Source organism: Dipodomys merriami, unplaced genomic scaffold (assembly GCF_024711535.1).
Source record: "Dipodomys merriami isolate MVZ:Mamm:240054 unplaced genomic scaffold, mDipMer1.0.p SCAF_13, whole genome shotgun sequence".
Taxonomy (NCBI): Eukaryota; Metazoa; Chordata; class Mammalia; order Rodentia; family Heteromyidae; genus Dipodomys; species Dipodomys merriami.
In genome coordinates, this window is record NW_027202604.1 from 13,367,534 (window position 1) to 13,500,419 (window position 132,886).

Sequence of the window (132,886 nt, forward strand, 5' to 3'; positions counted from 1 at the left end):
CAATTCAGTGGCAGAGCATTTATTTAGGATGCATGAGGCCCTGGGTTTGAGCCCAAGCACTGCCAATAGATAAATAAATAAAATTTATATTATGTACTTATTTATGAGGCTTGAATCAAAAATCTCAGACATGCCAAGCACATGCTACACCACTGAAATATAACTCCAGAACCCAAATACATGTACTTTAATCTAAATATTATATAAAGCTTATTATGTAAAGCTTATAGACGCTTAAGAGAAATATCAAAAATTAAAAATCTCAAAAATTAGAAATCAAATAATTGAAAGATTAAAAATTAGAATACATTTTACAATTGCTAACTGCTGATTTCGCTTTTGTAAACTTGCTTGCGCTAGCACTAATCCCCCCCTACCCCCTTTCTGGAAATAAGGAATTGAGTAAAAAATGTCTCGGAGTCCAGATGCCGGCCCTGGGACAAGGTCTGTGGTCGTAGATAAAGAACAAACAAGTAAATTCCCCAAGTGGCCAAATGGGACCCAAGAATGGGACCCAAGATAAGGACCACCTGGCAAGTCCAGCAAACTAGGCCAAATGTTAATCAATCACAAGCCTGTAACTATGTGAACTCCCCTAACCCTTACCTCCCAGAGTGACTACCTTCTTTAAATCACCTGCGCCAATGGTTTTTACAAAGAGTGTTATAAACTTCCCCTCTTAGTAAAGATTGCTGGAGTACATAGTGACGTTTAAACGGGCCAATCCGGGGGACACCTGGTATTATATGCTAATCTTGTGGGTTTTGCCTTTAAAGAATGCCTTGTAACCGCTGCTCAGGGCTTTCTCCCTTGCTTAGGGCTCTCTCCCTTGCGGAGGCAGAGAGACCATTTGCGCAAACGCTGAATAAACTCCTCTTGCTTGTTGCATCTACTGGTTTGGAGTCTTGGTTTCTGGGGCGCCCTCCTGTTGACAAAAGTATCACAGGAGTCTGGGGTCTTTCATAATGATATCAGCTGAGCACCTGTGGCTCATGTCTGTAATCCTAGGTACTCAGAAGGCTAAGATCTGAAGATCTTGGTTTAAAGCTAGCCCAAGCAAGAAAGTCTGACACTTATCTCTAATTAACTAGCAAGAAGCTGGAAATAGAGTTGTGGAGCACACTAGCCTTGAGTGAAAAAGCTAAGGGACAACAGTATTCGGGCCCTGAGTTCAAGCCCCATTACCTGTACAAAAATAATGACACAAAGAAATGTCTAAAATGTCTAAAAGAAATGGGGGTAGGTTTATCACTTGCCCATTCTTTCATCCCTTATATGTAGAAACTTCGGTTCTTTTTCCTTGCAAAGAAAACCTGGACATCTTACCTTTCTTCATCCTCAAAGAAATCATGGCAATAAACCAAAGCCAAACAATTCACTGAATTGTATCAGTATGTATTGTCATGGGTTTACGAGGCTTATATTTCAGGCAAGTTGGGACAGGTTGTCCTGATGTATGTGCCTTGTATCTTTGAATGATTAAAGTGATTTTTCAGTTCTTTTGAATAATATCTATTGCAGTTCCCTTGGCAGATTTTGCTTTCATACTGCAAATGTGTCAAAAATGGAAGTCCCAGCTTGAACTTGTATTTATGCTGAGCTCAGCCCTTTGGATTGTCTCATTATACAGTGCCTGCAGGGGTGGCACTTCTGGGCATGCAGCCAGCACTCCTAGGTCAGCAGGAACTATTTCAGCTCAATTTATAAAGCAAAAGAAAGGAATCAGGTTGACCTACACAGACGGATTCTGCCAGAATTAACGGAAACTACAACGGTGATTGTTCACAGCTGGGCCTGTTGTCCATCTTTAGAAAAAGCGCCCCCTCCTCTAATCAAAAGCATCTATTCTTTTAGCTTTCTTGTACAAAAAAAAAATACTTTTTAGATAAAAATCACAGACTTATTATTATCTAGTAGATTGTTTTCCCTCAAAATGTGTAGAAAGGATCAATGCAGTAAAATATTTTTAAATTCTAACAGAATGACAAGGTAAAGCTGTGGGTATGGCTTAACAGGATCTCCCTCCCCTCCCCCTGTCCCCCCACATTCTAGTTCACCTCCTCCTCCTTTTCCTTGGTACCTTGATGGTGACCTTAAAGATTTCTTAGTTCTCTAGGTTTTTGTTTTTGTTTTTGTTGTTTTTTTCAGTCCTGGAACTTCAACTAAGACCCTTGGTCCTGTCCTTCAGCAATTTTTGCTCAAGGTTAGGGATCTATCATTTTGAACCTCAGCTCTACTTCCTGTTTTCTGGAGGTTAATTGGAGTCCAACAGACTTTCCTGTCTGGGGTGATTGAACCCTTATCCTCAGATCTCAGCCTTCTGAAGCTAGGATTTTAGGGGTGAGCCTTGGGTTTGTTTTTAATGTAGTAAACAAACAACAATGGCCTATGTGAAGTCAGTACTCAGGTTGGAATTCTCTTCTGCTTAATGTTTTCTATAAACTGAGCTGTGAGCTTTGCTTCTTCTCTAGTTTATTTGTGTGACTTTGTTGTGTCTCTATACATTCTCTATTGCTGCTACATTAGCTAAATGTAGGTGGTCAGAAGTCTGAATGGAATCTTACTGAGTTAAAATCATGGCATGGACATAGTTGTGTGCCTTCTTGAGATTTTAGTTTTTTTCTTATTTATTTATTTATTTATTCATTTACTTTTTACTTATTTGTGTGTGTGTGTGCTGGTGCTGGACTTGAACTCAGGGCATAGGTGATGTCCCTGGGCTTTTGTGCTCAAGGCTAGAGCTCTACCATTTGAGCCCTACTTCCAACATTTTGTTAGTTTATTGGGGATAAGTGTCTCACGGACTTCCCTGCCTGGGCTGGCTTTAAACTGTGATCCTCAGTTCTCAGCCTTCTAAATAGCTAGGATTGCAGGTGTTAGCCACTGGTACCCAGCTAACTTTTACAGTGTCTTACAGGAGCTGGAACTCCTAGGCTCCTGGTCTCCTTCTGTTTCAAGGCCTGCAACAGCTGACTCTGCCTTTCTCAGGCTGGTTTATGCTGACACTGACCTTTTCCTCCCTCTTCCAAATTTGGAGGAGTTGTGAGATTACATGGACCTCTTTAACATCACTTGATTAACATCCTCAATTCCACCTGCAACCTTAATTCTTGCCTGGCTTTTTCTGTTCTAGGCTAGTTCCCTACCACTTGAGCCATACCTGCATTTCTGTCTTTTTTTTTTTTTTTTTTTTTGGTGATTGACTGAAGGGTCTATCAGATCTGTCTGGTGAGACTGGCTTGGAACCACGATCTTTAAACCTCAGCTAGCTAAGTACTCTACCACTAAGCCACATTCCTAGCCCTGTTATATTTTTTACTCTATTTAATGGAACATCTAGTGCTATGGTTTTGACTGTGTCTTGGTTTTTTATGCACTAATTACATGTGGACATAACCCCTTTTCCTTTTCAAGTCATCTCTGAATGAGCAATCCTATTCCAAAGCATAAGATATTACTGAGAGGGCTAGGAAGGTGGCTCAGTGGTAGAGTGCTTGCCTTGCATGCATAAGGCCCTTGGTTTGATTACTCAGCACCACATAAGCAGAAAAAGCTGGAAGTGGTGCTGTGGCTCAAGTGGTAAATCACTAGCCTTGAGCTGAAGAGCTGAGGGACAGTGAGTGCCCAGGCCCAGAGTTCAAACCCCACGACTGACCAAAAAAAAAGGGAGAGATATTACTGAGAATGGACAGTGAAAGACTTAGAATAGAAAAAAAAGATTGAGTTTGTATCTGAGATGCCATTTTACTGACTTTCAGCTGTACAAATAAATAAATAAACTACAAAACAGAATAAAAGCCTGGTATGGTGGTTCATGTCTACAATCACAGCACTCAGGAGGCCAAAGCAGAACGATCTTGAATTCCTGGCCAGTATGAACTGCATAGGAAGAACCCATCTCAAAACAAAAAACAAAAACAAAACAAAACAAAAAAAAACAAGGGCTGGGGAGGTACCTCACTGGTACATTGACTGTTAGCATGCTGAAGGTCTCAGTTCAATCCCCAGCATGAAAGAAAGAAAGAAAGAAAGAAAGAAAGAAAGAAAGAAAGAAAGAAAGAAAGAAAGAAAGAAAGAAAGAAAGAAAGAAAGAAAGAAAGGAGAGAGAGAGAAAGAAAGAAAAGAAAAAAGAAAAGAAAAGAAAAGAAAAGAAAGGAAAGAAAGAAAGAAAAGAAAGAAAGAGAGAGGGAGGGAGGGAGGGAGGGAGAGAGGGAGGGAGAGACTGGGGGTATAGATCAGATGAATGGCTGAGTGCTTTACTGGTTTGATGTCTAACACTGGAAACAAGCAAAAAAGAGCAGAATCACTGTATAAAGTACGAAGTAGAGGCTTTTTTGAGCACTCATTTCTTACCTGGCTCTCCTTCCTTTCTTTTTCCTTATAGTAATGGTTAGGCAAGGCTGCCAGGTGAAGGAAGTGAAAATGTTCACTTTGAGAAGTACATCCTCTAAAGCTTTAACACCACAATGTGGTCCTCAAATTAGGGTGGACTGCAGATGTGCATGAGTCTTTAACACTGTCCCCAAACAACTATAGCATCAGCAATATATTCTGTCTCACATGGTATTTAAAATACAGCCTTGACCTTCCTTTTCATGAAAAAGGAGATCTATATTCTTTACTCTTAAATCTGGTTGTGGCTGTGTGTGGCTTCCTTATAGCCAATAATGCAACAACTTGATGGTGTATCACTTCTGAGGCTTGATCATTCTGTAATAATATTTTTAATTGTTTATTATAAGGTATAATTATATTATGCATTTCTTTCCCAAATAACTCTTGGGACCTACTCCTAGCCTTGACAATGAGTTGACTGCACAAATATACATAAGAAGCTACCATTCTTGTTTGAGTGTGAGGCAAGTGAAGCCATTCCAGGACTCCATCTTGCCACAAACATCCAGTAGGAATATAAGATGACTTTAATATTACAAAATCCCATTCTTTATTATAGTCCAATTGGACCATTTTTGCTTGTGGTAACTTTTCTTCCACCAATGAAATTTTTTTCTAACATTATTGGAGTCAATTGTCTCTTAGATTTAGGATTAGAATCCCCTTTTAGGGCTCCAAACAACGGGTGTAATTCTCCTGTGGTAATTTTTTTTTTAAATTTTTTATTGTAAAGATACTATACAGAGGGTTACAGTTACATGAGTGAGGTAATGAGTACACTTCCTCTTGAACATTGTTACCCCCTCCATTGTTTTCCCCCTACCATCCCCTCCCTCCCTCCCTTCCCCGAAGTTCTTTTTTTTTTTTTTTTTTGATTGTGATTAAGTAATTACATAATTTCCGGATCCTGTGGTAATTTTTAAGTAGGGTCTAACCCAATTTATATTTCCTAGTAATTTTTGAAAATCATTTAATGTTTTTATTTTATCTAGCCTAATACTTATTTTTTGTGACATGATGTAATCATCATGTATTATTTTTCCTAAATAATTTAAAGGTTTATTATGCTGAATTTTATCTGGAGCAATAAGTGAAAAAAGTTGGTTAATTGTTCAATCATATGTTTTAAAATTTGTTCTGTTAAATGTTTACTTTCAGCAGCTATTAAAATATCGTCCATATAATGAATATAAGCATTAGAAAATTCTTCCACAAAATTTTTACACAATGTAGGGCTGGGAAGGTGGCTCAATGGTAGAGCACTTGCCTTGCATGCCTGAGGCCCTGGGTTCGATTCCTCAGCACCACATAAGCAAAAAGAAAAAAGCCAGAAGTGGCACTGTGGCTCAAGTGGTAGAGTGCTAGCCTTGAGCTAAAGAGCTGAGGGACAGCACCCAGGCCCAGAGTTCAGGCCCCACGACTGGACCCAAAAAAAAAAAAATTTTTTTTACACAATGTAGGAGAATTTTTCATGCCTTGTGGCAAGACCTTCCACTGATATCTCTGCCAGGGCCTTTTCAAATTACATGAGGGCACACTAAATGCAGATCTTTGAGAATCATTAGGATCCAATTTTATTGTAAAAAAGCAATCCTGCAAATCAATGACTATTATATAATATCCTTTAGGAATAGCCACAGGAGATGGAAGTCCTGGCTGAAGAGCCCCCATGTCATACATGGTGTTATTAATGGCTCTGAGGTCTTATAACAACCTCCATTTCCCAGATTTCTTTTTAATTACAAAAACTGGAATATTCCAAGGGCCATTGGATTCCTCTAAATGTCCTTTCTGTAATTGCTCATTTATCAATTGTTTTACAGCCTGTATCTGCTCTTGAGTTAGGGGCCACTGATCAACCCACACAGGCTGATCATTTTTCCATGATACTGCATCAGCAAACTTCTCATCAGCGGCCCCTATGAAAAATTTTGTACACTAAAGGAAGCTGAAGTAACTAATTTTAGTTCCATGTTTTGCATAATGTCTCTGCCCCATAATGTAAAGGGCAAAGAAGATATAATAAAGTCACAAATGTTATGATAGCAGCTGCTATTTCATGTGTCAGAACAATCTGTCAAAACCATTGACCTTTAATGACATCACTCTTGTTAAAACATGTTTGTGCATGTGTCTTCAACATTCCTGTTTTTGTTTCTAATAGGTAGGAAATGATAGAGCCTACAGAAGCAGCACTTTATGGTCTTCAATAATTTTTTTGGATCCGGTCGTGGGGCTTGAACTCTGGGCTTGGGTGCTGTCCCTCAGCTTTTCAGCTAACCCTAACCCTAACCCTAACCCTAACCCTAACCCTAACCCTAACCTACGTCCTCTGAGAGTCAATGTAGCCTCATGAAATGGAGGCAGTGTTCCTTCCTTCCTTTTGTCAGTCCTGGGGCTTGAATTCAGGGTCTGGGTGCTGTTCCTGAGCTTTATTTTCCCTCAAGATTAGTGCTCTACAACTTGAGCCACAGCTCCACTTCTGGCTTTTTGGTGATTAATTGGAGATAAGAGTCTTACAGAGTTTTCTACCTGGGCTGGCTTAGAACCTGGATTCTCAGATCTCCACTTCTTGAGTAGCTAGGATTACAGGTATGAGGCATTGGTGCCCAGATGGAAGTAGTCTTTAAAACCTTCCAGGCTCAGCTGGGTGCATATGTCTCAATGCCTATATTTCTAGCCACTTGGGCTGAGACCAGGAGGATTGAGGTTTGAAGTCATCCATGGAAAGAAAAGTCAATGAAGTACCATCTAAAGCAAGCAAGCAAACAAACCCTGAAGCTCACAGACATAGATTTTATTTTATTTTTAGCTTTTTGCGCTACTAGAGTTTAAACTCATCTACTTTGCTAGGTAGATACTCTACCACTTGAGCCACACTAGAAGCCTGATATAAATCTCTCTCTCTCTCTCCCTTTCTCTACAAACATCCTTCCAAACTATTTTTATTAGCATATATTAGCTACTTGGGGGGGGGGGATTTCACTGTAAACTTTCTACCCAGTCTGCCTTCCAGCCTTCATATTAACTTCATTTTATCTGTGTAGGAGATAGTGGGGTTGATACAGAAAATAGAAAACCAAACTACAATATATTCCAATTAATCTCTCCCATGATTCTCCTCTAGTCTTCCCTTTTCTTTTCTTTATTTTTGGGGGGGGTCCGGTCGTGAGGCCTGTACTCTGGGTCTGGGCGCTGTCCCTCAGCTCTTCAGCTCAAGGCTAGCGCTCTACCACTTGAGCCACAGCGCCACTTCCGGCTTTTTTCTTTTTGCTTATGTGGTGCTGAGGAATCGAACCCAGGGCCCCAGGCATGCAAGGCAAGTGCTCTACCACTGAGCCACCTTCCCAGCCCTTCCCTTTTCTTAATACGATGTCAACAGGTTCCATTTGTTCTATTTTCATACATGTCAACAATCTATTGTTGAAAGACAGCCACATTCATTCTTTTACCCTTTTTACCACCCCCAACGTAGATTTTATATACTTTATCATTGATGAGAAGGTATCATAGTGTGATTTTTAGATTCTTTTCAAATGTAGGTGGTGGACACATATTTTAAAATAGATTTTACTTTTTAGAAATTTTCAGTTCACAGAACTGAATGGTGAGTATTTAAGAGTTCCTCCCTACCCCCTGTCACCACAAATGCACAACTTTCTTCACTTTCAAAATCCTGCTGCACAGTGGTACATTTTGTTATCATCTATGAATCTGCACTGACACGTCCTTATCACTCAAAGCCCATAGTTAACACTAACATTTGCTGCCCCTGGGACTGGATATTCTGTGGGTTTTGGTCAAGATATACACCCATGTATTCAGCATTACTTATGGTATAATTTCTATGCTCATCCCCCAAAATCCTCTGTGCTGTGTAGTCTCTTCTAACACCTAGCAACCACTGATCTTTTTTCTGTCACCAGTTTTGTCTTTACAGAGAGGTCATATAGTTAGTATCAGAGTGCTTTCCATTTTTATGATTTGCTAAACTTCTTCCTTCCAGACTGTTCACGTTAACTTCATTTTATCTGTGTAGAAAGAGACAGTGGGGTTGATACAGAAAATGAAAAACCAAACTACAAAGATGGCCTGGGAAACTCTTGAATTAGTGTCACGTGTTTATGGATAAAGCCCTGAAATAGGGAAGGAAAGAGAACTTTTTTGGATCTAAAAATCGACATACAAGTCAAAATATACAAATCTTCAGTACATGTTTTGTGGGTTCTGACATATGCACATACATCTGGTCCTTAAACTGAGATGCAAGGGGGCATAATCACATTGGCTGCAGGATGTGGGAACTGAGTTTAGAGATGTTTAGAGATTGTGCCTTGAGTCCAGGCAGATTAGAGGAAGGGACTGGACATTTTCTTTTTTTTTTTTTTTTTTTTTTTTTTTTTTTTTTTGTCGGTCGTGGGGCTTGAACTCCGGGCCTGGGCGCTGTCCTTCAGCTCTTCAGCTCAAGGCGAGCGCTCTACCACTTGAGCTACAGCGCCACTTCCGGTTTTCTGGTGGTTTATTTGAGATAGGAGTCTCACTGTCTCTCCTGCCCGGGCTGGCTTTGAACCGTGATCCTCAGATCTCAGCCTCCTGAGTAGCTAGGATTACAGGCGTGAGCCACCAGACATTTTCAAAGCGTCCTAGGAAGCCAACTGGAAGGTTTTAAACAGAATAATCAGAACTCATTTACATTTTAAAGGTAGCATCACACTGGGGAGAAGAGACCCAAGGAACAGGTTTTCAATTAGCCAACCAGTTCCTTTGCAAGAGGCAATGCTAATTGGCTGTCAGAGGGTAAAGGCAAAACTCTGAAGACCCGCCCCAGCTGGAAACATTTTGAAGGTAGAATAGCTCAGATTTGTTAATGGATTGGAGCATACATAAAAGGCAACGAGAGAGAAGTTAGAAACCTAACATTTGCTGGTTTCCAGAACAGATGGATTCACTAAAATAGTAAGGACTGATAATGGTGAAGGAACTTGTGTATCCATACGCAGATGTGGGTGGCTTGGGGAAGGAAAGTACTGCACGTGTAAGTAACACGTCTTTTATGTGACACATTCCCCATTCTATACCGAAACATTTCAGAGCAAACTGGAATAATTTTACAGTGAACGTCCACCATCTAACGTTTGCCTCTTATTATGCATCCGTTCGTGCCCACTTTATGTTTTGGAGTGCATTTGAGTTGTCGAACTCAAAACACTTGCCCCTGAATTCACCACAGCACATTTTTCTTTTGATCTAAAGTTTACGTACAAGGTGAGATGCACAAACCTGCAGTGCCTGATCGGTGCAAGCGCACACTATTACATTGAGAGGCAGGGCTGTATTATCAGGCTGGATGCGGGAATCTACAGAGTTCAGAGAGGTCTCCCTTTGAAATAGAAATTTGGAAATCATCAAAACACAAGTATTGAAAGGTATGAGAGGAGATGGAAAACCACCACCACCACCAAAGAGATGGAGAGAAAAAGTGGGTGTTCCCGGAGACCAGAGTTTGGAGCGGTCAGTCGGGAGGAGCCTCGAGGTGGACCTGTCAATCACTGAGGTGACCCGGGGGCGTCACTGGGTGGCGGCCGGGACAGGGCCGGGCGGGGCGGGGCAGGACCAGGGCCTTAGGCGGGAAGGTCAGCTAGGAGGCGGCGGAGGCGGGGCAGGACACTGGGAGGCGGCGGAGGGCGGGGCCAGCGCGGGCGAGGGGGCGGGGCCCCGGAGGGGCGGGGCGGCGGGCCAGCGCGGCGGGGAGGGCGGAGTCGCCGCAGCGGCCGGCCGCGGGGGGGGGTGGTGTGTGTGTGTGTGGGGGGGGGGGGAAGGCGGGCGGAGGGAGGGGGTGTGCGCGGGTCACGTGGCCGTCGCTGCCCTCCCCGTCAGCCGCCTTCGCCGCCGCGGTGCGCTGGCTGCAGGAAGCCGCCGCGCCGCCGCTTTTGTTGTCAGGGACCCCGCGAAGAACGCCGCTGTCCGCCCGCTCGCCGGGGGCACCCGCCCTCCGCTTCGGGGCCTGGGTCCCGGGCGCCCGCCCGCCCCACTCATGACGGGGGCCCGCGACCCCCGCTGCCTGCGGCCCGGGGCGGCGCGGCGCTGAGGGGGCGGCGGCGCTGCCCGTCTGCGGGGCGCGGGCGGCCTCGGCCCCCGTCTGGAGGGCGCCATGGAGGTGAATGCGGGTAAGCGCCGGGCGGCGGCGGGGGGGGGGGGCGGCGGGTGGTGGGGAGGAGGGCGTCCGGAGCCGGCGGGGGGCGGCGCGGGGGGCGGCCGTGGGGCCGGCGGTGGGCGGCTGCGCGCCGCGAGCCCGACGCCGGCGGGTGGTCCGTCGCCCCCCCCCCCGGGCTGCCCCGCGCCCGCCCTCCGGACGGCCCGCGACGCCGCAGCGCGGCCCGGCGGCGGCCGGCCCGGCCCCCCCCTCACATGGCCCGGCCGCGCGAGCCACGTGCGCGCTGTGTTTACGTTCCGCGGCGCGCGGGCGCCGGTTGGCTGGGCGGGCGCGTGACGCGGCATTACATAATGGAGGCTGAGGCGGCGGCGGCGGGCGGGGACACGTGAGGCCGCTCGGCTCGGTGACCCACATTCCCCGGGGCCGCAGGGACACGTGGGGGCGGCTGCGCGCGCCGCCGGGGAGCGCCGCAGCCCGGGGAAGCCCCGCCCCCTCGGGGGGCCCTCCGGGCCGTGACGTCGCCGCGATTCCCTCCTCCCCCGCGGGCTTGCACACTGCGGAGGCCGGCGCGCGTGCGCGCCAGGATCCCGCGGCGGATCCCTGAGGCTCCGCGGCGGATTACCGCGCCGCACTGCGCGGACCGCCGTGACCCGGGCGCCCGGGCTACCGCAGCCGCGCACGTAGCCGATCCTGCGGAGGGGCCGGGGGGCCCGGGAGCTTCGCAGCGGTGCGGGTGTTTGGGGGGAAGGTTGAGATTCCTCGAGGAAGACCCCGTGGGGGGATCCCCGCAGGAGCCCCGAGGCGACCGGGACTAGGGCGAGACTGGACAGCACCCACCGGTGGGATGCCGCCTCGGCTCTCCCGGGCTGGGATTTTTCTGTAAGCCTGTAAACTGGTTAAGTGGTCACAGGTGACTCCCAGACTTTTATACAGCCAGTCATTCTTTATTTACATTAAAGAACTTAAAATCGGTGGCTCTCTGACCCTGTTCTTTCGATGTTTATATCTCTTACTACATTGCCAGCGACACTGTCACAGTATCACACTGTTCTTGGCCCCTAAAACGATCGCCCTTACCTGAAGCGAATGAGGTTTTTTTTTTTTTTTTTTTTTTTAAATTTTGCACACCTCTACAAATCATACTCCCATAACAAGTGTGTTGTGAATCTTCCATTAATGGTGATAAAAATCAAGTTTTCTATGGGCCCAAGTAGGAGCCTTTGAAGGTCTTTAAAAATAATGCAATAACTTTAGTGATTAGCAAGCTTTTGCTTCAGACTCTTTTAATCCAGCCTTTGGCATGGTTTTGGAACTTCAGATGTGCTTTGGTTCTGGTGGGTTTTCTTCTGGTTTGAGCCTGTTAATCTTGACTTTGGAGGCTAGCAATGGACGACTTGCCAACTCCTTCCCTCATCCTTTCAGTTCAGTTTGCTGTTCCAACTATTGGTCCCAGCTTGCATTCCCCATCCGTTGTTTTTCCCTTTGGGATGCAAATAACAGAAGTGAATAGTCTAGTGACAACTACCAACTTCCAAGTTGTCCTCTTTTGTTTTGGACCCTGCTGCAAATGAATTCTCTGGCAGACTTATTATTTATTTAGTTAAATTCTGGCATGTACCTTTGCTGACTCATAGTAAACTTGCTGTCACCTAGGACCTTTTCATGTAAAGTATTCTGAGTACGTTATATCTATTGTGCAAGTAATTGCTTGACTTGAGTAGAAATTTGCTATTGTAATTTTTGAATGTTTTTCTTTTATTTCTGTGCAAATACTGGGGCTTGAATACAGGACTGTGCTCCCATTTTTTTTTTTTAATCATGGCTCCCTGGCCCTTTACCACTTGAGCCAACACATTCAAAAAAAATTTTTTTTTCTGGCTAATTGAAGATAAGAGTCTTTTGTATTTGTCTGCCTGGGATGGCTCTGATCCTCAAATCTCAGGCTCCAGAGTAGCTAGGGTTATAGGTCTGAGCTACTGGCACCTGGCTTCCTGAATTTTCTCATGTTTGTTTTGATCCCAAGTTTGTGCTGTCACCTATTAAACTATTTTCACCATCTATCAACCGATCAATCAGAGGATACTTTGATAAGAATTTTCATTTCCTTTAACTTCAGTGTTGTAAGCATTGACTAGGACATTTTCCTCGAGCTTTAATATCACTTGACACACATTAGTCAGTGATAACTTCATTTTACTGCCCTATGATTCATGACACAGTGTCTGCACTTCACCCTGACTAACACAGATGAGAAACTGACTACATTTGTTTATTTATGGTTGTGTATAACAAAGTCCCTCAAGTGTAAGTTCATTAATTGTACATTCTATGAACAATGAATGGCTATAATTCACATTATAAAATTAAAGGAAAATATTCCTACACAGTCTGTTCTTATGTTTATAGACTTGTATATTGTGTCTTGCCAAACATGGAGGAGAGAACTGGAAGGACATAAGGGCAGAGAAATCTTCAGTTGTGGGGCTGGGAAGGTGGCTCAAGTGGTAGAGCGCTAGCCTTGAGCTGAAGAGCTGAGGGAGAGTGCCCAGGCCCAGAGTTCAGGTCCTACGACCGGACCCCCCCCCCAAAAAAAAAGAAATCTTCAGTTGTAGAAATAGCAAAATAATGTGAAGAATCAAAAGGGAAGTAGGAAGATGCATGATTAATTAGAGGCTTAGGGTATTCTGAAGGCAATGCAGAGGTAAGCTACAGCCACTAGGCCTACATGACACATTAAAAATAAAGAAGACAGAATAGGGGTGTTGTATTTGAGCCATTCTGATTGAACTCTTTCAGAATAAAGATGGCAGAATAACAATCACAATATCACTTGAGTGTATTCCCTTAAATGTAGCTGGCACATTAATTCTGTGAATGTGCTACTGTTAACATCTTAAAGATGAAGAGCTAATTGAAGTCAAGAAAACCCAGTAAGTGTAGGAGTAAGAATTTGAATCCACGAAGTTCTCTTGGAGAATATAAACTGAACTATTGTGTAAAAGATGTTAGCCTACAAAACATTTAAAAGTGAATGCACAAAAATGTGTGTGAAAATGGAACAACAGGAGTCCTTTACTCCCATTTTCTTGGCGGGCAGCCAGAAATGCTGTCCCTTTCTCCCCATTTCTCCCTGCTTTATTCTGGTATGCTGAAATCCTTGCTAAAACTTGAAAAAGAAGGAAAAATACCGAATAGTGAATTTTGTTGAAGTTGATTTAGAAAGGGGGCAGAGGAAATGAAGGAGTGTAATGGGTGAATTTGATCTGGGTACATCGGATGCATAGGCCAAAGTGGAACTCCCTTACCCAGTAATTGATGCATGGGAGGGGAAATGTGTATGCACAATTAGACTTGCTTCCCAACCCTCCTGATAACCTACATCTTAAAAAAAAAATGCACAGTTGGTCTGTTGTTGAGGTTGAAGGAGATCTGTTCAGGATTGTAGCTGGTGGAAAAGGGCGGGTGAAGAGCCTCTTAATCCCAGCACTTACCCCCTTCTCATTTTTTCTCTTTCATTTTCTCTCATTCTCTCATCTTGATGTTAGTTGAGCTGCTTTATTTCTAGATGTAAGCTTATGCCTTGGCTTTCTAGCAATTTACATGGAAAAAACATTTGTTTTACAAATTAAGACCCCCCTCCTCTTTTTTTGGTGTGGGGGGGTGCTGGAACTCAGGGCATTGGTGCTGTTCCTGAGCTTTTTTTGCTCAAGGCTAGAGCTTTACCACTTTGAGCTACAGATCAACTTCTGATTTTCTGGTGATTATTGGAAAAAAGAGTTTCAAGGACTTTCCTGCTTGAAGAGATATCTGGGAAAGAGAGGTGGGAAAGAAAGAGCTAGAAAAGAGAAGAGAGAGCTGGAAAAGAGAGAGAAAAGAGCTAGAAAAGAGCGCGTCTGGGCCTGGGCTAGGCCTTATCTAGTGTATGGGTGGAGAAAGGTGTGGCCACATCAAATTCAGATGTGACCTCAGCTGATGCGGATGACCTCTTCCAGGTGTGCCAGTTGCCTAGGTAACGCTGGTACTCGGTGGAGACTTTGCTGCGAGGAGGGTGGAGTCTTCTCGCCATCTCGCCATCCAGGAGCGGACCTTATAGCCTTTTAATAATCATGAAATAGGGCGAGGATTCTCTGGCTACTTCCTGCTGACAAGGGGCTTCGACATTAGGGGTAAAAGGCTGGAATTTGGTCCCCTCCCAGAGAAGGCAACGAGCAGCAGCTGTCCTTTGGTGGCGTGAGTCCTTAGATGAAGTCTGGAGAAATCTCAGGCATTGAGAGGCTGGAAAAAAATAGTAGAGAGCAAATAAATGGCAAGAGGAAGGACTTGGGGCTGAAAATGTTGGTAGAAATGTCCTTAGCTACTTCTGACATTTGGCAACTAGGTAGAGAAGTCAGGTGACAAAGGCAAGAATATAAATTTCTGTTCAGTTAATAGATGGACAGGTATAGACATTGGATGGGCAGGCTTCTTAATTTTACTGACCTCCCAGCTCTGGTTAGTTTTGAAAGGGCAGGCACAAAGTTGCTGATGTGACATCATCTCCTCTTACTCCTCTCCATGTTCCCTTGTTCCTCAGACTGGCTGAGTCTAGGTGCTCGTTGCTGGGATAGCTTTTCCCAGTTAGTATTCAAGGAGGATTGAACTCAAGGCCTGGGCACTATCCCTGAGCACTTCTTTTTTTTGGGGGGGGGGTTTGGTCGTGAGGCCTGAACTCTGGGCTTGGGCGCTGTCCCTCAGCTCTTCAGCTCAAGGCTAGTGCTCTACCACTTGAGGCACAGCACCACTTCCGGGTTTTTTCTTTTTGCTTATGTGGTGCTGAGGAATCAAACCCAGGGCCTCATGCATGCAAGGCAAGCGTTCTACCACTGAGCCACCTTCCCAGCCCTCCCTGAGCACTTCTGCTCAAGGCTAGCACTCTACCACTTTGAGTTATAGTACCGCTTGCAGTGTTTGCTGGTTAGAGATAAGAGTCTTGAGCCATGGTTCCAGCCTGGCTCTTTGCAGTTAGTTGGAAGATGTAGTCTTAGGGATTTTTCAGCCCGGGCTGGCTTTGAACTGAAATCTTTGCCACAAAAGCCCTTTATTTCCAATTAAAGCAACAAGGAGATCAAGTAGAATAAGTAGAGTTTACCTGGTTCTTATCAAGAATTGACCAACAAATATTCTGCAATGACAAAACTCATTAGATGTGATGAGAATTTTAGCACAGATATGCCCAGTATTTTAGAACCACATAGTCAGTAGAATACACAACACAAAACAAAAAAGGCAAAACTCAAAACCTAAAATTTTGACAACAATGTTTAGACATCTTTGTTAACAAAGCACATCAGATGGTTGGGCCTCAGTTACCAGGGCCTGTGAAAAGAGCAACTTGTTAGCAAGGCACCTTAGAATAGATGGATGGAGTTGTAAGCTTGGTGGAAGGTTAAGGGTCACATGGGGCCAAACCCTTAACCCACCATGTGGCCAAGATGGCGAATTCAAGATGGCGAATTTCTGAAAAAATGCAAAGAAATCCTGAACAAATAGATCAAGCCTACATTGGCTAGCCTTTGAGAGGGAACCTAAAGGGGGGTCCCCAGGACCCAGCCTGTGTCACACTCTTCAGGGCACAAGTCAAAATGTAGAAAAGAGAAAGGGAGAGATAGGGAAAGTTGGACATGAATGGCAGAGAGAGAGAGAGCAAAGAGAACCTGAAAGTAAACAGACTTCTGACCATTTACCATTGCAGTGGCAAAAACTGTCTACATCTGAGAATGGCATAAAATTAGGCTCTCTGGCTTTCCAGGGAGTGCAGGAGGCATTTCAAAAGGGATTCACCACTCGGGCGTGATTTGCAGCACCCCATTAAATGTGTAGGAGAGTCAGTCTTGTGAGTGAAGGAGAGCTGACCAGGCAGAAGCAGCGTCTCGACTTCCCCCAGAGCCCTCTAGAGAGAAATGCCCAAGTCCCTAAAACCAAGTGTCCTAGGCTTCAGAGGTGACCGGCCTTTCAGCTAAAGGCCGTAGAGCTCTCTGGCATGGCTCCACGTCTGGACAGAGACTGAGCAACAGAGAACTGGAGAGAGTAGTTTCACTCACCAGAGTAGAGAAGTGGTGTGGACGTGGATGTGAAGGCAGCAATGGTATCGATGCGCTGTGTCCACCGCAGACAGACCGGTTTGCAAAAGGCTGTCAGAACTGTGGATATTCCTCAGAGCAAAAAGGAAAAACAAACAAGAAAAAAGAGGAAAAAAAACCGGAGAGGAATCCCAGCTATCCTGACTTTAAGCCTTTATCCGAGTCATGGCACCATTTATGTTAGGGTTTTAAAAAGAGGTAGCCGAGTAAGAACAGCACCACACACGTGGTATTCAGTTAAGGGGTAGGTTTATTCATCGTTCTGGCTGGCAGTAGGCCATGTTGGCCCTCCACGCGGCTGGGAAAGACCTGGGAAAGAGGTGGGAAAGAACTGAGAAAAAGCTAGAAAAGAGAAGAGAGAGCTGGGAAAGAGAGGTGGGAAAGAAAGAGCTAGAAAAGAGAAGAGAGAGCTGGGAAAGAGAGAGAGAGAAAAGAGCTAGAAAAGATGGTCACCTCATTTTAAAATACAGTTTCCTAAATAGTACAACGTTTAATTATTTATGCATTCTTTAAAATTGCTTTGGTCTTGTCACCTTCTCTGTGTTTGCCCATCTTGATCTCTGCCCTCTATGTGATCCTCAGCATTTCAGTCTTTTGTGTAAAATACCACTTATATATTAACGTAGACTTCTTTTTTTTTTTTTTTTTTTTGGGTCCAGTCGTGGGGCCTGAACTCTGGGCCTGGGCGCTGTCCCTCAGCTCTTCAGCTCAAGGCTAGCGCTCTACCACTTGAGCCACAGCACCACTTCTGGCTTTTTTCCTTTTGCTTATGTGGTGCTGAGGAATCGAACCCAGGGCCTCAGGCTTGCAAGGCAAGCGCTTCTACCACTGAGCTAACTTCCCAGCCCCCTAACGTAGACTTTTTAGAGAAGGGATCAAGCTGGTCTGTGAGCCCCGTCCCCGGAGACAGTTGGAAAGTTAGTGCTTTTAGGTCTACCCTATCAGAGTTAAAGAGGAATTAAATCCTCTCAGATGAGAAAATGAAACCTGTGATAAATTGTTTTGTCTGAATCACAAGGCAAGAAAGTATGGTCATGAGTTGACATCAGATGTCCTTTCCAGCAATTTGGGCAAACCTGGGGCAGAGTTCCCTCCTCCCCCTCCAGCAGTGCTCTCCAGCAGTATGAAGTGCATATTGACTTCTGGTTTGTCTGAAGTTGACTACTGGGTAAGCCCTATCCTGGGAACTGGCCCTGCTCCACAGTCCCTTTGAACTAAAAATAGAGACTCTGCCTTAGCTAATTTTAGCTCCAGGCCTCTGAAGTTCATTCTGTGTTTCTGGAGGTGTTGGGACTTGCTGGTTTGGGGATTTTACCTTTCTTGCTTTATCATTAAAAAAACTACAGGAAACTCTTTAATTAGGAACAACATTTCATTTCAGTCATGCTAACTACAAGACTTTCCCATTTTATAGAAGGATTAGGGACAAAAGGTGACAAGTGACTTGCTTGCTTAGGTTTTTAGTAAGAATGACAGTCTAGCTGGGCATTGGTGGTTCACGCCTATAATGCTAGCTACTCAAGAGGCTGAGCTCTAAGGACCACAGTTCAAAACTAGCCTGGGAAAGACAAATATGAGATTCTCTTACCTTCAGTTAACCAGCAAAAAGCCAGAACTGGACGTGTGGCTTAAGTGGTAGGGCACCAGGTTGAGAGGCTTGAGTGAGAGCCCGAGGCCCTGAGTTCAAGCTTCAGCACTGGTGTGTGGTGTGTGTGTGTGTGTGTGTGTGTGTGTGTGTGTGTGTGTGTGTGTGTGTGTGTGTGTGTGTGTGTGTGTGTGTGTGTGTGTGTGTGTGTGTGTGTGTGTGTGTGTGTGTGTGTGTGTGTGTGTGTGTGTCACTTTGTATTCTGGCTTAGACAGCCATAACTCTCAGCTCTGGCCCTGCTCCTTAACCTCTATCCTCTTAAGCTCTCAGCCTATCTACAAAATGGGTCAGTAGAAACTAGTTCATAGGATTCTTTTTACAAGGATGAAGTGTGACATGAAGTTGTATCATTTCATGGTTGGCATCTGGTAGGTGAGTAGTGACCTGTAATTTTACATCTTTGTCTTTAACTGGGTGGAGCGGCCACTGTAGGAATTTGTTACGTTCTAGGAAGTTAAAATTTAACCCTCTTAGGTTGCTAGCCATCCTGCTAGCACTTTGTTTGGTACTAAAAGTAGATGTTAAAGACAGTTAACCTAGTGTTGAAGGTTTGCTAGGAGAAGGTATCTGCTTCTAGGGGAGTCATTTTTTATTCTGTGGTATGTTTACTTCTTTAAGATGAATTGGCTCTGATTTGAATTGGTAGTATAGTAATTTTTCTTAGGTGTGATTTTGGAGCTGTTGCAATTTTTACTTTTTTTGGTAATTAATTACATTGCTTCTCATTATATAGCCAGTGTTTTATTTATTTATTTATTTTTTATTGTAAAGATACTATACAGAGGGTTACAGTTACATGAGCAAGGTAATGAGTATACTTCCTATTGAGCATTGTTACCCCCTTCATTGTTTTCCCCCTACCATCCCTTCCCTTCCTACCTTCCCCTAGGTTCTTTTTTTTTTTTTAATTGTGATTAAGTGATTACATAATTTCCCAAATTTCACAGTATTGTGGAATAATGATGCTCATTTAAAGTCACAAGTTCATTCTAACTTTCCTGGAGCAAATTGTCTATCACAGTCTATAACATATAACGGTGTACACATATACACCATACATGTGATCAGCAGCATGGGGTATTTAGTAGTGGTTCGACCAGATGAGTGGGAGTTCTTTGTTTCTTAAGTCCTGTTAATTTTGTTGTATCTCCTAACATTTTGGATTTAGCATCCACTTACCAGGGAGACCATGTACTGTTGGTCTCTTTGCTCTTGGCTTACCTCACTCAACATGATTCCTTCTAGCTCCATCCATTTCCCTGCAAATGCCATTATTTTGTCATTTCTAATGTAGCCAGTGCTTTAAATCAGTTCTTAAGCAATCTTAATAGTGCTTGTTTTTTTTATTTTGTGGCCCTTGGGATTCTAACTCAGTGTCTTAGTTTTGCTAGATTGGCACAATTCTGGGGAGCCACAACTCTAGCTCTGTTTTCACTGGCTATTTATTTGAAGATAGGGTTTTGCTTCCCACCAGGCTGGTTCCTCAGTTTTGCTTCTCCTGTCATAGGTTTCCTGTTGCTGGAATCACAGTTACATGCTCCTGCTTCCAGCTTCCCTTCCTTGGAGACATATCTTTTGTACTTTTCTACCCAGGCTGATCCTTCCATGATCCTTCAAATTTGAGCTTCCATATAGTTTGAGATGATAGATGTACAGCATGGTGCTCAGCTATGGATTGAGAAGGGGATTTTGTGTCTTTTCTGCCTAAGCTAGCCTCAAACCATGATCATCCCGTTCTTACCCTTCCAAGTGGCTAGGAGTTCAAGCATGAACGACTGCTGCCTATCCGATCTTTATTTCTCTCCTCTTCTTCCCCTCATCCTCCTCTTTTTTTTTTGAGCCCCCTTCCTGCCTTAGTCTTCTCAAGTTTTGGGATTACAGGTTTGTATCACCACACATGATGCTAAAAGTTTAGCTAAGCAGAGGTAGTCAGAAGACCTTGTGAATATAATGGACTCAGAATATTGGCCTTAGGAAAAGTGTACCCACTTTCATTATCTCTTATCCTCCTGAGATGTTAGTTGTGAATTTAGTACATGAGGCACTAATTTAGAAAAGACAAATAGCTATGAGATACTACTTTAGGACTTTATTGAGGTTTAAGAATAATGTTTTTTCTGGAGCTGGGAATGTGGCCTAGTGGTAGAGTGCTTGTCCATCATGCAGGAAGCCCGGGTTCAATTCCTCAGTACCACATACACAGAAAAGTCAGAAGTGGCACTGTGGCTCAAGTGGTAGAGTGCTAACCTTGAGTTGAAGAGCTCAGGGACAGTGCCCAGGCCCAGAGTTCAAGTCCCATGACCGACTGACCCCCCTACTCCCCCCAAAAATATTTTTCTTTGTATCCTATACTCAGTGGAGACATATATAAGAATGTAGCAGCACCAGGTGTTGGTGGCTCACGCCTGTAATCTTTGCTACTCAGGAGGCTGAGATATGAGGATCGCACTTCAAAGCCAGGAAAATCCTTGAGAATCTTATCTCCAATAAACCACTCAGAAAACTGGAAGTGATGCTTGGCTTAAGTGGTAGAGCTCTAGCCTTGAGCTGAAGAGCTGAGGGATAGTGCCCAGGCCCAGAGTTCAAGCCCCATGACCAAAAAAAAAAAGGAAAAAAAATGTAGCAGCTTGCTAATAGCTGTGATTTCTAGTGCAAACTTTATATCTCATGAAACATTGTAAAGATAAATGACACACTATTTTTTTTTTTTTTGGCCACTATTGGGGCTTGAACTCAAGGCCTGGGCGCAGTCCTTGAGTCCCTTTATGCTCAGGGCTAGTGCTCTATTACTTGAGCCACAGCTGTTACTTCTAGGGTTTTCTTAGTTTTATTGAAGATAAGTCTCATAGACTTTTGTGCCCAAGGTGGCTTTGATCTGCAGTCCTTGGATCTCAGCCTCCTAAGTAGCTAGGGTTATAGACAAGAGTGCCTAATCTTCACACTACTTTAACTCACTAAAATGATAGGCCTTTCTTAAAAAAAATTTGTAACAGTCTTGGTAGGTAACACTGACTAGCCTTAAAATTTCTATTCTACTTCCTCAGTTTTCTGAGTACCAGACTTATAAGTATACCATCATCCCATATACCAAATTGTGTTTAAATTCACTTTCAACTATTCAATTTCAGCTATTTTTCAACTAGTATACAAAAGAGTATTAAAAGGCTTATCTTCTTTTTTTTTTTTTTTGTTGGTCATGGGGCTTGAACTCTGGGCCTGGGCGCTGTCCCTCAGCTCTTCAGCTCAAGGCGAGCGCTCTACCACTTGAGCTACAGCGCCACTTCCAAAAGGCTTATCTTCTGATGCTATCTTCTCCATACTAAGTAGAGCCTTGGAAAAATGTTTTGATAAAATACCAGGTAATTGTGGTGACAGGTATTTTACATAATTTCTCTTGGTGTTAAAAACAAAAATCAGGAGCTCTTTCTCTAGTGTTTAGATTCCTGGGGACTTGTTGATTTTAAAGTTGGGGTAGGGCTGGGAAGGTGGCTCAGTGGTTGAGTGCTTGCCTTGCATGCATGAGGCCCTGGGTTCGATTCCTCAGCACCACATAAGCAAAAAGAAAAAAGCCGGAAGTGGCGCTGTGGCTCAAGGGGTAGAGCACTAGCCTTGAGCTGAAGAGCTGAGGGACAGCGCCCAGGCCCAGAGTTCAGGCCTCACGATCGGACCCCCAAAAATAAAAATAAATAAAGTAAAGTGGGGGTAGATGAGCACTGCCCCTGAGTACTTCCTACAGCTATAGTAATTGATTTATGGCAATGTTCCTCAATCTAGTGTGTGTCAGAATTTCCAGAAAGGCTCAGGAAAATTATAATGCAGAAGATCTGGAGGAACTCTGAGAATTGCCATTTCTTACAGATTTCTAGGAGATATGATGCTCCTAATCTATGGTCTACTTGGTTGGTTGGACCACATTGTAGTAGATTTAAGATTTCAGGACAGTAATAGGAGATATATAATCAATTCCTATATATGCTCAAAAAGCCACTAAGTATCTGTTCATGATGAAGGAAAGTTGTAGACCTTGGCAGAGGATAGAATTATGTATTTGGTGTGGGATTTGAGAAAATTATATATTTGGTCTTGAGGCTAATCTTGTAATATCACTTTGAGGGAAGAAGTTTAAAATTATACCCGAGGATAATTTTAGCTGCTTTTTCTTTTTTTTTGGTCGGTCATGGGGCTTGAACTCTGGGCTTGGGCACTGTCCCTACGCTCTTCAGCTCAAGGTGAGTGCTCTACTGCTTTGAGCTACAGTGCCACTTCCGGTTTTCTAGTGGCTTAGTGGAAATAAGTCTTACAGACTTTCCTGCCCAGGCTGGCTTGATTCTCAGATTTCAGCTTCCTGAGTAGCTAGGATTACAGGCATGAGCCACCAGTGCCCTAGATGATTTTTCTTTTTTCTTTCTTTTTTTTTTTTTTTTTGGGTCCGGTTGTGGGGCCTGAACTCTGGGCCTGGGCACTGTCCCTCAGCTCTTCAGCTCAAGGCTAGCGCTCTACCACTTGAGCCACAGCGCCACTTCTGGCTTTTTTCATTTTACTTATGTGGTGCTGAGGAATCGGATCCAGGGCCTCAGGCATGCAAGGCAAGCACTCTACCACTGAGCCATCTTCCTAGCCCCTAGATGCTTTTTCTTAACCTGGGAGGTTTATAGCCTTTAAGAGGTGTAGGCCAGTTTCTAGAGGATTATTGGTGAATTTGGGAGTTAAGTTTTGAGAATAGTTTTAGGAAGGGGATTAGCTTCAGCCTAACTGTTGCTCTCTCTCTCTATCTCTCTCTTGTCTGTTCTCCTCCCTCCCCCCCCATGCTGGTCTTGGGGCTTGAACTCAGAGCCTAAGCACTGTCCCTGAGCTTTTGTGCTCAAGGCTATTGCTCTACCACTTGGGCCAAGCTCCATTTCCGGCTTTTTGCTAGTTAATTGGAGATAAGAGTCTCATGGACTTTACTGCTCAGGAAAGTTTTAAACCCCAGTCATATCTCAGCCTCCTGAGTAGGTAGGATTACAGATGTGAGCCACTGATGCCCAGCTCCAATCTTTTTTAACATGCTCTGTAACTACTAATTTGGAAAAAGAAATGGGGTGTGGATCCCTTAAGATGTGTTTAGAGCCATGTGTGTCTGCAGGTACAGTGGCAGTGTAGGGTAGAGGAGGGAGTGGGAGAACCTGGTCTTAGTGGACAATTGCAGTTATCTTTAGGCTACAACAGAATGGAAAGGTTTGATAGCCACAGATTTCTGAAGTGCCCTGTTTTAAGAACATTATTTTTTCTGGGGCTCCAAATGTTCCACCTGCTCTCAATTAACCTGTGTTTCAGCCAAGTGCTGAGGAGGCAATGATGAGCTCATTGTTCTGATTGTGTCAGATGAAGAAAAAAATGTAGGAGGCAAGGATTGGACCAGAACTGTTTGCTTGCTGAGGTTACTTGGATGTTTCTCATTCATTTTAGGAAATGAAAAGCTTTAGGTTTTGGTCTGCATGTGTTCAGAATAATCAACCATGTTAATGAATACATGTTAACTCCCACTATGTTAATGATGCATATTAACTCTCACCAATTTCAAGTCACTTTTAAATGGTGAGAGTTAATATGGATTCAAGGTACTTTTTACTTTTGCTGTGAGCAAATGTTTAATATCAGTACCTGTCTCTAAAGTTAGTGACTTTACTAACAGTTTAGTAAATTAGTGTGTTCAGATGTGTAGAAATAAAAATATATATTTTCTTATTTCTAATAGTCTCATTTCTCTTTGTAGGAGGTGTGATTGCATATATCAGCTCCTCCAGCTCAGCCTCCAGCCCTGCCTCGTGCCATAGTGAAGGTTCTGAGAATAGTTTCCAGTCCTCCTCTTCTGTTCCATCTTCTCCAAATAGCTCTAATTCTGATGCCAATGGTAATCCCAAGAATGGTGATCTCTCCAACATTGAAGGCATTCTGAAGAATGATCGAATAGATTGTTCTATGAAAACAAGCAAATCGAGTGCTCCTGGGATGACTAAGAATCACAGTGGTGTGACAAGTAAGTTAATTTAGTGTGTTAAAGGTCACTGACATTAATAGTAGATGGGGCTTATTAATTCTTAGCTTTCCATTTGGGGTCTGTTATATTTCTGGGTATAATTTTCCCTCCTGGTAGTCATGTTGTATAGTTGGGGAAGAAATCAGTTGATGGCTTTAGAAGTTTCAGCATAGGGGCTGTCATGTGGTTATATGCTCTGCCTGACAGTGCTTCTTCTTTCACGTAGTTACCTTTCTTCTGGTCTTTGATGTACTGAGTCTTGTTTCTGGAACAGAGTACTAGCTCATTATGGGAAGGGGTTTATATTAATGAAATTGGTTGGGAACATTTGGGATGAGGAAATGAAGCAGGATTGTATAACCATTTAGTGGTGGGATTTGGACTTGGAGTAAATATGGAAGTAACAAGGACTAGAAGAGGAATGGTCAAGGAAGAGACCTGCGTAGTCCTGTTGGGAAATTGAGAAAGTACAATTGCCTGAGGAGACATCTTTGAATCTTTTTTTTTTTTTTTTTTTTGGTGTTAGAGATTGAACCCAATACCTCATGCATGTACATTAAGCAAGTGCTCTAAACTCCTAACCCTTATTACATTTTTTTTTTGTTGATGAATTCTCTTATCTGCTTGATTTTTTTCTTAGTTTGTTTGAACATCTGATGTAAAGCAATGAAAAGTTTTCAGAGTTTCAGTGTATTTTTAAAGTTCTCAAAAAAAGAGGGGCAAAAAGCCCCCATAAACCAAACTCTCCCAGGTTGTATAGCGCTGCATTTAACACAAAACAATTTGTTTATTTGGTATAGGCTTCTTAAACATGTAATTTTATTGTTACTCTTAAGGTGTTTTACCAAGGGGCTATTGTTTCATAAGTCAGATGAGTACATTTCTTTTGGGACAATGTTACTCTTCTTTGCTTACCTCCCCAATTTCTCCCTCCTGTCCCTGCTCACAATTTGCATAGCTTATTTTATATATAGTGTCCATTGAGTACGATGTCTGCATTTGTTCATCCTTCCCTCTTCCATTTCTGTCTGCATCCTCTTTTGCCCCCCCAAAAGACAGAAAAAAGAACAAATGAAACAAAACAAACAAGAAAATCCCTCAAAAGCAAAAAAAGAAAACAAAAGAAAAAATAAGCCACAAATAGAAAAACCCATGTTTCTTTTTCCTGTAACTCATTTGATAAATACTATTTAGATGTTCAGTATTCTTCTCCTAAGAGTGTCCTCCTTTAGTCTCATGGTTTGTGTGTCAATGTCTAGAGTCCTATATATTTCAGATCTAGTTCCTACATATGAGAGAAAACATGCACTGTTTGTTTCTCTAAGCTTGGCTTACCTACTTAACATGATTTGTTCTAGGATTTTTTTTTAACAGCACAAAAGTAATTTATTGATGAAAAGCACTTACAAGTTGAATGAAATAAACAATTTAAAAAAATATTGAATTGTTTCCTCCAGCTTTTCACTTCATGTCTGTTTGTGCCCTAGAGTTTAGTGGCATGGTTCTACTGTGTAAAGTCTGTGGGGATGTGGCGTCAGGATTCCATTATGGAGTTCATGCTTGTGAAGGCTGTAAGGTAACGCAAGATTTTGTTCCTTAAACTACTGGTTGTGGGGTTAAAGAAATTGGGGTTAGGTTTGTGAATTTCCACAGTTGATTATCTAGAAGGAGGTGTGAAATAAGCTGTTTCTCTTAAGTTTTAAGCATTTTAGACTTTTTATTGTTTTGGTTGGTCATGGGGCTTGAACTCAGGGCGTAGGTGCTGACACTGAGCCTCTCTGTACTCAAGGTTAGTGTTCTACCACTTGAGCACTGCTCCACTTCTGGCTTTTTCTGAGTAGTTTATTGGAGATAAGAGTCTCAAGGACTTCCCTACCTAGACTGGCTTTGAACTGTGATCCTCAAATCTTAGCCTCCTGAGTAGCTAGGATTACAGGCTAGGATTACCCATCTTGAAAAATATTCTTAATTTAGTGAAAGTATTTTTTTTCTTCATGATCTTGATCCACATAAATTTTCTATCTTGGTTAAATTAAGGTATGAACTATTTGTTAAACAAGAGCTAGTTCATTAACTCTTATCTAGGTGGTAGGGAAACAGGAAGGAATAAAATAGTCAAGGCACTGCTGTGTCTCATTAGCTTCATTTTAAACTAGAACTTTAAATTAGATCTAGCCTTGCTCATGTTAGAGTTGCTGTAATAGAATACTAGAGACTGGGTAATTTATTAAGTTTGTTTGGCTCAGTTTTGAAGGCTGGGAAGTCCTACATTGAGGGGCTGCATCTGGTGAGGGCTTTCTCACTGTTTCATAACATGGAGAGAGAGATAAGGCTGGGGAACGAACATTTACACTCATAAGAAGCTGAATTTATAACAAAGCCACTCTATATTAATGAAGGCAGAGCCCTTGTGACCCACTCATCATTGGGAATTTGGGGGGACACATTCAAACCCATAGCAGCTCTTACCATGTGCTTTGACATTATGATGTGTCAGATTCTAGGAGCTGAGAACAATCCCTAGGTACTTCTAAAAATGTAAGGTCTAAAGAAGTAAGCCAGGGGCTGGGAAGGTGGCTCAGTGGGAGAGTGCTTGCATTGCCTGCATGAGGCGCTGGGTTCGATTCCTCATCACCACATAAGCAGAAAAAGCCGGAAGTGGTGCTGTAGCTCAACTAGTAGAGTGCTAGCCTTGAGCTGAAGAGTTGAGGGACAGTGTCCAGGCCAGAGTTCAGGCCCCATTACTGACCAAAAAAAAAAAAAAAAAAATCCAGGAGCCAGTGACTCATGTCTATAGTCCTAGTGAGTCAAGAGACTAAGACCTGAGCATCACAGTTTGAAGCCAGCTAGCTCATGCAGGAAAGTCTATAAGACTCTTATATCTAGATAACCACCAAAAAGCCTGAAGTGGAGCTGAGGCTTAAGTGGTAGAGCTAGCTTTGAGCAGAAAAGCTCAAGGATAGGACCCAGGTTCTGAGTTCAAGCCTAAGTATTAGCACAAAAAAGAAAACAAGGAAGTGGTGTTGTGGCGCAAGTGGTAGAACACTAGCCTTGAGCTGAAGAGCTGAGGGACAGTGCCTAGGCCCAGAGTTCAAGCCCGACGACCGACCGAAAAAAAAGAAAAAAAGAAATAATACCTAGTGAATAAAGTAATTTTGAATATATATTGAATGTTTGAGAAGGCCATGACCAGTTTGTAAATTTAGCTGTTTTTCAGTTATCACTACTACTAGGATGTTGGTTAGAAATCCCAAATTAGATAACCTACTTATCTAGAAACCAACTAACCAATCAATCTCTCTCTTGCCTTTTTCTTTCTTAAAATCTGATAGTCTTTTCTTTCACTGTTTTTTCTTTCTCTGTCTTTTCTTTTCTTCCGTTTTTCCATCCTTCCTTCTTTTTGTCAAAAATGTATTTCTTTTCTTTGCTTGCTTGCCTGCTCCCTCCCTCCCTCCCTCCCTCCCTCCCTCCCTCCTTCTCTCCCTCCTTCCTTTTTTTAAAATCAAAAATGTATGTGCTGCTGGGTGCCAGTGGCTCATGCCTGTAATCCTAGCTACTTAGGAGGCTGAGATCTGAGGATCGTGGCTTGTAGCCATTGTGGCCAGGAAAGTCCATGAAACTCTTACCTCCAGTTAACCACCAGAAAACTGGAAGTGGCTTTGTGGCCAAAAGGGGCCTTAAGGAAAAGTTAAACCCCAGAACTGACAAGAAAAAATGTTCATGTGAGAAAATCCATGTTCTTGCTGTTTTCTAACTTAAAGCCAGAAGCAGGAATCTAGTTGGTCAGGAGTGGTGGGTAAATAAGATAATAAATATATGTGATGAGCTTTGAACATACATGATCACAGAGGAAGTCCTTTCTGAGTGACTGAATGATGAGTTTGATAGCTTTTTTTTTTTTTTTTTTTTTTTTTTTTGCCAGTCCTGGGTCTTGAACTCAAGGCCTGGGCATTGTCCCAGAGCTGCTTTTGCTCAAGGCTAGCACTCTACCACTTGAGCTACAGTGCCACTTCTGATTTTTTCTGTTTATGTGGTACTGAGGAATTGAACCCAGGGCTTCATGCATGCTAGGTGAGCACTCTACCACTAAGCCACATTCCCAGCCCAATTCTGAGAGCTTTTTATGGTTAAATTGCTTTACAGAACTGACAGTATGTTCTATAAATGAAGCTTTTTGTTACTGCCTTAAAAATTATATAAATACACATATACACATATTACAAAAATATGAAGTAATTGTGAAGCAGATATTCCCAATTAGCTATAAAAGCAGACTGAATGAGATAATTATATATATGTTTGCCAAAAACATATACCTATTAAATACCTTTTTTTTTTGAGATAGTGTCTTTATATATAACCCAGATTTGCCTCCACCTTGAGATCCTCCTGATTTGCTTCCTGAGTGTGTTACCATGCCCAACTAAATTCACTTTTTTTTTCCCCTAAGAATCAAAAGCAGGACTTAATATATGCCAGGTAAGCACTCAGATCTAGCATTCTACCAGTGAGCGACACCCAAGTTCTTAAATGTGTTTAGTCTATTAAAATGTATTCAGTGTAACTCATATGGTATCCATGGCAAGTGTATAATGTCACAGTAATAAAATATAAAAATATTATATCCCATAACCAGTGGTTTTTTTTTTTTTTTTTTTTTTTTTGTCGGTTGTGGGGCTTGAACTCTGGGCTTGGGTGCTGTCCCTGCACTCTTCAGCTCAAGGCAAGCGCTCTACTGCTTGAGCCACAGTGCCACTTCAGGTTTTCTGGTGGTTTATTGGAGATAAGAGTCTCATGGACTTTTCTGCCCAGGCTGGCTTTGAACCGTGATCCTCAGATCTCAGCTTCCTTGCGTAGCTAGGATTCCAGGCATGAGCCACTGATGCCCGGCACAGGTTTTTTTTTTTTTTTTTTTTTTTTTTGTCGGTCGTGGGGCTTGAACTCTGGGCCTGGGCGCTGTCCCTCAGCTCTTCAGCTCAAGGCTAGCACTCTACCACTTGAGCCACAGTGCCACTTCCATTTTGTTTTTCTGCTTATGTGGTGCTGAGGAATCGAACCCAGGGCCTTAAGCATGCAAGGCAAGCTTGTTCTACCACTGAGCCACCTTCCCAGCCCCCAGTTTTGTTTTTATGCTGTGATTTTTCTGACTTAGCCTCTTAAGTGCTAGGATTACAAGTATATGTTGCCATGCCTGCTTAACCTGCAAGTTCTCAATAAAAAATTATGATATGTGTAATCAGTCCTGTATGAAGGTGGCTCCCATATATAATTCTAGCTCCTTGGAAGTCTAAGATCTGAGGATTGCAGTTTGAAGGCAGTCTAGGCAGACAAATTTGCAAGACCAGCAAAAGCAAGAACTGGAACTATGGCTTAAGTGGTAGAGTGCTACGTGATCAGAAAAGCTATGTGAAAGGATGAGGCTCTGAGTTCAAGACCAGTACTGGCATGTTAAAAAATGTAGTCAGTTATAATTTTCAGGAAAAGTTTAGTTTAAAATAATTTGCTTTTTGTTGGTCATGGGGCTTGAACTCTGGGCCTGGGTGCTGTCCCTGAACTTTTCAGCTTTTCACTTGAGCCACAGTGCCACTTCTTTTCTGGTGGTTAATTGGAGATAAGAGTCTCACGGATTTTCCTCCAGGATGACTCTGAACCACAATTTTCAGATCTTAGCCTCCGGAGTAGCTAGGATTGCAGGCGGGAGCCATTGGTACCGGGCAGTTTAATATAATTTTGGTTATTGTGTTCTTACGTTTTTTGTTTTCCCTATAGCCATTAAACTGGGGATATCAGAGGAACTGTCATAGAGCATGTATTTGTATTGTGAAGTCAATGCAAATGCTAGCTGGGAATGGACTTTTCCTGGATCATGAGCTGGGTGTGTGTGTGTGTGTGTGTGTGTGTGTGTGTGTGTGTGTGTGTGTGTGTGTGTGTGTGTGTGTGTGTGTGTGTGTGTGTGTGTGTGTGTGTGTGTGTGTGTGTGTGTGTGTGTGTGTGTGTGTGTGTGTGTGTGTGTGTGTGTGTGTGTGTGTTTATGTATGTACATGTGTGTGTTTGTGCATGTGCACATTATAACACTGGATGCTGATATGTGTGTGGCCAGGATTTTCCAGTAGGTATAAGGAGGCTTTACTGATGTCAGCAGGTAGTAACCCTGGATAGACCAAACTGTGTTCCTCAGGATTCTAGGGAGTTAGTTACAGCTGTTGAGAACATTTCCTGTCAACTTTTAAAGAATCAGTCATTAGTATTTCAAGAGGTTTGAGACTTGATAAGATAAGGTAAGTCTGGTACCCCAATGCTGTATATTACGAGACAAGCTTTAGGTTAGCTCAAAGAATATTTAGAGGCAAGAGGAATTTTGTTAGGCACCGCATGTAGCCCATTTAAACATCAAAGTCTGTGTCAGTGTATTTCTCTTTACCCTGGGCCAAAGTGTTCCCCAGGTTTTTCCACACATGCTAGATAGGTATGGGAGCAGTGCTTCTGAGGACTCCACCTAGATGGTTTTAAGTGGATGGGTAATTTTTTCTTTGTTTTTAGGGTTTCTTTCGGAGAAGTATTCAGCAAAACATTCAATACAAGAAGTGCCTGAAGAATGAAAATTGTTCAATCATGAGAATGAATAGGAACCGATGTCAGCAATGTCGCTTCAAAAAGTGTCTCTCTGTGGGAATGTCAAGAGATGGTATGTTCCTGGTTCAAAAAATATTTTAAAAAGTGTCTGAAGTTTGGCATGTGTTTTTCTGCATAAAGCAGAGCTATACAATAGTTTCTAATGGCTCTCTCATGTTTAAGGTAAAGCATATTTCAGAAAGCTTTAGAGGACACTAAATTCATTAAGGTCAAATTTTAGCAACATCATTTCAGAAAAGCTTTTTAGCACACTTCTTTTTGTTGTTGTTGTTTCTTGTAAAATAAACAATTTGAAGACTTATTCTCTAAAAAGGTCTTTTCTAAAAAAAGATTGTTTTCCTAATGTAATTCTTTACTCTGTCTTCTTAGTGTTGATTCCTTATGTGAACTACCTCTCACTTTTTTTTTTAGCTTGTGATGCTAAAAAAAGCCCATTAGTGCTTCAGGTCATACATTCTGAATACATGCATTATTTGTGTATGTAGGTATGTAAAATTGAAAGAAACATTAGGGTCTGGCTTTTAGAGGGACTGGTCTAATACAGTAGTGTGAGTTCCAAATTATTGAGCATGAACTTCTAGTTATCTCTGTAAAGACTATTTAGGCAATCCTTTGGTTACTGCTATACCTTGCTGCTACAGAAATAAAAAATTACAATAGTGAGCTTCTAGAGTAAGATATTTCAGCAATTACTGTTTCATTTTTTCAGTTGCCTAAAAATTTTAATTTTATAGCATTAGACTAGTGCTATTGAAATGGTGGATGAATATTGTGCTTAACTCCAAAAGAATAAAACCAACAATGATTTGTGAAGGAAGAGAGGAATAGAGGCAAAGTATGAAACATGATAAGTTGCTTATCTTTGATAATGATATTGCCAAAGGTTACAACTAGATTAGTAAGGTTTTCTTGCTAGATTAGATGTATTGATTTTTTAAAATCTTCCTATAAATATTAGAATAGAAAGTAGCTTTTCTTCGGGGATAGGATTATTGGAGACAGCATACCTTATATGACAACCTTCTTTAAAAAAATAAAGGATGTACGATCTAGTTTTTATTTATTGAGTTTAAATAAAATCTAACAAATTTATTTTCTAATTACATTTATAATAATTGTGTGTATGTATATTTTAAAGAGACTTTCTAGGAACAGAAAAGTGAGCTTAGGAACTTGAGGGTAAGGTTTCAGAAATGAATTGATCAAGAGTCAGGCCTTCTAGGAGTGAGTGTACCTGCTGGGTTTTGTTAGTGTTAAAGGATGTGGGTAGCTGGATGCCTACTTCAGAAGAGCTCTCAGCCTTGTTAAAGGCTGGGCTGTTTTAAACAGTCTTTTTTTGTTGATTATGGGGCTTGAACTCAGTACCTGGCTATTGTCCTTGAGCTTTTCTTTTCTTTTTTTTTTTTTTTTTTTTTTTGTCCTTGAGCTTTTCTGCTCAAGGCTAGCACTCTACCACTTTGAGCCACAACTCCACTTCTGATTTTTGAGTGGTTAATTGGAGATGAGAATTTCACAGGGACTTTTTTGCCTGGGCCAGCTTTGAACTGTGATCCTCAGATCTCAGCTTCCTGAGTAGCTGGGATTATAGGTATGAGCTACTGGTGCCTGGCTAGTATATGTTTTTTAAAATTTATTTTTATTTTTATTTTTGTTGGTCACGGGGCCTGAACTCTGGGCCTGGGTGTTGTTCCTCATCTCTTCAGCTCAAGGCTAGTGCTCTACCACTTGAGCCACAGCACCACTTCTGGCGGTGCTGAGGAACCTCATGCCTCATGCATACAAGGCAAGCACTCTACCACTGAGCCACCTTTCCAGCCCTAGTCTATGGTTTTTTTTTTTGGGGGGGGGGGTCCGGTTGTAGGTCCTGAACTGTGGGCTTGGGCTCTATCCCTCAGCTCTTCAGCTCAAGGCTAGCATTCTACCCCTTGAGCCACAGCGCCACTTCTGGCTTTTTTCTTTTTGCTTATGTGGTGCTGAGGAATCGAACCCAGGGCCTCATGCATGCAAGGCAAGTGCTCTACCACTGAGCCACCTTCCCAGACATAGTCTATGGTTTTTGTATTAGTTAATTTCACAATTGGTTCACTCAGATTTTGTGTATAAAATATCTAGGAACGCTAGGCGCCAGTGGCTCATGACTAATCCTAGTTATTCAGGAGGTTGAGATCTAAGTATTACGGTTCAAAGCCAGCCCAGGTAAAAAAGTCCATGAGTTTCTTATCTCCAATAAACTATTCAGAAAAAGCTGAAAGTGGTGCTGTGGCTCAAGTGGTATAGAGCACTAGTCTTGGCACAAAGAGGCTCAGGAATGGTGCTCAGGTTCTGAGTTTAAGCCCCAGGACTGGGAAAAAAAATAATCCAGGAAGTAATCTCCTTAGCTTTTTTTGGGGGGACAAATGAAAAAATTTCTCCCTAATTCTCACTTCCTCTATTACATCAAGAACAGGTTTAAGAAATTTTGGGGGGCTAGGAAGGTGGCTCAGTGGTAGAGCGCTTGCCTTGCTTGCCTGAGGCCCTGCGTTCGATTCCTCAGCACCACATAAGCAAAAAGAAAAAAGCCAGAAGTGGCGCTGTGGCTCAAGTGGTAGAGCGCTAGCCTTGAGCTGAGGAGCTGAGGGACAGTGCTCAGACCCAGAGTTCAGGCCCCACGACCAGACCAAAAAAAAAAAAAAAAAGAAATTTTGGGCTAGAGATATGTGGATATTGTTTACTCATGTGACTAGAGGGTATAACTATCAAGTCACTTTGTTATTCTTTTGTATAAACAGGTCTTATTTAGAATATAGATGTTAAATATCTTTTTCTTCAGAATATAGATGTTAAATATCTTTTTCTTCAATAGCTGTTCGATTTGGTCGTATTCCTAAGCGTGAAAAACAGAGGATGCTAATTGAAATGCAAAGTGCGATGAAGACCATGATGAACAGCCAATTCAATGGTCACTTGCAGAATGACACCTTAGTAGAACATCATGAACAGACAGCCTTACCAGCCCAGGAACAACTACAGTCCAAGCCCCAGCTGGAGCAAGAAAACATCAAAAGCTCTCCTCCTCCCTCTTCTGATTTTGCAAAGGAAGAAGTGATTGGCATGGTGACCAGAGCCCATAAGGATACCTTTATGTATAATCAAGAGCCACGAGAAAACTCACTTGAGAGCATACAGCCCCAGAGAGAACGGATTCCCAAGAACATGGAGCAATATAATTTAAACCATGACCATTGTGGCAATGGGCTTAATAGCCATTTTCCCTGTAGTGAGAGCCAGCAGCATCTTAATGGACAGTACAAAGGGAGAAACATAATGCAGTACCCACATGGGCATGCCATTTGTATTGCAAATGGACATTGTGTGAACTTTTCCAATGCTTATACTCAAAGAGTATGTGATAGAGTTCCAATAGATGGATTTTCTCAGAATGAGAACAAGAATAGCTACCTGTGCAACACTGGAGGGAGGATGCATCTGGTATAGTGAAATCAATTTTTTGCTCACCTTGTATCAAGGAAGGTTTTCTTTTATTTAGGGATATACCAACGTGGGAGGTGGGTCAGAAAGTCTAAGAGGTTTCCAGAATCAATTTTCTATAGTATTTTAGGTGAAATAATTTGAATAATATTTGCTGAATGACCGAGTTTTACACAGGAAAAGCTTGTGGTTTATTGATACTGTGATTAGGATTAAGATTTATGTAAAATAGGATTCATATAGAATTGATCCTTTAATTCTTGAAAATACTTTTAGAAATTTAATTACTAAGTAGTAGCTTTGAGACTTTTCTCAAAAGGGCTGATATTTTGTCTTGCCATAGTCAGAGATCCTAAATTTCAGTGGAGAGAGATTTTGTTGCTCTCAGTTTTTTTGAGTCTAGATGCTGCTATGTTGCCCAGGATGGCCTCAAGCTCTTTGGTTGAAGCCATCTACTTGCCTCTCAACCTCCTGAGTATTGTGCCCAGCAGAGAGCTGTTTTCTTTTTTTAAAAAATTTAAAATTTTTATTATTATAAAGGTGATGTATGTACTGAAGGGTTACAGTTATGTAAGTCAAATAATGAGTACATTTCTTTTTGGACAATATCAGAGATGTTTTCTTAATCATTACAATGCAAAAGAATCTGTGGATGTAGAATATAAATGTTCTAGTATTTAGGAATATTTTAATTCCAAGATTTTCTCAGACTACATCTTTTAAGATAGGTTAATATAATTTCTATCATTCAAGCTTTTTTTCATCAAGCACAATATTCTACATGAAAATACAGTTCACATTCAGCCAAAATCTCATCAAAAACATCAGTACTGCACCATTTCCAGTTTAAGCCATGAGGTCCTTTGATAGTGCTTGGTAATTTCTACTGTCAGGTAATTAAAGTCTTCTTTTTCATTTTCAAAATAGTTGACTCTGCTCCAATGTTTACATTCAGATTTGAGTCCATGGATATATGAAAGGTGATCTTCTACTTTATTAGCCTTTATGGCATCCTTAAGGAAAAATAATCAGTAAGCAATTAGGTTCTGATTTCATGGTAGTTTTCATGGGTTTAGAATCATCTTATTCCTTCATCCCATATGCATTTATTGAAAAAATCTAAAGGCTAGTTTTACTAACAGTATATGGTATTTGTTTGTTTTGCTGTGTAGTCCAAGGCTAGTTTTACTAACAGTATATGGTATTTATTTACTTATTTATGGGTCTTGCTATGTAGCCCAAGCTGCCCCTAATACTTCTCCATCCTCCTGTTCTAGCCTCTTGATTCAGTCTTAGTGTTCCCTGGTGTATTAGGGTTTGATCTCAGGGTCTGGCATTTGCTAGAAAGGTACTCTATCATTTGAGCCAGGCCCTCAATGCTTCATTTTTTTTTTGTGCCAGTCCTAGGGTTTGAACTCAGGGCCTGGGTGAGCTTATTTGGCTCAAACCTAGTGCTCTACCACTTGAGTCACAGCTCCACTTCTGGCTCTTTTGGTAGTTTATTGGTGATAAGAGATGGCTTTGAATCACAATCCTCAACTCTCAGCCTCCTGAATAGCTAGGTGTGAGCTACTCATGCCCAGTACCTTAGTGTTGTTATAGCTTCTTAGGCTTCCTGTTTTTCCCTGCCTTATTCCTTGTATCTGTAGTCATTGTTTCCCTAATCATTGTTTTTGAATAAAGGTCAGTGGCCTTCTTTTAATTGTTGTTACAAAGTGAGGTACTTTATTGCCTTCCTGTTGACCTTGTTACTGTGTCTGTTTTGGAAATAAATGAATTCTGAAATATGAAGTCAATGCAAGTATGGGTCCTAAAGTTTGTGACTTCATCTCTGTTTGGACAAATCACTGAGCCTTTCAGAGTTTCATTTTCTCATCTAAGAAATGATTATTGTGGACTTAGATTCATTTCAGTGGTAGAACACTAGTCTATCACATGTGAGGGTTTGGAATCAATTTCTAACAGAGCAAAAAAAAGAAAAGGAAAGAAAGGAAGAATTACTGGCTATAGCTGATATGGTTTAGAATCAAACAGATTTTGTTTGAAACCAAAAGACACTGTACACCAGAAGTGTACACCAAAAGCAGTTTTAGAGTCTTAAACCTGTACAATAGATTTTTCAAATAGATGATTGATAGGGAGATTTTTTTTGCTTAGGCTACTTCTTTATTTTTTTATTTTTTAAATTTAATTTAATTTAATTTGTGAACATACTGTACAGAGGACTTACAATTACATGGGCAGGATAATGCGTACATTTCTTACCAAGCATTGCAGCCTCCTCCTTTGTTTACCCTTCACATCCCTTCTCAGCCTCCCCCCTCTCCCCCAGGCTACTTCTTTAATAGTGAGTTAGCAGATAGTTAAATTAGGTTATGGCTTATAATTCCAGCTACTCTGGAAGGGAAGAGAGGAGGATCACAGTTTGAGGCCAGCCCAGGCAAAAAGTTGGAACTATATCTGAAAAACTAAAAGCAAAAAAGGACTAGGGACATAGCTCAGTGGTAGAGCTTATTTGCCTTGCAAGCCTGAGACCCTGGATTCAAACCCCAGTACTACAGAACAGAAAGCCCTCCTTTCTCTTTCCTTCCCCTGTTATTTCCTCTTCTTTTATGTACTTTAGAATACTTCCATTTCTATGTTTGCTCACCTTTCATTGGTTAGAAATTATTTTTGTATACTGACCATGTGTAATTGTATATATTGCTGTGAAGCTTCCTATATTAAAGTGAGCAGCAGATGGGGAAAGGGCTAATAATAGTAGTAGATTTTATTTGAGTTTGGGAGTTATTTCAATGTTGGTGTTTCCAGTGGTCGTGATGGTGCTTTTGAAATTTCTTTACTGCCTCTCTCAGTTTAAGAGTTTTCCTGTTTTGTGTATACTAGGTTTGTCCAATGAGTAAGTCTCCATATGTGGATCCACATAAGTCGGGGCATGAGATCTGGGAAGAATTTTCCATGAGCTTCACCCCAGCAGTGAAAGAAGTGGTAGAATTTGCAAAGCGTATTCCTGGGTTCAGAGATCTCTCTCAGCATGACCAGGTCAATCTTTTAAAGGCTGGGACTTTTGAGGTAGGTTTGATTTATCCTGAATAATGATACACATGTGAACGTAAATGGAATTGTTAAGCTCCCTGTATCTTTAATTGATGTTAATAAAAAAGAAATGATACAGGACATATAGCATCTTGGCACTTTTGGTTTTTGCTAAGTATTTATAGTTCCGAGTCAGAAACTACCAACAAAATAATAACTGTGCTAGGATTTTAGGAGGATGTAAGGTAAATCTAGTTATCTTGGACTAGAGGTCTATTCTGTATTTATAGCATGTGAACTCTCAAGTTCAAATGTTTCCAGTTTGGATTCGGTGTTTCCTGCAGATGTAAGGCACCTAAAATCCTAACCTGGTGTTTACTATGTTTAGCACAGAATAAGAAGGGAAAACAATATTTTTTGTTTTTAGGGGCTGATACAATATTTGAGGATTATCAGACATACCCGTGTGCCACCTAAGATTGCTGCATTTTGCCATCTTTCTTTTCCCTTTTCTTTCCCCGTTTGCTTTGGGTTTTTGAGAGAAGTTCTTGTATGTCATGCAAGTTGTTCTCAAACTTAAGATTCTCCTACCTCAGCCTCCGAAGTGCTGGGATTAAGGTGGGTGCATCCACGCCCTGCTCTTGGCTGCTTTTTATATGCCAATGTCTATTGCAGAGAAGCGTTATGTCTGGGCTTGGGACAGCCACTGCTACTTTTGTTTGGACCAACTGATCTATGGCTCTCCACTTAGGGACTTTTCATTTCCTGTCTGAGGGCTTTCATGTTACCGCTCAAGCAAAATAAGGCCTGGTTCCTGCTTGGAGCCTCCTTAAGCTTAGCTCTGAAGTTTGGAGAGTGGTGGTAAATTGATGTCTAGTGAGTATCAACCTCAGAGAGGGGTACAAGCCATCTGTTTTCATTTTTTTTTTAATTGGTTGTGGGGCTTGAACTATGGGCCTGGGCACTGTCCCTGAGCTTTTCAGCTCAAGGCAAGCATCTACCACTTGAGCCACAGTGCCATTAACCACAGTGGTGGTTAATTGGAGGTAAGAGTCTCACAAACATTCCTGCCTGGACTGGCTGTGAACCGAGATCCTCAGCTCTCAGTCTCCTGAGTAGCTAGGATTGCAGGTGTGAGCCACTGGTGCCAGCTCATTTCCTTTTTTTTTTTTTTTTTTTGTACCCAAATATTGCACTATTTAGGCAAGTGCTTTACCACTGAGCTATGTCTTAGCTCTGTTGTTTCATTTCCCTCTGGATGGTAGACCAGCTTATCAGTTGTTCTTTTTTTTTCTTTGTTGGTCCTGGGGCTTGAACTCATGGCCTGAGTGCTGTCCTTGAGCTGTTTTACTCAAGGTTAGCACTATACCACTTTGAACCACAGCTCCACTTCTGGTTTTCTGGTGGTTAGTTGGAGATGAATCTCATGGACTTTCCTACCTGGGCTAGCTTCAGACTGATCTTCAGTTCTCATCCTCTTCAATAGCTAGGATCACAGGTGTGAGCTTCTGATGCCCAGCTTTATCAGTTGTTCTTGATCCTGAGTGGTGATCTGTTGAGTAGTACACCCCGGGTATTTGCTCTTCTCTCTCTTTTTTTTTTTTTTTTTTGGGGTCCGGTCGTGGGGCCTGAACTCTGGGCCTGGGCGCTGCCCCTGAGTTCTTCAGCTCAAGGCTAGCGCTCTACCACTTGAGGCACAGCACCACTTCCGGGTTTTTTCTTTTTGCTTATGTGGTGCTGAGGAATCGAACCCAGGGCCTCATGCATGCAAGGCAAGCGCTCTACCACTGAGCCACCTTCCCAGCCCTTGCTCTTCTCTTTCTTTGTCTCATTTCCTTTTTCCCTATACCTGTTTTCACATATGCCACTACATAGCTTATATAGGCTTTTGCCTCAGGCTGTGTTTTGTGGAGCACCTGGTCTAGAACAGAGAAGTAGCCATGTTCCTAAACATAGTAGCTATAGCATAATTAAGAGGTCGTACAGGTCAGGCTTTTCATTTTTAAAACTTTTTTTTTTTTTTTTTTTTTTTTTTTTGGTACTGGGGCATAAACTTAGAGCCTACACTTCACTTGGCTTTTTTTTTTTTTGCTCAAGGCTGAAGCTCTACCACTTGAGCCAAACCTCCACCGCTGGCATTTTGCTGGTTAATTGGAGGTAAGAGTCTCACAGACTTTGCTGCCTGGGCTGGCTTTGAACTTGATCCTCAGATCTTAGCCTCCTGAGTAGCTAGGATTACAGACATAAACCACCAGTAACTGACTAGTTTGCTCCTTTTAGAAAGGCAACTCTGGCCCAGAGGGGTGGAAAGACTTTTCTTGGATTACCAATAAATTCATAAAACATCCAAGATTAGATCACAAATCCTCCACTCCAGTATTTATATTCTTTCCCCCTTGGGTTCGCTTCATTATCACTGTATCCTAAGGTTAGCACTGTTGCCATAGAAGGCTCATTGCCTTTTGAATTATCTTGAATACCACAGTTTTGGGAGTATTGCAACAGGAAGGTGTTAATACGGTGCTGCTTTGATTATGAGAGAAATGTATAACATCATCACCAGTTAGTGTAAGGGAGAGAATGCTGAAGGTAATTGTTGATGGATTTGGTTTAAATAGCAATTATAATGTGTTCTGAATACTTAATTGTGATTATTGTCCTTAAGTATAGTGTATTTGGGTTATGACTTCTTGAAATAGTCTTAAATAAAATTCAGTTGCCATGTTGCCTTTGCTGGATTTGATGCTTTAATGTTTCTGAATACTGTTGCATTGAATGATATTTTCTACTTGGGCACCAAGACCATGTGAAGTGCTTGGTAGTCTAAAGTGTTTCTTTAATGCCTTTTCAATGGCCCATTTTTATACTCCTTGGCATTACTGCTTGCTCTGATTTTGTATTTGCATCCCAGAATCTTTTTTTTTTTTTTTTTTTTCCTCCTGGTCCTGGGGTTTAAACTCTGGGTCTGGGTGCTATCCCTGAGCTTCTCTTGCTCAAGGCTAGTGCTCTACCATTTGAGCCACATGCCATTTCTGGCCTTTTTGTTTATTGGAGATAAGAGTCTCACTGATTTTCCTGCTGGGACTGGCTTTGAACCCTGATCCTCAGATCTTTGCCTCCTAAATAACTAGGTAAGAGCCACTGGAGCCCGGCTGTATCCCAGAATCTTTTAAGAAAGTTTCAGAGTGTTTTAAGACTCAGTTATTTTGCTATTCGAGCCTGGAGTTTCTTTTGATGTTCTAGATTGCTGTGGTAGAGAATTTGCCTTAAGAAAATGGTTCTTAGGGAAAAATAAACTCAGTTTTCTTTTTACTATGTTCTTTTATATGTGGAACATTTCCTAACTAACTTGAATACTAACATTGAAATATTACCATAAAACTTCTCCAAATACATTAAGGTCTTCCTTTTTTCCAGGTTTTAATGGTACGGTTTGCATCATTATTTGATGCGAAGGAGCGTACTGTCACCTTTTTAAGTGGGAAGAAATACAGTGTGGATGACTTACACTCAATGGGAGCAGGAGATCTGCTGAACTCAATGTTTGAATTTAGTGAGAAGCTCAATGCCCTCCAGCTGAGTGATGAAGAGATGAGTTTGTTTACAGCAGTAGTTCTAGTGTCTGCAGGTAAGCAAGATAGTTTGAAATGGTGTCACATTTTGAATAATGACATTGTCTCAGAGAGACAATGGTAGTTTACTAGGATCTAGCAAGCCATGTAAAAGGAGTAAAGTGTTAGGAAAAATGGACATGAACCTATTATTTTTCATAATGAAAAATTACAATACAAAGTCAAGAGGTTGTAATAGTTAAATAGTATTTATTAAGCCATGTGCTGGTATCCTAGCTACTATGAGAACTGAAGCTGAGATCTGAGGATTGTGGTTTGAAGCCATCATCCCTGAGCAGGAAAGTCTGTGAGATTCTTACCTCCAATTTAAAGCCAGAAGTGGAGCTATAGTTCAAGTGGTAGAGTACCAGCCTTGACCAAAAAATCTCAGAGACAGTGTCAAGCCCCAGTACCAGCAGGCATGCACACATATGTGCACACACATACACTATTGACTGCATCTGTTTCCAACCCAAGTATGCCAATTCAGGCAACAGCAAGTAAAGTATAGATCATTACTTGTAGTAGTATGTTGAAAACTTAGTCCTGAATTTTCCTGGGGGCATCCAAATAAATACTATCTAGTTTCAGAAATCATTTATTTAAAAATATTTGTTGAGATGGGCGCCGGTGGCACATGCCTGTAAGCCTAGCTACTCAAAGGCTGAGATCTGAGGATCATGGTTCAAAGCCAGCCTGGGCAGGAAAGTCCGTGAGACTCTTATTTCCAGTAAACTATTAGAATACTGGAAGTGGCGCTGTGGCTCAAGTGGTAGAGTGGTCGCCTTGAGCTGAAGAACACAGGGACAGTGCCCAAGCCCCATGACTGACAGAAAAAAAAAAAAAATGTTGAAGGGCTAGGAATGTCTAGTGGTATAGTGCTTGCCTAGCATGCATGAAACCCATATAAACAGAAAAAGCCAGAAGTGGTGCTGTGGCTCAAGTGGTAGAGTGGTATCATTGAGCAAATTAAGCTTAGGGACAGTGCCCATACCCTGACTTCAAGTCCCAGGACTGGCAGAAAGAAACAAACAAAAATATTTGTTGAGAATTTTATATGTATAACTTTTTAAGTTCCCCTTAAGCATACTGCTCTACTTTCCCATAAGCATCCTGCTCTACTCTGTAAAGGACATTGTGTTAGACACTGTAGAGTTATAAGTTAAGGCTCTTATTTATGTGGATAACTTTAGAGGCCTTTACATCAGTGGGATAAATAAAGATTCATGCCATTTGGAAGCATTTTTGGCTGCCTTTTCAGGCCAGCTGTATCTAAAGACCGTTTATGTCACTGAATTAATATGAAAGGAGTAAATAAGGATGTCTGTTTTCTTAGCAACATTGTAGTGCCTCTTGCATTTTATCTAGCATTACAATCTCTTGATAAGTAATTCATATTAGAGTTGACATCAAGTTTGTTTTGTAAAGGCAGAAATAATTAATACTTGATAAAGTCTTTATTTGATGAATATGTCTTATGTGCCTAGGTACTTTGGGAAACAAAAAGCATTAAGTATCAAGCTTACTCTCCAACTATTTATGTTCTATTCTGAGAGACAAAAAGCTTTATGATGCTAAGCTATAGTTGTGTTGGGGTAAGAGATAGTTACAGAAAGGAAGATGAAATAATGTGAGAAGGCCTTGTGGAAAGGGAAAAATGGAGCTTGAATTTGAAAGTTTGGGTTATTAGATTTTCCTAACAATGAAAAGATGGAAAAGCATGGAAAAACCTGAGTAGCCCAGGGGAAAGAGAAGGTGGCTAGAAAGTACAGAAAGAAGACTTTGAGCCTTATAGGCTAACAACTATGAGAAGTAGGCAGGGAGGTTTGAACTGAACTATGGGTAGTGAAAAGCCAGTGTAACATCTTAAATGAAATGATCAAACATGAACAAAGGCATGTTTACTGTTCTCTATTAAATGTTCTCCATGTAAAATGTACCCCATTTATCTTGGGTGGATTAGATAGCAGGTCTCTATAGAGCTGAAGAACCTGATTATGAGGCTGTTGAAATAGGAGTGGACTTTCCTGAAGTAAGGTGTGGGAACAGAGACTTTCTTTCTTTTTTTTTTTTTTATTTGGGTCCGGTCGTGGGGCCTGAACTCTGGGCCTGGGCGCTGTCCCTCAGCTCTTCAGCTCAAGGCTAGCACTCTACCCCTTGAGCCACAGCGCCACTTCCGGTTTTCTAGTGGTTTATTAGAGATAAGAGTTTCACAGACTTCCCTGCCTGGGCTGGCTTTGAACCGCGATCCTGAGATCTCAGCCTCCTCAGTAGCTAGGATTACAGGCATGAGCCACCGGTGCCTGGCATGGAACGGAGACTTTCTGAAGTAAGTTATCCTAGAGATAATTCAGATAAAGATGTGAAGGTAAGATGGGCAGCAATGGCTCACACCTGTAATCCTGGCTACTCAGAGACGGAGATCTGAGGATCATGGTTTGAAGCCAGCCCCAGGCAGAAAAATCTGTGTGACTTTTATCTCCACTTAACAAGAGAACTGGAAGTGGAGCTATATCTCAAAGTTGCTTACTTTGTGTTTTCCACTAGACATATTTTATTTTTTATATTTGAGATAAAGTCTCACTCTGTGTCCCAGACTGGCCTCAAGATCATTGTTCTCTTGCCTCAGCCTGATTGGGATTACTGGTGTGTGAAGCAGTTTGCTTTAATCATATCCTAAAAACTTTTTTCTGATTGTAAAATTAATATGGATTATTTTGAAAATACATAAAATTCAAGGTGAAAAAAAAAGTTACCATTTCCAAAAGAGATCAGAGTTTTTGTTGTGTTAGTTTTGCTTTGAGTAGAGGACAAAATCTAACTCAGTGTGGCCTCAAAGTCAGGATACTTCTTCCTTAACCTTCTGATTGCTGGAATTGCTGTTGACTTCAACAGTAACGTGAGGGTTCTTACTCACTTTCCTGTCCATCCGTCTCCAGCTGTTTATTGCTCTGTGATATATAATTTTTTTGAAATAAGAACAAAAGAATTATTATAGAATAATAAAATATATTCTCATTATGTATTATGTTCTTATGTCTATTTATGAAAATAATATTCATATATAAATGTACTGTTCATGTCACATTAAAATTTTTACTCATTAGCTAGGTAGGTGCCTAGCTAATGGCACATATCTGTAATCTTAGTCACACAGTGGGGCTGAGATCTAAGGCTTGTGGTTCAAAGCCAGACTAGGCAGGAAAGCCCATAAGACTGTTATTTCTGATCAATCACCAAAAGCCAGAAGTGGAGCTGTGGCTCAAGTGGCAAAAAGTTCACTCTGGTCCTGAGTTCAAGCCCCAGGACCAGCACCAAAAGAAAAAAATTATTTTTCTCTTTAGAAGTCACCTGTTTAATTTATTTAGTTAACTTTTTTTGGTGCCAGATCTGGGGCTTGAATTTAGGGTATGATTGTTCTCCCTGAACTTTTGTGCTTACAGAAAGTGCTGGTTTTTTTTTTTTTTTGTGGTTGTTTGTTTGTTTGTTTTTTGTTTTGGTGCTTAATTGGAGATAAGAGTCTCAAGGACATTGTTGCCTGGGCTGGCTTCAGACTTAATTCCTTAGATCTCAACCTCCTGAGTAGCTAGGATGACAGGCATAATCCATTAACAATGCCAGACTATTTCTTAATTTTGACTGTATTCTGGTTTTGAACTCAGAGGCAACTTGTTAGGCAAGTAATCTATGACTTCGGCCATGCAATCTTAGCCTTTTTTTTTTTTTTTGCATTAGTTGTTTTTCAGTTAAGTTCTTGTTTTTTTGCTGAGACCAGTTTTGGACTATAATCCTTCTACCTCCAACACCCTTGTAGCTGAGATTACATGTGTAATACCACACCCAGTTTGTTTTTTGAGATAGGGTCTTGATTTTGCCTGGGCTGACCTTACAAAGTGCAATTCTCCTGTCTATACCTCCTAACTAGTTAGGATTATAGGTGTCAGCCACTGCCCCTTGATCATGCCTGTTTTTTTCTTTTTGCCAGTTCTGGGGCTTGAACTCAGGACTTGGGCACTGACCCTGAGCTGCTTTTGCTCAAGGCTAGCACTCTACTACTTGAACCATAGCCTACTTCTGTTTTTTTCTGTTTATGTGGTACTGAGGAATTGAATTCCAGGGCTTCATGCATGCTAGGCAAGCACTGTACCACTAAGTCACATTCCCAGACTTTTTTTTTTTTTGGTGCTGGTCCTTGGGCTTAATCTCACAGCCTGGGTACTATCGCTGAGCTTTTTTGTTCAAGGCTAGCCTTTTACCACTTTCCTGCCTGGGCTGGTCTGGAACCTGGCTACACGTGCGTGCGTGCGTGCGTGTGTGCGTGCGTGTGTGCGTGCGTGTGTGTGTGTGTGTGTCTGTCAATCTGTGTGTGTGTGTGTGTCTATCAATCTGTGTCTGTCTGTCTGTCTGTCTGTCTGTCTGTCTGTCTGTCTGTCTGTCTGTCTGTCTGTCTGTCTGTCTGTCTGTCTGTCTGTCTGTCTGTCTGTGTCTGTATCCTTAAACTCAGGGCCTGGCACTGTCACTGAACTTTTGCTCAAGGCGAGCACTCTACTAGGCTTTTTGGTAGTTTATTGGAGATAAGTGTCATGAACTTTCCTGCCGAGCTGGCTTTGAACTGTGATCCTCAGCTTTCAGCCTCGTTGGGTAGCTAGGATTACAGGTATGAGTCACCAGTGCCCGGCTACACCTGCTTTTTTTTTTTTGGGAGGGTCCAGTCATGGGGCTTCAACTCTGGGCCTGGGCGCTGTCCCTCAGCTCTTCTGCTCAAGGCTAGCACTCTACCACTTGAGCCACAGCGCCACTTCTGGCTTTTTTCTTTTTTGCTTATGTGGCGCTAAGGAATCGAACCCAGGGCCTCATGCATGCAAGGCAAGCGCTCTACCACTGAGCCACCTTCCCAGCTCAACACCTGCTGTTTTTAAAGCAGATGTTTATAGACAGGAAAATAAAATTCAAAAGCTACAGAAAACATCACAAAATAAAAAGTTTCCATTCTGATTCTCTACCATATTCCTCAAAAGACTAGATTTCTGTCTTTTTAATTTACTAATGGTGAGCATTTATAAATATAATGTTTCTACTTCTTTTTAAGTAGTATGTATAACCAATAAAGAAAAGTGCCCTCATTTTCCCCCCTTACTTTTTATGTTCTTTTTTTTTTCATCTTCTCACATTTTTTGATTCTTTTACATTACTTCCCTTAGATAATTTAGGTAGAATTTCTTTATACAAAGAGTTATTATTGTCTTGTGTCATGGCTTCCATGTAATCAAGAGTTAAGAGTCTTTATATCAGTTTCAAAATTGAAATGTCAGGGGTCATGTTTGAAGTCTTCTTATGAAGTATTCACAGTGGGGTTGAAATAGCAGCAAGGGCAGTTTTTTCCCATTAATTTTTAAAAAATTGTTATTATAAAGTTGATTTACAGAGGAGTTACAGTTACATAACTCAGGTAAAGAGTACATTTATTTTTGGATAATGTCAACCCCCCCACTCCCAGTTTTTCCTTCCCATCCCCACTCAGAAGTTGTATAGTTCATTTTCAAAATGTCTAGTGTCAGTTTCCAAGGGTAGTTTTTGACCTGAGCATCTGAAGCTTAAAGCAGAGGTGTTCCATGTATCAAGGAACAAGTGGATTCATGTATTTTTCTATGTCAATTGTGTAGAATTAAGCAATATTACAGTTCAGAATATACTTTAGAAATTTTTTCTGTTTTTGGCTTTCCTTAGGATCCATAGTTGCCTTAAACAATTTTTAAAATTTATTTTGCTGGGTGTTGGTGGCTCACACCAGAAATACTAACTATTCATGAGGCTGAGATCTGAGGATCATGGTTCATAGCTAGTCAGGGCAGAAAAATCCTTGAGACTCTTATCTCCAATTATCCAGTAAAAAGCAGTTGAGCACCAGCCTTCAGCAAAAAGCTAGGGTTCAGCTCCTAGGCTATGAGTTTAAGCCCTAGTCCTGGCACACAAAAAAATTAATTTTGGGTTTGTCAAAAAAATGCTAAGTAATTCCTAAGTCTCATTGCTGTTGTCCTCACAGCAGAGCTGTTGTGAGTTAAGACATGTTATCCTCATTTATACAGGTAAGGAAATTGAGGAACAGACAGGTTAAGTAATTTGTTTAATATCACATTGAATAATTTCACATTCAGAATCATATATGCTAGCCAGGCATTTGGACATTAATTTGACTTCAAAGTCTTTCCTCTATATTGCTTGTGAAGAAATAGCTGTAGCTGATAAGGGACAATGGAAGGAAAATTACTCTTGAAAGGTAGGCTTTTTTCCAGGTCATATGAAGTGACAGAGTCATTTACAGTTGGAGGTTAGGGACTGGATTGTAGGTGTGAGGGCAAGATGGAGATTTCAGTTTTACTTATAGCAGTGTCTTAGAGTAAGTGAATGTGCAAAGAAATTTGGTGAGTGATGGGGTTGGGCATGTAATAAAGAACCAGCTAAGGAATGAGCAACCTCCTGGCTATGAATGGTGAAGGAATGTACCCTTGTTTATTAATAAGTGTACTGCTGAGAAGCTGGATTCTACCTCGGTCTGCATTCAGTGTCACAGTCTCTAGCACATTATTGTCTATCATCCACATTTGGAATTTTGGGCTCTTTGACTTTAAAATTGAAAAGACTGGTTTTAGAAATGAAGGCTGTAGAAAAAATTTGTATGATTTACAATTTTAGGTATAGACATTCATTTCCTTGAGGGTTCTGAATGTAGAAAGCTTACCACATTTTATGACAGATCTAGTATGACAGCTAGTATTAGGAATACTAGCTCCCATTGGAATGTCCTTTCCCAGTTAGCATTTCTTTCTTTCTTTCTTTTTTTGTTCATTGACATTATTTTGAGAGGATTACTGACATTCTTCTCAATCTTTCGTATGCCAATCACTGATGATAAGTCTCAAACAATTGGGCTGGGAAGGTGGCTCAGTGGTAGAGCGCTTGCCTTGCATGCATGAGGCTCTGGGTTCGATTCCTCAGCACCACATAAGCAAAAAGAAAAAAAGCCGGAAGTCTCGCTGTGGCTCAAATGGTAGAGTGCTAGCCTTGAGCTGAAGAGCTGAGGGACAGCGCCCAGGCCCAGAGTTCAGGCCCACAACTGGACCCCCCCCCCAAAAAAAAAAAAAAGTCTCAAACAATTACTTTCTGTCAAAATGTGAGCTCCTCAAAGGAAGGGGTTTTATTCACTCTTTGGTTTGCCAGTAGCCTGGAGAATATAAGCCAGCACATACATTCAATGTTTAGATAATTTGATGAAATGCAAGGATTTTTTAAAAAGCTAATTACTTTAAATCTGGGTGACAGTGGCTCTTGTCTGTAATTCTAGCTACTCAGGAGGCTGAGATCTGAGGCTCTCGTTTCCAAGCCAGCCCAGGCAGGAAAGCCCATGAGACTTAGGCTCCAATAAACCACTCAGAAAACCGGAAGTGGTACTGTGTCTCAAGCGGTAGAGTGCCGACCTTGAGCTGAAGAGCTGAGGGACAGTGCTCAGGCCCAGAGTTCAAGCTCCATGACTGACCAAAAAAAAAAAAAAAGGCTTAATACTTTAAATGTGTCCAGGTAGCACATGTTTGCAATTATAGCACTAGGGGAGTTGAGGTAGGAGGATAGGGAGTTTTAGCTTGGGCTACACAGCAAGAGAATCTTGCTGCAAAAACCAAAGGCTGATTCCTTAGCATGTACAAGGTCTTGGGTTTGTCACTGGATCATGAATGAGAGGTTACCTCACCTTTCTAGTTCCTATGTAAAATCACAGGTCCTTGAGATTCACTCTTGAAAAGCGTTTCAAGATGTCTCACTAAAAGGATTGTCTCACAGGTAATTATTTGACTTTTGAAGTGAAGAAAACCTCCCAAAAGTGCTAATAAAAGCTTTTAGGGATGGGAATGTGGCTTAGTGGTAGAGTGCTTGCCTAGCGTACGTGAAGTCCTGGGTTCGATTCCTCACTACCACACAAACAGAAAAAGCTGGAAAGTGGCGCTGTGGCTCAAGTGGTAGAGTGCTAGCCTTGAACAAAAGCAGCTCAGGGACAGTACTAGCAAAAAAAAAGAAAAGCTTTAAATATTTTTTGCAAGATTATTCTTATTGGTCAAAGTCAGATGTCAAGAGAAGTGATTTTTTTTTTGTCAGTCTCATGTGTCTGTCAGAAAAATTTGATTGAATAAACCAAGTCAATATTCAATTTGTTTCTTTTCCTAAACAAATTAGCACATGGTTGTAAATGTTAGATTTTTTTTTTAAGGGTAAGATAAGCCTATTTCTACCATTTTTGCTGCTTTTGATCACACGTGGTATTTATTTTGTCCTTGTTCTGAGTGCTTGTGTGCTGGCCTTAAAAGACTAACAGTCTTATTTTTTAAAAAAAAACTGTTTATAGTGTCCTTTACAACAGTGAAAGGGTGTGAGTTGGTTCTTGTAGAAAACACGTCTTCTTTTTTTTTAAACAGTTGTAAAGAATTTATTTAGTAAAGAGAAAGTAAAGGCCACTTAGGAGAGTGAGCAGCAGGACCCAGAAACCAGTTATCCACCAGACCAGCTGTTTTGTACTGTCCCTCCCCACAAACACTTCTTTTTAAGTCAGAATCACACTTCCCTATACTGGGGCCATCGCACATTTCTTGTGCACTACTGCCTCCTTTTGTAAAGAGAAAGAATAACTTCTGTTGATGAGGAACGTTAAGGGAAAACTACAGGGCTGATGTTAAGACATTTTATTGCTAGTTTGTGTGAAATAGTTAATCTGTTAACATTTTGTGTGAAGAAATATTGTAGACAGTATAATAAACGAGAGTGAGTAATATAACTAGTATGATAAAAGTTAATGGTGTATTAGTTATCTATTACAGCATAATAATTTACTGCAAAATTTAGCTTAAAAATGCTTCAATTTTTTTTTTTTGTGCCAGTCCTGGGGTTTGAACTCATAGCCTGGGCACTGTCCCTGAGATGCTTTTGCTCAAGGCCCGCACTCTACCAGTTGAGCCACAGTACCACTTCTGGCTTTTTCTGTCTGTGTGGTACTGAGGAATCGAACCCAGGGCTTCCTGCATGCTAGGCAAGCGCTCTACCACTAAGTCACATTCCTAGCCCAAATGCTTCAAATTTGAGAGAAGGTGTGACATTGTCCAAAAAGAAATGTACTCATTATCTGACATGTAATTGTAACCCCTCTGTGCATCATTCTTTTTTTTTTTTAACTGTATTTTTTTTTTGTCTTTTCTTTTTTGGTACTGGGGATCGAACCCAGGACGTTGCACTTGCTAGGCAAGCGCTTTGCCACTGAGCTACATCCCAGCCCTTGTGCATCATTCTTGTTACAACAATAAAAAATAAAAATTTTTAAAAATGCTTCAAACTGAAGTTGAAGGCATGGCTCAGTTGGTAGTATGCCAGCCAATGAGTAAAAGTGTCACATACTGAGTGGACCAAAAAGAAAAAGAAAAATGTTTCTCATGAAGAAAAAAAATGCTTCAAGTGTTTATCATTTCACAGTTTAGAGGAAATGTGGGTGTGGTGTAGAAACATACTCCTCGCTCAGGGCTTCTTAGGAGGTTGTAGCCAAGCAGTAGACAGGACTTTGCAGGCATGAGTAGGGAAAAACCTGCTTCCTGGGTTATGTGGTTGTTGGTAGGAGTCAGGTACTTGAAAAGGTATTGAGCTGAGCATCTCAGGTCCTTCAAGTGGCTGGAGACTACTTGCAGTTTCTGCTGTGGTTCTCGCTACAAGGCTGCTCAAAACATGGTAGATGTCTTTTCTCAGTGAGTGAGTAAGTGAATGAGTATCTAATAATATAGGCGATACAGGTGTTTGTGTGTTTCCTTTTTGTATATATGTGTGTGTGCTGGTCCTGGGGCTTGAACTCAGGGCCTAGACTTTGTCCCTTAGCTTTTTGCTCAAGGCTAACATTGCACTTCTTCTGGGTGTTTTTTTTTTTTTTTTTTTTTTTTTTTCTTAATTCGATAAGCATCTCTGACTTTTCAGCCAGGTTAGCTTTGGACCTCAGTCCTTACATCCCAGCTTTCTGAGGAGCTAGGATTACAGATGTAATAGGAAACTTGCCATTGAGATTTTAAAAAGAGTGACAGTTATATTTGCCTTTGTTTCTAATGTGTAAAACTTTTAAGTCCATAGTGAGATTAAGGTGAAAGGATTGCATTTATGAATGTGCATTATAATGTGTCCTCTGTTTTATATTTCTCTGTCCCTTGATTTCTGTTAGATCGATCTGGAATTGAAAATGTCAACTCTGTGGAAGCTTTGCAAGAAACCCTTATCCGTGCACTCAGGACCTTAATAATGAAAAACCATCCAAATGAGGCCTCTATTTTTACGAAACTACTTCTAAAGTTGCCAGATCTTCGATCATTAAACAACATGCACTCTGAGGAGCTTTTGGCCTTTAAAGTTCACCCATAAGGCCTTTGTTTATTTGAACATGAACTGAGGCTAACTGTACATTTTGTGCTAAATGCTTATTTATATGTGTATACCATATGTGGAAGTAGGACAGACCTTTAAGACAATACAAGATTGTAGGCTATCTCTGTAATCATGCAATAGCTATTTGGACCGAGAACTCTTCAGCCATGATTAGACATTGACTGCATCTCCCCAAAAGACCAATCAGCTGTGTTGCACTTAAGACTAGAGAAGTTACACTGAGTTATCACACTGAATGTTAGACTTTTTCATCTGCCAAAACCAAAAACCATTTGATCTCCCTGTGGTATAAATACAACACACAATGACAAATATAGGAAGACTTAGAAATTGATCACTGTAGTGGAAGTTCTGTTGGATGATGGAAATCTTAGTATCACAACAAGACTGTTTTTGAAGACCTGGGGAGCTGGAAAATCTCCCATGTTTGTGTTTTATTCTGCCACTGTTAAAGTGTATGATCTTCGACAGTTACTTGGTTGTGGAAAGTACAAATTAATAGTGACCCCAATGCCCCGCCTCATAGAGCTACTAAAAAATGTTTATAAAAAATATTTACCTCTTGAGAGATAGGCACTATGTAAATAAGGTAACATTTTTGTTATTGTAATTACTCATAATAACATTCTTTTCTTCTTTATAAGCATTTCTGAGAAAGCATTTCACAGTCTACACCAATCTATTATTTAGAGTTCCTGTATATGTGTGGGGTCACTGGTTCACACAATGTCCAAGTTTATGGACACATCAATGCATAGTATGTGTACATAGTGAATATAGTTATACATAGATATATTTCTTCACAATATTTTAAACTGTGAAGAACTTTATCATATGATAAACTTAAAGGGTGTCAAAGGACCCACATTAGGTGCATTGAACCTGTTGATGACATAACCATTGCTTTAAAATATAGACAATAGAATATTAAATTTATGCTTTTTGTTTATTTAAGCAACACTTAATGTAAAGGTGCAACAGGCAGTCCAAATTTCAAAAAATATGTATCACAGAATTCTTCTTTGGTAAAAAAATCAAGGTACTAGTTGTTTAGAAGTTCACTCAGATTGTTATATCATACTAAGAATGAGCAGTTGTGTTGTTACTTACCCCTTATACATAGGCTGCAGCCTGATGAGATTCCTTCTGGAGAATCAATTCATGTTTAAGGAAACTGTTTACTATGTTTGCACCTATGTGTGCACATGTGCTATTCTGAGTCAGCATATTTCCCCCTACATAACACTACAGAGATTTTGTCAAGTTAGATTTAATCTGTCATTTGAATAAATCAGGTAGTGTGTGACCTACAGGCTTAGAAAAGGTATAGTTGAAGACTTCACCCACATGTCGGCCTTACTAAGTAAGACCAGCACTATTTGTAACAGTGGGAAAAAAATAATTGGTGATTTTATGTATGTTTTTCTGTTTTTCTGGAATACAGAAATTGGATATTCTGGTAAGATTTTCATCAACATAATATTTGGACTGTTATGAAAAGTGCAGAAATGTTCATTCATTTTACTCCACTAAGCCTGTTACTTTTATGACGTGAACAGAATGCCTTATTTTATAGTCTTATTCTAACTTGTTGCTGCTGGGATTTGAATTTCTGTGGCACTAGTTAAGGAGGCTTAAAGAAGAGAAACCTCTTTTAAAAGAGGAAAGGAGATGGTGATATCTTTGGGGCTTATCTTAAGTAGGTGTGACTTATGGGATATACACTTGTAGTTTTTATGACTTCTTTACACAATAGCATTATCTTTTTTTAAAATATTTTTTCCTAGGATAAACAATGCATAGTTTTCTTCTATGGGAGATAGAAATGGCTTTTGAAGTAATAGTGAAAACCTCAAAAGATTATGTTAATTCTTAATTTTTGCCTTTTGCATAAGCGTCTTTATAACATGTATCTTTAAAACAATTATGTCTTTAGGAATGTGTACCCAGAACAGTGTTAGTATTGCTTAATAAACTTTAGTTAGGTTCAATATATACGTGTGTACATCCATATGTAGACATAGATTTGTGTATTGTCTTGTGACATTTTATTTGAATAGATCTTCCTGTAGCTAATGGAAAACAAGGTTAATAGTTCATATGTCACTCATAGTATTTTTACATTTTAAAATAGCCCAAACATGAATTCTAAAATTAAACCAGCAGCCTATTACAAGCACATTCTTTGATTGAGACCTGGTTACAAAGGCAAAGAAGATAACCAGGTTAGGGAACTTCTGAGTCGGTGGGACACTGTTGATTAATTAATGTACTGTATGTATTAAGTGATGCTTTAACTCTGGTTTTATATTTTCAAGTTTAAATATGGGCATTATGTCAGCAAACTTAAGGGCATTATGTCAGCAAGCTAAGCCATTTTTTTCCTGTGCTTTAAATGTATCTCTACATGATAGGAGAGGAGATTCCAGCTTTTAGAGAGAAATAGCTGAGGGAAAGGGGAAACATCTTGCATTGAAGTTTGTCCTTTTGTTGATGGTTTAGTTAAAGAAATTAGAACGAAATTTAAGTGGGTTAAAGTTCATAGTTTTCACATCTACATTTCAGGAATTGCCATTGTAATTCAGTAAGAGATAATTTATTTTATGTGAACATCATTGCAAAGTAAGGAGTAGAAGCTCAGCTACATTTATTACTGTGCATGAGAGCAAATGCTATCTCAATTGTTCTTTTGCTTTTTCCAATATAAAGTTTGCTGAATGTACAAGAAGAGTTTATCACTTAGGATAGTAATTTTTTTAGGGGTTAGGGGGAGGGACTCTGTCAGGAAACCATTACCTATAAACTAAAATGATGTTGGTTTGACTCAAAACTAATACAGAAAAATAAAATGGCTTATTGTTTAAAAAAGTGATAGAAATATATTGCTGACAGGGTATTAGTTAAGTTTATTTTCTACAACTGTAATTGATGAAGACATGGATAAAATCTCCATGTCTCTGTGAAGTCATCTGTACATGGGGGGAGAGGATAATAAAAATTATTTCTAACCAAGAATGGGTTTTGTTGTCTCTGTGCATTGATGTGTTTATAAAGCCAGGTAGAGTTTAATTATCTTACTCCTGAGCATAGCAAGACCTCTCATACAAATCTTTGATTCAGCATGGAGTCATGTTTGACGGTACATTTTATGGCCAGATGGCACATCTGCAATCCCAGCTACTCCCAGTAGAGAACAGGAGGATTGTTGTTTGGTGTCAACCGGGCAAAAAAAAAAATAGGCCCTATTTCGGCCAACAAACTGAACACTTACGAACTAGACATAGGTAGGAGGATCATGCCAAAAAGTGGAAGGCTCCACCGCTCAAGTAGTGAAATGCTCTAAATACTTCCCTGTTCATGCCCACCACCTCCCTGCTCCCCCCCCCCCCAAAAAAAAGTTCTGCTTTTTTTTTTTGTCGGTCGTGGGGCTTGAACTCTGGGCCTGGGCGCTGTCCCTCAGCTCTTCAGCTCAAGGCAAGCACTCTACCACTTGCGCCACAGTGCCACTTCCGGTTTTCTGGTGGTTTATTGGAGATAGGAGTCTCACGGTCTCTCCTGCCCCGGCTGGCTTTGAACCGTGATCCTCAGATCTCAGCCTCCTGAGTAGCTAGGTTTACAGGCGTGAGCCACCAGCGCCCAGCTTTTTTTTTTTTTTTTGGGTCCGGTCATGGGGCCTGAACTCTGGGCCTGGGCGCTGTCCCTCAGCTCTTCAGCTCAAGGCTAGCACTCTACCACTTGAGCCACAGCGCCACTTCCGGCTTTATTCTTTTTGTTTATGTGGTGCTGAGGAATTGAACCCAGGGCCTCAGGCATGCAAGGCAAGCGCTCTACCACTGAGCCACCTTCCCAGCCCCACCCCCTTTTTTTAAAAATAGTTTTAGGAGCTGGGAAGTTGGTTCAGTGGTAGAGCACTTGCCTTGCATGCCTGAGGCCCTGGGTTCAATTCCTGGGCACCACATAAGTAAAAAGAAGCCAGAAGTGGTGCTGTGGCTCAAGTGGTAGAGTGCTAGCCTTGAACTGAAGAGCTGAGGGACAGCACCCAGGCCCAGAGTTCAGGCCCCACGACCGGACCCCCCAAAAAAGAAAATAAATAGTTTTAGACATTCTAGAAAGGACTATAGCTGTTTTCTCTGATGCTAATGGTGGGTTTGGGTTTTTTTTGGTATGCCTTTTAGAAATATAGATATATTTTATTTTCTTAACATTGGTATTATAGAGCTGATATACGGAGGGGTTACATTTACATGTGTCAGGTAATAAATACATTTCCTTTCAGACAGTGTCATCTGTTCCCTCATCTACCATTCCCTCTCTCCCATCTCCACCCATGAGTTGTGTAGGTTACTTTTATCAATGTCTAGTGTGCTCTACTGCTGTACTTTTTTACCCACTTTCCTCAGATTCTGTCTCCCCCACCAATCTCCCCACAGATACACATGTGGATACAATGTATATAATGCAAAGAATACAGAGACATCAGAAATAGAACATTGAAAAAGACCTTTGCTTCCATATCTTGGGAGTTTGTTTCAGTATGTATATTTTATGTACATATGAAGAGGTGCTTGGGTATTGCAACTTTGTGATTCTCTCAAAACTATCCCCTTTTGGTCTCACTGTATGTATCTAGAATCGTGTAACTTGTCATGTCTCTATGTTTTAGATCTAACCAGCATATCTGAGAGAACATGCTCTGTTTGTCTCTCTGATCTTGGCTTACCTCACTTAACATGATTTGTTCTAGTTCCATCCATTTCCCTGCAAATGACATCATATCTGTTGGCTCTGTAAAATTCCACTGTATGTAAGTACCACGTTCTTTTTGATCCACTCATGTATTGTGGGACATCTGGGTTTCCATATCTTGGCTATTGTGAATAGTGCAGCAGTGAACACAGGTGTATAAGTGTTATGATATCCTGGTTCATGATGCTCAGGGTAGATGTCTAGGAGAAATATGGCTGGGTCATAGGGATGTTTAGTTTTTTGAGGAACCTCCAAACTGCTTCCAGAGTGGTTCTATTAGTTTTCATTCTCACCAGCAGCGCAGTAGGGTTCCCTCTTTCCTCATATCCCTGCCAGCATTTGTTGTTTGAATGAAAATGTTGACCAATCTAATGGGGCTGAGATGGAATCTCAGGGTTGTTTTGATATGCATTTCCTTTATGGCCAGGAATGATGAGCATTTCCTCATGTGTTTCTTTGCCATTCTCAGAGACTTCTGAGAAATCTCTCTATAGCTCCCTTGCCCATTTAGTAATTGGTGTATTAAGTTTTGGAGTGCTTAGTTTCTTGAGCTCCGAGTATATATTGGATATTAGGCCTTTGATTTATTGCTGGTAAAGATCTTATCCAAATTGGTTGGCCATCTTTCTAGTAACTATGTCCTTGGCTGTGCAGAAACTTTTTATTTTAAGGTAGTCCCACTTGTTGAGTCTCTCTCCTATCTGTTGTACTCCTGAGACTATTCAATAGGTTCCTGCTTATACCTATAAGTTCTAATGTCTCTCCTACTCTCTTCTTGCAGTAGTTTAGAGTTTTGACTCTGATGTTGAGGTGTTTGATCCACTTTGAGTTGATGTTAGTGCATGGTGACAAGCAGGGATCCACTTCTAGTTTTCTGCATATGGCTGCCCAGTTTTCCCAACACCAATAGTTGAAGAGGCTGTGTTTTTTCCCCACTGTATGTCTTTGGCTCCTTTGTCAAATATCAGGTGACTGTAAGTGTGTGGTTTTATTTGAGGGTCTCTTCTAGTCTGTTCCATTGATCTTTGGGTCAATACCAAGCTGTTTTCTTTTTGTTGTTGTTGTTTGTTGTTTTTTACTGTGGCTCTGAACTAGAGTTTGAAATCTGGTATTGTGATACCTCCTGCACTTTTTTTTTTTTTGGCCTAGAATTACTTTGTCTAGTCTTTGTTGTTCTATGTGAATTTTTGGATTGTGTCCTCTATCTCAGTAAAGAAGGTTTTGATGGGAATTTGTATATCCTTTTTTGCAATATGGCCACTTTTACAATATTAATTCTACCTATCCATGAACATGGAAGGTCTTTGTATTTCCTGGTGTACTCTTTGATTTCTTTCTTCAGAGTTTAATAGTTTTTGCTATAAAGATCTTTTACATCTTTGATTAGGGTAATGTTAGGTATTTTATTTTGAGGCTGTTGCCATGGAGTTCTTTTCATGATTTCCCTTTCTGCTTATACATTGTTGATATACAGAAAGGCTACTGATTTTTGTGGGTTAATTTTGTATCCTGCTACTTTGTGGAAGTGGTTGATCAGCTCTAGGAGTTTGGGGGTGGAGTTTTTTGGGTCCTTTAGGTATTAGATCATCTCATCTGCAAATAGGAATAGTTTAATTTCTTCTTTCCCTGTGTGAATCCCTTTTATGTCCTTTTCTTGCCTTATTGATATGATTAAGAATTCCAGAACTATATTGAGGAGTGGAAAATGGGCATCCTTGCCTTGTTCCTGATTTTAGGGGAAGTGGTTTTAGTTTTTCCCCACTTAGTGTGATATTGGCTGTTTGGTCTGCCATACATAGCCTTTATTGTTTTAAGGAATGTTCCTTCTATTCCTAGTTTCTCTAAAGCTTTTAATATGAATGGATATTGTATTTTGTTGAAGGCTTTTTCTGCATCTGTTAGATGATCATGTACTTCTTGTTTTTCATTCTGTTGATGTGGTGAATTACATTTATTGATTTGGATTTGTTAAGACAGCCTTGCATCTGTGGGATGAAGCCTACTTGGTCATAATGTCTGATTTTTTTTTTTTTTTTTTTACTGTAAAGATACTATACAGAGGGTTACAGTTACATGAGTGAGGTAATGAGTACACTTCCACTTCCTCTTGAACATTGTTACCCCCTCCATTGTTTTCCCCCTACCATCCCCTCCCTCCCTCCCTTCCCCAAGGTTCTTTTTTTTTTTTTTTTGATTGTGATTAAGTGATTACTTAATTATAATGTCTGATTTTTAAAAAATTTGTTTCTGGATTCTGTTGACTAAATTTTATTGAAGAGCTTTCCATCTGTATTCATCAGAGAAATTGGTCTGTAGTTCTCTCTCTCTCTCTCTTTCTCTCTCTCTCTCTCTCTCTCTCTCTCTTACTTTTGACAGTCCTAGGGCTTGAACTCAGAACTAAAGGCATGGGCACTATCCCTGAGCTTCTTTTGCTCAAGACTAGCACTGTACCTCTTGAGTTGTAGTGCCACTTCCAGTTTTTTCTGTTTATGTGGTAATGAGGAATTGAACTCAGGGCTTCATAAATGCAATTCAAGCACTCTACCACATTCCCAGCTAGTCTATCTTTTTGTTGTTGTTGTTGGGCCTGAACTCTGGGCCTGGGTGCTGTCCCTCAGCTCTTCAGCTCAAGGCTAACACTCTACTACTTGAGCCACAGTGCCACTATGTGGTACTGAGGAGTCGAACCCAGGGCCTCATGCATGCTAGGCAAGCACTACACCACTGAGCCACCTTCCCAGCCCCTCTTCGTGAATTTTTAGTGTTCTAGTTCTAGTATCATATTTTGTACTAACAGGAATGACCTGACTTCTTCACCCAATAATTATATGCTAATCATTAGAGTAGTGAGAATGGACATCCTGTCTTCTTCCTGATTTTACAGGAAATACTTTCACTTTTTCTCCATTCAATGTATTGGCTATGAGTTTGCCATTCATAGCCTTTATCCTGTTGGTATATAGTAGGAACCTACTATATCTCATTTCTTCAGTGCTTTTTATCATGAAGGGAAACTGCATTTTGTCCAGAATTTTTCTTACATCGTTTGGACCATTTGATTGTTTCCTTAATTGTATTATATGCTATTTCATGTTTATTGATTTGCCTATGTTGAACCATTTTTGTGTACCTGGAATGGAATCAACATGGTCATAGTGTATGATCTCCTTAATATGTTGTTGAATTTGAGGATTTTTGTGTCTGTGCTCATCAAGGATAATTGGTCTGTAGTTTTCCTTTATGGTTGTGTTCCTATCTCATTTTGGTATCAGGAAATAGTTGCTTCATAGAATTAGTTTGGAAGCATTCTTTGCTTTCTTTTTTTAATGGAATAGTTAGAGGAGTATTGATGTTAGTTCTTTTTTAATGGTCTGGTAGAATTTAGCAGGGAATCCATCTGGCTCTGGGTTTTCTTTGTTGGGAGACTTACTTCTTCAGTGTCATTGCTTTATTAAAATCCATGTAGGTTTTTGTTCTTTTTTGGTCAGTCGTGGTGCCTGAACTCTGGGCCTAGACACTGTCCCTGAGCTCTGCAGCTCAAGACTAGTGCTCTACCACTTGGGCCAGAGCACCACTTACAGCTTTTTTTGCTTATGTGGTGCTGAGGAATTGAGCCCAGGGCCACATGAGCACAAGGCATGCACTCTACCACTGAGTCACCTTCCAGCCTGTTTATATTTTATGATATTGGGTATTGAAATCAGGGCCTTCACTTATTATGCAAGGGCTCTGCCACTTTAGTAACCTCACCACTAGTCCTGTTTAGGTTGTTTATAGTCTCTTGGTTCAGTTTTTCTAGGTCAGATGTCTAGATATTTACCTATTTCTTTCTAGATATTCCAACTTATTTGGATTTAAGTTTGCAAAATATATCCTAGTGATTCCTTGGATTCCAATGAAATGTGTCTGTTATCCCCCCCTTTCCCCTCTAATTTTATTAATTTGGGTCTTCTCTCAGTTTGGCTAATCAGTCATGTTTATATTTTCAAAGAACCAACTTTTCTGTTATTTGTCTTGTTTTTTTTTTATAGTTTTGTTGTTCTTTTATAGTTTCCAGTTCATTAATTCTTGCTCCAAACTTTGTTAATTCTTTCTGTCTACTAATTTTAGGTTTGGCTTATTCTTGTTTTTCTAAGATGTGGCATATCAGTAAGACATTTACAGGCAGCAGTAGATCTCTAATTGTTTTTTTTTAATGAGTAATTTGTTATTTTAAAGGTAATATACAGAGGGATTACAATTACCTGAGTCAGGTAATGAGTGTATTTTGTTTCTTCATACCCTCCCAGTTCCTCGCTCCTGTTTCCACCCATGAGTTGTATAGTTCACTTTCTTCTGTGTCCCATGGGCTTTACTGCTTCTAATCATTTTTAATGTAGAAATTTATAGCTATACAGTTTCCTTTCAGAACTACTTTAGTTGTATCCCACAGATTTGGGTGTGTGTGTGTGTGTGTGTGTGTGTGTGTGTGTGTGTGTGTGTGTGTGTGTGTGTGTGTGTGTGTGTGTGTGTGTGTGTGTGTGTGTGTGTGTGTGTGTGTGTGTGTGTGTGTGTGTGTGATCTATCTATCTATCTATCTATCTTTTTACTGGGGTTTGAACTCATGGCCTGGAACTTGAGAGGCAAGCATACACTCCATCATTTGAGTCACACATCCAGCCCGATATGTTGTGTTTCTGTTTTCATTTGCTTGAAGCAACTTTTCATTTTCCCTCCTTATTTCTTCAATAACCTACTAATCATTCAAAAATAAATTGTAATCTCTGTGTGTGTGGTTTCTGTGTTTACTCTTGCTGTTGATTTCTAGTTCAGCTCATTGGAATCTGATAAGATGCAATAAATTATTTAAATTGTTTTTGTATTTGTTAAGACTTTGTGGCCTAAAATATGATCTCCTTTGGAGAATGTTTCATGAGTGTGTATTTTGCTGCACAGTGTGTATTTTGCAGTTATTGTAGTATTCTGTAGATGTGTATTAAGTCCATTTTACACATCATGTATTTTAACTCTAATTTGTTTAGTTTTTAGATGGCCTGCTTATTTGTGATATTTAAGTCACCAATTTTTAGAGACTAGTCTTATCCTTTATTTCTAGTGGTATAGGTTTTATGAAGTTATATATGCTGATGCTCAGTGCACATATATTTGAAATAATCATATATATGTATAATTACTGTATTATTTTCTTTACCAGTCTGTGTTTTTGTTTTTTGTTTTTTTGTGTGCTGGGGCTTGAACTCAGAGCCTGGGCGCTGTCCCTAAGTTTCTTTTGCTTAAGACTAGCACTCTTCCACTTGAGTAACAGAGCCACTTCTGGGTTTGTGGTACTGACAATTGAACCCATGCGTGCTAGGCAAGCATTCTACCACTGAGTCACATTCCCAGCCAGTCTTGTCTGAAGAATTAAGACCATATTCAGGATTATAATTGAAAGATATAAACTAATTCCTATCATTATGTTGTTTTTCTAATAGTTATTTCCCAATTCTTATTTATTTCTCTATTGTTCTAGAGGGTTTTATTTCTTCCTGTGTTCTTGTGGTTGCTTTTATCTCCCTCTTTAAGGTTTCTTTCTGCAATGCTGTGGCTTAAGTTGGAAAGTCTTTATTTCTGTTTTCATTTGGAAGGATGACTTTACTGGAAATAGTAATTTTGGTTGGCAGTATTGTTGATGACAGAATATATTAGGGCACACTCTCTATTCCTCTGTCAACAATGTGTGGTCTGAAAGGGCTGTGGAAGAAAACTATAGGTTGGCCCTTTAAAAGTATAGAGTCCGTCTTTGTTGTTTCTCTCTGCTGTTGCTGTAAGGCTTGATAACCAGGAATGGGTCTTCAAGGCCTCCTAGCTATGCCTATGTGGATTTGGGTCATGCCTGGTTTTTTTTTTTTTCTATCTCTATTCTTTGAGTTAAAGCATTGGCTGAAGTTTATGTGAAGATGGATTGTGCGAGGTGTGCTGTTAGCTGTACTGGGACTATATTCATAACACTTAGCAATTATAACAGGAATGGGGAGGCTAGACATCACATAAATAAAAAGGTTTTGAAAGATGACAAAAGAAAAACGAGAAGAAATGGAAAGCAAAAGAAGGATTAGTCTAGAAGTCAGTAGGGGGCTGGGAATGTGATTTAGTGATAGAGTGCTTGCCTTTCATTCATGAAGCCCTGGGTTCGATTCCTCAGTACCATATAAACACAAAAAGCTGGAAGTGTGCTGTGGCTCAAGTGGTAGAGTGTTAGCCTTGAGCAAAAGAAGCTCAGGGACAGTGCCCAGGTCCCTGAGTTCAAGCCCAGGACTGGCAAAAAAAAAATTAAATAAGAAGAATGTAGAAGAAAGGTGGAATATGATGGCTATAATTAAAAGTAGAGACTTAACAAAATCTATCATTAGAAAAGGAGGAAGAGGGCTGGGAAGGTGGCTCAGTGGTAGAGCACATGCCTTGCATGCCTGAGGCCCTGGGTTCAATTCCTCAGCACCACATACGCAAAAAGAAAAAAAGCCAGAAGTGGCACTGTGGCTCAAGTGGTAGAGCGCTAGCCTTGAGCTGAAGAGCTGAGGGACAGCGCCCAGGCCCAGAGTTCAGGCCCCACGACCGGACCACCCCTCTTCCCCCCCCCCCCAAAAAAAAAGATAAAAAAAGAAAAGGAGGAAGAGACAGTAACAATGATGGTGGCAGCACCACCAGCAGCAACAAAAACCATCTCTCAAAAGCATAAAATATGCTTGTAATCTCAGCACTCAGGAGACTGAGAATGGAGGATTCTGAGTTTGAGGTCAAATCTGGGTTACATAGTAGGATCTTGTCTCCCAAGCCCAAAAGAATAACAACTACATCTGATTCTGAGAAAACACACATACAACCCCCTCCTCAAAAGACAAAATGAAAGGGGAAAAATATATAGGAACCAGACAGCAAACACAAAAAAGTTTTATTTTCTTCTTTTTTAAAAATTGATATTAGGTGATTACATAAATTTCTTTTTTTCTTTTTTTGTTGTTGTGGGGCTTGAACTCTGGGGTGGGCGCTGGCTGTCCCTGTGCTCTTCAGCTCAAGGTGAGCACTCTACTACTGCTTGAGCCACAGCGCCACTTCCGGTTTTCTAGTAGTTTATTGGAGATAAGAGTCTCATGGACTTTCCTGCCCAGGCTGGCTTTGAACCGTGATCCTCAGATCTCAGCCTCCTGAGTAGCTAGGATTACAGGCTTGAGCCACCGTTGTCAGGTAATTACATAAATTTCACATATTTCACAGTATTGTGGAATAGTGAGAGTTAAAGTCAAAACACATTAACCTTCACAAGGCAAATTGTCATTATCATGGTCTATAAAGTTTGTGAATTCTATGAGCTTTGACAGTACAATTATTTCTTCCACATCAGGTGATACTTATGTTTCTTTCCTTTTGCTTAGTGTAATATTCTTTCCCTCTCATTCCTCTCTTCCCATCACTGTCCTTTGGTTGCGTAGTTCATTTTCATCTATGTCCAGTGAAGCTGATGGGCCCCTCTGTTGTATGTTTTCCTGTTTTCCACTGATTCTGTGTCTTCCTCCTAGCTTCCCTCTGTTGCGTGCATATATATACACCATATATGTGGTCAATAACATGGAGTCATTTAGCGATGATATGACAAAATGAGTGGCAATCCTTTGTTTCTCGAGTCCTGCTTACTTTGCCATATGTCCTTGCATTTTGGCTTCAGCATCCACATATCAGGGAGACCATGTGCCATTTGTCTCTTTGCTCTTGGCTTACCTTGCTCAAAATGATTTGCTCTAGTTCTATCCATTGCCATTATTTTGTTCTTTCTAATGGCTGCATAATATTCCATTGTATATAGGTACCACAATTTTTGGATCCACTCATCAGTAGTGGGACATCTGGGTTGTTTCCATATCCTGGCTATTGTGAACAGTGCTGCAATGAACATGGAGGTACATGTGTCCTTGTATCCTGGTTCCTGTTGCTCAGGGTAGATGCCTCAGTGGTATATGGCTGGGTCATAGGGGACGTCTATATTTAGCTTTCCGAGGTACCTCCAGACTGTTTTCCAAAGTGGTTGTGTAAGTGTACATTCCCACCAGCAGTGCAGTAGGGTTCCTCTTTCTCCGCATCCCCTCCAGCATTTGTCGTTGGCTGAATTGAGGATGTGGGGCATTCTGATTGGGGTACAAAAAAAGTCTTTTTTTTTTTTTTTTTTTTTTTTTGGTCATGGTGCTTGACTCTGGGCCTGGGCACTGTCCCTCAGCTCTTCAGTTCAAAGCTAGTGCTCTACCACTTGAGCCACAGAGCCACTTCCAGTTTTCCGGTGGCTTATTGGAGATAAGAATCTCATGGATTAATGTGTTCAAAGCATAACACTGTGTCAATGTTAACAATTGTCAAATGAGTATTCATAAAAATTATTACACTTGAATAAAAAAAAAAAGAGTCTCATGGATTTCCCTGCCTGGGTTGGCTTTGAAGCATGATCCTCAGATCTCAGCCTCCTGAGTAGCTAGGATTATAGGTGTGAGCCACCAATGCCTGGCTCAAAAAAAGTCTTTTAACAATGTGTTTTCTCCACTAGGTGGGTGTGTGGCAAGAGTGCACTTGTTCACTACTTCTGCCAGTCTGCACTCTGTGTGTGTGTGTGTGTGTGTGTGTGTGTGTGTGTGTGTGTGTGTGTGTGTGTGTGTGTGTGTGTGTGTGTGTGTGTGTGTGTGTGTGTGTGTGTGTGTGTGTGTGTGCCAGCCAGTCCTGGAGCTTGAAGTCAGGGCTTGGCACTGTCCTTGAGCTTTTTTTGCTCCTGGCTAGCACTCTACCACTTCAGCCAAGACTCCATTTCTGGCTTTTTGGTAGTTAATTGGAAGTAAGAGCCTCACAGACTTTCATACTCAGGCTGGCTTTGAACCACAAGCCTCAGCTCTCAGCCCCTGAGTAGCTAGGATTACAGGCCTGAGCCACCAGTGGCTGGCCAGTCTGCATTTCTTGCGGTCTTCTTGGGACAGAGCAAAGTCTAGGCGATAAATATTCTTGGGATCTAGATGGCTGGAAGGCTTTTTCTTTTTCTTTCCTACTTCCTAGCATGAGGTAGTACAGAACCCAAATTATGTCTCCTGTTTTCTCTGGACAGATTAGCTGGATGGACCTGCAGGCCCAATTAGCATCGTGTTCCATCTGAGGCACTGCGGGCCTCAGCTGCCAGCCACCTTAGCAGGGTGGAGGATGCCCCTGGGCTTATCTGTCCCACGGCCTGTGGCTGTTGTTTCAGGGGTTCAGGCCCCTGCACCCAGCATCCTTGGCTGCTGGTCCTCAGTCTTAGAGAGGAAGTGAACATCACTCCTTCGTGTCTCTGACCTGCTTTCAGTGTGCTTGCTTTCATGGCATTGGTTCCACTGTGCCAAGAGGTGGATTCTGGCTGGGATACCACAGGAATGCCTGCTGTGAGTCTCCAGGAAAGGAAAATGGAAGGATGTTCCCCAAAGCAGCGAGGCTGGGCCCAGTGACCTTCTCAAGATGGCTTTCTTATGGCATCATTTGACCATGAGGAATGCAGAGACCTTCCCAAGCTGCAGCGGGCCTCGCAGCGACCAGAGCAGCCGTAGGCCAGTCTGTTCTGTATCTGTCCTGTGCCAGTTTTGCCCACTCTGTCTCTTCTCTGTTAGCTTCTTTCTCTCTGCCATTCCAGTTAGGTTTCTGTGTGCTGGTCCTCATCTTCTAGTCCAATCACCAGAGTCCCTGGGTCTCTCCAAGTCTGTCTGTCTGTCCAATATTAAACTTCACTGTCTTCCCTCAGTTGCCACCTTGCAGAGGTGCTCATTTCTCTGCCTTACGATAGTTTGTAGTAGGCCATCGTGGCTCTGGCTGCTCCTTTTGAAAGCTGTTTTAGTTAATAAGATTTTCAAGGAATAGATGAATGGTTTACTTATTTATCAATGTCATCTTTGTTGAATAGCTAGGTAGCAGTGTTTTTTGTTGTTGTTCATTTTCAAAATAAGATTGTGAGGAAAGCCAGGGAGCTATCTAGATAGTGTTGGTACAAGAAGTGCTTAAAATCTGGCTCCCCTTCACTCCCCCTCCCCCAAAAAAACATTGACTCCTTACTTGGGCTCATCAAATAACTAGGAGCAGGGTGAAGGCTAGGCATCCCAGACTCTTAACTCAATACCATCTCTTAATTCAAGCAGCAGTAGCTCACCTGCTAGTCATCAATGATTTTTTTTTTTTTTGGGTCTGGTCATGGGGCCTGAAGTCAGGGCCTGGGTGCTGTCCCTCAGCTCTTCAGCTCAAGGCTAGCGCTCTACCACTTGAACCACAGCGCCACTTCTGGCTTTTTTCTTTTTGCTTATGTGGTGCTGAGGAATCGAACTCAGGGCCTCTGGCATGCAAGGCATGTGCTCTACCACTGAGCTACCTTCCCAGCCCCTCATCAATGATTTGTAACGAGGCTTACCCGACCCATCTTGTCACACTAGATTGTCAAGCCATCTGATTCTGACCAGTTCAGAACCTTACTCAAGACTATTTTAATTATGCATACCTTTCTTATAACCCTCCTCCCCCCCATCATTTCTCTATAAAACCTAAAGCTACGTCTGAAACCCAAAGATACTCTAACATGGCATGCTTGTGCCATATAGTAAATCTCTTTCCTCTCCCCTCCCCTTCCCACCCCTCCCCTCCCCTTCCAACCCCTCCCTTCCCCTCTTCTCCCCTCCCATCCCCCCTCCTCTTCTCTTCTATCTCTCTCTTTCTCTTTCTCTCTCTTCTTTCTCCTCTCTCCTCTCTCTCTTCTCTCTCTCCTTTTTCTCTTCTCTCTCTGTTGTGGGATTTGAACTCAGGGCCTGGGCGCTATCCCTGAGCCTCTTGTGCTCAACACTACCACTCTACCACTTGAGCCACAGCACACTTCCTGTTTTTGAGTGGTTAATTAGAGATAAGGTGTCTTGCATCTTGTATATACATTTTTCTAATTTGGGGAGGGGAAAGGAAATAACAAAATGCTGAAATAAGGATACAGGATGACCCATTATAACAATGAGATGTACAAGACAGTAGGTAAAAATGAACTTTACAACTTCGTGGGCGTGGGGGGTGGGGGTGGAAGAGGGGAGGGAGGCATTGGGGAGGTGGGGAGGATAGGGATGGTAGGGAAAAAATAAAGGAGAGTGTAACAATGCTCGATAGGAAATAGACTAATTACCTTGCTCATGTAACTGTAACCCCTCTGTACAGTATCTTTACAATAAAAAATATATATTAAGAAAAAAAATTTTAGAAAAGAGTCTCATGGGGACTTTTCTGCCTGGGCTGGTTTCCAACCGCGGATTATAGGCATGAGCCACCTGTGTCTGGCTACCATGTCTCTTAAGTTGCCACACATGGTGAGAGGCTAGATCTGATATGTGGAATTCCTGGCGTTTGGGCGTGGGGCTCCAAACTGATTTCCTTGGGGTGGAGAATTGTGTGCACATGGATCATTGGACCCCAATTACAGCACCTTCAAGAGTAATTTTCAGGCACTGATGTTCTTGGCATTGTGCACTACAGTTGACTTGTAAGGGCTCATGAGATCTGTAACCTTTCCAGAAATTTAGGAAGCCAGTGATAAAAGCAGCCATTAACAAAGATTAAGTTATATAAGCTTCCAATGTGATGGATTAAAGAATTTAAAATAATTCTTATCACTTCATAATTATTTCGCTCAGCTTTTCTGTTATTTGTGTGTTTTTTGAGGATGACACTTTGTGTGTGTGTGTGTGTGTGTGTGTGTATGTGTGTGTGTGTGTGTGTGCCTGTACTGGGGTTTAACTTCAGGGCCTGGGCATTGTCTCTGACCTCTTGTGCTCAAGGCTAGCACTTTGAGCCACACATTTCCAGCTTTTTGATGGTTAATTGAAGATAAGTATGTTAAGGACCTTCCTGTCTGGGTTGGCTTTGAACCATGATCCTCAGATCTCAGCTTCCTGAGTAGCTAGAATTAAAGGCACAAACCAACAGTGACTGGCGGGGATAACTCTTTATCTACATAGTGATAATATTTCTTTTTTTAAATTATTTATTTATTTTTTATTGTGAAAATACTGTACAGAGGGGTTACAATTAGATGGGCAAGATAATGAGTACATTGTAGCCTCCTCCTTTGTTTCCCCTTCCCATCCCTTCCCAGCCTCCTCCCCCCCCATCCTCCCCCCACACCAAAGTTGTAAAGTTCGTTTTCGACATGACAACTTGTACTTCTCATTGTTGAAATGGGTCCACCTGTATCCCTATTTAAACGACTTGTTTTTCCCCTTCCCCTCCACAAATTATACCGACATCAAATACAGTGAAAGCAGGGGTTATACTGTGGGGGAGGGACATACAAAGCAACAAAGAAATAATCTTATAAATGCATTAGAAACAAATGCATGAAAGAAAAAAAACATTTGAATACATTTCTTAGGGTTCATTTCACCTAACATCACCTTATCTGACTTTTTCTGCTTGTCTAGTGATAATATTTCATAGTATGGTGTTCCTGCACATCTCTTTTCTGCTGGTGATGGTGCATTTGTGGCTTAGGATTGGTCAGGGTTAGATTATTTATACCAAGGAAATAAAGGTTTGGTTCATTATTTTGATTGTGTTAGACTTAACATGATGACAAAAATGTTAATTCAGGTTAAACATTAAATTGTATGTGTGTAGCTGCAATATTGTGGACAGCACAGAAAACTGAAAAAGATTCCAGTATTAGAAAATTTGGTTTTGTAAAAAAAAAAAAAAAGAAAAAAGAAAATTTGGTTTTGTTCACATATTGATAAATAAGTCAAGTGCTAACATACTCATTGTTTCATGTTGTGTTTTACTAATGTACATTAAATATCAACCTGTGAAAGCAATTACAGCTTTGGCAAAAACCAACTATTCTATGAGAATCAAAAATTAGTTATATAGGGCTGGGAAGGTGGCTCAGTGGTAGAGCACTTGCCTTGCATGCCTGAGGCCCTGGGTTTGATTCCTCAGCACCACATAAGCAAAAAGAAAAAAAGCCGGAAGTGGTACTGTGGCTCAAGTGGTAGAGTGCTAGCCTTGAGCTGAAGAGCTGAGGGACAGCACCCAGGCCCAGAGTTCAGGCCCCATGACCGGATCCCCCCCAAAATTAGTTATATAGAATGTACAATGAGGTATTTCCTCCTTTATGCTATCAACTACCTACATATACCCAGTTCTCCTGTCCCCTCCCTTTCTTATCCCTCTTTTTTTCTCCCTTCCCCTCTGTCCCTTTCCCCTCTCTTTTTATGCCAGCACTGGGGCTTGAATTCAGGAACTGGGTACTGACACTTAGCCTTTTCTCTCATAGCTGACACTCTACTACTTGAGCCACAGATCCATTTCCATATACCCAGTTTTCTTTCCCAGTGAGCTTGGTGTTGTACATTTACCATCACACTACTATGTTCAATCTCAAGAGGCAGTTCTGTTTTCTAGATAAAGAAAAACACAAAGGCTCTGAGTTTAAGTACTGACTCAAGGTTGCACAGATAGTAGAGGGTTGGGATACAAATTCATATATGTAGACAGCAGAGCCTCCTTTTTTTTTTTTGGTTAGTCGTTGGGCTTGAACTCTGGGCCTGGGCACTGTCCCTCTGCTCTTCAGCTCAAGGCTAGTGCTCTACCACTTCAGCCACAGCCCCACTTCCGGTTTTCTGAGTGGTTTATTGGAGATACAGTCTCACGGACTTTCCCCAGATCTTAGCCTCCTGAGTAGCTAGGATTACAGATGTGAGCCACCAGCGCCCCGCTCAGAGCCTGCTTTTAACTGTTACTAATAATACCTTTTGGAGTCTCTTCTTTGGAAGAGTGGTTTTGAGTAAATCTAACTTAATCTTTATGTCTGTGGAGATAAAACTTGTCAATTGAGATTGTGAAACAGGATAGTCAAGGGCTCACTACATAATAGGAATTAATGTGTCAGTTCCCAGAAGGCCCTGAGAGGATTCATCTTTGCTCCCAGAGGCCAGATTGGGTCATGCTGCAGGGAGCCTGGAGAAACAAGCATCTTGCATTTTTAAGCCTCCATAGACAGTAATAGGTTCTTCTAGAAGGAAGTTATTGGGGAATGGTTATTACATAGGCAGCCTACAGTTCTAGCTGGTAGATGGAATAAGATTAGCTTCTACTTTGTGAGCTCTGTATTGGTGCCATTGTCAATGGTGACTGAAGCAACAACTGTGGCATAATGGTGACAGAGAGCAGGTGAACCCTGCAATGCTGGGTCAGGCCAGAGTATAGATGAAGTCTCCCGTTTTTGTTTTTTCCTTTTATTTTTATTTTTCAAGTGTTATTATAAAGGTTACTGTTTCATAAGGCAGGTAATGATTACATTTTTTGGACAAGGTCACCCCTTCATGTTCTGTCTCTCTCTTTGCTGTCCCGGCCCACCAGCTGTATAGTTCATTTTCAAGCATAGTGTCTACTGAGTACCACTGCTGTATTTGTTTTTCCTTTGACCTTTTTTTTTTACTTCCTTAGTCACTTGCACCAGGGGCCTCTCCAGTGGATGTTCATGAAAGCCAATTTTGAAGCCTGAGGTCCTTTGTGAATTGCCATGTTGGGAGCCGTGACTTTGTATCAGGAAATACTGGGTGAGAACTCATTCCACATCCACAGAGGCTTGTTCTGTCTCAACAATTTCTTTCCTTCTTTCTTCTTCCTTTCTTCCTTTCTCTCTCTCTTTCCCTCCCTCCCTCCCCCCCTCCCTCCCTCCTTCCTTCCTTCTTTCCTTCCTTCCTTCCTTGCTTCCTTCCTTCCTTCCTTTCTCTCTCTTTCTCTTTCTCTTCCTTCCTTTCTCTCTTTCTCTCTCTCTTTCTTTCTTTCTTTCTTTCTTTCTTTCTTTCTTTCTTTCTTTCTTTCTTTCTTTCTTTCTTTCTTTCTTTCTCTTTCTCTTTCTCTTTCTTTCTTTCTCTCTCCTCCTGTCTCAGCCTCCTGAGGACTGGGACTACAGGCACCGTTTAAGTGGGGATTTGAATATCCAGAGGGTGATTTTGGAAAGAGTATGGATTTTGGGCTGGTGTGTTCTCCTGGCACAAGGAGAGGGGACAGCCAGAGCAGGGCTAGAGTTGGTGGTTTAAAGTATGGTCCCACAAGAGCATCACTAGAACAGTAGTTGGTATATCAGCCTCATAAATTGTGGCCCCAGACAGGGCCCAGAAGCGCGAGTTGTTGAAGGGAGGTAAAGTGGAGCTTCTTAGTCCTACAACTTTGACTGGTATGAATGAATACCTTTACCTTTTATTACTGCCTAACTTCTCAGAAAAGGAGAGCCTCTGATGTAATTGAACATATCCAGGATGCTCATTCATGGGCCATGATTTAGGGTAGACAGAATTGCTGACCTTCCAGTTGTGTGTCTGCAGGGTGCAGCTTTGATGGCTGTGTTCTCTGTGGGGGCATGCACACTGGGCAGCCTCCCTTCCCTAGCTCTTTTTGCAGTTCCTCATTTGGGAGCATATAGAGGCCAAAGACTAGTCATCAAGGTTTTCAGCTGTATCTTCCAAAATAAATACCATTTGAATGAATATCATTCAAATTGATGTATATTTTATTGGGATTATAATCTTACATGCTTGTGTGTGTGCGTGCGTGCGCGCGCGTGCTCATGAGCACGCACTAAGCTCCTTATTTCGAAACCTATTATGGTCATAGGCCTTTTCCAAGCAAGTGGACCTGTTCATCCATATTCTGCAGTAAAGTCTGGAATTGCTCGCCTGCCCTTGCTGCTTTATGGGATGTGTGGCTAGTGGGAGAATTCAGGGGCCACTGAGGAGGCTTGAAATTGAACTCCCTCAGAAACTTGTTGTCTTTTCCTTTCTGAGGGCTTTTAAAAGTAGCTCTGTTTTATTCCAGCATAGGAAAGGATTCTGGGTGTTTGTATTTTTAAGCACTCAAAGCTAGACCATATAAAAGCAGATACTTGTTATCAAGAGGTAGTTCACTTTGCTAGGGACTTTCATAGTTGCTTTTCCATTCAATAGATAGTGAATTATGAGTTGCTATGGAAACCTAACTATTTCCAATGCTGCTTGGACCTTAAAGACACAGAAACCACATTTGCTTGTCTCTCCTAGTGCTGACATTGTCATAAAAAAGCACCTAGCAAAGTGAATGCTGTGCTGGCCTCTTTACCCTTGTCTTCTTGCATGTTTCCTGTTTACCAGACTCCTGAATAGGTCAGTTTCTTATACTTTAGTTTGGTCTCTGGAGTTCTTTCAAGAAAATAACTACATTTCTGAGTCCCATGCAAGTTTGTCACTTTTGTTGGAGAGGATAAAACCTTTGCCACTATGGCATCTATGTAGTTAATGACCTCCAAATGTATGGTGTGACAAATGACAGACTTTATTCATTTAACTTGAAACAGCAGAGAGTTAAAAAAAAAACCCAGGAGTTAAATTCTTTTTTTTCTTAAAATTTAAATTTATTTTTAACTGATTCATGAAACAAAAAACTGTACATATTAGTGGGGTATAATGTGATACATGTATAAATTCAGTGATTTTCAAATCTGCTTAAACCTCTTTGCCTCCTCAAACATATATTGCTTCTTTATGGAGAAACTCATTCAAAGTGCTTCCTTCTAGGTTTTCATAATCTCAGGACCTTGTCATTATCAATAGCCTGCCAGGAAATAACACACCAGAACTTTATCAGGCATCGTGGCCAGTCAGGACCTTTACCTCATAGCAGGCTAGGACAGACAAACCACTGTTACCGGGGCTGGGAAGGTGGCTCAGTGGTAGAGTGCTTGCCTTGCATGCATGAGGCCCTGGGTTCGATTCCTCAGCACCACATAAGCAAAAAGAAAAAAGCCGGAAGTGGCACTGTGGCTCAAGTGGTAGAGCGCTAGCCTTGAGCTGAAGAGCTGAGGGACAGCACCCAGGCCCAGAGTTCAGGCCCCACGACCGGACCCAAAAAAACAAAAAACAAACAAAAAAAAACCCACTGTTACCACTGACAGCCAATGTTTATCTGGGTCTTTGAAAAGAGGTATCTATTCACCCACAGTTTCCTGAGAAGGCAATGTTGAAGTATACAGCGTTTAGGTCAATTAAGGAATTTAATAGTGCCATTTACTTATGACTCCTGACTTCACTGTATTAGGTATATAATGTATTTCAATGGAAAAACTATGTCATGTGTCTTTGAATCTATTTCTGGCATTTTATTTCCTTGTTAAAGCTTTAAATATGTTAAAAAATAAATAGAAAATATTACCACATTCTAGGAAATCTACTGTGTAACTTACAGTCTTCCTATTCAAATTCAAATACTTATAAAAACATAAAATTAATATACTCTTGAAAATAAAGTAGATACAAAGGCCAATTATCCATGCTAAGTGAAATGAACCCCAAGATAGGGACTCAAGTGGTTTTTTTTTCTTCCTTGCTATTGTTTCTAATGTATTTATAAGGTACCATGTGATTTTTTTTTTGTTGCTTTGTATGTCCATCCCCCATGGTATAACCCCTGTTTTCAGTGTATTTGATATTGGTATAATTTAGGGAGGGGAAGGGAAAAAATAAAATGTTTAACTAGAGATACAGATTGACCCATTGCAACAATGAGATGTATAAGACGCTATGTCAAAAAACAAACTTCAAGGTGGGGGTGCTGTAGTTGAGGAGGTGGGAGGGAAGGGATGGTAGGGGAAAAACAGAGGAGGAGGCAACAATACTTGATAGGAAATGTACTCATTACCTTGCTCATGTAACTGTAACCCCCCTGTACAGTATTTTCACAATAAATTGTTTTTAAGAGGCCAATCATCCATAATGTGCCAATGTTCATAAGGTCATTGGACATATTTTTTTTTTCTTTTTGGGCTGGTTCTGGAGCTTGAACTTAGGATCTCATGCTCTTACTTCTTCTTTCCCTCAAGGCTGGCCCTCTACCATGTGAGCCACACCTCTACTTCCAGCTTTTGTTGTTGTTGCTGTTTTTGTTGTCTTTTCCTTTTGTCTTGTTTGTTAGTTTGTCTTTGGTCCGGTAAGAGGGAGCACAGAAAAGTTGGAAGAAAAGGTGACCAAATACAACAGGGGTTCTGGCTAGACACTATGTGAAAAATGAACTATACATCTTGTGGGTAAGGACAGGAGGGAGAATCTGGGAGAGAGTGAGGGAAGGGGAGATACAGTTCAAAAAGAATTGTACTCATTACCTGACTCATGTAACTGCAATTCCTCTGTGTATTACCTCTACAATAACAGTGATTATATATATTTTTTTCACATAGTGTATAGTGAGTACCCTTGTTGTATTTGTTCACCTTTTGTCCCACCTTTTCTGTTATTTTAAGGTAGGGTCTTGCTTAATGTCAGAGCTGGCTTGGGCTGCAATCCTCTGATTTGTGCTTGCCTTTGTTATTGGGATGACAGATGCACACCACTATGCTAAGACATTGATTGTAATGGACTATCATGAAGTTCTCTGTGCCTGGGCTGTCTTTGAATTGCCTTGTCCTTGAATTGTCCTAATCTCTACTTAACAAATGGTTAGGATAACAGACTTGAACCACTGAACCCTGCTTGCACTAAAGAAATTAAGAACCTAGTATTCTAGGGGGAGAGTTATGTTTTGCAAAGTTTAGGGGTATTTGAGAGTCTAGGAGGAGAAAATTGTTAAGAAATTTAGCCTAAGAATCATTTGACCTATGAAATACCTCCTATGAAAAAAGAATGTTGCTAAGTACAATGGCTCATGCCTGCAATCCTAATTACTTGGGATGCAGGGATCAAAGGATTGTGGTTTGAATCCACCCTAGATTGGGACTCCATCTCAATCAATAAGCTAGGCATGATGGCTTATGCATGATCTAGTCAGGTATGAGGGCATAGGTAGAAATTTTATCTGTAAAATGACTGAAGCATACAAGGGCTGAGAGCATGGCTCACGTTTTGGAGAGCTTGCCTAGCATGCACAAGACCCTGAGTTAAAATTCCAGTAACAACCTTCCTCAAATAAATAAAAAGAATGTCAGTGTCATGAGGTGTAATGAATGGAAATATACTTGATGGAAAGTGAATTCCATTTTCCTTGGGCTTAGAAATGAAGAAGAAAAACTTAAGACAATATTAAACATTATAAACTCCTAAATATATTGGTTAAAAAGAATTTCAAACCCCTAAGTCATTCTAGATACCAGATGACTCCAAAATGCTGTCATGCTTTTTCATTTCGAGTTCATATCACTAAGGCTAATTTATTACCTGAATCTTGCAGAAGGTGATTATAAATCCTTCCTTATGTCAGTGAGAATAAATATTTTCAGATGAAAAATAGACATTTTGATGGCTTTTCTTTACTATGAATAAATTATGGAGACTGTACAGCAGGTTTCATAAAGTGACCCCTTAGAAAGATTTTAACTGCTAGACACTGGTGGCTTACACCTATAATCCTAGCTACACAGAAGGCTAAGATCTGAGGATCATGGTTCAAAGCCATCCTGGGCAGAAAAATCTGAGAGACTCTTACTTCCAGTTAACCACCAAAAAGACAGAAGTAGAGCTGCGGCTTAAGTGATAGAGTGCCAGCCTTGAGTGAAAAAGCTAAGGAGCAACACTCAGCCTCTGAGTTCAAGCCCTATTAAGGACATACACACACAGAGATCTAACTGAGAGGTGAACGTGGCTAGACTTCAGCATCTGAAAAGTATAGCTTCATGTCTTCCTTAGAACCCTGGAAATAACTGAAACAGCACTGCCTCTGGGACAATGCTTTGATCTTTAAAGACCTTTTTGATATCAATTCTGGCTTTAGGAACAGATGAGGAGAAATGATAGGCTGTCCACAAAGTTGTCAAGAAATTCTCTAACCTAACCCATTAAAGAAAGAAAGGAATCACCTTTACCATATTTTTTTAAAAAAGTAATGTGTTTTTTTTTTTTTGTGTGTGTGTGCATGCGCGTGTGTGTGTGTAATTATATCCACATGCTGTATTCCAAAACAGAAGCCAGTCTGTTCTTCTATCACTTTTATTTTTCCAAAACTGGAAGTATGACTAGAAGTTAATTATTTATGATTCTAATACTCAATAGTTGTAGACTGGTATGGTAGCTGTTTATTTACAACATTCCCCCAATTGTTGTAGACCTGTATAGTAGGTTATTTATTTAACTTATGATTCTGAAGTTCATATTTTGATGTGGTCTGGGCTTAATTGAGAAGATCTGGTCTAGGTGGTCTGGCTGGGCTACCTGGGATGCCCCAAATCTCTCTCCTTGAGGTCACTTACCCTTCCTTTCATGGACTGTTTGGGCTCAGTGTATCAGCTCAGTGGGAGAGCAGAAGGAGAAGACTTTTCTACTTCTCTTCTTGTTGTTGTTTTTTTTTTTTTTTTTTCCAGTCCTGGTGCTTGAACTCAGAGCCTGGGCACTGTCCCTGAGCTTCTTTTGCTCAAGGCTAGTGCTCTATCACTTGAGCCACAGTGCCATTTGTGGCTTTTTCTGTGTATGTGGTACTGAGGACTCGAACCCAGGGCTTTATGCAGGCTAGGCAAACACTCTACCACTAAGCCACATTCTCATTCCCCCTTTTCCCCCCACTTTTTATCACGGGCTTTGAACTCTGGGCCTGGGCATTGTCCCTCAACTCTTCTACTCAAGGCTTGTGCTCTACCACTTGAGCCACAGCACCACTTTGGTTTTCTCATAGCTTATTGGAGATAAGTCTCATAGACTTTCCTGCCCAGACTCGCTTCGAACTGCGATCCTCAGATCTTAGCCTTCTGAATAGTTAGGATTATAAGCGTGAGTTACTAGCACCCTGCTCTGTATGTTTTTAATTTTTTTTAAATTATAAAGATACTGTACAGAGGGGTTACAGTTACATGAGTAATGAGTACATTTCCTATTGAGCATTGTTACCCCCTCCTTTGTTTTCCCCTACTACCCTCCCCGTCAACCCCCCCTTCCTGCCCCAAGTTGTTTTCAACAAACTGCTAATCATTGATTTTTTTTTTAACCTGCTAGGTAGCTAGGATTACAGGTTTGAGCCTCTGTGCTGGCTTTGTTTTTGTGATGATAGCCATTCTAAGGTGAGTTGGAATCTTAGTACAATCTTGAGTTACATTTCTTTTATGGCTAAGGTTAGTGAACATTTCTTCATGATTTGCTATTTACACTTCTTTTGAGAAGCATCTGTTCATTTGCTCCCTAATTGGATTATTTGCTCTTTTGGTTTTTAATTTTTTTCTGAGTTTTTTTTATATATGTTCTAAAGATCAATCCAGATGAATAGATGTCAAAGACTTTCTCCCATTCTGTAGGTGGTCTCTTCATTCTTTTATTTGTTGTTGGTTATAGGGCTTGAACTCTGGGCCTGGGTGCTGTCTCTTCAGCTCAAGGCTAGCACTCTACCACTTGAGCCACAGTGCCACTTCCGGATTTCTGGTGGTTAATTGGAGATAAGAGTTTCACGGACTTTTCCTGTCTGGAAAAGTGATCCTCTGATCCTGAGATCCTCTGATCTCAGCCTCCCGTGTAGCTAGGATTATAGGCATGAGCTACTGGCACTCGGCTAGCAACTTTTTTTTTTTCTCTAGTCCTGGGGCTTGAACTCAGACCCTGGGCACTGTCCCTAAGCCTCTCTGTGCTCAAGGTTACCGCTCTACCACTTGAGCCATAGCACCAGGTTTGACTTTTTCTGTTTATGTGGTACTGAGGAATTGAACCCAGGGCTTCATGCATGCTAGGCAAGTACTCTACCACTAAGCCACATTCCCAGACCTCATGTGTAGAATCTTTTTAATTTGATGTAAATGAAATTTGTCAATTTCATGTAGTGATACTGGAGTTTGAATTTGAACTCAGGACCTCATGCTTGCTAGACAGATGTTCTACCACTTGAGCCATGCTCCGGTCTTTTTGTGCTTTTTTCCCCCTGGAATTGTCATGGCCTGTAATCATCTTACTTGTGCCTGAGTAGCTGAGATTACAGGTGTGAACCATTGCATCCTGCTCCATTTGTCAATTTTTGCCCTCATTTCCTGAGCAGTTGTCATTCCTGGCTTGTTTTTGTGGTGTTGAGGATTGATCTCAAGGCATACTGACATGCTCACAGCATAGGGGCTTGGTCATGGGTATACTGCAAGCTGATAATTAACAAAACACTGGGCAAGCTCACAAGCAGCCAGGCTGGAGGACATGCGGACTCCACCCATAGTCAACATGTTCTACCCGTGGACCAGATGGCTCAATGACCTCATCCAGGGTGCACCCCCCTTTCCCTCCCCTCCCCAGCCTCTTGAGTACTAGAGTATGCCATGCCAGGCTTTTATCTAAAAATATTTTTTGAATTCCTATTCTATGCAAGGCATTTTGCTAAGTAATTGATAGATGGTAAAAAAAAAAAGTTGTATTATGATATGGTGTAGTTTTTAGTGATAATGAAGGATGTCTGGTTGAGGAATGGTATCAAGAATGTTACACCAAAGGGCACTGGTGGCTCACCTCTGTAATCTTAGCTACTCAGGAGGCTGAGTTCTGAGGATCATAGTTTGAAACCAGCCCAGACAAGAAACTCGGTGAGACTCTTATCTCCAAGTAACCAGAAAAAAAAAAAAGTGAAGGTGTGGTTCAAGTTTTAGAGAGCTAGCCTTGAGTGAAAAAGTCAGACAAGAGTATGAACGAGGCCCTGAGTTCAATTCCCATTACCAGCACGCACAGACACACAGACAGACACAGACACAGACACAGGACCTCCCCCCCCCACAAGAATGTTACACCAGTCATTTCTGAAGAATATATTGGTAAGACAATGCTCCCCCAAACCCAATTCTACCTCTGCTGCCAAACCAGAGGCAGCATGACCTGCTAATTCTTACCCAGCAGGCGGTGCTGTAGCACCAGGGATTGTATCCCAAGTACCGATTTAGCAAAACAAGGACTTTTTTGGTTAATGTTTGTTTTCCAGGCTAAAAAGGAAAGCTGTTAGGAAAAATAAACAGTTTATCAGGCATTGTGACAAAGACATTTGAGGGGAAAGACAAGCTGTCACTTCAAGGACAGGAAGAAAAATCCCTGCATCTGTAGAAACACAAGATCTGTGCCTCATTAAAAACAACAACAAAACATGAATGAGGAGAAAAAGAAAAAAAATATCCGAAATGAAAGGGACAATTAAGAGAAGAGAAGACAATTGAAATCATCCTCAAGCAAAGCTTGGGGTGTATGTACAGCCTTGGAGGGATGTGAGAAGCGCTGTGGAAATTGGAAAAAGAACAGAAATAGGCTTGGAGACCATCTTAGTATTCAGATTGCTGTGCACTCGCTCCAGGCACCAGGCTCCAGTAGACTCCGCTCCAGCCCTCCTACAGTTTGGTAAATGTCTGTAGTTTGAGGTCCTTCAGCACCTATGACAAGTTCCAGATTTCTGGATCCAAAAAAATGTTTCCTAGCAAGCCAAATTTAGTAGAATTGGGACAGCTGAAATAGGAATTAAGTTTTAAAGGGACTAGGGGTAGGAGTTGTGAAAGGAAAAACTAGTCAAAGGAGAAAGCATGTACTGTGGAAATCATGGAATTTTGGAAGCATCGCTTGTGATGGGTTAGGATGGTTGCTTCCAAGTTGGGCTTCCCTTCTTCCACTTTTGTTTTTTTGCCAGTCCTGGGGCTTGAACTCAGAGCCTGGGCACTGCCCTGAGCTTCTTTTGTTCAAGGTTAGCACTCTACCACTTGAGCCACAGCACCACTTCTGGCCTTTTCTGTTTATGTGGTGTTGAGGAATCAAACCCAGGGTTTCATGCATGCTAGGCAAGCACTCTACCACTGAGCCACATTCCCAGTCCCACTTAACCATTAAAATGATTTCTTTTCAGCTAGATGCTGGTGACTTGTGACTTGTAGTCCTAGCTGCTCAGGAGGCCAAGATCTGGAGGACTGGCTGGACAGCCAGTAAAATCTGTAAGATTTCATTTCCTAAACAACTAGCAAAAAGTTAGGCTGGAGGTATATAACTCAAAGGGTAGAGTACCAGCCAAGTGTAAGGCCTTGACTTCAAGCCCTAGCACCAGGGCTTGAGAAAAAAAAAGGCTTTTCTCCAGAAGAACTTTTCTACATTTTTCTTTCTGTATCAGATTGCTACCAACCTGTTGGCTGTGATCCTTAACTACACTGGAATTGTGGGGAAGTGAGGAGAAGCTCTTTCAGTACTGGCAATCCAGGGTTTGAGTGCTCAAGGCCCAGGGGCTAGCATGGCAGACCTTGAGGCTTACACCCCTGAGGGGGGTAGGGAGAATTGCTTCATGCTTTAGAAAACAGAGACTCGTGGCTCTAGGCAGTCACAGGCTTTTTGCTCTGGGCTTTAATCTGACCCTTGGCAGCTATTGTATTCCTTGGCTCTCAGCAGCAGTGGGTGGTGGAACTGGACAGCTGCAAACACAGCAAGTGGCTCCTTCTAGTGTTGTTGTATTCACAGGCCTGGGGCACAGCAACCTTCTGCCATGCAGTAAAGAGTATTGTAGCTCTTGGGCTTCGGGTGCCTGAGACTTTGGCCCTTAAGGATTGGCAACTCTCTGGAGCTCTCCCAGCAACCAGGCCTTTTGTGTGTGTGTGTGTGTGTGTGTGTGTGTGTGTGTGTGTGTGTGTGTGTGTGTGTGTGTGTGTGTGTGTGTGTGTGTGTGTGTGTGTGTGTGTGTGTGTGTGTGTGTGTGTGTGTGTGTGTGTGTGTGTGTGTGTGTGTGTGTGTGTGTGTGTGTGTGTGTGATTTCTTGCTAGCCCTCACTGTCTCTGTGATGCAGACAGGGTGTCTGCTCCCTGTTATTCTGCTCCAGCTGTTCTCTCAAGTTCTTCAGCTGTCCTTTAGTCCTTACTGTCACTATCTTTGCTGCCACAGCTGGGAGGGCAGCTTTGGCTACCCTGGCTGCTGCCATCACTTGCTGTGGCTACCCCTCGGTGCCATTTCTGCCTTCTGTTCTTTTGTGTTTTCAGCTCAGCCCTCTACTAATGAGAAAGATCATAGCAGGTGAGGAAACAACACCGCCCCCACCCCCACTTCCAGCTCTTTTGGTAGCTAATTGGAGATAAGAGCCAAAGAATAAATCTCTGTCCAGGCTGGCTTTCAACTACGATCCTCAGAGCTCAGCTTCCTGAGTAGCTACAATGATAGGCCCAGCTACCTATGGGCTTTTTCTTTTTTAGCTTTTAAGTAGTTGTACAAAGAGGCTACAATTCCATTAGTCAGGTTATGAGTACAATGCACATTGATCAATGTCATTCCTTCCATTGTTCTTCCCCATTATTCCCCTTCCCATCCCTATGCTGAAGTCACATAGTTCCTTTTTTTATACAATGTGCACTGAATATAATGCCTTCATTTGCTTCCCCTTCCTTCTGCCCTCATACATTGATCTTCTTGGTCTCTACCTCTTCAGTAGTTGTGATAACAGGTGTGAGTCACCATGCTTGGCAAAACATTTATTAGTTCCTTTTTAAATTTTTATTTTTCTGGTTGTGAGCTTGAACTCAGGGCCTGGGCACTGTCTCTGAGCTCTTTGGATCAAGGCTAGCACTCTACCACTTTGAGCCCCAATGCCACTTCTGGTTTTCTGGTGCATAATTAGAAATAAGAATCTCAGGGATTTTTCTGCCGAGGCTGGCTTTGAACCAAGACCTTTAGATTTCAGCCTCCTGAATAGGATTACAGCAGGACCCACCACCGGTTGGCTCCATTTGTTATTTCTATATGGTGAAATACTTAAAATCCTTTCTGTTATTGACATGTATAGTACATTGTTATCTACAGTTCGCCTCCATATGAGTGCAGATGCAGTCAGGTGACTGGAGCTTTGGAGCATGTGCAGTGCTTGCTCAAGGTAAGGTGATTGACATCTGTGAAGACAGGACAGGAACAAGGGAGACAGGAGTTGGGGCATTCAAGATGTCTATGCATTAACCCAGGATCTATAATATCAGCTCTTCTTGAGAGAAATAGTCCACTGATGTGCCCATTCTAGCCTTTCTGCTTCCTGTTAACCAAAGTATGATTTAGACAGATGAGGCCTTCTCCTTGTAGCTGACAAATCACTTCCTTTTCTGCTCTCTGTCTGGGTAGGAGTATATCTCTATCTCTATCTATCTATCTATCTATCTATCTATCTATCTATCTATCTATCTATCTATCTATCTATCTATCTATCTATCTATCTATCTATCTATTTTTGGGTCCGGTTGTGGGGCCTGAACTCTGGGCCTGGGCGCTGTCCCTCAGCTCTTCAGCTCAAGGCTAGCACTCTACCACTTGAGCCACAGCACCACTTCCAGCTTTTTCTGCTTATGTAGTATTGAGGAATCGATCCCAGGGCCTCATGCATGCAAGGCAAGCACTCTACCACTGAACCACCTTCTCAGCCTGAAAGTTCTGATTTTTAAGTCAGGCCAGATCATAACCAGATTGGATTGATGTATTGGTCTCCTTGAAAGCAACTAGCTTTTTCCCAATAGCTATTTTCCCAATAGCTATTTCCCAAAAGCTATTTCCCAATAGCTTCTCTTATTCTATTTATTATTAAAAATTAAATTATTAAAATTAAAAGTATTAAAAATTTTAAATTAAATTATTATTAAAAATACAGCAGAGGGGCTCATCAACTGCACTGGTCCTTGATGAACGTGAATTAAGCAACTCAAGGGCTGCGATGGGAGGGGGACTGGGAAAGAGGGAACAGCTGATACAAGCAAAAGGAAAAAAATGTACATATCACTCAATTTGTAAGAAAGAGTTTTACTGTTTTTCTTTTTCTTTTTTTCTGTTGGTCATAGGGCTTGAACTCTGGGCCTGGGTGCTGTCCCTGACTGAGCTCTTAAGCCCAAGGCCAGTGCTCTACCACTTGAGCCACAGTTCCACTTCCAGTTTTCTGGTGGTTAATTGGAAATATGAATCTCTGCCTGGGCTGGTTTTGAACCGAGATCCTCAGATCTCAGCCTGCTAAGTAGCTAGGATTACAGGTGTGAGCCACCCTAAGCCCGGCAGAAATAGTTTTATTGTTAAAGTTCATCGAGTTCATAAGTTTTGTAGAGTAAGATAATGATGATGATCACTGTGAAGGTTAAAATGCGTTTGTGACTTTAGCTAAGTATAACTATGCCACAGTACTGTGAAATTTATGTAGTAAATCTCAGTAAAGAAATATTTGGAGAAAAATTAAATTTATCTCATTATTAATATGTCCTCTGCCTATCTAGCCTCTTAGTCCCATTCTTGGAAGGCATTCCCTTTATTCATTATTCTTTCTTTCTCTCTCTTTCTTTCCTTCCTTCCTTCCTTTCTTTCTTCCCTCCTTCCTTCCTTCCCTCCTTCCTTCTTTTCTGTCAGTTGTGGGGTTTGAACTCTTTGGCACTGTCCCTGAGCTCTTCAACTCAAGGCTAGTGTTCTACCACTTGAGCCATAGCTCTACTTCCAATTTTTGAGTGATTAATTGGAGATGAGATTCTTATAGGCTTTCCTGCCTGGGCTGGCTTTGGACTGTGATCCTCAGATCTCAGCCTCCTGATAGCTAGAATTATAGGTGTGAGCCCCCAGCACCCGACTTATTTATTTATTGATTTTCTTGTGCTCTTCCTGGGCCTTGATCACAGCTCCACTTTTGGCTTTTTTGTTGCTTAATTGGAGAGAAGAGATTTTCTTGCCCATATCTTCCAACCATGATTCTCTGGATCTCAGCCTTCTGAATAGCTAGGATTATAGGTGTAAGATACCAGCACCCACCTGGGACTCACTTTTTATTTATGTAGCTGTTATTTCTAGGATTCCTAAATGCTCACATTTCTTAGTACTGCTCAGGTTCATTTCTTTCTCCTGATTCACCCACTTTGAACTTTTTTAAAAAAAGATATTTGAGCCAAGGTATGTAGTCTGGTTTGGTCTTGATTTTTCAGTCTTTTCTTCCTCTGCCTGCTGGGATTACAGGCATATACCACTATACCTCCTTAGACACTTACTTTTTCAATTATTGTTTCAGCTTTTGGTGGATAAGCATTTACTCTTTTCCATGACTCTCACTCACTTTCCTGGGTCTCCCAAGGTTTCTGGTACTAATTTTCAGTGTTTGTATAGTTATGGCTATGTAAATTGTGTTTACTATTGCATCAAATACTGCACTAAGACTGTGTATTGGGGAGGGGAAGGGATCTCTTCAGTTCTCCCTTAGTGTCCACTCCCCCTCCCCCCAGGGATTGACCCTAAGTCCTGTGCATGCTAGGTAAGCACTTTACCATTGATCTATATCCTCAGCCTTTGAGTTTTTGTGACAGGGTTTCAATAGGTACCTTAGGCTACCCTTGAACTTGCTGTGTAGACCCCCTTAGCCTCAAACTTGTGATCTTCTTGCCCCCAGCTCCTGAGTGCTAAGATAGCAGGCATGTGTGCCTGGCTACTGCTATGAGTTTTTTCCTAAGACGCAAATTAGCAAGAGGCGACTAACAAAGGAAAAGCATGTAAGTTTAATACATTTTATATGTACATGAGGATCTTCATAGATGAGTCAAGTCCAAAAAATGGCTAAGCAAGATGCTTCGATAGGTTTTGACAAGAATGATAGATCATAGAGACAAGATGCACAGGGATGCTAAGGACAATAGTAGACTAGGGAAGGCAAATACAGGGAAGAATGTAATGGAGCCAGGTGTGCAGATCCCTTTGGTGCCTGGCTCTGAGCTGATAAATACTGTCTATATTGATGCCCAGCCTTTTGGCAGACAGAACACAAGGATAGAGAGTCCCTCTGAGTTCTAGCCTTTAATATGAACTCAGTATTCTAGACCAAAACAATCTGGGTTTTGGTTCCTTTATTATTGTCTTTTTTTTTTTTTTTTTTGTCTGTCATAGGGCTTGTACTCAGGGCCTACGTGCTGTCCTTGAGCTTTTATGCTCAAGGCTAGAGCTCTACCATTTTGAGCCGCAGCTCCACTTCCTCTTATTGTCATTTTTAGCTTAATTTCATCAACATTTGCATAGTTCTCCTTTTGTTCTTGCTGCTTTTTTTCCCCTTACCTTCAGGCAAATGACTTACCAGTTTCTCCTCCCCAGTCTGGACCACCACTTTCTGCTTGTGCCCAGATTCTAGTCTTTGACCTAAAGTCTTCTCATGGATTGTTTTTTTTTAGGAGGGTGTAGGTCCTGGGCTTGAACTCAGAGCCTAGGAGCTGTCCCTGAGCTTATTGCTCAAGTCTAGCACTCTATCACTTGAGCCACATCTCCACTTTTAGCTTTTTTGATAGTTAATTTGAGGTAAGAGTCTCATGGACTTTCCTGCCTGGGATGGCTTTGAAAGATGATCCTCAGATCTCAGCCTCCTGAGTATCTAGGATTACAGGCATGAGCTACTAGCACCTGGCTTCTTTTTATCCTAGAAGTTTTCCCTCTTCTCCACTTTCCTGGACCCAGTGACTCCATTTTTTTTCTAAGTTAGCTTCATTTCTCTCCAGAGACTTCCATGATCTCTTTATTCTCTGTTATTCTGAAACTGCACAAATATGGTGAGGATCCTTCACTTCCTGTGCATGGTTCTAGATGGTTATTATTATTATTATTATTATTATTTTTTTTGTCGGTCGTGGGGCTTGAACTCTGGGCCTGGACGCTGTCCCTCAGCTCTTTAGCTCAAGGCGAGCGCTCTACCACTTGAGCTACAGCGCCACTTCCGGTTTTCTGGTGGTTTATTGGAGATAGGAGTCTCACAGTCTCTCCTGCCCGGGCTGGCTTTGAACCGCGATCCTCAGATCTCAGCCTCCTGAGTAGCTAGGATTACAGGCGTGAGCCACCGGCGCCCGGCTGGTTATTATTATTTTTAATCCATAGACTCCCAAGTTCCAACCCTAGGAGTGTTTGTATTCACCCATTTTTCCATTTCTTTCATGTCCTTTCCATCTTGTTAATTTCTAGAACTCAGTTTATTTTTAATCTCTTTTCTGTCCTTTTCACCTCCTCTGTTCTCCTTTTATCTATTTATCACTTGTGAGATCTCCTTGATTGACTTTTCTAAATTTCCTAAGGTATTTTGAATTATAACACTGTAGTTTTACTTTCTAACAACTCTTCTTCTTGTTCTCCCTTTGGTCTGTGACTGTGACAGGGTCTCTTGTGACCCTGTGTGTATGATTATAATTTTTTAATAGGTATGACACATAACTTTGTACATATTTATGAGGAATAGTGTGGCAATCTGATACATGTGTACAACGTGTAATGATCAAATCAGGGTAATTAGCATTTCCATCCCTAGGGTTGCTCAATTTCTCCTGACAAGAATCTTTTATCCTCTGCTTGGCAATTCTGTAACTTGGCTTTGGGGTTTCTGGGAAAGGAGGCTTGGAAGGGTTCTCACTCAGGAGGCAGACTGCCACTCAAACCAGTCATTACCTCTACCTCAAACTTTCCACTTGCCTGTCCTTCCAGGGTCTGGAGCCTCCTTGCCACCTGCCTCTAGAGGACAGAAAATTCTTTGAGGGAGCAGAGTGGGATAGGCTGCTGAGATTGTACCCTCTTGTTTGTGTGTGGTGTTCATGTGACTCCCCTTCCCCAGTATTCCCCATCAAGCAGAGTCTGAGAGTAGGCTGATGCCCTTCCACAGTGGTCCACAGACAAAGACTGCTGGCGTTTGGGTATGGAGCCCTGGCCGATGCTCACCTACCAGGGACAACGCTGAGGGGCCTGCTTGGCTGCAGAATTTACCATAGGTTTAGGGGAGGCTCTGGTTAGACCTGATTTCTACGACTGCCTTGGCAGGTCCTCTCTGCCTCCTTTTCATGGGTGTTGGTCCCAGGGCTGCTCTGTAATCTGTGCATCCTGCTCACCAAACTCCATTTCAAGACTCTGCTAACCTGGGAGGCAATAGCTCCGGCCTTGTCTCCTCCTTGTGCAGCCAGAGCCATCCATGTGGAGGAGTTCTAGCAGCCCAAGTTCTGGCTGTCCTTAGTGGGGTGTCTAGAAGGAAGAACACCCTGTTCCTGCTGTGGGACATGGCTTCATTCAGGAGAAGCCAACCTGTGTCCAATGTAGATGCTTGCGCACACATATGTAGGCATACATGTAGATGGAATTTGCATCATCAGTGGGCCACTTAAACACTGAGTTTACACAAGGTTACCCTGTCCTATTAGATTTCACTCGTGAAATGTAAAAATTAACATTCATGTCTTAGTGCTGTTGTGAGAATTAGTCATTTACAAAATGTCCCTAAGAACAGTGCCGGGTACTACATGTCTTTTGTCCCCTCTCTCCTCTCAACTCTCTCTCCCCTTCCTTTCTCTCTACCCTCTCTTCTTTCTTTCACTCTCTCTGCCTCTCCTCCATATCCAACATAGTGTCAAGTGAGTATCACTTGGTTCATCCATTGTCCTTCTGTTTCTGTGATTCCCTTTCCACATATTGCATAATATTATGTGCAAAACACGAGGTACCAAAAACTAAGAGAAATGAAGGAAAAAAGAATAAAACAATAGAAAAAAAGAACAAACTATATACAGGGTCTAATAAGAACCTCTTGTTTCCATATATTGGAGTTCATGTTGGTATGCTTCATTGTATATGGTCCTATACACTAAACAGTTGGGTTATTGAGATCCTCTCTTAAGAAGAGCTTATACATAGTCTAGTTCTTACAAATGAGGGAGATCATGCAACCTACTTTTCTTTAGGTCTGGCTTACTTCACTTAATATAATTTTTCTAAGTCTTTCCATTTCTTCTAGGCCTGGGTGCTGTCCCTGAGTTTCTGTTGTTCAAGGCCAGCACTCTACCGCTTGAACACAGCAACACTTCCAGCTTTTTTGAATAGTTCATTAGCGATAATAGTCTCTCAAAATTTCTTGCCCAGTCTGGCTTCCAATCCCAATCCTCAGGTCTTAGCCTCCCTAGCAGCTAGGATTATAGGCTTGAGCCACCAGCGCCCAGCTGAGTGAAATTTTTGTCGACAATCTCTTAGCTTCATTACAGTTACCAATTTGGTGTGTTTCTTCAGAGCTCTTCTAAAATGTTTGTAGAACAGGGAAACCTGAATTTTTGCTTTTATAAATATGACATTCCGGGCCAGGAAGGTGGTGTGGTAGAGTGCTTGCCTTGCATGCATAAGGCCCTGGGTTTGATTCCTCAGCACCACATAAACAGAAAAAGCTGGAAGTGGTGCTGTGGCTCAAGTGGTAGAGTGCTAGCCTTGAGCTGAAGAGCTGAGGGACAGCACCCAGGCCCAGAGTTCAGGCCACACAACTGACCCCCCCCCTCCAAAAAAAAAATGACTTTCCACTTTATCGTTAGATGTATTCTCTTAAGTTAACATCATGTTTTTAAAAAATGTTGTATTTATTTACTGAATGACTTCCTGTTTCCCTCCCACCCCCACCCCCCACTGGTTCTGTTAGGGGCAACAATAGGGGGATTCCATAGAGGGGTTCCAATTTTCTCTGGACAAATTGTTTTGGTGATTCTTCATATTCTAGTCCTCATGTGGACATGTGTCAGGGCTTCTCTGGAATAATTTGGAATTTGTAATTGAAATAAACAAAGGACCAAGAAATTAGTTTTTAAAGAAAAATCAATAGCCAGGTGCTAGTGGCTTATGCCTGTAATTCTAGCTTTTCAAGAGGTGGAGATCTGAGGATGGTAGGTAGAAGCCAGCCTGGGCAAGGAAGTCTATGAAGCTCTTATCTCCAATTAACTACCAAAGAACCAGAAATGGAGCTGTGGCTTAAGTGGCCTAGAATGAAAAAAATCAGGGACAGGACCCAGGCCCTGAGTTCAAGCCCCAGGACTGGCACAGAAAAAAAAAGATAAAAATAAAGACAAAAATTATACCAGTATAGAATGGAAAAGAGTTAGTTCAGTAGCAATTCATGAAAAAAAAAGTCTAGAATATGTGATTCATGACGAGGTCTAAGAGATATTGATATGATTACTGAAAAAGGTGTTAAATGACATTGATTTGTGTGTCTCATGTTGAGAAATAGCTTTCTATATCTTCTACCATTATTTTCTTGAAATATTGGCATTAATTTCCTTTTTTGTTGATTTATAAGAGCTATGTATACATGACTTTTTTTTTTTTTTTTGGGTCCGGTCATGGGGCCTGAACTCTGGGCTTGGGCGCTGTCCCTCAGCTCTTCAGCTCAAGGCTAGCGCTCTACCACTTGAGCCACAGCGCCATTTCCAGCTTTTTTCTTTTTGCTTATGTGGTGCTGAGAAATCGAACCCAGGGCCTCAGGCATGCAAGGCAAGTGCTCTACCACTGAGCCACCTTCCCAGCCCCTATTATATACATGACTTTTTAAACTATCATATATATTAATATATATGTAATTTTTTCTTAGTTTGTGAGCCAAAATTTCACTTATGACAACTTTTGCCTACTAAATACTTAGCATTTTGATGTATAGTCAAATCTGTGGACATAAAGAAGTCTTCTCTCTTCTGGAATTATAAAATATTTTCCTACTTTTTCTCTATTTCTATTTTATTTTAAATTTAAAAAACCTAAATAATTTAGCTGATCCATAAAAAGATGAAAAAAATCATGTTAAGTAAAGTAAGTCAGACCTAGAGAGACAAAAATTACCTGTTTTCTCTCATATATGGAACCTAGAATTAATTTATAAATACATAGCAAACACTTCAGGGTGGTATCCAAGTGTACATTGTATATTGGCTGAGCTATGGTAGAATTAGCAGAGAACTCAAATGGTGTAATGGGAAGTGGGTCAAGAGGAGGAGGAGGATAGCTGAATGCAGGCAGGAGGCAAGTAGCCTTGCAGACCAACCTATATTCATAATACATATGGCCCTTACATACACAACACTTAAAGTGCATCCGTCCGTGTGGCTTTACTTCTCTTCACAGGCAGGTGGCATGGAAGGGGTTATTCCTTCTTTAGAGTCCCCTTACCTGAACCATGGCGTTTCTGGTGATACCAATCTGGTGTCACCTTGATGTTTGGGGGCTTCCCTGTGGCTGCATCTTTGAATTACATGTATACAGAAGTGTGTACATTGTGCAGATATTACTTTTTAGTGTAAACAGGATCATAATATTAGTCTTTACTAGATTAGGAATACAGGAGGAAAAAAAAAGCACAAGTTGTTAATCTATGGATCCCAAGGAAGTGGTTGTACTGGCGAAAGTTGGCTTTCTCCTTGGTGTTGGTACAGAATGCATTTATTTTTAGAAAACTATTGCGAAGGCAAAAAGATGCCCTTGCTTTTGTCTGCTAGGCACCAGACACAAACTGCGGAGTGGAATTTGCCCTCTAGCCCTGCTGTCCTGGCTTTGCAGCATCAGCCTCATTGGCTTCTTCCAAAGCCATACTTTTTAACCTTCTAGATAATCTGAAAGCCTGAAGCTTTGCCCAGATCGAGACAAGCAGCCCTACCCTTCCCATGTTGGCTTAGTTCTTATTTTGGATTATTTTCAAACACAGATCTCTTTCTCTTCTGCTCGTTCTCATGAAAGAGTTTATAATTCTCTCAGAGTTTTACAGGGAGGTGTCCATATGCCATGGTTTTAGAGGAAAAATATTTTGAGCAGTGAGATGAGAATGGGTTATGTTCCAGTCCTGTTGCCATTGGAGAACTTGGCTTTGAGAAGATAATCATTGTCTAGCAGTATGGCAGGGGGCTGAAAATGTGGGCACGATCCTCAGGCAAACGAGTTGTATCTCATTTTGTTCATTTTTTTTTCAAATTAATCTTTGCAAAATTACTTATGATTAGTTTTTTTTTTTGTAGATTCTCAACTGAGATACCTGGTTATCTCTGGTTGACCAGGAGGTCATCTCTTGTTTACAAGAGGTAGGACTTGTTTTGAAAGTTAAATGGCTTCAAGTACCTAGCTCCTCCCTAGCTAGGTCCCAGCTAACATCCCTAGCTGGCCTCCCTTTCCTGCTCTAGATCCTCTCTCCAGTGGGCCTCCTCCTCTTTGCTGTGACCTTAAAGGCTTGAGGTTCAACCAGAGGAGGCAGGGTGTGTTCTTCATCACCTTTCCCTCCAGATTCTGATAACCATATTTCCTTGCCTTTATCCCCAGCTAGCCCAGGGCATGTAGTGTCCCAGCCATGTCTGCATGGCTAGGCAACTGAGAACAAATGACATGTCCACTTCTAGATATTTCCTTTGCGTGGAACATTCCATTCTCTACCTAGGAAGTCTTTACCTGGTCCTTTAGGGAGGAGTCCATAAATAGAACTGGGTTTCAAAAACAATTGATCTTCTTTCTCCTCGTATATTTTATTATATGCTTAAAAAATACAATTCTGGGCAGGGCATTGGTAGCTCATGCCTATAATCCTAGCTCCTCAGGAGGCTGAGATCCGAGGATTATGGTTTGACTCCAGCCTTGGTAAGAAAGTCCATGAAACTCTGATCTCCAATTAAACACCAGAAAACCAGAAGTGGAGCTGTGGCTCAAAGTGGTAGAGAGCTAGCCTTGAGTGAAAAAGAAGGACAGAGCCCAGGCACAGAGTTCAAGCATCATGACAGACAGACAGACAAACAAATCATATATATATATATATATATATATATATATATATATATATATATATAATTCTGAGAGGGGATTTATAGACTTCACAAGACAGCCAGAGGGGGTCATGGCACAAGCAGGAGTAAGATGATCTGTTAGTCTGCCAGCTATGTCCCACCTTGATCAGCAACAGTGAATCTTTCTGGGTGGTAACTTAGTTGTGGGGTGATTGACCAAGAAGATAAATAGAGAGCACTAGGTTTCCTTACACTTCTCAAGACCAGGCCCTGTGTTATCATTATGGTATTGAATCCAAACTACAAATGTTTTAGGCTCACCACTTTTATTTAAAGCAATGAGCTCCTTAAATATCAGAAGATGGGGAAAAGGTCTCTTCCTTTAAAGTTTCCCCAGCCTTTTTTGGGTGCTGTGTTCTAGCTGCTCTAATTACTTGTTTGCAAGTGGTCTAGTTAGGTCATCTCTTCTTTCCTTTTCCCAATCCCATCGTACAATATGACTTCCAGCCTCCATCTCTGCCTCCCCTTCCAAGACTCCAGGGTTGATGCCTGCTTGTGGTAGTGCATGTCCCAGCTGAGATTTGCTGTTTTGTCCCAGTCATATGCCTAAGGATGGAACCTTTGACCCAGATTTCATCACTGTACTATTTTATCTATCTGTAGTAAGTTGCCATAGGTGCTACTATATTTCTGGATTGTTATTTCAAGTCAGAATGATATTATGAAAAGTTGAAATATGCTCAGGAGAAAATTGGTCAATAGATTAGGAGGGAGGGTCGATTACTTATAAAAGAAGACAAGGAAGTAGGTGAAGAAAAATTGATTTCAACTTGAATTAGACAAGGCACAGAGAAGCACATTTGAACTAAGAATAAGTTCATTTTTGTCCAGTTAGAATTTTTATGTTGTTTTTATAGTAATCATTTTGTTGAATTTTGTTTCTTAGACGTTAAAGGACAGATCAAATGGTGTCTTATGAATTCACAAAGTGGAAACCGAGTGTTTTGCTCAGTTGATATTTAAGCTGACTTCTGTTGTTTTAAACTTTGTCTGAAGCACATTTTACAACTGAATAAGATACCTGTGGGCTTGATGGAAATAATTTGAAAGTGTTTTGTGTTCAGAATGACGCCTTTGCATTGATAGAGGGCTAGTATTAATGTTTCTTACTGGGAACTTTTAGTTTGGTCCCAAGACATTAATACTGGCTTTATGCCCCATCATGGTTTCACAAGCCAAGTAGTGTTTATATTTATACTACCTTGAGCTTAATAATTTATTTTTGTGTACATTGGTCCTGGGGCACTCTTCCTGAGCTTTTTTTGCTCAAGGCCAACACTCTTCCACTTGAACCACAGATCCACATCCAACTTTTGGGTGGTTCATTGGAGATAAGAATCTTATGGACTTTCCTGCCTGTACTGCCTTCTAACTGCGATCCTCACATTGCAGCCTGATGAGTAGCTAGGCTTACAGGCATGAGCCATTCATTGGCCCTGGGCTTTTGAGCTTAATAAACTTTAACAAACGAGGCAGCATCTGAGCTGAAGGGATACTTCTTGGACCTTTGAAAATCTCCCCAGAGGTCTGGGGGAACCAAACCCACATTCTCTTTACCTCTCAAAGCATCTCTGACCTGCAACAACACTTTCTAGTGCTTTGCTTGAGTTCCAAAATATAATGGCATGCATGTAGACTTTGTTGTCAGCAGGCTCGGGGGTCAGATGTTTATTCTGGGTTTTATTAGCAGTTAGCAGTGTGATCTTAGCGGGTACATAAGCCCCCTGTGTCTTGCTGTACTCATTTGCTATGTGGGAGCCACTAAGGCCTACATCAAAGGCTTGTTTTCAGGATTAGAGGGGGTGACTGTCAAGTCCTTGTACAGTGCCTGGCACAGAGTCAGCACTAAATATATAGCAGATGGTGTTTGATGATGGCACTAGGAGGATATTTGGAAAGGAGATTTTCCCGATAGAAGAGAACTCTTAATCCCATTTTGCAAGCTCACCAAAGCACTTGTAATGATGACATGAGTTTTGAAATAATCTCTGAGGCAGTGCCTAGGGTAGCAGTCCCCAGAGATTTCTTCAGCATAGGAGGACAAGGGAGCAAACCAGGGAAGGGGGGATAAGGGCAGCAGCACCTCCTGACAAGGCTGTCAGGAAGCAGAAGCAGAGGGGTTTGTGAACAGTCAGCATCTCAGGGTATTGGTATGCTGACTGGGCTGATCCTCGAGATTCCAGTAAAGAACTGGTCATTTGATTAATGGTTACTTAGCAACTTCTTACTTATCCTGTTGGGAAATTACTCAAGTCTGGAGATAAAGGTTCTGGCATTGTCTGAAAATCAAAGGGTTTGTGACATGGGAGTCTGTACTTTGTGGTCTTTTTGGGATATTTCCCCAGTCCCAGATTTATAAAAACCAGGCATTATCTATTCCTGGACAGAACTACTACTCCTCTAGGGGTAGTGTATCTCATTTAACATCTAGAAGAGAAGGGAAGAATGGAAAGAATGCAAGTCTGCTCATTCTTGAACAGTTGATCCAGTGTCTGTGCTGTACTAGTGACTTTTTTCAATCTTATTTCCTAGTTCTGTCTCAGCTCCTGAACTGGCCTTCAGTTTTGATCTATTATCTAATTTCCCTGTAAGCTTTCCCTAACTATATCACTTCATTTATCTATATCTTCTATTTCTAAGAAACAATTTTTTGATGATTAATGTATTTCATAAAGGAATCAACAATGTAAGAGTCCAGAATCAAGGCACATAATAGCACAGAATGAATACTTGCTCAATTAAATCAGATGCATCCTTTCCACTGTTAAGTGATCTCCAGTGTTCTGTCCTATACCTATCTTTCCTGTCCCTGTTTGGACAAGAGAAGTCAGCTCTGGGAATGGCAGTGTTAAGTACACAGCTGTGCTTGTGGATGGAGGTTTGTCTTCAGGTGCTTAAGGGAGAGGAGGTAGGAGAGTGTAGTTCAGCCTAGTGTCTTCTCAGAGCTAGAAGTTTATTTGCATCCAGTTCAGAAATGGCGTCCATGAAGGGAATACGTTTGTGGGCTGTCTATTATGAAAAAATGATTTGAGATAAAAGGGAAAGAAAACATGTAAGGATGTGGAGTCACATGTTTGTACATTGCAGGTAGAAATAATACCTCCCCCCCTCCCTTTTGGAGTTGATTATTTTTGAGATAGGATCTTGCTTTATACCGGGATGGCCTGGACTGTGATCCTCCTATTTGTGCTTCTCTATGTTAATGGGAGGATAGACATGCCATAGCACCTAGCTGAACTATAGCTCCTGACAGCTATTTCTGGAGCTCAACTATGTATTAGTAAGTGCATTCCTTTTGATCCTGGCATTCTGCCTTTAGGAACTGATCCTAAGCAGGCGTTTAAACAAGAACAGGAAGATATGAAGATAGATGTATATTATAAAACGAATTTGCACCCAAGTACATATACCACACATATATGTGTGTATAACATCGTTTATAATAATAAATGAATGGTAACAGTCTACATTTTTTTTTTTTATCATTCATGGGCCTTGAACTCTGGGCCTGGGCACTGTCCCTCAGCTCCTCAGCTCAAGGCAAGTGCTCTATCATTTGAGCCACAGTGCCACTTGCAGTTTTCTGGTGGTTAATTGGAAATAAGAGTCTCACAGACTTTCCTGCCTGGGCTGGCTTTGAACCTCGATCCTCAGATCTACCTCCTGAGTAGCTAGGATTACAGAATTGAGCCATCAGCATCCAGCGCATAGTCTGCATTTTAATTTTAATTTTAATTTTTTATTGTGAACATAGTTTACAGGGGGGTACATTTTTTTTTTTTGGTCGGTCATGGGGCCTGAACTCTGGGCCTGAGCACTGTCCCTCAGCTCTTCAGCTTAAGGCTAGCACCCTACCACTTGAGCCAAAGCACCACTTCCAGCTTTTTCTGCTTATGTGGTGCTGAGGAATCAAACCCAGGGCCTCAGGCATGCAAGGCAAGCACTCTACCACTGAGCCACCTTCCCAGCCCCAGAAGGGTACATTTTTATTTTTATTTTTTGGGGTACATTTTTAATAAGTGAAGATCACTCAGTAAATTGTGTTTTGTGCATATAACAGGATACGGGAAATCACGTAAATGCTGTTAGATATCTATATTTAGTGACATGTGAAGAAATTAACAGTTCAGTTTTAGCTGTTACAAATATTCAGCCACACATTCAGGAAGGTGAAAACAACACAACTTTTAAAATTTCATAACTCAAGCTTAACAACTTTCTCTCAATCCCTGTCTTAAACTCCCTGTCTTAAATTTCTGCACAAATTCTGATGTTTCTTCACATATTTCAGAATCTAAGGTGATAAATTCTGGGTTCCTTTTCCTACTCATTTTCAGTCCCTTTCTTTCCAGGATAGCCCTCCATTTGGATGCTAATGTATAGCTGTGGCCTGTAGGGTAAGACACAAGGGAAATACCAATGTTGTTTCTGTTCTCTACCTCTGGACCCTGTGACACAGAAAGTGAAGCATCCTCTACCAAAATACTGTGGTGAGACAGGCAGAGGTTAGTGTTATAGACAATCCTGTACTACAGGGGAAAAAGGAAAGTTGAGAGGGGCCACTCACTAGTCTCAAGCAGAACTTAGCAGAACAAATTCCATTAGGCTTCTAAAGTTGGGACTCATTCTTCTGGTGGAATCCTGCTCTCTGGCCATGGGCATGGGCCTCGGGTGACGTCTCAAGTAGAAGTGGGAGGCTTCTCTGCAGGCCTGGCAACATCTGGGTTTTCATCTGGGAATCCAAATTCAGTCTAAAGCAAGCTTCTCTACTTGGAGGGGTTGTGAAAACAAAGTTTCTCATTCTGGAGTTCTAGGGTTGAAGAGTTGGTATTTCTAAGGAGTTCCCAGATGCTGCTGACACTGCTGGTTTAGACACTAAGCTGTCCTCTCAGAACCAATGGAAACTTAGCCTGAGATCCAGGAACCAGGGACAGATACTTCTCTCTCCTTCCCTAGATCATGGCCACCAGCCTCTGCAGGTTTATCTGGCTCTAGTCTCCAGCTATGTAACTTCTCTTTCCAGGTGCCTCTTTATGGTAAAAAAAACAAATGAACAACTCATTCTCAAAGGCAGACTTCTAGTACTTGATATTCAAGTCTAAGCTTTTGGTTTTCTTTCTCAAAGGTAAAACAGACCCTCAAGTTTTTCCTTTCAATAATATTGTCTTTGCCATCCCCTCCCCCCAAAGCCAATTTAGAAATTAAAAAGCCATTCTTTATTTTACTTCAAAAATTTGACAAAGATGCAAATATTCATCATGTATAACAGAATTTTTATTTTTTTCCTCTTGCCTGTGGTTTTGGACACATACTAAAAAAATAATTTTCCAGGGCTGGGTGTGGTGGTGCATATCTGTAATCTCAGCTATGTGGGAAATGGAGGTAGGAAGATCATGATCTGAGGTTGACCTAGGCAAAAGCAAAGGACTTTATCTGAAAAACAAACCACAAAACAAAAGGGCTGGGAACATGGCTCAAGTGGTAGAGAGCTTGCATAGCAAGAATGAGACCCTTAATCCTCAGTACCATACATGCAGACAAAATTGTTCAGACCAACATCATGGAGCTTTTCCTGTGTTTTCTTTTAGCACTTTTATGATTTCATGTCCTATATTTAAATATTTTATGCATGGTAAGGCCAATTTCATTCTTCTGCATGGGAATACTCAGTGTTTCCAACATCATTCATTAAAGACTGTTTTATTAATTATATATTCTTTTACCTTTGTTGAAAATAAATTGGTGGTAAATGTATGGATTATTTGGGCTGCTCTATACTGTTGTCTATACTGCTTTATTCTATTGTCCTCTGTATCTGTTTTTATGCTAATACCATGCTGTTTTCTTTACTGCAGCTTTATATTATATTATGAAGTCAGGTATTATGATTCCTCTAGCTTTTCTTTGTTTTGATCAAGATTTTCTTGGCTACTCATTGTCTTTTGGTTTTATATGGATTTTAGGAGCATTCTTTGTGAAAATTCAACTGAACTTTTGAATTTGTATATTATTTGGGGTATAGATGTTTTAGCAATCTGAATTCTTCTGATGATGAACATGGTATATCTTTCAATGTATTTGTATCTTCAACTTCTTTGTCAGTACTTAACAGTTTTCAACTCATTAGTCTTTTGTCTGTTTAGTTAAATTTATTCCTAAGGGTTTTTTGGTAGCTATTATAAATGGGATTGTTTTTCTATTTTTTGTATGTTGATTTTACATCTCATAAATTTACTTAATTTATTTTTTTTCTAATTTTTTTGTGGCATCTTCAGAGTTTTTGGTATATAAGATCATGTTATCTAAATAGGATAATTTCACTTGCTCCTTTTTAACTTGGATTTTTGTTTATCATATCTAATCAGACTAGCTTAGATGTCTAGTATTGGCAAATACCAGGAGTGAATGTCTTTGTCCCATTTTAGGTCTTAGAGAAAAAGTTTTCAGTTTGTACTGTTAAGTAAGATGTTATCTGTGAGTTTGTCATACTTTGCTTTTATCATGTTGAACAATAGTCCTTCTAAGAGTTTAAGAATCTTTATAATGAAAGGATTTTGAGTTTTGTCAAATGTTTTTGCTGAATCTCTTAAGTTATACATATGGTTTTGTTCTTCATTCTGTAACTATGGTATATCACATTTGTATATGTTGAATGATCCTTGTTAGTCTGACTCATACTGATAAATCAACTAATAAATCCTACTTGGTCCTGGTGACTGATCCTTTTAATATGCTATCAAAGTTGATTTGCTAGTATTTTGTCAGGAATTTTGGCATCTACACTCATCATAGAAAGGGGCTAGTTATTTTCCTTTTTAGTAGTATTACCTGATTTTGTTAAAATGAAATTGGCATTATTCCCTGCCCAAAGTTTGCATTTTTTGCAGTGCTGGGATCAAAACCAGAGCCTCATTCACTAGGGAAACAATCTACCACTGAGCCATGTCCCTGGGCTCCCTTCTCTTCAAGTTGCTTTTGTTTTTGTGGGGGAGAAATTTAGAGTTGGTGTTCTTTAAATATTTGATAGAATTTTATAGTGAAACTATCAGATCCTGGGAGATTTTTTTTTTTTTTTTTACTCAATCTTCTTACTCATGATTGGTTTGTTCAGATTCTTTATCTTTTCACAATCCAGACAGCATATGTCTACCAATGTATCCATTTCTTTTGTCATTCATTTTTGTGAGTATGATTATTCATAGTAGTGTTATGATTCTTTGTATTTCTCTGGTATTGAGTGTAATGTTACAATAGCATTTATTTGCAATCTCTTTTTTAAAATCTAGATTAAGTTTTATACATTGAATTTAAAAAAACAAAAGCAAAAACTAGAAAACCTCAAACAGTAGGGCTGTAGCTGTAGCTGAATGATTGATTGCTTACCTAGCATAAGCAATATCTTGGGTCTGACCCTATCACTTCAAAAGAGCAATAGTTCTTGCATTTTTTTAATTCTTTATTTCATTTATTTCTGCTTGTTATCTATTATTTCCTCTTTTCTACTAACTTTGGGTTTAGTTTGCTTTTTTTCCTAATTCCTTAAGGTATAATATTAGGTTGTTTATTTGGGATTATTTTTCTTTTCTTTTTTTCATATAGGCATTTATTGCTATAAGCCTTCTTCTTAGAGCTAGTTTTGTTGCATCTTGTAAGTTTTGTTTATTGTGTTACCATTATTCTTTAAGACATTAAAATTTTTGACTTTTAATTTCTTTTTGCCTATTGGTTGTTTAGGAGTATGTTACTTAATTTTCATGCAGTTGTGAATTTTCCAAAATTCTTTTTGTTATTTATTTCTAGTTTCATACCATTGTGGTTAGAAAAGATACTCAATATGATTTCAGTCTTCTTAAATTTGTCAAGATTTGTTTTGTAGCCTAACATATGATCTGCCCTGGAGAATGTTCTGGGTACACTAGAGAAGAATGTGTATTATATTATTGTTGGATGAAATGTTCTGTATTTTCTGTTAGGCATATTTGATCTAAATTGTAGTTTAAGTCTGATGTTTCCTTGCCGGGTTTTGTCTAGATAGTCTGACAATGAAAAAGCCAAGTTTTGAGTTTTTTGTCTGTATTGCTTTTCCCCTTGGGCCATCAAAAAAGTATCTGTCTCCTAGTCTAATTTTAAAGCCGAATGTACTAAGGCAGTGAGAAAAGAAATTAATAGAAACAAAATGACAACTCGGTTACTATATATACCTATCACTTCAGCAGATATTATGAAATCAAAAGAATCAGATTATATGGCAATATGACAGTTGGTTCCCTTGGTGTAAAAATAGTGACATGTGTGTATATTTTATATGCACATATTTACATAGGAAAAAGTCTATAGGGTTAGGTCACAATATTAATGGAGCTTACCACCAAGTAATGAGATTTTCTTTTTGCTCATATAATATATGTATAAATATTTTTCAGAAAATAACCCGACTGAATACTTACATGTGAATATTAAAAACAGAGATGCACATGTGGATTGGAAGTACCTTTTTGGCTTTTTTGAGCCACATTCATATATCCACCCTCCTTGAGAACTGTATGCAGATATCTAGTTAGATGTCTCACATCTAAGATGGCCTGTATCTATTGGTTACTACCATTAAAATGCAGCCTAAGCTACTCTCAGACTCAGTGGTTTACAACATGTCTGTACTCATGACCTTATGAGCAGCAAGGGCTGTCTGATATAGACCAGGCTAGACAGATGTAACTATGTCCCACCTCTGGCCCACTCTCATAATGGAAGTCTCAGGCTAACTCCAGGCTGATGTCAGAGAAAGGCAATATCAAGTCCTGTGTAGATCCAACTTCAAATCTCTGCTTTTCTCACCTCCGTTAACAAGTTTTTGGCCAAAGCAGGCAGTCCAGGGTCTTTAGAGAGAGAAACTAGTCATTTGACAAAGGGTCTGGCTGCAGGGAAGGGCAAAGTAGTGTAAGTAATACATTGCTCCCCTCCCATTTCTCAGCATTGCTCCTGCTTTCCTTATCAGCTCCAAATTGTTTCCAACTAATCCACCAATTGTAATTTACTGCCCAGTTCTTTGGCCCTGTATATAAAAGATTACTTATTCCAGTCACTTCTTACTAAGTCTCCACAGTAGGAACAACCCTCTGCTTTCCTGGAGTTACATTTTTGTGGAGTTGATGGTAGGTGGAGACAAAGGCTATACAGAGAATTAGAGCAAGGTGAAAGCAACTGGAAGTGAGGGGGTGGGGGTGGGGAGGGACAAGGCAAAACTTGAGGGTGTGGGGGAAGTTGTGATCCTGCAGATCTCAGTTAGGAAGTCAGCAGACTTGGCAGCAGGAAGTGTGGACTGGGTAGCAAACAGACCCTCAGGCCAGCTCAGGACTGGTATTTCAACCAAGGAACCAGTGGAGAGTTTAGGGAGAAGGTAGAGTGATAGAGTCTCAGGTTTTCATTGGTGGTCAGCCCAATAATTTTAGCTTTGGTTTAAGAAATAAGTGTTAGAATATATAATTTCCCTCAAAGTTTTGATATGGTGCATCCCACAAATTTTAATTTATACTAAATATCTTTGTGTGTACAGCTTAGAAGAGGGTTAACCGATATTAAGTGGTGGTTTTTCTAGTTGTCTCTCTTGATACTGGTTTCTAACTTAGTACTATTTTGACAGATTGAGGACTATATTTTGCCAGATGCTTCTGACATTAAAAAATATCTTTAATTGAGCATAGTGGACTGGTTGGGGATAACCAATCATAGGCTACTCTAAATACAAATAGCAGGTAACAAAGGTAAGACTGTAACTTAGAAGGTAGACAGGTATGGACATTAGGAGGGCAAGCAACTATTTCTCATGATCTCCTGGCTCTGATTAATTTTGAAAGGACAAGTGTAAAGTGACTCCATTTAGAACGTTATTTCCTCTTACTCCTCTCCATGGTTTTGTTGTCAGGACTAAGCTCATCAGTGCTCATGGCTGGGATAGCTTGTCCCAGTTAGCATTCACAGAGTATGAACTCAAGGCCTAGGCACTGTCCCTGAGCACTCTGCTTGAGGCTAGTGCTCTACTATTTAGAGTCATAATGTCAATTTGCTGGGAAAGGGGGCTGGCAAGACCCCTTCTCACAAGGGAGAAGTGGGAAGAAGCACCGGCTATTGTCTGAGGTGACCTATATAACCTAGGAGGCTTAGGAGGAGCTAAACAGGGCTAGGAGGCGGAGACCCTGGTGTGGACATGTGGGCCAGGGGCTTCATCCTGGCAGACTAGCATTTATGGCTGCTGACCAAATAGTAGATAAGGGTCCTGCAACTGTCCAGACCTGAAGGTCACTCTAAGGGGCTCTTATTGCTTTATATGGTAGTAGCCATAAAAGTGCGGTCCTGAGGTAAAGGGGGTTGGAAGTTGATTATTGACTGGGCCTGGTGCTGCCTAGGAAGGGAGGCTGCTAAGCTGTGGAGAGGGGAAGGAGTGGACTAAGCTATGGGAAGGGAGCTCATTTCACTAACAAGAATGGCACCTGGGCTGGTTGGGGAGGCTGGGTCAGGTCAGGGGGAAAAGGTGACAGAATTCTGAGTCAAGTCAAGCTAAGCAGCTCCAGAATTCAGGGGGGTAGGGTCACTAGGAGCTCGAGATCATATCCCAGCCCCTGCCTCTAGGAACTCAGGCACCCATTACCCGAGGGGTGGGTGTGACTCCACCTCTCAGAGCTTTTTGGAGATTTATCACTATGCCCAGACGGTGTCTGTTAAAATTCTCTACTATCTGCTATATGGTCAATGCTAGAGGGAACTCAAGAGTTACAGAAATTAACAGAATATCCATGTTTAACAAGTATAGAAAACTTTTAGCTGAAGTTCCTTTTTAAAACAATGCAGTAATCCTTTGAGACCTTTTATAATGCTCAAACCTCCATTTTTTTTTTTTTTTACATTTTGCCTTAACAAGTTTACATACATATATTTTCTTGTGCACAAAGATCTTAAGAGTGTGCAAAATGAATACTGGCCTACATTTTCCTGAAGTTTTTAGTGGCAGGAGATATATTTGCCAGTCTAAGAGAAACTTAAACAAATTATGCTCAGCAATATTTTTCCAGGGCTTGCTTGCTAGCAGGTATATTAGTATATACCTGCTTTTATAAAATAGCTTTTGTTGTGGAATGCAGGAGTTAAATTCATCCCACCCAGGACCTTTAGTTGGAAGAAGGGAGAGGTTACCTGAAGTTGAGTTCAGCCCTTACCAGCAGGCAGGCAGGCAGGCAGAATTTAGAAACAAGGGGGGGGGGAGTGTGTGTGTGTGTGTGTGTGTGTATGAGAGAGAGAGACAGAGAGAGAGAGAGAGAGAGAGAGAGAGAGAGAGAGAGAGAGAGAGATTTACTTGCCTGAGTGTTCACAGAAGTGGAGTTTCAAATTTGGGGCCAAATTTGTTTGTTTGTTTTTTTTTTTTGGGTCCGATCATGGGGCCTGAACTCTGGGCCTGGGCGCTGTCCCTCAGCTCTTCAGCTCAAGGCTAGCACTCTACCATTTGAGCCACAGTGCCACTTCCCGCTTTTTTTTTTTCGGCTTACGTGGTGCTGAGGAATCGAACCCAGGGCCTCATGCATGCAAGGCAAGCGCTCTACCACTGAGCCACCTTCTCAGCCCTTGGGGCCAAATTTGATCGTAAAGAATTTTAGTTGTGTCCTTCCCATGATAAGTGACCTTTGGAACCAGAGCTTGCTACCAAGCATCCTCAGCAGTGCAGGTTGGTTCTTTACAAAGGGAGCTCAATGGCCAATTTGAGTTGTCACTGAATCATTGAGTCCCTCGGCCACGGAAGGCCCTTGGAATGAGGCTTAGGTACTTGGCCAAGCTTTCTGGGGCCCTGAAGCCCCCATGGAGGCCCAGTGGCCTGAACGGCAGAATCTAAGCCTCCAGACTGGTTACTCACCTGGGAGTAGGCATGAATTAGCTGGTGTTGGATGAGCAGGCAGTAGAGTGCTCGGTCAGGAGACAGTTACCTTGGTAGTGCTCTGGCGATGGCATTGTAGGACCACGGGCTAGGTTCCGGTGCCATGGGGGAGCAAATCCACCGGGGAACCTATCCTGGGTTTCATGCACCAAACATAAGAGTCTTTCACCACCAACCCAGGGGACCACGTGGAGGCTGGCAGGCACAAGAGAAACATTATTGTAAGGTTTATTAGATATCTCCCAGGGAGAGGAAACAGGGTGTCTGCCCCAATCCAGGTGGCAGGCAGGTCTGGGGGAGGAAGTAAGGGTGGAATGAGGAAAGTGTGTGCAAGGTAGGTCTGGGTGGAGAGAGGGCGGGGCCAGCTGTCTGTTGGGAACTCCAGGGCAGGGGAGGCTCAGGTCTGGGTGGAGCTGAGGACCAAAGGTGAGGATCATACTAACAAAAACAAACATTGTATGTTCTAGCTTTGGGCCCAGCATCAAATCAATTTTCATAAAGCAAAGGGAGAAGGGAGTGCTGGAGGAAAGAGTGTTCACTGTGTGCTTGAAGAGAATGTGCGTTTTCTGTTTATTGTGTTGGATGTGTTCTTTACATGCTCAAGAGATTTCCTTTGTCAGTTATTCTCTTCAAATCTTCCATAGTTCTTTGCTTGGTTTCCTTTGGATTAGCTTGATTTGCAAATTACCTAGAGAATTTTTTTTCTGTCTACTGACAAGTTTGTCAGTGTCTTTTCGATTTTCTAGTTATTTACATTTTCAGACTATAGATGTTTGTAGTTGATTAGAGGTAAGAGTCTCCCAGACTTTCCTGCCAGGGCTGGCTTTGAAATAAGATCCTCAGATCTCAGCCTCCTGAGTAGCTAGGATTACAGGTACCCAGCTAAGGAAGTTATTAAGGTGTTGTACAGAGGAGTTACAATTCTGTAAGTTAGGTAATGGATACCATTCTTCTTGGCAATGTGTCACCCCTTCCTTTGCTTTCCCCTAGTTTCTCCCTCCTGTCCCTTACCCACAAGTTGCAAAATACATTTTTACGCAGTGTATATGTCTATATTTGCTTATCCTTCCTCCCTCCATTTCTATGCTCTCTCTCTTTTTTTGGGGAGGTCCGGTCATGGGGCCTGAACTCTGGGCCTGGGCGCTGTCCCTCAGCTCTTCAGCTCAAGGCTAGTGCTTTACCACTTGAGCCACAGCGCCACTTCCGGCTTTTTTCTTTTTGCTTATGTGGTGCTGAGGAATCGAACCCAGGGCCTCAGGCATGCAAGGCAAGTGCTCTACCACTGAGCCAACTTCCTAGCCCTCTATGCTCTCTCTTTGCCTTCCATAAGAAGACAAAAACATCTTCCCAAACTCTGAAACAAACAACAACAGCAACACTACCACAACCAACAACAAAAACTATGTTTCCATTTCCTGGAATTTGTTTTGATAAATAATATTTTAGATGTTCAGAGGAGTTAGGCCCTTGGGTTCCTCCCCTAAAGGTACCCTTCTTTAGTTTGTTTGTGTGTGAATGCCTACAGACCTGTATAAATGATCATTTTAGGTCTAGACAAAGAAGTGTCTTTTTTCTTTTTTGGTTGTGGGACTTGAACTCAGGGCCTGGGCACTGACCCTGAGCTCTTTCCCTCAAGGCTAGTGCTTTACCACTTTGAGCCATAGTTCCACTTCTGGTTTTCTGATGGTTAATTGGAGATAAGAGGCTCTCAGAATTTTCCTTCCTGGCTGGATTTGAACCTGATCCTCAGACCTCAGCCTCATGAGTAGCTAGGATTACAGGTGCTAACTACCAGTGCCCAGCTTTTGCGTTGCATGGAACATTTCACTTTCTACCTAGGAATTCTTTACTTGTTTCCCTGGAGTTGATTCCATGAATACAACTATGTTTCAAAGACAATTGACTTCCTTTCTCATCTTGTATATTTTATCATATGCAATCATAAAAATATGATTCTGAGGGCTGGGAAGGTGGCTCAGTGGTAGAGTGCTTGTCTTGCATGCATGAGGCCCTGGGTTTGATTCCTCAGCACCACATAAGCAAAAAGAAAAAAGCCGGAAGTGGTGCTGTGGCTCAAGTGGTAGAGCACTAGCCTTGAGCTGAAGAGCTGAGGGACAGTGCCCAGGCCCAGAGTTCAGGCCCCACGACAGGACCCCCCCCCCCCCAAAAAAAAATGATTCTGAGCTGGGCACAAAACAAAACAAAACCCCACAGTGGTAGCCATCAAGATTTCAGGATCCTGTAAGTTTTAAAAATATTTACCCGGGTGCCAGTGACTTGTGCCTGTAATCCTAGCTACTCAGGAGGCTGAGATCTGAGGATCAGGTTCAAAGCCAGCCCGGGGAATAAACCACTCAGAAAAGTGGGAGTGGTACTGTGGCTAAAGTGGTAGAGTACTAGCCTTGAGCCGAAGAGCTGAGGGACAAGGCCAGGCCCAGAGTTTAAGCCCCATGACCAAACCCCCCCCCCCCAAAAAAATCTGCTGGGCAATGATGGCTCATGTCTGTAACTCTAGCTACTCAGGAGGTTCAGATCTGAGGATCTAGGTTCAAATCCAGCTTGGGCAGGGAAGTCTGTGAGACCCTTATCCCCAATTAATCACCAAAATGCGAGAAATGGAGCTGTGGCTCAAAGTGGTAGAGCATTAGCCTTTAGCACAAAAGCTTAGGGACAGTGCCCAGATCCTGAGTTCAAGCTTCAAGACTGACACAAAAAATAAAACCCAAACCCAAATTAAAAAAAAAATGATAAATAGGCCTGCAATCCAACCTGCTCAGGAGGCTGAGATCTGAGGATCAAGCAGGAAAGTCTGTGAGATTCTTATCTACACTAAACCACCAGAAAATTGGAAGTGGTGCTGTGGCTCAAGTGATAGAGTGCTAGCCTTGAGCTAACGAACTGAGGGACAGCACCCAGGCCCAGAGTTCAAACCCCACAACCGACGCCCCCCCCCCCCAAAAATCTATAAATATACCATAATAGTTCTGAAGAAATGGAGTAGGGAGAAAATAAATGATCAAAAACATGTTATTTCTGGGGGTGGGTGGGGGGGGGAGGTCCAACACTTATCTGTGTTTATTTTTTGTTTTCTGAATTTGTTTCTAGGTAAGGTCTCATCTGGAGCTCATTCTATAGTCCAGGGTGGCCTCCAATTCATAATCCTTCTGGTTCAGCCTCCCAAGTGCTGAGATTATAGGAATGCCCTACCATGCCCAGTTCCCAGTCTTCTGTTACCCAAGAGAATAGTGTCCCCCCTGTGGCCCCCTCACCATGGTGGATTACAGAGAGTTGACAGGTAGAGAAAGCAGAAAAGAGGGAAGAAGTTGAATTAATTCCCATCCCTGTAGATAACAGCTTCCTCACTGGAGAGTGAGTGCCCCAAATAACTTTGATAGCTGATGAAGCACAGACACACCCAGTGCAGAGCCTCAAGCTGTTCCTCAGCCTTTCCTCGGTGTTTAGATCTGAGAAGTACACTGTCGGCATTTGGAGATAAAGGGTGCCATGGAGACGTTCTGTTCAAAGACACCGAAAATAATCCACTTCCTTAGAAGTAAGCGTCTAACCTAAGCCATTAGGAATTTCCAGTGAGAGACAGAAATAGCTTCCGTAGTCCCCGTGGCTCGCTAATTCCTGTTCCTACCATTTTATTATTCATGTGGCGTTCACTTTGTCTATTTATTTAAAATGTGAGTCCAGACGGCAGGCAACAGTCCCAGTGTTCTCTCTCTTGCCCAGCCCTTTCCGCCCTGAGAAATGAGAATTATATAACTTGTTTTCAATTGTGCAGACAGCCGAGGATTCACATGCTCAGGCTGGTGAGCGTCCAGGAAATAACTAAACTGTTCATCAGAAGTTTATCCAGACTTTCTTGATCTAAAAGTTAGACAGGAAACCTAGCAGAGGATGGAAAGAAATCAGGGTCTGACAAGAGGAAGCATTAGATGGACTTACTCAGCCAGGACATCTCAATGTATTCACTTCCCAGGAGCAAAGAGCCTGTTTCCAACAGTATGTCATTATTAATATTTTTCAGGCATTGTGATGCATGCCTGTAATTTAAGCACCCTGGAGGCAGAGGTAGGAAGATCACAAGTTCAAAGCCCATCTTGTCACGATAGTGTTTGTAGGCCAGGCTGGGCTGTTGAGACACTGTCTCAAAAATGCAAAAATGGGGACACAGAGAGAAAGAGGAAGTTCATTAATATTTAATATTTGCTGCTGTGTTGACTGTTCATGGCTCTGTTTTCTGTTGCTGTGCAACCAGCCACCTCAGTGTGTCGTGGGAGACACCACAGTGTTTGCTGGTGATTTTGAGGGCGAGAAATCTGGAAAGGGCTCAGGTGAGCGGCTCCTGCTAGGGTTATGGTCAAAGGCTCACCACTTCCGGGCTTGCTGGGCTGAATGCCCTCGCTGGCCCCGCCCATGTCAGGCACATGTTCACTGTCTGCTAGAGCTATACTGGGGTTGTGCCCAGGAGCATCTCCTCGTGGCTTCCCAGCGAAGTACTGTCTGGTTAGAAAGACGTCACGTGGAACTGACCTCTCCTGGAACAAGACTCCCAACACACAAGGAGGGACCCAGAATGTCATGTTCTGACCCAGAATGCCTTGTGGTCATGTCTCTATACCTTGTTAGCTGCAGCAGTCACCAGCTTTCCATACAACAAGAGAGAAGTCATATGCTCTCAATGGGGCGAGGTGAAGGAATTATGGTCATTTAACTAAACAATAACAACAAACAAACAAACAACCGAATGCTGGTGGCTCACACCTGTAATTCTAGCTACTCTGGAGGCTGAGCTCTGAGATCATGTAGTAAAGCCTATGTAGTACAGTCCATGAGACTCTTATCTTCAATAAACACCCCCTCCAAAAAAAAAAAAAGACAGTAGTAGAGCTGGGTTCAATTGGTAGAGTGCTATCTTTGAGCTAAAGGAGCTTAGGGACAGTGCCCAGATCCTGAGTGCAAGCCCCAGGACCAGCAAAACAAACAAACAACAACAAATAAAAACCAAACCCCACAGCTGGGCATGGTGGCTTAAGCTTGTAATTCTAACTGCATGAGAGGCCAAGATTAGGGGATTGTGGTTCTAGGCCAGCCTGGGCATAAAAGTTTGTAAGACTCTATCTCCATTAATGGCTGAGCCCGGTAGTACATGCTTGTTATTCCAGCCATGGGGAGAAGCCCCATGGCTGGGAACAATGGCATTCTTGTTATCCCAAATGACTTGGAGAAGCACACATAGCAGCACCTAAGCCTAGGCTTGCCGGGGCATAAGAAAACAAGACTGTACCTCAAAAACAGTGCAAAAAGGGGCTGGAAGTATAGAATTTCCAAAGGTAGAACACCTGCCTAGCAAGTAGAAGGCATTGAGTTCAACCCCCAGTACCGCCACTACCTCTCCCCACTCTCCAGTATACTCACATAATACATAATCGTATAAACCCTATAAGTGCTATTATTCATGTTTTATAAATGAGGAGATGTAAATTCAGAGAGGTTAAGAATTTGCCTTGGGTAACCCAGCTAACATGTGGCTGAGATGGTATATGAACCTATAATTGTCTCTAAATATCTTCTGTCTCTGTAAAGCTGCAGTGTTTTTTATTTTTATGTTTTGGCCAGTCCTTAGGCTTCTACTCTGGTCCTGGGTGCTGTCCCTGACCTTTTTTGCTCAAAGCTAGTACTCTATCACTTGAGCAACACTCTGGTTTTTTGATGGTGAATTGGAGATAAGTGTCTCATGGACTTTCCTGTCTGGGCTGCTTTGAACCACAATCAGCAGATCTTGGCCTCCTGAGTAGCTAGGATTACAACTGTGAGCTACTTCAGTCTCAGCCATTGTAATTGTTCTGGATATTTTAGAGAATTCTGCTTGTTATAGAACATTAGCTCATGAAGTAACCATAACACTTTGCTGCCAGGTGCATTTGCCTTTACATATGAAGCCCCCGTCTCTGGGGATGAAATCTGGGCTGGTGCCACTCAGGAGTAGACTAAGGCAAAAAAGAACTGTGTGCTACCCAGAGGTCCTGGTGGCTCCCGTGAGGTGGAATAAATGAGAACAGATGGATAATTTTAGGAGAAGCCTCCTACAGCAAAGGCGTGATCTGGTTCATTGGCCAGTCAGGGTGGCTGTGCCAAGTGCCCGTGTGGACAGATGGAACCACACAGAGTATTTGGTGCCTGTGTGTCTGGGCATAGATGCTGCCCTCATGACCTGAGCCAGGCTAGGCACAGAGGAGAGCAAAGCAGGTGCTCAATGAAGAAAGCAACGACCAGGAGGCCTCATGGAGGCCTAGCTAGGGAATGCAGAGACAGGAACAGAGCTTAGAGGAGAATTCAACTACCCCTCCCCTCCTCTGCTTTGTTCTTCTCTAATCCTTTTCTCTCTTCTTAGGGAGTATTTCTACAAATGTCCTAGATCCCAGAGATGAACTAGCTAGAGGTCTTTACTCCTTGCTAGAGGGAAGAATTATTTATTATCATGCAAATAATGACTTAATTAGCATGGCATAGTTTGTGCAGAGGCTTGAAATTGCCATCCTTAACTCCTTTTCACAGAAAGAGCCTTCTGGAGTGGGAACTTGGATGTGGCTAGTGAGTCCATTTCCTGGCCTCCCTTGCAGCTAGCACAGCCATACATACCAGGAGATTTATGCTGCCAGCAGCCATGTATTTCTTCCTGGTCCCATCCTTAATGTGAAAACTAGTCCCTCCTTATCTTTTCCTCCTCCTTTCCCACAAGCAGGTAAATGGCAGACACCTTGGACATAGAGATGGAAGTTATTGACTGACAGCAGCCTTGCCAGTTTCCCCCCACTGTGATTAGGACAGATGAGCTGTTACCCCAAACCCATATGGCGGGGTCCCTGTGAGGAGGCTTAGCATGCTGGGAGAACCAATAGAAACCATTGGTAAAACAAGCAAAGCATAGTTTGGAATGAATTCTCTGCTTTCAGAATGTCTCTGGCTGAACCCTTTTTAACACTCTCTCTCTCTCTCTCTCTCTCTCTCTCTCTCTCTCTCTCTCTCTCTCTCACATACACACACACACAGAGAGATCAGGGTTTCCAGAAAAAATAAAGGATGTCTAGTTAAGTTTGAATTTCAGATAAACAAAAATATTTGCCTGTTCCATGTACTATTGAGGCTATAAACTGAAGTTTTTTTCATTGTTTATTTGAGTTCAAATTTAACTGAGAGATCAAGTATTTCTATTTTATGTTTCTCTTTGTGTGTGTGTGTGTGTGTGTGTGTGTGTGTGTGTGTGTGCTCTTCACTGTTTTTTTCTTTTTCACTCAAGGCTGGTGCTCTGCCACTTGGGCCACACCTCCAACTCTGGCTTTTTGCTGGTTAATTGGAGATAAAAGTCTTACAGACTGCTAGGTGCCAGTGGCTCACACCTATAATCCTAGCTACTTAAAACACTAAGATCTGAGGATCATGATTAGAAGCCAGCCAGGGGAGGAAAGTCCATGAGACTCTTTGCCTCCAATTAACCACCAAAAAATCACAGTGGTAGAGTGTTAGCCTTGAGTAGAAAAGCTCAGGGACAGGACCCAGGCCCTGAGTTCAAGCCCTAGGACTGGCATAACAAACCAAAGAAAACAAAAAAATCTCTCACAGACTATTTTGCCTGGGCTGGCTTTGAACTGCTATTCTCAAATGTCAGTTTCCGAAATTGTTAGGATTATAGGCATGGGCCAGCAGCACCTGGCTATTTTCTACTTCTTAAGCTGAATGTATGAAACATCAGACACATAGGTTGATTTAAGATCAAGGTTCCAGATCTTTTTCCTTATGTGGCCATCTGCTATAGTCTTTAGTGATGTCCCTGTTCATTTGCATGACTTTTCTTCACAATTGAAACCCAACTCTATTGTGGCTGGAAGTGAAACTACTTGAGGATCTGGAACATGAACTTTTGCCCTTATTCATGCTATATATATATGGTTTATCATAGTTCAAATGCATAAACAGAACACTCAGATATTTTAAGATTAAACTTTAGAAACAGAAGTTCAACATTCAAACAGGAGGAGAGTTTACAGAGAACACCCAGAAAGGTAATTTTGGTTGATATTGGTGAAGATCATTCAATGGCGAATAAAAGATGTTTAACCAGTTCTACTCTGGCTAACACATTAGTTATGAATGTGGTTCCATACCTGAGAAGAAATGACTAAATATATCTTCTCTTAGGCTAAACCACAAGACTTTCATGGCCTGTTTTTCATGTTTCTATGTCCTTTCTACTGCTGGCTTTTCTTTGTATCCTTATTATAACTTGGCCTGTGGTACTTTCCTAGTGTCTCTGAGCATTGTCTTTTTCCTGCTGTCGTGCCATTCCAGCCATGTCACTCAGTTGACAGTGCCCAGGCCTGGCTGCCTGTTTTATTTTTCTGGCAAAACCCAGATAGATTGCACCACAAACATCTGCTTTCTGTGCTCAGGTTAAGCTTGCTGGTGTTTAGCAACATTCTAACATCTGGATGCCATATTGCATTGTCTTCAGTGGCTTCTCTAAACCTTCTCTCATTTCTATAACTGTGGATCAGAACTTTGTCCTGACCCTTTTCTCTTTACCTTCTCCTGCCAGTAGTTATGAGTTCTAGCAGCAACCACCATTTCTATGTTCTCTTTCCTTGGCCTTAATCTCTATTCCAAGATGCAAAGTCTCCTAGTATCTTTCTTAACCGTTCAAATTGGCTACTTTTCCTTCCCATTTTTTTTAAACTGATGTGTTTGATGCAAACAAACTTGCAGGATTTACTTTTTTACATTCTTTTATTTTTTTCAATACTACTTGAATTCAGAGCCTCAAGCTTGGTAGGCTGGCTTGATACTGCTGAGCCATGTATGCCCGTAGCCATATATATATAAAATACATGTTATGCATATAGTATATTTCATATATACATATATGATATATGCTTATATATCAAATGTGCACACACACATATATGTATATATGACTCGATTCCCACACAGGAATACATCTGAGCCTCAGTCTGCCTACTTTAGGCTTTCTGTCATCATTTTTGTCATAGGCATGTGCTACCATGTCCAGCTTCTGTGGAGGTGGGATCTTGCAGACTTTTCTGGCTAGACTGGCCTGAAACTACAATCCTCCCAATTCTAGCTTCCCAAGTAGCTTGAGAGACCTCCCACCCAGGCACACACCACTTTGCCCAACTATAGGTAGAGAAGAGAAGGGGGATCTAATGGAATTTATGGATTGAGATGAGGTCCCATGAACTTTACTTCCAAGGCTGGCCTTGAACTGCAATCCTCTTATTCCCATACCAGGAAACTGAAAGGTGTGGAAGGTGTGGGGGAGGTTAATTAATGAAGAGAGGAAGCTGGGAAAATGCATTTTATTCAATGGGTGTCCTATAAAACTGGGAAGATAAAGGAAAGGGATGGGTTTGGGGGGGATGGAGGAGAAGGATGAAAGGGGTGATACTGATCAAGATGCATTGTATTTATAAGTTGCTTTGTTGAATGGCAACTCCTTTGTACAATTACTTAAAGATAAAAAATACATTTAAAAAAGTCCCAGCCTCCTAAATAGCTAGGATCACAGGCATGAGCCATGGGTACCCAGCTTATTATTTTTTTAAAGCCCTTTCCAGTGAGTGCCTCACCTTCTGTGAGTGAGTATGGCGGGTTGAAAATTCTTCTAGTCTTTGGAACATAATAGAAAGTAAGGTCACAAAATATAGTCTCAATATAAAAATTGAATGTCCAGGGCTGGGAAGTTAGCTCAGTGGTAGAGTGCTTGCCTCGCATGCATGAGGCCCTGGGTTCAATTCCTCAGTACCACATAAGCAGAAAAAGGCAGAAGTGGTGCTTTGGCTCAAGTGGTAGAGTGCTAGCCTTGAGCTGAAGAGCTGAGGGACAGCACCCAGGCCCAGAGTTCAGTCCCACAACCGACCAAAAAAAAATTTATGTCCACTCTAAGCTACTAATGTATCAGCTTTCCTGTAAACACTGTTTTCAGTTTTCCTTTCCTTACTGGACTCTTCAAGCGATTAGTCCAAACTCTATTGGGCTGGGAGGTTGGCAAGGAGAAGGTACAGGTGGAGGATGGAATAGCACTTTGCTTTGAGACATCTCCATGCTGTCTAAGTTGTGTCCATGTTTAAATTGAGCTCTTTCTCCTGCACCTTTCTGGCAAAGTCCATCCAGAGCAGCTTTGTGACCAGGATGGGAATTGTACCTCTGCATCGGTGGGTGGCTGGTGCTCCCTTCTTGGCCTCTGCCTCTGCAGTGCATCCCCCAGTTCATTGCTGGGACCCTTTGAGGTGGATGGTCCTGCTCCTCCCAAGCAGGTTCCCCTTCATCATGACCCAGACTCACTTTCATACTATGGGTTCCACATCTGATACCTTTGCACACAGCTCTTTGCACGGTTACTACATGAGTCCTTCACCTGCCAGTAGCACAGTCCCCAGAGGTGATGCCCATGAAACTCTCTCACGGGTTTAGGTGAGGGGAAAGTACCTGCTACATGTTCCCTGAAATGTCTAGCTGTACTGTTCTTATTAGAGTCCTTCCAAATAGATTCTTCTCAGTCTTCAACTCTATATCATCATCATCATCATCATCATCATCATCATCATCATCATCATCATCATCATCATCATCATCATCATCATCATCATTTGTACCATTCCTGGGGCTTGAATTCAATGCCTAGGCACTGTCCTGAGCTTCTTTTGCTCAAGGCTAAGTACTCTACCACTTGAGCTACAGCTCCACTTCTGGCTTCTTTGGTAGTTAAGTGGAGAGAAGAGTCTCACAGACTTTTGGACCCTGGTTGGTTTCAAACCATGATCCTTAGAATTCAGTTTTCTAAGTGTCTAGGATGACAGGCATTAGCCACTAGTGCCCAGCTTCCTTTTTTATATTGATGAACTCTGGTTTGAACTCAGTGTCCTGCACTTGCTAGGCAAGTGCTCTACTGCTGAGCCGTGCCTTTAGCCCTACTTTACTATAGTTATTATTGAGATCATATCTTGCTTCCTACTTGGGCCAATGCCTGTACCACAGTCTTCCTATTTGGCTTTGCATAGTAGTTGGAATGACAATTGTGCACCACCATGCCCAACTTCTTCCACTGAGATAGAGTCTCATGAACTTTTTTTGTTGGGACTGACCTAGAACTATGATACTTCTAAATCACCTCCCAAGTAATTAGTATTACAGGCATGAGCAAATGGTGCCTAGCTTCACTTCGGTCTTCTATATCCTTGATTTGAGCGAGGCTTCCCATTAGTTATATAATTGCCTGGTACTTTTCTTGAAATGTGTTTGACTTTGGCTAAGTTGATTTGTTTTGCACTTAATCTGGTCTATCTCACATCTTGCCTGTGGTATGTAGTACCTCTGCTAGCTGGAGGTCTCAATCAAAATTCCTAATTTAACATCTGGTTTCACATACTTTCCCTTGCCTTGCTGGTTTGCGGTCTGAGTCATCTTTGAGTCATCCTTCTTTCTTACCTCCCACACCCAATTAGTAGTAAGTCTACTGATTCTACCCTTCAAGAACACTTTCCATGCACTGCTATTGTGGTCAGCAGACTCTCATTATCACACGGGCTTAGAGGAGGTGGCAGCATGGCTGGGTGGGTTTTTGTGCTCTAGACTCAGATCGGTTGCTTTTGAATTTCAATTCGGCTAATTATTAGCAGAGTGACCTTTGCTAAAGTCACTGAACTTCTCTAAGCCTCAGTGTTCTCATTTGGCAAAGGGAGATGATAACTATGTCCTAGGGAGGGGTGAGAAGTGCCCGTGATAACAGATGTGGAATGCCTTGCTTGTGTTCAAGGCTCCACGTCCCATCAGCATTACCTGAGCATTGGTATCTCCATGGTTCGTCTTAGTCCTTCAGTTCAAATCAGATGCCAGGATGTGTAGTGGAATGTGTACACACTAGGCAATGAAATTCCAGGCCCTGATCTTTACTTGAGTTGTACTTTCCTACCCAGACTCTGGGCTTGCCTCTGAACTTGCTCTGGTCAATGAAATACTAACAAAAATGCCATCAGAGAGGCTTCAACTATCTTTGCTTATGGAGACCTTCCCTTTTTGTTGGTACAGGGAAAAGCTAGGTTAGAGTATTGGAGATATACAGGTGAGTGGACATTTAACACCATCTGCTTGTACCAATCATCATACATCTGTTGAGCTAACCAGACTAACCAGTGACTGTAGCTAACCCCACCTGTGAGAGCCGGCAGAATTGCCCAACCCATATTAGTCCCAACTATGAACTCACCGCATTTAGGGCTAGTAAATCATTGTCATTTTGGGGAAGTGGGTTACCTAGCAGTAGGCAATTGATAACACTATCTTGTCATTCACATTAGAGAATAGCTTTGACCATACTGTCTTCCTGCATGGGTGGCCATCTTGGCTTCTTTGGATGGTCTGCTTTATATCTGTTGTCCTGGAGTAGTAAGTCACAGTGCCCACTTAGACTCAGAATTGTTGGGATAACAAATCTAGTGCTCATCCTATTTCTGTTCAAAATCAAGTCTATTGTCTATAGTGTGTGTGTGTGTGTGTGTGTGTGTGTGTGTGTGTGTGTGTGTGTGTGTGTGTGTGTATTGAGGCTTGAATTCAGGGCCTTGTACTCTTTTTTGGCTATTTTGTTCAAGGCTGGCACTCTACCACTTGAACCATACCTCCATCTCTGGATTTTTGCAGGTTAGTTGGAGATAAGACTCTCTCACACTTGTCTACCTAGGCTAGCTTCAAATTAGGATCCTCAGATCTCAGACTCCTGAGTACTTAAGATTATAGTTTGAGTCACCAATGTCTATTGCATTAAAATAACTTTTTGACATAGTGTTCAAGAAACTCCATGAACTGGTTTCAACTTATATTTCAAGTGGAGTTCCTTTTGACCCTCTTCCAAACTTTAGGCAAATTATGTCCAGTCGAATCTCCACAATAAAACCTTCACTTTCCTTTCCCACGTCTAGTTTCCTCGTGATGTCACTTTGTTGTTCTCTTTACTCATCTTAAATTCCTTTAAGGCATCTTTGAAGCTTCTTGCCAAACACCACTTCCATGACGCCTATCTGTTTTCCACATTGGATGCCGGCAGCTGACTCTACCTTCATTTCTAGCTCCCTTTCCCATGCTGTCCACAGTGGTGACAATGAACCTCATCCTCAAACACCTCATAAGTCTATCTTCTCCTTAGGTAGCTTTAATCACCCAGAGAAGCACCAGGGCAGCCAGCAACATCATCAGATCCTAGAGGGCAGAGAATGACATCTTACCCATTGTTTGTTTCCTCCAGTGTCTAGCACAGTGTCAGGATTCTGTAAATGTTTCTTGAGTAGTTTGAGGTTCTGCACATAGCCTGAGGGCAGCGCCAGTTGCCATGCTTCTCTGCATGCAGTCTGAGATTGGGCTTCTTGGAAATAGACACGGAAGTAGGTAGGTACATGCAGAAGGTTTCCTTCTGGGAGCTGCTTCTGAGAGGAAGTGAGGAAAATAAGATGGAACAGAGAGAAAACGACCTGAACATGACTACAATAGGCTTTCGTCAATTCTTTGGGGTTTTGGAGCAGGTTTGTCCCTTCAAAGTGGTCTGCCATAGAAGCAGTTCATTGAATTCAGTTCTAGGGGTTCCTTGTAGAATTCTTCCATATTGTTCTTCAGTGTTCAGGTGTCTAATATTAGGGTCCTTAGGATCCCATCATCCCACACTTTTGTGGGTTCTAGTTAATTTAAAAATTTCTTTCATCTTCTTAAAATTTAGTCTAAACTGGAGATCAGCACACTTAATGGAAAGGCCTGATAGCAAATATTTAAGGCCTTACAGGACAGTCTTTGTCACAGCTATTCAACTCTGCTGTTATCGTGCAATAATAGTTGAACAATACACAAAAAGGTCAGCATTGTGTGTTTCAATGGAACTTTATTTACAAAAAAAGTGAGTTGCAGTTTAGATTTATGCACAGGTCCTTGTTTGAGAATCACTACTCTACTTAAGACTAAATAGATTCTAAATGAGAATTTCAAGTTTTGCCATATGTTAGTGGCTACAGTTCTAGCATATGGTGCTCAGGATTGAATTTCTGATGCCTTCTTTGTTTCTGTTTTGTTCTAAATAGTTAAGATCTATTGTTAAGATCTCCACGATAAGAAGGAGATTCTTGAATATGTTTTATGTTTTGTGCCTTGGCTTTTGTTTGGTAGAACATTTCAGAAGAAATCTTTTTGCAGGTAACATTTGTTTTTCACCAACATAATGAATTATTTTAGTGTATTTGTAGCCTAAAGATGAGACAGGTGATCACCATTATTTTTGTTCCAGGTTGCCTCAAAATCTTTCTATTATTGTTATTTTTCTAAATGAAATTTTAAAGTTCTTTGTGAAAAGAAAAATCTATGTTTGAAATACTTTGGGGGAAAAATCAGTTGGTTGATGAAATAATTACATGTTTCAAATTCAGTTACTGAAATGAAAGTTGTACCATTGATAAGGAAATGGAAAGACTTGGAAAAAAAATGATATTGAGTAAAGTAAGCCAGACCTGGATTGTGACTATGTGGTAAGGTGAGAGAGGATGTGGGAGGTAAGAGATCTGTGACAGGCCTGAAAGGCCATCAACCATGCCAGGAAGTGAGGAGATAATGTCTAAAGTGGATGACTCCACAGATAGCAATGTTTAACATTTTAGAATAATGGAGGTGAGTACCAGAAGAGCAAAAAGTGCTTAAAGTATTTCTTTGGAGTACAGGAATAAAGGATGAGATGAATAAGATCAAATCTCTCTCTCTCTTTTTTTTTTTTTTTGGCCAGTTGTGGGGCCTGAACTCTGGGCCTGGGCGCTGTCCCTCAGCTCTTCAGCTCAAGGCTAGCATTCTACCACTTGAGCCACAGCACCACTTACGGCTTTTCCTGCTTATGTGGTGCTGAGGAATGGAACCCAGGGCCTCATGCATGCAAGGCAAGCATTCTACCACTGAGCCACCTTCACAGCCCACTTATTGTTTATTTTCAAGTGCAGGCTTGATAACTCTAATACCTACAGCATCTATTGTCCTGTTTCTAGTATGTACTTTTTTTTCTTTTGGGCTTGTCTCTTGGCATATAGGATATTGATTAAATGCCAGGCATTGTACTGAAAAAATTATAGCTGCTTGGGTGATCCTATCTTTGTCAAGAGAAAAAATCCTTTTGTTTCTTGCAGTTAGTGTAGGAACAGACTGTTTAATTCAATCTCTGGATTGATTTGATTTGAAATTGAGTTTTAGGTTTTATTTTTATTGGTGTGCCAATTCTGGGGCTTAAACTCAGGGAGTGGGCACTGTCCCTGAGCTTTTTTGCTCAAGGCTAGCACTCTATAACTTGAAGCATAGCTCTACTTACTGCTTTTTGGTTGGACTTAGTTGCCCGGGGTGGCTTTGAACTGTGATCCTCACATCTTAGCCTCCTGAGTAACTGGGATTACCAGTGTGAGCCATGAGTGCCTGGCTTGGGTTGTTTTTGTTTTGGTTTTTGTATGGCCTAGTCTGCTTAGGTCCAATCTTATTTTTGTAATCATTTAGAATTCTTATTTAAATCTGAGGATGTTTACTAGAATTACTCAATGGCTGTAAACCTCAGTTTTTTAATTTCCCCTGTTTTTTGTTTTTGCTGATCATGTGTTTCCCCCTATTCCCTTACAGGTTCCTCTTGACAGAATGTCCTTCAAAAATAAGCTTCACTTGAGTTCTTAACTTAGCTTCTGGTTCTGGGAAAACCTGACCTAAGACAATATCTATCAAAAAAGCTAAATTAGATGGAGAGGAGATAAAAGCACAGTTCAGGGATGAATATGAAAACCCTTTCTCTATTTTATGCAGGCCAAAAATAGCTTATGTAAATATTCCATTTTGAGGACCATGAGAAACAAACCACTATTTTGTGCCATTTTTAATGATTTATTTTCTAGTTGTCCATTTATTTGTGGCAGTATAGCAGTTGGTAAAGGACTATAGGAAGAAATGCAGAATTAGATACATGTCTGGCATTTGATTTCTGTTTGGCTTGGCCTAATTTTGGTGGAAGCTGTGGCTAAAGTTTTCTGTCCAGGTGTTGGTGTAAAGAGAACAACTTCAAAGCACTCAAAGGTTTAGACTTTCCAACCTACTGTGCACATCTGGAATTTGCTTTTCCATCAGATTATTTTTTTTCTCCATTGGGCTTCCTGGGCAGACTGTGGGACAGACTAAGCATGATCTTGAAGTGACCCTAGAGATCTAAGATGTTCTGTATTGCACTTAGAGACAAAATAACCTTCATCTTAGTGACAGTTTCTCCTGCACTTCCATTTTGGCCTAAAAACAAAGTCAAAATGGTTTTCATTGCCTACATTCAAATCTACATTCAAAAAGACATATTTTCTTAAATATGAACTAGTTTCTTATATAAAAATCTTGTTTAGATGATATATTTGTCTTCTTGAGCTGCCATAACAAATATCATAGACTAGGTTACTTCAACACTAAGAAGTTTGTTTTCTCAGAGTTCGGTGGTTGGAAGTCTAAGATTGGAGAACTGGCATGACCAGATTCTGCCTGTGAGGGTTCCTTCCCTGACTTGCAGACATGCCTTCTCACAGAGAAAGAAGCTAGTGTAACAGGAGTATGGAAGTTCTCCTGTGTCCTACTACTGCCTTTCAGGCCTGATCGTATGAAAACCACTTCCATTTGATGACAGAGTGCTGCCATGCACACTGTGTTGGTGGGTCAGATAGCATCCAGTTCCTATGGTTAGTTCAGGTCACATGGTAATTTGGTGGTCTGTGGTTAAGCATTCAGTCTCAGCCAGGGCCTAGTGATAGGCCAAGAACTGTTTCTCAGAAGGTGATTAGTTATCCATGGAACATGGTAGGGCTTTGCTCCAGAATCCTAAGGATCCAGCTGGATGCCAGTGGCTCACGCCTGTAATCCTAGTTACTTAGGGAAGGGGTGGGGGGTGGGGGCTGAGATCTAGTTCAAAGGCCCCTGAGTTCAGACCTGATACTGTAAAACAACAACAACAACAAGACCCTAATGCTCCTATATAAAGGTCTGACAGTTGCCCCAGCAGCCTTACCTGCCATTTCCACTTCAAGCACCATTGGAGCTGCTGGATCATATGCTGCAGGTGGCAGAGCAAAGTTTTGATCTATTGTAGTTTGTTCTAGCAGCTTTCAAAAAGTATTTAAAATTTGAATATTTAATTGGCTTACATTACTTATAAAAAGAAGGATTTCATTGTTATCTAGTACCTCTTAAAAAGTCAGTCAGGGGCATGCCTTGCATGCATGAGGCCCTGGGTTCCATTCCTCAGCACAACATAAGCAGAAAAAACTGGAAGTGGCACTGTGGCTCAAGTGGTAGAGCGCTTGCCTTGCATGCATGAAGCCCTGGGTTCCATTCCTCAGCACAACATAAGCAGAAAAAGCCAGAAGTGGTGCTGTGGCTCAAGTGGTAGAGTGCTAGCCTTGAGCTGAAGAGCTGAGGGACAGCGTCCAGGCCCAGAGTTCAGGCCCCATGACCGACCAAAAAAAAACAAAACCAAAACCAACCAACCAGTCAGTCAGTAGTGGGCTAGTATAACACACCCGAAAAGGAAGAATATGTTGCCTTCAAAATCCAAACAGACCACTAGATGTTATATCTCTTTTGTGGCTGAAGGAAGAATCAGCCCAGCCTTAACCTTGGAAGGGCTAGCCTCTTACCATTGCACCTTAACATTTCTGTGTGTCCAGAAAAGATGCTACTTCTTGCTATAAGTACATTCAACAAAATACCATCAGTATAAGAGAACTATATCATACCTCATGGAAGGGGAGAGTTGATTAAGATTTCTGCCTAAAAAAAGTTATGACTAAACTAAATTTTGACACAGAACTGGAGATCCCATCTCCTGAGGCTGACAGTGCAGATGTATTGATGGCCTTGGCCAGCTGCAAGCACGCTGCTTCCTGCTCCTTATTGATGAGGCTGAGGAAAGAGGCATTTTCCTGACTTACAGCTGTGTGTCAGACACCAGGGGACATCTTAATTTGCTTAAGCAGTAAAAGCCGTATCTCACGGAGCAGCTGCAGCTGAAGCCACTACTTATGAGAATCCACTGGTCTTCATCAGGAACATCTGTTTTATGCACAGGATTGACTAGAGATGTGGTGAAAATGATTACCCTGCGTCTTTCATGTCTTTGGTGGTGGCAGTAATTTCTGTAACCCCTTCAGAAATGTGATATTATTTTGATTTTCTGTTTACCTATGAAGAGCAGTTCTGGTGTTTTCTATTGGCTTTCCCCATCACCCAGGTTTAGTTCCTCAAATAAGGGAACCAACATGAGGATGCCACCAGATGCAAAATATGGTTATTCCAAATGTTTATCTTAGAACTGGGGAAATAGCCACAGAGTGGTTAACTCCTGGACCCACCATGAGACAGACCTGGGCTAAAACCACTAACAACCTGATCTCTGTAAGCCCTTTCTTCTACTGCTGATGCACAGAGATGCTTTGAATTCCTAAAATTAAAGTCAGTTCAGAAACTGTTCCCAGTGGCCCTTGAAAGGGCATATTATTTCTTTACCCAGTGCTCAGTTATACTGATAAAAGGTCACAGATCCCTTTGTGATGCTTGGAGATTAGCAGTATATATCATGAAGAGATAATACATGTGATTGTCTTCAATTGGAGACTCAAAGCTGAGGGTATAAAACTGGTAACGTCAGAACCAATCTGAAAGCTAGCAGGTTTGAGATTCAAGAAAGCCCAGCATTTTAGTTTTTCCCAGCCCAAAGCAGACAATGGTAGTTTCTTCTTGCTTTACTGATTTGTTCTACTGAGGGTCTGTAATGGAGTAGACGAGGCCTAACCATGCGGGCAGGGGCAAAGTAGGGAGCAATTTACTTCATCCTCTGATTTAAGTATTAATTTCATTCAGTCATTTTCACAGTCACAGAGGTATAATTCTTTAAATTTTTTTCTTTTTATTATCTCTAAGTAATTGTACAAAGGAGTTACCATTTAACCAAGCAGTTTATAAATACAATGTACTTTGGTCAATGTCATCCCTTTCAACATTCTCATTTATCCCTCCCTCCCTTTGCCCTCTCTTTTCTTAATTTTGTAGGATATACATTGGGTTCTTTCCCCCCTACAACTTGGTTCATGTTTATTTTCACCGATTGCCTTCAAATGCTTCTTTTTTTTTTACCACTCCCTTTTTTTTTAATTGTGAAAATACTGTACAGAAGAGTTACAATTACATGGGCAAGATAATGAGTACATTTCTTATCAAGCATTGTAGCCTCCTCCTTTGTTTCCCCTTCCCATTCTCCCCCCGCCCCCCAAACCTTCCCGCCCCTCCCCACAAAAGTTGTAAAGTTTGTTTTCAACATAACGACTTGTACACCTCATTGTTGCAATGGGTCCACCTGTATCCATATTTAAACAATTTGTTTTTCCCCTTCCCCTCCACAAATTATACCGACATCAAATACAGTGAAAGCACGGGTTATACTGTGGGGGAGGGACATACAAAGCAACAAAGAAATAATCTTATGTGTTAGAAACAATCGCATGAAAGAAAAAAAAACATTTGAATACATATCTTAGGGTTCATTTCCCTAATATCACCTTATCTGACCTTTTCTGCTTGACTCAGACATATACTAGATATTGCAAATAAGGGAAACCATGGGACCTATGTTTCTTTGGGCCTGGCTTACTTCACTTAATATAATTTTTTCCAAGCCTTTTTATTTCCTAACAAATGGGGGAATGTCATTCTTTTTGATGGAGGCATAGAATTCCATTGTGTATATATACCACATTTTCTTGATCCATTCATCTACTGAGGGGCATCTGGGTTGGTTCCATATCTTAGCTATAGTAAATAATGCTGCAATAAACATAGTCGTGCTGGTAGCTTTAGTGTGGTCTTGTTTGTAAACATTTGGGTAAATGCCCAAAAGTGGGATTGCTGGGTCATAGGGGAGCTCTATATGGAGTCTTTTGAGGAACCTCCATACTACTTTCCAAAGTGGTTGAACAAGTTTACACTCCCACCAGCAATGCAGTAGGGTTGCTTTCTGGCCACATCCCCTCCAGCATCTGTTGTTATTGGAGTTCTTGATTTTAGCCATTCTAACTGGAGTGGGGTGATATCTCAATGTTGTTTTGATTTGCATTTCTTTTATGGCTAGGGACCACTCCCTTCTTAGTGGAGTAATTCCTAGCTAAATGTCTTGGCAAAACATGGACCTATCGAAATGATACAAAAAGTTAACCATAAAGATGGGCTTTGAGGTGCCAATAGGTCACAGTTTGTAGTAACTCCTTATCATTAGTCTTGAGATGAACTACTTTTGTAACTATTTTGCAGGTGAGGAAACTCAGTCTAGGAAGTTACTAGATTTAGACTCGTCTGTGGTTCAAGGTTTGCTGACATTTCATTCAGTTCCTTCCACCACTTTACAAGCTACAGGTAGAGATTGTGTTGTGGATAGACTGGCTTAGAATCTGGGCTTTGCAATTTGGCTATATAGATCAATTTATCCACTTTATCATGGAGCCTAGGGAAAGTAACCAAGACTTTCTAAACCTTAGTTTTCTAACTTTTAAATTAGAATTTATCTACAATGCTTATGGACAATAAAAAGTACAGAGTAAGCAAGAGAATTTCAAAGATTTTGGAGCTAAGGAGAGATCCTATCTGATATCAAGAATACTTATGAAACTATTATATTGAAATAGTGTCATAGTAAAGGAATCAGCACAACCATTTTCACTGAAGCATCATTTACCATAGCCAAGATATAGAATCAACCCAGATGCCCCTCAATGGATGAATGGATCAAGAAAAGGTGGCACGCACACACACACACACACACACACACACACACACACACACACACACACACACACACACACACACAATGGATTTCTTTTTAAAAATTAAATTAAGTACTTGTACAAAGAAGTTCCCATTCTACAAAATGGTAAATGAGGACAAAGTGTCTGACAACATTGTCACCCATCTCATGCAATGGATTTCTTTCTTTTTTAAAAATTTTTTTGGGTCCGGTTGTGGGGCTTGAACTCTGGGCCTGGGCACTGTCCCTCAGCTCTTCAGCTCAAGGCTAGAGCTCTACCACTTGAGCCACAGCGCCACTTCTGGCTTTTTTCTTTTTGCTTATGTGGTGCTGAGGAATCGAACCCAGGGCCTCAGGCTTGCAAGGCAAGTGCTCTACCACTGAGCCACCTTCCCAGCCCCACGCAATGGATTTTTATACTTCCATCAGAAAGAATGATATTACACCATTGGTAAGGAAAGGGAAAGACTTGGAAAAAATTATATTAAGTGAAGTAAGCCAGACCCAAAGAAACATAGGTTGCATGGTTTCCCCTCATTTGTGGCAACTAGAGTGTGCCTGTAAATCTACAAGTAAAAAAAAGAAAAGAAAATGCAGAGGGATATGATAAATTATACAGGTTTTTAGGCATTCACACGTGAGATTGAAGGAAGGTATTCTTAGGAGAAAGGTACAATAGCCATGTGTATCTGATCACATAAAATAATATTTATTGAAATAAACCCCAGGAAATGGAAAAAAGTTTTTTTGTTCTTGAGGCTGCTTTTGCTTTCTTTTCATTTTGTCTTGTTCGTTCATTTATTTGTCTTTGGGAGGGTAAGGGGGGCAGAGAAATTGGGGGACAAAGGGTGAACAAATGCAGCAGTGGTACTTACTAGACACTATGTTGAAAATGAACTTTAGAACTTGTGTGGGAGGATGAGAAGAAAAAGCTGGGAGACAGGGAGGAAGGGGTGACATTGTCCAAAATGAAATGCACTCATTACCTAAGTTATGTAACTGTAACCCCTGTGTACATTACCTTTAAAATTAAAACATTAAAAAATCCTAATGATAAAAGTGTTAGCATTACAGATCTGTTATTACATGCTATGGACATTCTCATAATAAAATAGGTTGAAAATAGTGTCATATTGGTCTAGTGAAAAAGAATAGCCAAACTAAAGCCACCTAGGAACAGACGTACAATATATGGGAAACTTCCTCAAGTCAAAGGGGCATTGCAAATCAGTGAGGTATAAATAATTGGATTAGAATTGGATTAGGAGGCTCACACAATTGCCTATTCATATTAGATAAAACTGATGTACTAAACCTTGATATGACAAGGAATTATTATTATTATTATTATAATTGGTGCCAATCCTGGTGTTTGAACTCAGAGCCTAGGCACTGTCCCTAAGCTTTTGTACCCAAGGTTAGTACTCTACTACTTGAGCCACAGCTTCTCTTCCAGCTTTTTTTTTTTTTTTTTGGTGATTAGAGATAAGAGTCTCATGGACTTTCCTGCCCACGTTGGCTTTGAACCTCCATCCTCAGATCTTAGCCTCCTGAGTAACTAGGATTATTGGCATGAACCACTGGCACCTGGCAAGGGAATTATTTTAAATAAAATATAAAAAATATAGTGGCTATGAAGCGAGGAAGCATTTATGTATTTTTTGGCTGCACTGGGGTTTGAACTCATGGGTTTGTGCTCATTAAGCAGATGCTTTTTTTTGATGCAAAATTTTCACATTTTTTTAAAATTAAATTTAATTTTATTTGAGAACATACTGTACAGAGGGGTTACAATTACATTGGCAGGATAATGCATACATTTCTTACCAAGCATTGCAGCCTCCTCCTTTGTTTACCCTTCACCTCCCTTCCCAGCCTCCCCCCTCCCCCCCACCCAATCATACGCCCCCTCCCCCCCCCCCCCCACCGACATTGTAAAGCTTGCTTTGACATGACATTTTGTAATTCTCCTTGTTTCAACAGGTCCACCTGAATCCTTAAACGACTTGTTTGTCCCCATCTCCTCCACATGTTATACTGACATCAAATAAAGTGAAAGCAGGGGTTATACTGTGGGGGAGGGACATACAAAGCAACAAAGAAATAATCTTATAAATGCGTTAGAAACACATGCATGAAAGAAATGAAAACATTAAAATACATATTTAAGGGTTCGTTTTCCTAACATCACATTATCTGACCTTTTCCGCTTGACTCATACCTATACTAGATATTGCAAATAAGGGAAACCATGGGACCTATGTTTCTTTGGGCCTGGCTTACTCACTTAATATAATTTTTTCCAAACCTTTCCATTTCCTAACAAATGGGGAAATGTCATTCTTTCTGATGGAGGCATAGAATTCCATTGTGTATATATACCACATTTTCTTGATCCATTCATCTACTGAGGGGCATCTGGGTTGGTTCCATATCTTAGCTATAGTAAATAATGCTGCAATAAACATAGTTGTGCTGGTAGCTTTAGTGTGGTCTTGTTTGTATACATTTGGGTAAATGCCCAAAAGTGGGATTGCTGGATCATAGCGGAGATCTATGTGAAGTCTTTTGAGGAACCTCCATACTGCTTTCCAAAGTGGTTGAACAAGTTTACATTCCCACCAACAATGAAGTAAGGTTCCTTTCTGTCCACATCCCCTCCAGCATCTGTTGTTGTTAGAGTTCTTGATTTTTGCTGTTCTAACTGGAGTGAGGTGATATCTCAATGTTGTTTTGATTTGCATTTCTTTTATGGCTAGGGATGTTGAACATTTCTTCATGTGTCTATTGGCCATCCTTCTTTCTTCTTCAGAGAAGCTTCTCTTTAAGTCTTTCGCCCACTTATTTATTGGGCAGTTGTTTCTTTGAGGATTTGTTGTTGGGTGGTTTAATTTTTTGAGTTCCAAGTATATTTTAGATATGAGACCCTTGTCCGTTGTATGGCTAGTAAAGATCTTCTTCCATTCGGTGGGCTTTCTATTGATCTTGCTAGCTATGTCATTTGCCCTGCAGAAGCTCTGCAACCTTATGCAATCCCATTTGTCCAACCTTTCTTTGATTTGTTGTGCTTCCGGGTCTCCATTCAGAAAATTTGGACCTGAGCCAAGGAGACCTAGGGTTTCTCCTATTCCATCCTGTAATGTTTTCAGAGTGTCTGCTTTGAGTTCAAGGTCTTTGATCCATTTGGAGTTGATTCTGGTGCAGGGTGATATATAAGGATCTAGCTTTAGTTTTCTACATGTAGTTAACCAATTTTGCCAGCACCATTTACTGAAGAGGCTGTCTTTCTTCCATTCTATTGTTTTAGCTTCCTTATCGAAGATTAGATGGCTATAGGTCTGTAGGTTCATTTCTGGGTTTTCAATTCTATTCCATTGGTCCTGAGGTCTGTTCTTATGCCAATACCAAGCTGTTTTGATTACTATGGCTTTATAGTAGAGTTTGAAATTTGGTATTGATATTCCTCCAGCAGTGTTCTTTCCGTTGAGGAGTGTTTTTGCTATTTGGGGTCTTTTATTGTTCCATATGAATTTTTGGATTGCCTCTTCTAATTCCTTGAAGAATGAGGGTGGAATTTTGATAGGTATCGCGTTGAATTTGTAGATAACCTTGGGAAGTATTGCCATTTTCACGATGTTAATCTTGCCAATCCAGGAGCATGGGAGGTTTTGCCATTTTTTAAGTTCTATGTTGATTTCCTTTTTCAAGATTTTAAAGTTTTCATCATAGAGGTCCTTCACTTCTTTGGTTAAGTTAATTACTAGGTATTTTATTTTTTGTGGGGCTATTACAAATGGAGTTGCTTTCCTAATTTCAGCCACACTTTTCTCATTGTTGGCATACAGAAAAGCCATTGATTTTTTGGGGTTAATTTTATAATCTGCTACTTTGCCAAAGTTTTGAATCAGCTTGAGTACTTTGGGAGTGGAGTCTATGGGATTCTTTAAATACAAGATCATGTCATCTGCAAAGAGGGAGAGTTTTATTTCTTCTTTCCCTGTTTGGATCCCCTTTATGTCTGCATCTTGTCTTATTGCTGTAGCTAGGCATTCTAATACTAGATTGAAGAGAAGTGGAGAGAGTGGGCATCCTTGTCTTGTTCCTGAGTTAAGAGGAAATGGCTTTAGTTTTTCACCATTGAGTATAATGCTGGCTGTAGGTTTGTCATATACAGCCTTTATTGTATTGAGGAATGTTCCATGGATTCCTAATTTTTCCAAAACCTTCATCATAAAGGGGTGTTGGATCTTGTCGAATGCTTTTTCTGCGTCTATTGAGATAACCATGTGGTTCTTGTTCTTGCTCCTGTTGATGTGATGAATAATATTAATTGATTTGCGTATATTGAACCAGCTTTGCATCCCTGAAATGAATCCTGTTTGATCGTGGTGTATGATTTTTTGGATGAATTGTTGAAGTCGATTGGCCACAATTTTGTTGAGAAGTTTTGCATCAATGTTCATCAAAGAAATGTGTCTATAGATCTCTTTCTTTGATGAGTCCCTGTCCGGTTTTGGGATGAGGGTTATGATGGCTTCATAGAATGTGTTCGGTAGTGAGCTTTCTCTTTCAATTTCGTTGAAGAGTTGGAGGAGAATTGATGTGAGCTCTGCTTTGAAGGCCTTGTAAAATTCCGCTGTAAGACCATCGGGTCCTGGACTTTTCTTAGCTGGGAGGTCTCTTATTGCTGTTTCTATTTCAATGCTTGATATGGGCCTGTTAAGATAGTTTAACTCATCTTGGTTTAGTTTTGGCATGTCAATATTTGCTAGGAAGAGGTCCATTTCTGTCAAGTTGTCAAACTTATTAGCATAAAGTTTTGAGAAGTATTCCCTTATAATGTTCTGGATCTTGGTTGTTTCCGTGGTGATGTTTCCATTCTCATCTCTGAGTTTATTAATTTGGGTGTGTTCTCTTCTTTTTCTGATAAGATTTGCTAAGGGTCTGTCAATTTTGTTAAGTTTTTCAAAGAACCAACTCTTTGTTTTGTTGATTCTTTCTATAGTTTTTTTGGATTCTAATTCATTTAATTCTGATTTAATTTTGATTATTTCTTTCCGTCTACTGGATTGGGGTTTATCTTGCTGCTCTTTTTCAAGGAGGTTTAGATGTGTCATTAAATTGTTAGTTTCCGATCTCTCCAATTTGTTGATGTAGGAGCTCAGAGCTATAAACTTGCCTCTGAGTACTGCCTTTGCTGTGTCCCAGAGGAGCTGGTAAGTTGTGTGTTCATTTTTGTTGAATAGCATGAACATTTGAATTTCCTTTCTAATCTCTTCCATGACCCACTCTTGATTCAGCAGTGTGTTGTTCAGCCTCCATGTGATACCGGACTTTCTTTGGTGGCTTTTGGTGTTGAGTTCTAATTTTATTCCCTTGTGGTCAGAGAGAATGCAAGGTATAACTTCAATGTTTCTGAATTTAGACAAGTTTGCTTTGTGGCCTAGAATGTGGTCTATTTTAGAAAACGTTCCATGTGCTGCTGAGAAGAACGTGTATTCTGATGCTGCTGGGTGAAATGTTCGGTAAATGTCTGTTAAGTCTAGTTGATCTATGCAGCTGTTTAGATCTGCGGTTTCTCTGTTGAGTTTTTGCCGAGTTGATCTGTCTAGTGGGGAGAGTGGTGTGTTAAAATCCCCAACAATTAATGTCTTTGGATCTATATGGGATTTGAGGGAAAGTAGTGTTTCTTTGATAAATTTGGGTGCTCCATTGTTTGGCGAATAGATATTTAGAATTGTAATATCCTCCTGAAGGAGAGATCCTTTAATTAGTATGTAGCGACCTTCTTTATCTCTTCTCACGAATTTTAATTTGAAGTCTATTTTATCTGATATTAGGATTGCAACTCCCGCCTGTTTATGAGGGCCGTTTGCTTGGTAGATTTTGTTCCAGCCTTTAACATTGAAAATGTGTTTGTTTTTACGGGCAAGATGTGACTCCTGCAGGCAGCAGATAGAAGGGTCTTGTTTTTTAATCCAACTAGACAGTCTATGTCGCTTAATTGGAGAGTTTAGTCCGTTAACGTTAAGAGATAGGACTGAGAGGTATTTGGGAGTTCCTGCCATGTTATCTACCTTTTTGGGGGCTGCGAAAACTGGGTTCTTCCTATGGTTCTTGGATTCTCAGTTTGGGTGCAGTTTGTTGGCCTTTATTGTGGTCTTGTTGGTTTTCTATGTGTAGGACATCTTTAAGAATCTTTTGTAGGGCTGGTTTGGTGGAGATGTATTGTTTCAATTTTTCTTTGCTGTGGAAGGTTTTTATTTGGCCTTCAGTTATGAAGGAGAGTTTAGCTGGGTACAGTATTCTTGGTTGATAGTTGTTTGTTTTTAGGGCATGGCATACATCATTCCAGGCTCTTCTTGCTTTGATTGTCTCTGCTGAGAAATCTGAGGTGATTCTAATTGGTTTCCCTTTATAGGTGATTACCCTTTTCTCCCTGACAGCTTTAAGGATCTTTTCCTTGTTCTGAGTTGATCCTGTGTGGATTATAATGTGATGGTGGGATGTCCTATTCTGGTCTGGTCTATTTGGGGTTCTAAAGGCTTCTTGTATCTGAATATGCCTATCTTTTTGCATGTTTGGGAAGTTCTCTGCTAGGATCCTGTTAAACAAATTTCCTAGACCATTAACTTCTGTTTCTAGATGCTCCTCTACACCCATTATCCTTAGATTGGGCCTTCTGATGGTGTCTTCCAGGTGTTGGATAGATCTATCATATTTCTTGGACTTGTCTTGGATGGTTGTATGTTCTTTCTCTATAATATCTAGGCTGTCTTCAATCCCTGAGATTCGATCTTCTGCATGGTCTAACCTGCTGTCAAGACTCTCTACTTTGTTTTTTTATCTCTTTTCCTTCTAATTGGTCAGCTTTGATGGCTTCAAGTTCTTTGTTGAAGCTCTGTTTTAGGTCTTGTATGAATCTCTTTACTTCCTTAATTTGGTGTTCAGTGTTTGTCCTCAAATCACTTAGTTGATTGGATATGGTTTCTTTGGACTCCCATTCCTTCTGTTGGGTTCCATTCAGCATTCCCTTTGTGGTCTCCCTGACTTCCTTCAGCTCTTTGTTAATGGATTCTATGGATGCCTTTAGTGATCTTTGTGTGTTCTCTACCTGGTCTCTCAATTCCTGTATTACTCTTTGTTTAACTTCCTCATGTTCGTGTGATTCCTGCAGTTCTCTTTGAGTGTTCTCAGCCTGCTCATGCCATTCCTCCCTTTCTCTTTGAGTATTCTCAAGTTGTTCACGCAAATCCTGTATCAGTTTTTTTTTTTTTTTTTTGTCGGTCGTGGGGCTTGAACTCTGGGCCTGGGCGCTGTCCCTCAGCTCTTCAGCTCAAGGTGAGCGCTCTACCACTTGAGCTACAGCGCCACTTCCGGTTTTCTGGTGGTTTATTGGAGATAGGAGTCTCACGGTTTTTCCTGCCCGGGCTGGCTTTGAACCGCGATCCTCAGATCTCAGCCTCCTGAGTAGCTAGGATTACAGGCGTGAGCCACCAGCGCCCGGCTCCTGTATCAGTTTTTGAGTAGCTTCCTCACGCTTATGGTATTCCTGTATAAACTTATGGGATGCCTCCTCTCTCTCCCTATCACGCTCATAGAGAGTCCTTTGTAAGTTGTCAAACTTCTCATTTATCATGTTTGCCACCAGTGTTTGTAGAGCTATTTGGGAACTCTCCTCTGGATTGTTCATTATCTGATCTGACCCCTGATTATCGAGATTGGGAATTGAGATACCCGAATTTGCCATTTTTCTTGTGTTTTTCCGGCTTACTCTGCCCATTTGAGATGAAGATAGCACCAGTTTTCTGCTAGAACACTATCTTAAGGCAACCATCAACCAAAGTTTGCATTTGTACAGTCAATAGTCTACAGATTCAATCTAGTTCAACAGATACATCTATTCAACATCAAACAACTATATTTTAAAGGACTTCGAACTGCAGAAAAGAATTTGGAAAACCAGAAATTATTAGGATTAGGGAGAGATGTGGGTAAAAAATAGGAATAGATTGGTGTGGGGAGGCACAGGGAGAGTTAACTATGTCCTAATCACAATGCAGGAAATGGGTTGGGTAGGATGCAAGTAGAGAGAGAGAAAAAAAGAAGAGAGGGATAGGGGAATGAAAAGAGACCAGAAAAAAAATAGAAACGTAAAAATTATTGTTATTATAGAGATTAAAAGACCATCTATTTAGAGAGGAATGTGAATATGTTGAGAGAAAGGGAGGGACATAGAGG

General features: G+C 41.2%; 1 protein-coding gene across 1 annotated transcript; it reads left to right on the top strand.

Annotated features, from left to right (window-relative positions):
* The first annotated feature begins 10,287 nt into the window (after positions 1-10,287).
* Positions 10,288-54,547, top strand: Nr1d2 (nuclear receptor subfamily 1 group D member 2). Its single transcript, XM_070018697.1, has 8 exons — positions 10,288-10,562; positions 24,069-24,332; positions 25,820-25,908; positions 30,873-31,017; positions 33,808-34,433; positions 37,320-37,505; positions 40,887-41,097; positions 51,315-54,547. Exons 1-8 carry the CDS (start codon positions 10,547-10,549, stop codon positions 51,509-51,511), a joined length of 1,734 nt encoding a protein of 577 aa, XP_069874798.1. The 5' UTR covers positions 10,288-10,546; the 3' UTR covers positions 51,512-54,547.
* The last annotated feature ends 78,339 nt before the right edge of the window (positions 54,548-132,886 follow it).

Bases quoted from the DNA above. Each gene is read 5' to 3' on its own strand.
- Nr1d2 (XM_070018697.1), top strand. The intron at 31,018-33,807 runs GTATGTTCCTGG...TTTCTTCAATAG, and splicing joins TGTGGGAATGTCAAGAGATG to CTGTTCGATTTGGTCGTATT. The intron at 41,098-51,314 runs GTAAGCAAGATA...GATTTCTGTTAG, and splicing joins AGTAGTTCTAGTGTCTGCAG to ATCGATCTGGAATTGAAAAT.